Source organism: Catharus ustulatus, chromosome Z (genome assembly GCF_009819885.2).
Source record: "Catharus ustulatus isolate bCatUst1 chromosome Z, bCatUst1.pri.v2, whole genome shotgun sequence".
Classification (NCBI taxonomy): domain Eukaryota; kingdom Metazoa; phylum Chordata; class Aves; order Passeriformes; family Turdidae; genus Catharus; species Catharus ustulatus.
In genome coordinates this window covers 458446-602624 of record NC_046262.2, presented here as the reverse complement: position 1 = coordinate 602624, position 144179 = coordinate 458446, and the positions used below count along the sequence as shown (strand labels likewise).

At 39.3% G+C, this 144179-nt stretch overlaps 3 protein-coding genes and 3 long non-coding RNA genes across 7 annotated transcripts in view; 3 read left to right on the top strand and 3 right to left on the bottom strand.

Annotated features, from left to right (window-relative positions):
- MBD2 (methyl-CpG binding domain protein 2) overlaps positions 1 to 111 on the bottom strand; it is a 17597-nt gene extending 17486 nt beyond the window's left edge. The window contains exon 1 of the mRNA XM_033085790.1: positions 1 to 111. This exon is cut by the window's left edge and continues 147 nt beyond it. The gene's annotated coding sequence lies outside the window, so the exon portion shown is untranslated.
- A 6938-nt stretch (positions 112 to 7049) lies between these two features.
- Positions 7050 to 9440, top strand: LOC117010804. The gene is made up of 3 exons (XR_004420765.1): positions 7050 to 7202; positions 8249 to 8305; positions 9404 to 9440. It is a non-coding gene; the product is annotated as an uncharacterized LOC117010804 (long non-coding RNA).
- A 684-nt stretch (positions 9441 to 10124) lies between these two features.
- Positions 10125 to 30219, top strand: LOC117010737 (the record flags this gene model as incomplete). Its single annotated transcript, XM_033085652.1, is given in 9 exon segments — positions 10125 to 10322; positions 14011 to 14217; positions 15650 to 15883; positions 22704 to 22836; positions 22839 to 22856; positions 24255 to 24364; positions 26150 to 26263; positions 27969 to 28115; positions 30089 to 30219. Coding segments are annotated over 9 exon segments (1266 nt in total), but the record flags the coding sequence as incomplete, so codon positions are not given.
- A 7007-nt stretch (positions 30220 to 37226) lies between these two features.
- On the bottom strand, positions 37227 to 113127 carry TCF4 (transcription factor 4). The gene is made up of 18 exons (XM_033086051.2): positions 112598 to 113127; positions 110722 to 110794; positions 94901 to 94962; positions 92622 to 92700; positions 78646 to 78710; positions 72655 to 72781; positions 71592 to 71641; positions 57625 to 57730; positions 56140 to 56273; positions 53745 to 53871; positions 52135 to 52205; positions 51050 to 51128; positions 49314 to 49390; positions 45731 to 45943; positions 43727 to 43862; positions 41990 to 42152; positions 40290 to 40519; positions 37227 to 37366 (listed from the first exon to the last, which is right to left on the bottom strand). Exons 1-18 carry the CDS (start codon positions 112697 to 112699, stop codon positions 37233 to 37235), a joined length of 2028 nt encoding a protein of 675 aa, XP_032941942.1. The 5' UTR covers positions 112700 to 113127; the 3' UTR covers positions 37227 to 37232.
- Positions 113128 to 126931: 13804 nt separating this feature from the next.
- Positions 126932 to 127676, bottom strand: LOC117010558. Of its 2 annotated transcripts, XR_004420709.1 has the most exons (3): positions 127586 to 127676; positions 127245 to 127390; positions 126932 to 127084 (listed from the first exon to the last, which is right to left on the bottom strand). It is a non-coding gene; the product is annotated as an uncharacterized LOC117010558 (long non-coding RNA). The 2 variants fall into 2 exon arrangements; XR_004420708.1 differs by lacking the exon at positions 126932 to 127084 and having other exon boundaries at positions 127216 to 127390.
- Positions 127677 to 134279: 6603 nt separating this feature from the next.
- On the top strand, positions 134280 to 143671 carry LOC117010834. The gene is made up of 3 exons (XR_004420770.1): positions 134280 to 134628; positions 137953 to 138053; positions 143242 to 143671. It is a non-coding gene; the product is annotated as an uncharacterized LOC117010834 (long non-coding RNA).
- The last annotated feature ends 508 nt before the right edge of the window (positions 143672 to 144179 follow it).

Here is a 144179-nt window from a genome sequence, read left to right as displayed (position 1 = left end):
CGGTTTTACCGGCCCGGTTTGATGGCGACCGGAGCGATTTCCTCGTTGGCCGCTCCGTCCTCGGTGCGGGCCCCCGGGGGCCGGGACCCCGCGGCGATGGCGGAGCGGGCGCGCGGCGCCAGGAGCGCGGGGTGCGCGCGCAGCCGCCGGGGTGAGCCCGGGCCAGGCCCGAGCGCGGCCTCCGAGCGGGGCACAGAGGCCGCGATGCATCATAAAGAGACAACGGGGGCGGGACCGCGGCGGATGCCGGGCCGTGGAGGGGTCAGAGAGGGACGAGGGGATGGGGGGAAAAATGGAGGGGAAGCGGGGAGGGGGAATCGGAGCGGGAGGTCTGATGCGGGGGGGAAAATGGCGGGGTCCGTGAGGGAGACCCTCAGCGGGAAAAATGGCGGGGTCCGTGAGGGAGACCCTCAGCGGGAAAAATGGCGGGGTCTGTGAGGGAGACCCTCAGCGGGAAAAATGGCGGGGTCCGTGAGGGAGACCCTCAGCGGGATTGCTGAGGGGGAAAAATGGCCGGGTCCGTGAGGGAGACCCTCAGCGGGATTGATGAGGGGGAAAAATGGCCGGGTCCGTGAGGGAGACCCTCAGCGGGAAAAATGGCCGGGTCGGTGAGGGAGACCCTCAGCGGGAAAAATGGCGGGGTCCGTGAGGGAGACCCTAAATGGGATTGCTGAGGGGGAAAAATGGCGCGGAGTCCGTGAGGGAGACCCTCAGCGGGAAAAATGGCGGGGTCGGTGAGGGAGACCCCCAGCGGGATTGCTGAGGGGGAAAAATGGCCGGGTCCGTGAGGGAGACCCTCAGCGGGAAAAATGGCCGGGTCGGTGAGGGAGACCCCCAGCGGGATTGATGAGGGGGAAAAATGGCCGGGTCGGTGAGGGAGACCCCCAGCGGGATTGCTGAAGGGGAAAAATGGCGTGGTCCCTGAGGGGGAGTCGGAGAGGGAGACGGGAGGGGGAAACATGGAGGGAAGAGGGGAGGGAGCGCTGAGGCGGGATCGGAGCGGGTGGGATACCTGAGGGGGGAGCCATGGTGGAATACCTGAGGGGGAAACCGGAAGGAGACCCCTGTGGGGGGACCGTGGCGGGAAACTTGAAGGGGAAACCGGAAGGGGACCCCCTGAGTGGGGGGACCATGGTGGGAGTCCTGAGGGGGAACCATGATGGAACGCTGAGAGAAATCATGGAGGGAACCCGGAGTGAGACCCCTGAGGGGGATCCTGGCAGGACCTTTGAGGTGGGCGCCATGGTGGGACCACTGAGCGGGGGACCATGGTGGGAGTCCTGAGGGGGAACCATGGCGGGACCACTGAGGGGTGACCATGGCGGGGTCTCTGAGGGGGAAACATGGCGGAGTCTCTGAGGGGGAAAGCGGAGGAGTCGGCTGAGGGGGAGCCGTGATGGGACCCCTGAAAGGAAACCATGGTGGTAGCCTGAGGGGGAACCATGGCGGGAACCCTGAGGGGGAACCATGATGGGACCCCTGAAAGGAAACCATGGTGGGAGCCTGAGGTGGGGGGGAACCATGATGGGACCCCTGAGGGGGAAAAATGGCGGGAAACTTGAGGGGTGACCATGGCGGGGTCCCTGAGGGGGAGCCATGGCGGGGTCCCTGAGGGGGAGCCATGGTGGGACCCTGAGGGGGAAACATGGCGGGGTCTCTGAGGGGGAACCATGGCAGGACCCCTGAGGGGGAGCCTGAGGGGGAACCATGATGGGACCCCTGAGGGGGAAAAATGGCGGGAAACTTGAGGGGTGACCATGGCGGGGTCCCTGAGGGGGAAACATGGCGGGGTCTCTGAGGGGGAACCATGGCGGGACCCCTGAGGGGGAGCCATGGTGGGAGCCCTGAGGGGGAGCCATGGTGGGAGCCCTGAGGGGGAGCCATGGTGGGACCTGAGGGGGAACCATGATGGGACCCCTGAGGGGGACCCATGGTGGGACCCCTGAGGGGGGAAAATCGCGGGAACCTTGAGGGGGAGCCATAATGGGACCCCTGAGGGGGGAATCATGGCAGGGCCCTGAAAGGGAAACTATGGTGGGACCGCTGAGGGGGGGAAACCGGAAGTGACCGCTGAGGGGGAAAACCGAAACTGGGCCCTGGGTGGGGGGGGGGACCGGAAGTGAGCCTTGAGTGAAAACCGGAAGTGAGCCCTGAGGGGAAACCGGAAGCGAGCCCTGAGGGGAAACCGGAAGTGAGCTCTGAGGGGAAATCATGGCGGGAACTCTGAAGGGGAAATCAGAGCGAGAACCCTGAGGGGGAACCATGGCGGAATTTCTACTCCAAATCCCCTTCCACGTTTTCGCCATGGATTCCCAAATTTCTTCATCAAATCCTGCAAAAATTTCCAGGGTCGTGGAGGAGGCGCTGCTAAAAAATCGGGAACGAGGTAAAAGGGGAAAATAAAAAATGGGGGGGGGGGGGGGGGGGGGGCACAAAATGGCGGCGCCTCTGAGGGGAAGCGCCGGGAATTTGGGCGGGAAAAATTTCCCAATTAAATTTAATTAATTTTAAATTAATTAGTTTTAAAATTTTTGGTGGAATTTCGGGATTTTTTTGAGGGGGATTTTTTAGGAATATTTTGGAAATTTTTTTGGAATTTTTTTAGGGGGAGTTTTATTGGGAGTTGGTTTTTTAAATTTTTTTTTTCGAATTTTTTGGGAATTTTTAAAAATTTTTAAATTTTATTTTTTAATTTTTGGGAATTTTTTGAGATGGAATTTTTATTTTGGAAATCAGGGTTTTGGAATTATTTGGGTGGAAATTTTGAGAAAAATTTTGATAGAATTTTAATTTTTAAAAAAAATTTTTTTTGGATTTTTTTCTATTTTTTAATGGATTTTTTTGGGAAATATTTTTATTTTTGTGGATTATTTTTGTGAATTATTTGGAATTTTTGGGGGAATTTAAATTTTTTTTTTTAGTTTTATTTTTAGGAATTTGAGATTTTTTAGGAATTTTTTGTGGAAAATACTTTGAGATTTTTTGGATTTTTTTTTTATTTTTAAAATTGAATTTTGGGATTTTTTAGGGGAAAAAAATGAGAAATTTTAGGGAGAATAAATGAAAATATTGACAGAAAAAATGGGAATTTTGGGATAAAAAAATTAAATTTTTTGGGATTTTTTTTTTTTTCCCACAGGAATCCAAAGGAGGAAAATGCAGGAATGGAAAATGAGGCAGAAAAATGCCAAAAAAAGGAGGAAAAAATCGAATTTTTTGTGGAATTTATGAGGTAAGAATTGAAATGGTGGCGAAATAAAAGGAATTAAAAATGGAAAAAATTAAAATGTTGTGGAATTTTTTTGTTGAGGGGGAAAATGGGGAAAAATGAGAAAAAATGGGAAAAAATTTGGGGAAAAATCAGAAAAAAAAAGGAAAAAAAAATGAGAAAAATCACAAAAAAAATGGAAAAAAATTGGGGAAAATCCAAGTAAAAAAATTGAAAAAAATCAGAAAAAAATTGGGGAAAAATTCAAAATATTATTGAAAAATATTCAGAAAAAATTGGGGAGGAATCAGAAAAAAAAAATTGGAAAAATCAGAAAAAATTGAGGGAAAATCAGGAAAAAATTGGGAGAAAAATCAGAAAAAAATTGAAAAAATTTAGAAAAAAATGGAGAGAAAAATCAGGAAAAATCAGGAAATAAAATTGAAAAAAATCAGAAAAAATTGGGGAAAAAACCAGAAAAAAATTGGGGAAAAATCAGAAAAAATTGGGAAAAAAATCAGAAAAAATTGGGAAAAAACCAGAAAAAAATTGGATAAAAATGAGAAAAAATTGTGAAAAAAATTAGGAAATAATTTGGGAAAAAAATCAGAAAAAAATTGGAAAAAATCAGAAAAAAATGGGAAAAAAACCCAAAAACAATGGGGAAAAATCAAGAAAAATTAGGAAAAAATGGAAAGAAAATTAGGAAAAAATTGGGAAAAATCAGAAAATAAAAGTGGTAAAAAATGAAGAAAAAAAATTGGAAAAAATCAGGAAAAATTTGAAAAAAAATCAGGAAAAATTGGGATAAAAATCATAAAAAAGTTTAAAAAAAATCACAAAAAATTGGGGAAAAATCAGGAAAAAATGGGGAAAAAAATCAGAAAAAAATTGAAAAAAAAACCTGAAAAAATTTAGAGAAATTAGGAAAAAAATGAGGGAAAATATCAGAAAAAAATTGGGAAAAAAACCTGAAAAAATTTAGAGAAATTAGGAAAAAAATGAGGGAAAAAATCAGAAAAAAATTGGGAAAAAAATCAGAAAAAATTGGGAAAAAAATCAGAAAAAATTAGAAAAAAATTGGGAAGAAAATCAGAAAAAATTGGGGAAAAATCAGAAAAAATTAGAAAAAAATTGGGAAAAAAAATCAGAAAAAATTGGGGGAAAATCAGAAAAAATTGGGGAAAAATCAGAAAAAGTTAGAAAAAAATTGGGAAGATCATGGAGAGAAAATTAGCAAAAAATTGGGAAAAAACAGAAAAAAATTTGGGAAAAAACCCAGAAAAAATTGGGAAAAAAATCAGAAAAAATTTGGAAAAAATCAGAAATAATTGTGGAAAAAAATTAGAAAATAATTTGGGAAAAAAAAATTAGAAAAATTAGGAAAAAATCAGAAATAATTTGGAAAAAATTGGGGCAAAATCAGAAAAAATTCGGAAAAAATGGGGATAAAACTCATAAAAAGTTGAAAAAATTGACAAAAAAATTGGGGAAAAATCAGAAAAAATTGGGAAAAAAATCAGAAAAAATTGGAAAAAAATCAGAAAAAATTGGGGAAAAATCAGAAAAAATTGGGAAAAAAATCAGAAAAAATTAGAAAAAAATTGGGAAAAAAATCAGAAAAAATTGGGGAAAAAATGGGGAAAAAATCAGAAAAAATTGAAAAAAAATCAGAAAAAATTGGGAAAAAAAATGGAGAAAAAGTCAGGAAAAAATTTAAAATAATCAGGAAAAAAAATGGAAAAAAAATCAGAAATAAAATGGAAAAAAACCAGAAAACATTGAAAAAAAAATTAAAAATAATTTTAAAAAATCTTAAAAAAATTGGAAAAAAATTAAAAATAATTTAAATAATTAAAAAATAATTTAATTAATTAAAAAGAGAAAAAAATTTGAAATAAAAATAAATTTTTATTGCCCTCAGGGATGTTTTGGTTTCTATTTTTAGCTCTGCTTCCCGCCCTAATGGCGTCATTGAGTGACGTCATGGTGGGCGGGGCTTATGGGAAATTGACCAGGGGGATGGGAAATTGACCAGGGGGAATTCCCGGGTGGGGAAAAAAAAATAAAAAATGAGGAAAAAATGGGAAAAAAATTAGAAAAAAAAATTAAAAATTGAGAAAAAATGAAAAAAAATTTTGGATTAAAAATGAGAATTAAAATTGGGAATAAAAAATGAGAAATTTGGGGAGAAAAGGGAAATTTTTTAGGGAAAAAATTGAATTTTGTTGTTTAAAAAATTGTAATTTTTGAGAGGAAAATTGGGATTTGTTTAGGTGGAAATAAAAGAATTTTGCTGTTAAAAATTCATATTTTTTAGGGAAAAAAAAGGATTTTTAGGAGATAAAAAATTGAGTTTTGTGGAGAAAAATTCATAATTTTTAGGAGGAAATAAAATTATTTTTTAGGGAAATAAATTGAATTTTACTGTTAAAAAATCTAATTTTTAGCTAAAAAAAAATCTAATTTTGTAAGTAAAAAGTTTGAATTTTATTGTTAAAAAAATCAAATTTTTACCTGAAAAAAATTGAATTTTTACCTGAAAAAAATTGATTTTTTTGTGAAAATAAATTCAATGTTATTATTAAAAAAATCCAATTTTTACCTGAAAAAAGTCCAATTTTTACTTGAAAAAAATCTAACTTTTACGTTTAAAATATTCAACTTTATTATTGAAAAAGTCCAATTTTTAGTTGAATAAAATGCAGTTTTTACCTTAAAAAAATCTAATTTTTATCTGAAAAAAATCCAATTTTTATCTGAAAAAAATCTAATTTTGTAAGTAAAAAGTTTGCATTTTATTGTTAAAAAAATCAAGTTATTACCTGAAAAAAATCCAATTTTTACTTGAATAAAATCCTATTTTTACTTCAAAAAAATCAAATATTTACCTGAAAAATAATTGATATTTTTTATTTAAAAAAATCAAATTTTTAGCTGAAATAAATTCAATTTTTATCTTAAAAAAATCCCATTTTTATCTCTTAAAAAATTAAATTTTATTGTTTAAAAAATATGATTTTTACCTTTAAAAAATCCAATTTTTACCTGAAAAGAAATCTAATTTTACCTTGAAAAAAATTCGATTTTATTATTTAAAAAATCCAATTTTTACCTGAAAAAAAATCTAATTTTACTTTAAAAAAATTGAATTTTTACCTAAAAAAATCCCAATTTTACCTGAAAAAAATCCAATTTTTATGTTTAAAAAATCGTATTTTTACTTGAAAAAAATCTAGTTTTTACGTTTAAAAAATTCAATTTTATCATTAAAAAAATCCAATTTTTACTTGAAAAAATTCCAATTTTTACTTTTAAAAAATCCAATTTTTACTTTAAAAAAATCCAATTTTTACCTTTAAAAAACCCAATTTTTACCTTTAAAAAATCCAATTTTTACCTGAAAAAAATCCAATTTTTACCTTTAAAAAATCCAATTTTCACCTTAAAAAAATCCGATTTTTACCTGAAAAAAATCCAATTTTTACCTTTAAAAAATCCAATTTTCACCTTAAAAAAATCCAATTTTTAGCATAAAAAAAGTCCAATTTTTACCTGAAAAAAATCCAATTTTTACCTTTAAAAAACCCAATTTTTACCTTTAAAAAATCCAATTTTTACCTGAAAAAAACTCAATTTTTTTATTAAAAAAATCCAATTTTTACTTTTAAAAAATCCAATTTTTACCTTTAAAAATCTAATTTTTACCTGAAAAAAATCCAATTTTTACCTTAAAAAAATCCAATTTTTACCTGAAAAAAATCCGAATTTTACCTTTAAAAAATCCAATTTTTTCCCTTTAAAAAACCCAATTTTTCAAACAACCTGAACTAATTTCCAACCCAAAAAAGAGGAATTAAAGATGATAAAATATTTGATGATTTCCCAACGTGGGAGGAGCAGGAAATGAAATTTGGAGCAGAATTTCCTGGATGAGCTGCAATAAATCAACCACAGAGGAGCTCAGGAGCTGCTGCAGCTTGGGACACTCAGGGTGAGTTTGCATCAAATTTTTGGGGTGAAAAAATTATAAATTGATTAAAAAAAATTTAATTTTTTGGGCATAAAATTCTGGTTTATTTCCTTAAAAATTCTGATTTTTTTTTCCAAAAAAATTGTGATTTTTTTCATAAAAAAATTGGATTTTTTTCCCTTAAAATTCCGATTTTTCTCTCAAAAAATCTGATTTATTTTCTCTAAATATTCTGATTTTTTTCTGTAAAAATTCTGATTTTTTTCTCTCAAAATTTAATTTTTTTCTTCCTAAAAATCTCATTTTTTCCCCAAAAAATTCTGATTTTTTCCCAAAAAATTCTGATTTTTATTCCCAAATATTCTGATTTTTTTCCCCAAAAATCCTGATTTTTATTCCCATAAATTCTGATTTTTATTCCAAAAAATTCTGATTTTTTTCCTCAAAAATTCTGATTTTTTTTTGCAAAAATTCTGATTTTTTTCTCTAAAATTCTGATTTTTTTCCCTAAAAATTCTGATTTTTTCCCTAAAAATTCCAATTTTTTCTCCTAAAAATTCTGATTTTTTTCCCTAAAAATTTTGGTTTTTTTCTTCAAAAATTCTGATTTTTTCTCTAAAAATTCTGATTTTTTTTCCCCAAATATTCTGATTTTTTCCCCAAAAATCCTGATTTTTATTCCCATAAATTCTGATTTTTTTCTCTAAAAATTCTAATTTTTTTCCCCTAAAAATTCTGATTTTTTTTCCCCAAATTCTGATTTTTTTTCCCTAAAAATTCTGATTTTTTTCCCCAAAATTTTCAATTTTTTCTCCCTAAATTTCTCCTTTTTTTCTCCACAAAATTCTGATTTTTTCATCAAAAAATTTGAATTTTTTTCCCTTAAAATTCCCTTTTTTCCTCTCAAAAATCTGATTTTTTTCCCCAAAAATTCTGATTAAATTATTTAAAATTCCACAAAAATTTCAATATTTAAAATTTTTGAATTTTACAAATCATAAATTATTTAAAATATTTTAAATTTTCTAAAATTGTAAAAATAATTTGAATTTTTTTTTGATTTTCAGCCCATGGAGAATTTGGGGTTTGAGCTGCAGGAGGAGAAATCCCAGAGGAACAAAAAGGTACCAAAAAGATCAAATTTCACCCCAAAAAATGGGAATAAAATGGGAAATAAATGGGGAATAAATGGGAAAAAATGGGAATAAAATGGGGGAAAAATGGGAATAAAATGGGAAATAAATGGGAAATAAATGAGAAATAAATAGGGAATAAATGGGAATAAAATGGAGAAAAAATGGGGAAAAAATGGGAATAAAATGGGAAATAAATGGGAATAAAATGGGAAAAAAATGGGAATAAAATGAAGAAAAAATGGGAATAAAATGGAGAAAATATGGGAATAAAATGGGAAATAAATGGGAATAAAATGGGAATAAAATGGGGAAAAAATGGGAATAAAATGGGAATAAAATGGGAAAAAAATGAGAAAAAAATGGGAAAAAATAGGAAAAGAATCAGAATAAAATGAGGAAAAATGGGAAAAAAATTAGGAAAAAAATGAGAAAAAAATGGGAAAAAAAATCAGAAAAAAATCAGAATAAAATGGGAAAAAAATGGGAAAAAAACCAGAAAAAAATTCAGAAAAAATGGGAAAAAATATCACAAAAAATGAGAAAATAATACGAAAAAATAAGAAAAAAATGGGAAAAAATCAGGAAAAAATGGGAAAAAATAGGAATAAAAATGGGGGAAAAAATCAGAAAAAATCAGAAAAAATGGGAAAAAATCAAGAAAAAATAGGAAAAAAATCAGAATAAAGTGAGAGAAAAATGAGAAAAAATTGGAAAAAAATGAGAAAAAAAATTCAGAAAAAATCAGAATAAAATGGGGAAAAAATTAAGAAAAACTCAGGAAAAAATGGGAAAAAATAGGAATAAAATGGGGAAAAATATGAAAAAAAAATCAGAAAAAAAAATGGTAAAAAATGGGGAAAAAATCAGAATAAAATGAGAGAAAAATGAGAAAAAAATGGGAAAAAATCAGAAAAAAATGGGAAAAAAATGGGAAAAAAATCAGAATAAAATGAGAAAAAAATGGGAAAAAAATGGGAAAAAAATGAGAATAAAATGAGAAAAAAATGGGAAAAAAATCGAAAAAAAATCAGAAAAAAATGGGAATAAATTTTATTAATAATTTTAATTTTTTGATTTATTTTTTAGGAATTCCAGAATGTTCCAAAAAAATTTCCTGGTGGTTCCCTGCTGTGTTTTTTCCTCTTTTGTCTCTTGGGGCAAAAGGGAAAAAATGAGAAAAAATGAGAAAAAAATGGGAAAAAATGGGAAAAAATTGGAAAAAAATCAGAAAAAATGAGAAAAAAATGGGAAAAAATTACAAAAAAATGGGAAAAAAATGGGAAAAAATTGGAAAAAAATCAGAATAAAATGAGAAAAAATTGGGAAAAAATCGGAAAAAAATGGGAAAAAAATGGGAAAAAAATGGGGAAAAAACAGGAAAAAAATGGGAAAAAAAATCAGAAAAAAATCAGAATAAAATGGGAAAAAAATGGGAAAAAAATGAGAAAAAAATAGGAAAAAAATTCAGAAAAAATGAGAATAAATGGGAGAAAAATAGAAAAAAAATCAGAATAAAATGAGAAAAAAATGGGGAAAAAACGAGAAAAAAATGGGAAAAAATTAGAAAAAAATAGAAAAAAATCAGAAAAAAATGGGGAAAAAAATAGAAAAAAAATCAGAAAAAATCAGAAAAAAATGGGAAAAAAATGAGAAAAAAATGAGAAAAAAATCAGAATAAAATGAGAAAAAAATGGGAAAAAAATGAGAAAAAATGGGAAAAAAATCAGAATAAAATGGGAAAAAAAATGGAAATAAATTTTATTTTTTTATTTTTATTTTTTAGGAATTCCAGAATGTTCCAAAAAAATTTCCTGGTGGTTCCCTGCTGCGTTTTTTCCTCCTTTGCCTCTTGGCCTCCCTGCTCAGCACAGCCCTGGGGGTTTTGCTGCTGGCCCTGCTGGGGAATAAAAGCGGGGAATGGAAAGGGGAATCAACAACAGAAACAACAAATTCTGGGCAAGGGGAGGGGAAATTTAAATTTGTGCATAGGTTGGAGAATGCTAAGGTGAGTGGGGAAAAATGGGGAAAAAATTAGAATTTTTTTGGGGGGGAAATGGGGAAAAATGGGGGAAAAATGGGGAAAAAATGGGATTTTTTTGGGAAAAAAATGAGAATTTTTTGGGAAAAAATGGAATAAAAATGAGAAAAAAATGGGGCAAAATAAAGAAAAAAGAAAGAAAAAATAGGAAAAAAATGAGGAAAGAATGGGAAAAATTGGGGAAAAAATTGGAAAAAAATGGGGAAAAAATGGGAAAAGATGAGAAAAAAATGGGGAAAAATTGGGGAAAAAATGAGGAAAAAATTGGAAAAAAATGAGAAAAAATGAAGAAAAATTGGGGAAAAAATGGGAAAAAATTGGGAAAAAATTGGGGAAAAATAAAGAAAAAAATGAGAAAAAATAAGGAAAAAATAGAGGAAAAATTAGGAAAAAATAGGGAAAAAATTAGGAAAACATTGGAGAAAAATGAGAAAAAATTAGGAAAAAATTGGGGAAAAAATGAGAAAAAAAATGGAGAAAAATTAGGAAAAAATGGGGAATAATTGGGGAAAAAATGGGAAAAATTGGGGGGAAAATGGGAAAAAATAAAAAAAATTTAGGAAAAAATTGAGGAAAAATTGGGGAAAAAATAGATAAAAAATGGGGGAAAAAATAGAAAAAAATTAGGAAAAACATGGGGAAAATGGGGAAAAAATAAGGAAAAAATGGGAATTAATTGGGGAAAAAATGGAAAAAAATTAGGAAAAAATTGAGGAAAACGTTGGAAAAAATGAGAGAAAAATGAGAAAAAATTGGGGAAAGAATGGAAAAATAATTGGATTTTTTGGGGGAAAAAATGGGGAAAAAATTGAAAAAAATTAAGAGAAAAATGGGGAAAAATGGGGAATAAATAGAGAAAAAAATGAGGAAAAATTGGGGAAAAAATGGGAAAAAAATTGGATTTTTTGGGGAAAAAAATGGGATTTTTTTGCAGAAAAAATTGAATTTTAGTGTAAAAAAATTTGGTTTTTTTTTACAAAAAAATTAAATAATTTAAATTTTGTGTGCAGGTTTTTAAATACCCAGGAGGAGAAATCCAGTGGGAAAAAAAATCTGATTTTTGTTTTTTTTTGCAGAATAAAATTGAAATTTTGGGTTAAAAAAATCAGGTTTTTTGGGAAAAATACAGGAAAAAAATGGGGAAAAAATGAGAAAAAAAATGGAGAAAAATTAGGAAAAAATTGGGGAAAAAATGGAAAAAAATGAGAAAAAATTGGGAATAAAATGGGGAAAAAATAAGGAATAAATGGGAAAAAATTGGAGAAAAAATGGGGAAAAAATGAGAAAAATTAGAAAAAAAATGGAAGAAAATAGGGGAAAAATTAAAAAAAATTGGGAAAAAAGTAGAAAAAATTGGGGAAAAAATGGGGAAAAATTGGGAAAAAATGGGGAAAAATGGGGGAAAAATGGGAAAAAATTTAGGAAAAAAATGGGGAAAAAATGAGAAAAAATGGGGAAAAAGTGGTGAAAAATAGAAAAAAAAATGGGGAAAAAATCAGGAAAAAATGGAGAAAAAATGGGAAAAATTTGGAAAAAATTAGGAAAAAATTGGGAAAAAATTAGAAAAAAATGAGGAAAAATTGGGGAAAAAATAGAGAAAAAATGGGGGAAAAAATAGAAAAAAATTAGGAAAAAAATGGGGAAAACATTAGGGAAAAATTGGGAAAAAAATGGAGAAAATTGGAAAAAAATTAGGAAAAAATTGGAGAAAAAATGGGGAAAAAATAGAAAAAGTTGGGGAAAAGTAAAGAAAAAAATGAGAAAAAATAAAGCAAAAATAGAGGAAAAATTAGGAAAAAATAGGGAAAAAATTAGGAAAACATTGGAGAAAAATGAGAAAAAATTAGGAAGAAATTGGAGAAAAAATGGGGAAAAAATGAGAAAAAAATGGGGAAAAATTGGGAAAAAATGGGAAAAATTGGGGAAAAAATTGGGAAAAGAATGGGGAAAAAATGGGGGAAAAATTGGGAAAAAAAATAGGGAAAAGATAAAAGAAAAAATGGGAATAAAATGGAGAAAAATGGAAAAAAATTGGAAAAAATTGAGAAAAAATGGGGAAAAAATTAGGAAAAAATGAGAAAAAATAGAGAAAAAAAATGGAAAAAAATGGGGAAAAATGGAGAAAAAATGGGGAAAAAATGGGGTAAAAATAGGAAAAAAATGGGGGAAAAATGAGAAATAAATGGGAAAAAGTGGGAGAAAAAATGGGGAAAAAATGAGAAAAAAATGGGGAATAAATGGGAAAAAATGGGAGAAAAAATTGAAAAAAAATGAAGAAAAAATGGGGAAAAATGGAGAAAAAAATGGGAAAAATTTAGGAAAAAATGAGAAAAAATTGGGGAAAGAATGGAAAAAAAATTGGATTTTTTGGGGGAAAAAATGGGAAAAAAATTGAAAAAAATGAGAGAAAAGTGGGGAAAAATGGGGAATAAATAGAGAAAAAAATGAGGAAAAATTGGGGAAAAAATGGGAAAAAAATTGGATTTTTTGGGGTTAAAAAATGGGATTTTTTGTGGAAAAAATTTGAGTTTTAATGTAAAAAAATGGGATTTTTTTCCCAAAAATTGAAATAATTTAAATTTTGTGTTTAGGTTTTTAAATACCCAGGAGGAGAAATCCAGTGGGAAAAAAAAATCTGATTTTTGCACAAAAAAATTCGGTTTTTTGCAGAAAAAAATTGAATTTTTGGCTTAAAAAAATGCGAATTTTTGCAGAAAAAATTAAATTTTAGTGTAAAAAAATTGGGTTTTTTTCCAAAAAAATTAAATAATTTAAATTTTGTGTGCAGGTTTATAAATACCCAGGAGGAGAAATCCAGTGGGGAAAAAAAAAATCTGATTTTTGTTTTTTTTGAAGAATAAAATTGAATTTTTGGGGTAAAAAAATCAGGTTTTTTGGGAAAAAAATAGGAAAAAAATGGGGAAAAATTGGGGAAAAATAGGGGAAAAATTGGGGAAAAAATGAGAAAAAATGGAAAAAAATTACGAAAAAATTGGGGAAAAAATGGAAATAAATGGGGAAAAATTGGGAATAAAATGGGGAAAAAATGGGGAAAAAAATAAGGAATAAATGGGAAAAAATGGGAGAAAAAATTGAAAAAAAATGAAGAAAAAATGGGGAAAAAAATGAAGAAAAAATGGGAAAAAATGGGAGAAAAATAGGAAAAAAATGAGGGAAAAAATGAGGAAAAATACAGAAAAAATAGAAAAAAATTAGGAAAAAATGGGGAAAAACCAGAAAAAAATTACAAAAAAAATGGGGGAAAATAGGGAAAAAATTGGGGGAAAAATGAGAAAAAAATGGGGAAAAATTGGGGAAAAATTGGAAAGAAATGGAAAAAAAATAGGAAGAAAATGGAGCAAAAATGGGGAAAAAAGGAGAAAAAAATAGGGAAAAATTGGGAAAAAATGAAAGAAAAAATGAGAAAAAATGGGGAAAAAATGGGAAAAAGTTGAAAAAAAATGAGAAAAAAAATGAGAAAAAAATGGAAACAAAGTGAGAAAAAAATGGGGAAAAATTAGGGAAAAAAATGGAAAAAAAATTGGATTTTTTGGGGTTAAAAAATGGGATTTTTTTGCAGAAAAAATTGAATTTTAGTGTAAAAAAATTGGATTTTTTTCTCAAAAAAATTAGATAATTTTTATTTTGTGTGCAGGTTTTTAAATACCCAGGAGGAGAAATCCAGTGGGCTCGGTTCCGCCGCGATCGCCGCGAGTACGAAAATTCCGAGGCCGAGGAATTCGGGCGCAGTTTGAATTTTTATGGCTCCCAAATCACCGTGGGAACCCTGAGGATCTGGAGCCAGGGACTCAGAGCTCCTCACTGGCATTTTAATGCCAATGAACATGGCTATGTGGTCAAGGTAGGTGCCAAAAATTGTCTAAAAATTCAATTTTTTTTACCCTTTTTTTTGGATTTTTTTCTGATTTTTTTGGATTTTTTTTTGAATTTTTTTGGATTTTTTTCAGAATTTTTTCAGATTTTTTGGAGATTTTTTTGAGATTTTTTTGGGATTTTTTTCTGAATTTTTTTGGTTTTTTTCTGAATTTTTTCTGATTTTTTTCCTATTTTTTTCTGATTTTTTGCCGTTTTTTTGGGATTTTTTCTGAATTTTTTTGGGTTTTTTTCTGAGTTTTTTTGGGTTTTTTTCAGAATTTTTTTAGATTTTTTTCAGATTTTTTTGAGATTTTTTGGGAATTTTTTCAGAATTTTTTTGTATTTTTTTCAGATTTTTTTTCCTATTTTTTCTTTGATTTTTTCCCATTTTTTGAGATATTTTCTGAACTTTTTCAGATTTTTTTCTGAACTTTTTCAGATTTTCGTTCAGATTTTTTCCAGACTTTTTTGGAATTTTTTTTTTATTTTTCTCTGAATTTTTTCAGACTTTTTTCAGATTTTTTTGAGATTTTTTGGGAATTTTTTCAGAATTTTTTTGAATTTTTTTCAGATTTTTTTCCTATTTTTTTCTAATTTTTTGTCGTTTTTGGGATTTTTTTAAGAATTTTTTGGATTTTTTTCTGAATTTTTTCAGATTTTTTTTCTGAATTTTTTCAGATTTTTTTCAGACTTTTTTCAGATTTTTTGGGAATTTTTTCAGAATTTTTTTGAATTTTTTTCAGGTTTTTTTCCTATTTTTTTCAGATTTTTTCTCCATTTTTTTCTGATTTTTTTTTCCGTTTTTTTGAGATTTTTTCTGAATTTTTTTTGGTTTTTTTCTGATTTTTTTCAGATTTTTTTTCAGATATTTTACAGATTTGTTTGGAATTTTTTCTGGGTTTTTTTGAATTTTTTCTGATTTTTTTCCGGTTTTTTTCCTAGTTTTTCCTGAATTTTTTCCCATTTTTTTAAGATTTTTTCAGAATTTTTTTTGATATTTATCTGATTTTTTTGGAATTTTTTAGGATTTTTTTCAGATTTTTTTCAGATATTTTCTGATTCCTTTGTTATTTTTTCTGAGCTTTTTGTGATTTTTTTTCCAATTTTTTTGGATTCTTTTCAGATTTTTTTTCAATTTTTTTTGTGATTTTTTAAATGATATTTCCCTCTTTTTTTCCCAGTTTTTGGGAATTTTTTTAGATATTTTTTAGGGCTTTTCAGCTTTTTTTTCCTTATTTTTTAATGCTTTTTTTTCAAGAAAACTTACCAAAAATTGTGACAAAATTGAAAAAAAAATTCAAAAAAATGCATAAAAAAACCAGAAAAATTGCAAAAAAATCCCAAAAAATTGCTAAAAATATGAGAAAAAAATACCAAAAATTAGGATAAAAAATAAAATTTTGTTTTTTTCTTTTTAGGGCGAGGCGTGGATCGGCGTGCTCGGCCCCGACGGCGCCGCCGCCGTCACCTTTAACGCCACGCGGGGCGCCGTCGTTTTCTTCCCCCGCGGCGCCGTGCACTGGGTGAGGAACGTGGGGCCCTCCGAGCTCCTCCTGCTCCTCTTCTTCTCCACCCACCATGAGCTGCTCACGCTCGACCTCGACGACGCGTTCTACGGCACCCCCGAGGACGTGGCCGCCAGGGCCCTGAAGGTGGGTGGAAGCCATCTTGGTCGCCATCTTGTCCACCATTTTGTCCGCCATCTTGTCTATTTGGCACCATTTTGTAAAGTATTCTGGGAGTTGTGGTTCACTAGGGATTGTGGGAGTTGTAATTCAGTAGAGTCGCCACCATTTTGTCATTGGCCGCCATTTTTTTCCACCATTTTTTTCACAATTTTTCCCATTTTTTTCCCCTATTTCTTTCAATTTTGCCACCATGTATTTCCCTATTTTACTCCATTTGTTTCCCAATTTTCCCCCATTTTTTCCCCACTTTTTCCTTTATTTTTCTTAATTTTTCCCCATTTTTTCCCCATTTTTTGCCCTGTTTTTCTCTCTTTCCACCATTTTTTCCGCCATTTTTCTGCCATTTTTTTTCCCATTCTTTCCCTAGTTTTTGTCTGTTTTTCAGTATTTTTTCCTTTATTTTTCCCAATTTTTCCCCATTTTTTCTCCATTTTTTCCAGATTTTTTGTCTTGTTTTTGTCTATTTCCGCCATTTTTTCCGCCATTTTTTTCCCCAATTTTCCCCCATTTTTCCCTATTTTTTTTCTTTGTTTCTCCTAATTTTTCCCCATTTATTTCCCATTTTTTCCCCATTTTTCCCCATTTTTTTGAGATTTTTTGCCTTTTTTTTCTCTATTTCCACCTATTTTTCCACCATTTTTTCTGCCATTTTTTTTCCTTTTTTCCCCCATTTTTCCTTCATTTTTCCCTATTTTCCCCCCATTTTTCTCTAATTTTTTCCCCATTTTCCCCCCATTTTTTCTCCCATTTTCCATATTTTTCCCCCAATTTCCCCCCACGTTTTTCTCATTTTTTCCCATTTTTCTCCATTTTCCCGCCATTTTTTCCTCATTTTTGCCCCAATTTTTCTCCATTTTTCCCCAAATTTTCCTGAATTTTTTCCCATTTTTTCCCCCATTTTTTCCCCCATTTTTCCCCCCATTTTTCCCCTCCGAGCTCCTCCTGCTCCTCTTCTTCTCCACCCACCATGAGCTGCTCACGCTCGACCTCGACGACGCTTTCTACGGCACCCCCGAGGACGTGGCCGCCAGGGCCCTGAAGGTGGGGGGCCGCCATCTTGGCCGCCATCTTGGCCGCCATCTTGAAAAGGGTTCTGGGAGTTGGAGTTCTGTGAAGTGGCAGCCATTTTGTGCATTGGTCACCATTTTGTAAAGGATTCTGGGAGTTGTGGTTCGCTAGGGATTGTGGGAGTTGGAGTTCTGTGAGGTAGCCGCCATTTTGTCATTGACCGCCATTTTTTCCACAATTTTTTCCTATTTTTTGCCCCAATTTTTTCCCATTTTTCTCACCATTTTTTCCCTATTTTATTTCATTTATTTTCCAATTTTTCCCCATTTTTTCCCCATTTTTTCCCATTTTTTCCCCATTTTTTCCCTTGTTTTTCTCTATTTTCACCATTTTTTCCGCCATTTTTTCTGCCATTTTTTTCTCAATTTTCCCCCATTTTTCCCCATTTTTTCCTTTATTTTTCCCAATTTTCCCCCATTTATTTCCCATTTTTTCCCAATTTTTATCCATTTTTTTGAGGTTTTTTTACGTTGTTTTTGTCTATTTCAGCCATTTTTTCCGCCATTTTTTCTGCCATTTTTTCCCCATTTTTCCCCCCAATTTATCTTGATTTTTCCCTATTTTTCCTTTATTTTTCCCAAATTTTTCCCCATGTATTTCCCATTTATTTCCCATTTTTTCCCAATTTTTCCCCATTTTTTCCCCATTTTTTCCCTTGTTTTTCTCTAGTTTCTCCATTTTTTCCGCCATTTTTTCTGCCATTTTTTCCCCATTTTTCCCCATTTTTGCCTTTATTTTTCCCAATTTTTCCCCATTTATTTCCCATTTTTTGCCCATTTTTTCCCCATTTTTTCCAGATTTTTTGCCTTGTTTTTCTCTATTTCCGCCATTTTTTCCGCCATTTTTTCCCCCAATTTTCCCCTATTTTTCCCTATTTTTTTCCTTTATTTCTCCTAATTTTTCCCCATTTATTTCCCATTTTTTCCCAATTTTCCCCCATTTTTTTCCCATTTTTTCCTCATTTTTTGCCTTGTTTTTGTCTATTTCCGCCATTTTTTCCGCCATTTTTTCCACCATTTTTTTTCCCAATTTTCCGCCATTTTTCCCAATTTTTTCCTTTATTTTCCCAATTTTTCCCCATTTATTTCCCATTTTTTCCCCATTTTTTCCCCATTTTTTGCCTTGTTTTTCTCTATTTCCGCCATTTTTTCAGCCATTTTTTCTACCATTTTTTCCCCATTTTTCAGTATTTTTTCCTTTATTTTTCCCAATTTTTCCCCATTTTTTCTCCATTTTTTCCAGATTTTTTGTCTTGTTTTTGTCTATTTCCGCCATTTTTTCCGCCATTTTTTTCCCCAATTTTCCCCCATTTTTCCCTATTTTTTTTCTTTGTTTCTCCTAATTTTTCCCCATTTATTTCCCATTTTTTCCCCATTTTTCCCCATTTTTTTGAGATTTTTTGCCTTTTTTTTCTCTATTTCCACCTATTTTTCCACCATTTTTTCTGCCATTTTTTTTCCTTTTTTCCCCCATTTTTCCTTCATTTTTCCCTATTTTCCCCCCATTTTTCTCTAATTTTTTCCCCATTTTCCCCCCATTTTTTCTCCCATTTTCCATATTTTTCCCCCAATTTCCCCCCACGTTTTTCTCATTTTTTCCCATTTTTCTCCATTTTCCCGCCATTTTTTCCTCATTTTTGCCCCAATTTTTCTCCATTTTTCCCCAAATTTTCCTGAATTTTTTCCCATTTTTTCCCCCATTTTTTCCCCCATTTTTCCCCCCATTTTTCCCCTCCGAGCTCCTCCTGCTCCTCTTCTTCTCCACCCACCATGAGCTGCTCACGCTCGACCTCGACGACGCTTTCTACGGCACCCCCGAGGACGTGGCCGCCAGGGCCCTGAAGGTGGGGGGCCGCCATCTTGGCCGCCATCTTGGCCGCCATCTTGAAAAGGGTTCTGGGAGTTGGAGTTCTGTGAAGTGGCAGCCATTTTGTGCATTGGTCACCATTTTGTAAAGGATTCTGGGAGTTGTGGTTCGCTAGGGATTGTGGGAGTTGGAGTTCTGTGAGGTAGCCGCCATTTTGTCATTGACCGCCATTTTTTCCACAATTTTTTCCTATTTTTTGCCCCAATTTTTTCCCATTTTTCTCACCATTTTTTCCCTATTTTATTTCATTTATTTTCCAATTTTTCCCCATTTTTTCCCCATTTTTTCCCATTTTTTCCCCATTTTTTCCCTTGTTTTTCTCTATTTTCACCATTTTTTCCGCCATTTTTTCTGCCATTTTTTTCTCAATTTTCCCCCATTTTTCCCCATTTTTTCCTTTATTTTTCCCAATTTTCCCCCATTTATTTCCCATTTTTTCCCAATTTTTATCCATTTTTTTGAGGTTTTTTTACGTTGTTTTTGTCTATTTCAGCCATTTTTTCCGCCATTTTTTCTGCCATTTTTTCCCCATTTTTCCCCCCAATTTATCTTGATTTTTCCCTATTTTTCCTTTATTTTTCCCAAATTTTTCCCCATGTATTTCCCATTTATTTCCCATTTTTTCCCAATTTTTCCCCATTTTTTCCCCATTTTTTCCCTTGTTTTTCTCTAGTTTCTCCATTTTTTCCGCCATTTTTTCTGCCATTTTTTCCCCATTTTTCCCCATTTTTGCCTTTATTTTTCCCAATTTTTCCCCATTTATTTCCCATTTTTTCCCCATTTTTTCCCCATTTTTTCCAGATTTTTTGCCTTGTTTTTCTCTATTTCCGCCATTTTTTCCGCCATTTTTTCCCCCAATTTTCCCCTATTTTTCCCTATTTTTTTCCTTTATTTCTCCTAATTTTTCCCCATTTATTTCCCATTTTTTCCCAATTTTCCCCCATTTTTTTCCCATTTTTTCCTCATTTTTTGCCTTGTTTTTGTCTATTTCCGCCATTTTTTCCGCCATTTTTTCCACCATTTTTTTTCCCAATTTTCCGCCATTTTTCCCAATTTTTTCCTTTATTTTCCCAATTTTTCCCCATTTATTTCCCATTTTTTCCCCATTTTTTCCCCATTTTTTGCCTTGTTTTTCTCTATTTCCGCCATTTTTTCAGCCATTTTTTCTACCATTTTTTCCCCATTTTTCAGTATTTTTTCCTTTATTTTTCCCAATTTTTCCCCATTTCTTCCCCATTTTTTCCCAATTTTTCCACATTTTTTCCCTATTTTTTACCTTGTTTTTCTCTATTTCCACCATTTTTTCCACCATTTTTTTTCCCAATTTTTCCCCATTTATCCTTATATTTTCCTTTATTTTTCCCAATTTTTCCCCCTTTTTCCCCATTTTTTCCCCATTTTTTCCAGATTTTTTCCCTTGTTTTTCTCTATTTCCACCATTTTTTCCGCCATTTTTTCTGCCATTTTTCCCCCCCATTTTCCCCTATTTTTTCCTTTATTTTTCCCAATTTTTCCCCATTTATTTCCCATTTTTTCCCCATTTTTTCCCCATTTTTTCCAGATTTTTTGCCTTGTTTTTCTCTATTTCCGCCATTTTTTCCGCCATTTTTTCTGCCATTTTTTCCCCATTTTTCCCTATTTTTTCCTTTATTTTTCTCAATTTTTCCCCATTTATTTCCCAATTTTTTCCTAATTTCCCCCCTTTTTTTCCCATTTTTTCTAGATTTTTCGCTTGTTTTTCTCTATTTTCGCCATTTTTTCCACCATTTTTTTCTGCCATTTTTTCCCCAATTTTTCCCCCAATTTTTCCCTATTTTCCCCAATTTCTCTCTAATTTTTCCCCCATTTTTTCCCCATTTTTTCCCCATTTTTTCCCATTTTTTCTAGATTTTTTACTTGGTTTTTCTCTATTTCCACCATTTTTTCCACCATTTTTTTCCCAATTTTCCCCCATTTTTCCCTATTTTGTTCTTTATTTTTCTTAATTTTTCCCATTTATTTCCCATTTTTTCCCAATTTTTAGGCATTTTTTCCAGATTTTTTCCCTTGTTTTTTCTCTATTTCCACCATTTTCCCCGCCATTTTTTCTGCCATTTTTTCCCCAATTTCCCCCCAATTTTCCTTATTTTTTCCTTTATTTTTCCCAGTTTTTCCCCATTTATTTCCCATTTTTTCTCAATTTTTCCCCATTTTTTCCCCATTTTTTCCTCATTTTTTCTCTTGTTTTTCCCTATTTCCACCATTTTTTTCCACCATTTTTTCTGCCAGTTTTTACCCCAATTTTCTTTCATTTTTCCCAATGTTTCCTCATTTAGTTCCCATTTTTTCCCAATTTTCTCCCATTTTTTTCCTATTTTCCCCCAGTTTTTTCCCCATTTTTTTCCAATTTGTTCCCCCCATTTTTTCCCAATTTTTTGTCATTTTTCCCCATTTTCCCCCATTTTTTCCCCATTTTTTCCCCATTTTTTCCCCATTTTTCCCCCCATTTTTCCCCCCATTTTTTCCCCATTTTTTCCTATCTTCCCTAATTCTTCCTCATTTATTTCCCCATTTTTTACCCCATTTTTTCCCCATTTTTCCCATTTTTTCCCCATTTTTTCCCCATTTTTTCCCCATTTTTTCCCCATTTTTTCCCCATTTTTTCCCAATTTTTTCCCATTTTTTCCCTCTGAGCTTTTTATAGCACCCCTGAGGACGTGGCCGCCAGGGCCCTGAAGGTGGGTGGCAGCCATCTTGGCCGCCATCTTGGCCGCCATCTTGGCCGCCATCTTGTAAAGTATTCTGGGAGTTGGAGTTCTGTGAAGTGGCAGCCATTTTGTGCATTGGTCGCCATTTTGTAAAGTGTTCTGGGAGTTGTGGTTCGCTAGGGATTGTGGGAGTTGTAGTTGTGTGGTGTGGCCACCATTGTGTCCACTGAGCGCCATTTTGTCCGCCATTTTGTCTGCCATTTTTTCACGATTTTTCCCGTTTTTCCTCATCTGTTTCCCTTTTTTTTCCCCATTTTTGGTGTGCATTTTTCTCTCATAATTTCCTAATTTTTCCTGTTTTCTCTTGCCATTTTTTTCCATTTTTGCCCATTTTTCCCTATTTTTTCTCTATTTTTTCCCATTTTTTCCTGTTTTTCCACCATTTTTGATTTTTTTTCCCATTTTTTTCCTGATTTTTTCCATTATTTTTTCCATTATTTTTCCCCCATTTATTTCCCATTTTGCCCCCATTTTTCCCCATTTTTTCCCCATTTTTTCCCCATTTTTTCCCGATTTTTTTCCCTTGTTTTTCTCCATTTTCGCCATTTTTTCCGCCATTTTTTCTGCCATTTTTCCCCCATTTTTCCTTATTTTTTCCTTTATTTTTCCCAATTTTTCCCCATTTATTTCCCATTTTTTCCCCATTTTTCCCCATTTTTTCCCTATTTTTTACCTTGTTTTTCTCTATTTCCACCATTTTTTCCGCCATTTTTTCTGCCATTTTTTCCTCCAATTTTTTCTCATGTTTCCCTAATTTTTTCTTTATTTTTCCCAAATTTTTCCCCATTTATTTCCCATTTTTTCCCAATTTTTCCCATTTGTTTCCCCATTTTTTCCAGATTTTTTGCCTTGTTTTTCTCTATTTCCGCCATTTTTTCCACCATTTTTTCTGCCATTTTTTTCCCCATTTTTCCCAAATTTTTTCCTTTATTTTTCCCCCATTTATTTCCCATTTTTTCCCAATTTTTTCCCAATTTTTTCCCCATTTTTTCCGCCATTTTTTGGATTGTTTTTGTCTATTTCCGCCATTTTGTCCGCCATTTTGTCCGCCATTTTGTCCACCATTTTTTCTGCCATTTTTTCACTTTTTTTTCCATTTTCAGCCCCAGGGAGGAGTGAAATTCATCAGAACATTCCAGAAACCCCGAGAGGACCAAGCAATCAACCTCCCCAAAAACCTTGGCCAGCTGATCCACAATCCCAGTTACCCCCAGTCCCCGGATGCCCAAGTTTGGAAATTTTTTATGATCTACCAGGTAAGAAATAAATTAAATTTTTAGGTAAAAAAAATTCCAATTTTTTCTTTTTTCCTGAAATTTATTCTAAATTTTTTTTTTTTTTTTCTGATTTTTTTCTGATTTTTTTCTGATTTTTTTCTGATTTTTTTCTGATTTTATTCTGATTTTTTTCCTAATTTTTTCTGATTTTTTTTCTAGCTTTATTCCAAATTTTCCCTGATTTTTTTCTTTTTTTTTCTCAATTTTTCCTGATTTTTTTCCCATTTTTTTCCTGATTTTTTCTGATTTTTTTCTGAATTTTATTCCCAATTTTCCCTGATTTTTTTCTCTTTTTTTCTCAATTTTTTCTGATTTTTTTCTGATTTTTTCCCATTTTTTTCCTAATTTTTTCTGATTTTTTTCTGAATTTTATTTTGAATTTTCCCTGATTTTTTTCATTTTTTTCTCAATTTTTTCTGATTTTTTTCTGATTTTTTTCCTAATTTTTTCTGATTTTTTTCTGAATTTTATTCAGAATTTTCTGTGATTTTTTTACTTTTTTTTCTGATTTTTTCTGATTTTTTTCTGATTTTATTCTGATTTTTTTCCCAATTTTTTCCCATTTTTTCCCAATTTTTTCTGATTTTTCCCCAATTTTTTTCCAAATTTTTTCTGATTTTTTTCCAATTTTATTCCAAATTTTTCCAGATTTTTCCCATTTTTTTCCAAATTTTTTTTCAATTTTTCCTGATTTTTTACCAAATTTTTTTCCAATTATATTCCCATTTTTTTCTGATTTTTTTCCAATTTTATTCCCATTTTTTTGTGTTTTTTTTTCTTTTTTTTTCTTCAAATTTTTCCCCAAAAATTCAGGAAAAAATTCATGAAAAATCAGAAAAAATTTGGAAAAAATCTGGAAAAATTTGGAAAAAATTTGAAAAAATTTTGGATAAAAAATCAAAAAAATTCAGGAAAAAAAAGAAAAAATTTCAGAAAAAAATATGGAAAAAATAATGAAATTATTTTCAAAATTTAGAAGAAAATTTGGAAAAATTTAGGAAAAAATTCCAGAAAAATAAAATTAAAAATTCAGGAGAAAAATCAAGAAAAATTCAGAAAAAATTCAGAATAAATCAGGAAAAAAAATCAGAAAAAATTGGAAAAATTCACCAAAAATTTGGAAAAATTCAGAAAAAAAATTGAAAAAATTGAAAAAAATCAGGAAAAAATTTGGAAAAATTTAGGAAAAAAATGAATTAAAAATTTGGAAAAATTTAGAAAAAAATTAGAAAAAATTCAATAAAAATTCAATAAAAATTCAATAAAAATCCAGAAAAAATTCAAATTTTTTTATAAAAAATTATGGAGAAAAATGGAATTTTTATCAATTAAAAATTGAAATTTTAATAATAATAAAATTTGAATTTTTTTTTTCAGCATCCAAGGAATTCCCATTCCCAGGAGGAATTTTTAAGTGGGCAAGGTTCAGGAAAAATGGGACAGGACTGACAGAAAATGAGAAAATTTTCAGTGAATCCTTGCATGAGGTGGGGAAAAAATGGGGGGAAAAATGGGAATAAAATGGGAATAAAATGGAAATAAAATGGGGAAAAAATGGAAATAAAATGGAAATAAAATGGGAAAAAATGGAAATAAAATGGGAATAAAATGGGGAAAAAATGGAGAAAAAATTGAAATAAAATGGAAAAAAAAATTGAAATTAAATGATGAAAAAATGGGGAAAAAATGGAGAAAAAATTGGAATTAAATGAGAAAAAAATGGAGAAAAAATGGAAATAAAATGGGAAAAAATTGGGGAAAAATGGGGAAAAAATGGGAAAAAAATTGAAGTTAAATGAGAAAAAATGGGGAAAAAATGGGAAAAATTGGGAAAAAAATGGGGAAAAAATGAGAAAAAATTGGGAAAAAAATGGAATTAAATGGGGAAAAAATGGGGGAAAATGAGGAAAAAATTGGGGGAAAAAGGGAGAAAAAATTGAAATAAAATGAGAAAAAAATAGAGAAAAAAGGGAAATAAAATGGGGAAAAAATGGGGAAAAAATGGAGAAAAAATTGAAATTAAATGGGAAAAAAATGGGAAAAAATGGAGAAAAAATTGAAATTAAATGGAAATAAAATGGGAATAAAATGGAGAAAAAATGGGGAAAAAATGGAGAAAAAATTGAAATAAAATGGGAAAAAAATTGAAATTAAATGAGGGAAAAAACTGGGAAAAAGTGGGAAAAAATGGGGAAAAATTGGGGAAAAAATTGGGAAAAAGATGGGGAAAAAATGGAGAAAAAATTGAAAAAAATGGGAAAAAATGGAGAAAAAACTCAAATTAAATGGGGAAAAAATGGAAATAAAATGGGAAAAAATTGGGGAAAAATTGGGAAAAAAATGGGAAATAAATTCAGAAAAAATGAGGAAAAAATGGGGAAATTTTGGAGGAAAAATTCTGAAAAAAATCAGAAAAAAAATTAGAATAAATTGGGAAAAAAATGAGAAAAAATGGGAAAAAATTGGGAAAAAATGAGGAAAAATTGGAGAAAAATTAGGAAAAAATTGAGAAAAAATGGGGAAAAAATTAGAGAAAAATGGGGGAAAAAATAGAAAATAAATGGGAAATAAATTGGAAAAAATGAGGAAAAAATTGGGAAAAAATGGGAAAAAATGGGGGAAAAATAGGAATAAATTGGGAAAAAAATGGAAAAAATTAGGAAAAAAAATAGGAAAAAAATGAGGAAAAAAAGGAAAAAAATGAGAAAAAATAGGGAAAAAAATAGAAAAAAATTAGGAAAAAATGGGAAAAATTTGGGAAAACATAGAGAAAAAATAGGGAAAAAATAGGAAAAATGGGAGAAAAAAATAGAAAAAAATTAGGAAAAAAATCAGAAAAAATGGGGGAAAATGAGGAAAAAAATGAGAAAAAAATGGGAGAAAAATGGGAATAAAATGGAAAATAAATGGGAAAAAATGAGGAAAAAGTGGGGAAATTTTGGGGGGAAATTCAGAAAAAATTAGAAAAAAAATGGGAAAAAATGAGGAAAAAATGGAAAAAAAAATGGGAAAACAATTGAGAAAAAATTAAGAATAAATGTAGAAAAGATGGGAAATAAATTTGAAAAAAATGGGGGAAAATTGGAGAAAAAATGGGAAATAAATGGGGAAAAATTTGGGGGAAAAAATCAGAAAAAATGGGAAAAAAATGAGAAAAAAATGGGGAAAAAATCAGAAAAAAATGGGAAAAATTAGAAAAAAAATTAGAAAAAAATACCAAAAAAATTTAAAACTTTAAGATTAATTTCTAATTTATTTTTTGTATATTCCAGCATGAAAATTCTCTCACTTTGGGCACCCTGAGGATTTTCAGCAACAATTTGGGGGTTCCTCATTTCCACTCCAACGCCAACGAGGTGGGGGTGGTGCTCAGCGGTTGTGGCCAGGTAACAAAAAAATTCAAATTATTTTGGGGATATTTTTGGGGGTTTGGGGTTGTTGATAAATTCTAGAATTTTTAAAAATTTTTTTCTGATTTTTTTTCTCATTTTTTTCTGATTTTTTTCTGATTTTTTTCCATTTTTTTTCCATTTTTTTCTCCATTTTTTCCAAAATTTTTGAAATTTTTTTCCTCATTTTTTTCCCAATTTTTCCCCATTTTTTCCTCATTTTTTCTCTTAAAAATTCCCTTTTTTCTCCAAAAAAATCAATTTTTTTCTCTATTTTTCCCCGTAAAATTCCCATTTTTTCCCCACTTTTCCTCCCAAAAAATCCAATTTTTTTCCCCATTTTTCCTCCTAAAATTCCCATTTTTTCCCTAATTTTTTCCCCTAAAAATCCCATTTTTTCCCCTAAAAAATCCAGTTTTTTCTCCTCTAAAATTCTCGTTTTTCCCCCATTTTTTCTCCTAAAATTCCCAAATTTTTCTCCATTTTTTTCCTAAAAATTCTCATTTTTTCCCCAATTTTTCCTCCTAAAATTCCCAATTTTTTCCCCATTTTTTCTCCTAAAATTCCTATTTTTCCCCCCATTTTTTTCCCATTTTCCTCCTAATTTTTCTCAATTTTTTCCCCATTTTTTCTCAAATTTTCTTCATTTTTTCTCAATATTTTCTTGGTTTCCCCCCAATTTTTCCTCCATTTTTTTCCCATTTTTTCCTGTTTTTTTTCCCATTTTTCCCCTCCAAAAATTCAATTTTTTTCCCATTTTCCCCCCAAAAAATCCAATTTTTTCCCTCTAAAATTTCCCATTTTTTCACCATTTTTCCCCCCCAAAATTTTTTTTCCCTCTAAAATTCCCATTTTTTCCCCACTTTTCCTCCCAAAAAATCCAATTTTTCCCCATTTTTCCTCCTAAAATTCCCATTTTTTCCTCATTTTTCCCCAATTTTTACCCATTTTTTCCCCCCAAAAATTCAATTTTTTTCCCTCTAAAATTTCCATTTTTTCCCCCATTTTTCCTCCTAAAATTCCCAATTTTTCTCCATTTTTTCTTCTAAAAATTCTCATTTTTTCCCCTATTTTTCCTCCTAAAATTCCCAATTTTTTCCCCATTTTTTCTCCTAAAATTTCAATTTTTTCCCCCATTTTTCCTCAAATTTTCCTCATTTTTTCTCCATTTTTTCTTAGTTTTTCCCCATTATTTCCCAATTTTTTCACATTTTTTCTTCATTTTTTTCCTATTTTTTTCTTCATTTTCCCCCATTTTTTCCTGTTTTTTTTCCCATTTTTTCTCCTAAAAATCCCCTTTTTTGCCCAAAAAAATTCCATTTTTTTCTCTATTTTTCCCCCCAAAAATTCAATTTTTTTCTCTATTTTTCCCCCAAAAAATTCAATTTTTTCCCCATTTTTTCCCCTAAAAATCCAATTTTTTCCCCATTTTTTCTTCTAAAAATCCCTTTTTTCCCCAAAAAAAATTCAATTTATTCTCTATTTTTCCACCTAAAAATTCCATTTTTTCTCCATTTTTCTCCAATTTTTTCCCCTAAAAATCCAATTTTTTCTCCTAAAAATTCCCTTTTTTGCCCAAAAAAATTCTATTTTTTTCTCTATTTTTCCACCTAAAAATTCAATTTTTTCTCCATTTTTTCCTCCAAAAAATCCAATTTTTTCCCCAATTTTTCCCCCTAAAATTTCAATTTTTTCCCCCCAGGCAGGACTGATCCTCCCCACTGGAAATTCTGAATTTCCCATCGGCGTTGGCGACGTCGTTTTCTTCCCCCTGGGCTCCCAGCACTTTGTGCAGAGTTTCTGCCAGGAGGATTTGCTGCTCTTGGTGGCTTACAGCACGGGAGATCAGGTGAGAAATTAGAAAAAAATTCAATTTATTATATCAGGAATTTTATCCCAAATTTTTAGAATTTTTTCTGATTTTTTCTGATTTTTTTCTGATTTTTTTCTGATTTTTTCTGATTTTTTTCTGATTTTTTTCTGATTTTTAAATGAATTTTTTCTGATTTTTTTTTATTTTTTAATGAATTTTTTCTGATTTTTTTCTGAATTTTTTTTGATTTTTTTCTGATTTTTAAATGAATTTTTTCTGATTTTTTTCTGAATTTTTCTGATTTTTTTTCTGATTTTTGTCTGATTTTTTTCTGGATTTTTTTCTGATTTTTTTCTGGTTTTTTCTGATTTTTAAATGATTTTTTTCTGATTTTTTTCTGGATTTTTTCTTATTTTTTCTGAATTTTTTCTGATTTTTTTCTGGTTTTTTCTGATTTTTTTTCTGATTTTTTAATGAATTTTTTCTGATTTTTTTCTGATTTTTTTCTGATTTTTTTCTGATTTTTTTTCAGATTTTTAGTGAATTTTTTCTGATTTTTTTAGACATTTATTCTGATTTTTTTTTTTATTTTTTGAGATTTGTTTCTGATTTTTAAATGAATTTTTTCTTAATTTTTTTCTGATTTTTTTTCTGATTTTTTAATGATTTTTTTCTGAATTTTTTCTGATTTTTTCTGATTTTTAAATGAATTTTTCCTGATGTTTTTCTGATTTTTTTCTGGTTTTTTAGATATTTATTCTCATTTTTTTTTTTTATTTTTTAAGATTTACTTCTTATTTTTTAATGAATTTTTTCTGATTTTTTTCTGATTTTTTTCCGTTTTTTTTTAATTTTTCTGAATTTTTTCTGATTTTTAAATGAATTTTTTCTGATTTTTTTCTGATTTTTTAATGAATTTTTCTTAATATTTTTCTGATTTTTCTCTGATTTTTAAATGATTTTTTCAATGATTTTTAGATGATTTTTTTTCTGATTTTTTTGATTTTTTTTCTGATTTTTTTCAGATTTTAAATGAATTTTTTCCGATTTTTTTTCTGATTTTTTTCAGATTTTAAATAAATTTTTTCTGAATTTTTTCTGATTTTTTAATGATTTTTTTCTCATTTTTTTCTGATTTTTAAATGAATTTTTTCCTAATTTTTTCTGATTTTTTTCTAATTTTTAAATGAATTTTTTCTGAATTTTTTCTGATTTTTTAAAGATTTTTTTCTGATTTTCTAATGAATTTTTTTTAATTTTTTCTGATATTTTTCTGATTTTTTAAATGAATTTTATCTGATTTTTTTCTGATTTTTAAATGAATTTTTTCTTAATTTTTTCTGATTATTTCTGATTGTTAAATGAATTTTTTCTGATTTTTTTCTGATTTTTAAATGAATTTTTAATGAATTTTTTCTGATTTTTTTCTGATTTTTAAATGATTTTTTTCTGATTTTTTTCTAATTTTTAAATGAATTTTTTCTGAATTTTTTCTGATTTTTAAATGAATTTTTTTTCTGAATTTTTTCTGATTTTTTAATGATTTTTTTCTCATTTTATTCTGATTTTTAAATGAATTTTTTCCTGATTTTTTCTGATTTTTTTCTAATTTTTAAATGAATTTTTTTTAATTTTTTCTGATTTTTTTCCGATTTTTTTCTGATTTTTTTCTGATTTTTAAATCAATTTTTTCTGATTTTTTTCTTGTATTTTTCTGATTTTTTAATAAATTTTTTCTGAATTTTATTGGATTTTTTTCTGATTTTTAATTGAATTTTTTCTGATTTTTTCTGATTTTTTTGCCATTTTTTTTGTAACTTTTATCAATTTTTTTCCTCATTTTTTTCCCAATTTTTTCCCATTTTTTTCTGATTTTTTCTTCATTTTTTTCCGGTCTTTTTCTTGTTTATTTCCTTTTTTTTTCCGATTTTTTTGTCAATTTCTCTGATTTTTTTTTTTAATGATTTAATTAATGAATAATTAATTGAATAATTAATTTTTTTGTATAGCTGGAGACGCTGAGGATGAATCAATATTTCCACAGCACCGCCGATCACATCCTGGCTCAGCTTTTCCACAAGGATCAGCTGGAATTCCAGAAAATTCCAAAATAATTTTAAATTTTAATTTATATTTTCAATTTTTTTCTTTAAAAAAATCAAAATTTTGTACAAATTAAATATTAAAAATTGAGGGAAAATTGGGATTTTTGGGGAATAAAAATTGGATTTTTTAATTGATTTATTGTGGTTTTTTAAAATTATTTTTGGGGTTTTTTAATTTGAATTTTGGGGATTATTTTGGGGGAAAAAATTTGAATTTTTGGGGATTTTTTGGGGGGAAAAAATTTGAATTTTAAGGAATTTTTGGGGAAAAAATTTGAATTTTAAGGAATTTTTGGGGGAAAAATGGGAATTTTGTGGGGAATTTTTAGGGAAAAAAATGAGAATTTTTGGGATTTTTTTGGGGAAAAAAATTGGGAATTTTTGGGAATTTTTTGAGAAATTTTTGGGGAAAAAAATTTGAATTTTGAGGAATTTTTGGGGAAAAATTGGAAATTTTGGAGGAATTTTTTGGGAATTTTTTGAGGAATTTTTGGGATTTTTTAAGGAAAAAATTGAGAATTTTGGGGATTTTTTTTGGGAAAAAATTTGAATTTTGAGGATTTTTTTGTGATTTTTTTTTGAGGAATTTTTGGGGAAAAAATGGGAATTTTGAGGAATTTTTTTAGGGAATTTCAGGGGAATTTTGAGGGGAAATTTTCATCTGGAAACTTTTTTTAAATTTATTTTGGGAATTTTTTAAAATTATTTTTGTGGAATTTTTAAAAATTTTAAATAAAAATTTTTCCCAAACCTGAGGGGACCCCGACCCCGCGCCGCCATCTTGGATCCCCCCCCTCAGGGGGGAAAAAAGGCGGGAAAACCTCAGGAAATTTTAATAATTTTGATTTTATTTTTATTTTTATTTTTATTTTCATTTTATTTTTATTTTAGTTTTATTTTTATTTTTTTTTTTTTTTGTTTTTATTTTTTATTTTTTTAAAAATTGATTTAGATTTAATTTTTATTTTTAAGGAATTTTTGGGATATTTTTTTCCCAGGATTTTCCTCCGTTTCTGAGGGGACCCCGACCCCGCGCCGCCATCTTGGATCCCCCCCCTCCCTTCCCGCCCTGAGGGAGCCCTGAGGGAGCCGCCGCCATCTTGGATCCGCCCCCCCCCTTCAAGCCCTGAGGGAGCCGCCGCCATCTTGGATCCCGCCTTCCTTCCCGCCCTGAGGGAGCCGCCGCCATCTTGGATCCCCCCCCCCTTCCCGCCCTGAGGGAGCCCTGAGGGAGCCGCCGCCATCTTGTGGAGAGTCCGGGAATCGCCGCCGCCGCTTTTTTATTGTTTTTATCCCCGTGTGTGGGTGAGAAATTTTTAATATTTATTAATAAAATTAATGTTGATAATGATGTCGATTTGGTGAGGATTTATTTTGGTTTTTTTTAATTTTTTCACCCCGAATTTTTCATGTCCCCCTCACCATTTTCCCCAATTTTTATCCCATTTCCCCTCATATTTTTCTTCATTTTTTCCCTAATTTTTCTTGATTTTATGTTATTTTCCCTCTAAATTTTTTCCTAATTTTTCCCCAATTTTATCTCTTTTTTTTCTCAAATTTTTCCTGAATTTCTCCTGATTTTCCCCAATTTTATCTCATTTTTTTCTCAAATTTTTCCTGAATTTCTCCTGATTTTTCCCAAATTTTATCCCATTTCTCCTCATATTTTTCTTAATTTTTTCCCTAATTTTTCCTGATTTTCTGTTATTTTTCTCCAAATTTTCCCTGATTTTTCCCCAATTTTATCTCATTTTTTTTCTAATTTTTGATCCAAAAAATGGGGAAAAAAAATCCCAAATTTTGGATTAAAAATTAAGAAAATTCTCGAATTTTACCTCTAAAAAACAGGAAAAAAAATCTGAATTTTTCCCTCCAAAAAATGGAAAAAAACTCCTAAAAAATGGGGAAAAAAATCCCAAATTTTTGACCTTATAAAAAGAAAAAATTCTGAATTTTTGGTGTAAAAAAATAAAAAAAAATCTCAAATTTTGGATTAAAAATTCTCCAATTTTAGCTCTAAAAAATGGGGAAAACCCAAAATTTTAACTAAAAAAAAACTTAAAAATTCTCATTATTTTACATTAAAAAATAGAAAAAAAATCTGAATTTTTCACATTAAAAAAAAGGAAAAAATCTGAATTTTATACATTAAAGAACAGCAAAAAATCTGAATTTTTTACATTAAAAAAATTCAAAAATCTGAATTTCTTACGTTGAAAAAAGAAAAAAAATCTGAATTTTTTACATTAAAAAACCAGAAAAAATCTGAATTTTTTACACAAAAAAATGAAAAAAACCTGAATTTTTCACATTAAAAAAATCTAAAAATCTGAATTTTTTGCATTAAAAAAATGAAAAAAATCTGAATTTTTCACATTAGAATAAACCTAAAAATCTGAATTTTTTATATTAAAAAAAAATTGTATTTTTTAAATTCAGAAAAGAAAAAAAATCTGAATTTTTCACATTAGAAAACATCTAAAAATCTAAATTTTTTACATTAAAAAAAATTTTAAAATCTAAATTTTTTACATTAAAGAAACCTAAAAATCTGAATTTTTTTACACAAAAAAAATTTTAAAAATCTGAATTTTTCACATTAAAAAAAGAAAAAAAAATCTGAATTTTTTACATTAAAAGACCAGAAAAAATCCGAATTTTTTACATTAACAAAATGAAAAAAATCTGAAATTTTTGCATTAAATGAAAGCAAAAAAACCTGAATTTTTCACATTAAAAAAAGGCAAAAAATCTGAATTTTTTGCATTAAAAAAACCTTAAAAATTTGAATTTTTTTACACTAAAAATACATTAAAAACTTGATTATTTTACATTAAAAATACATCAAAAATTGGAATTTTTACCTCTAAAAAATCCCATTTTTGCCCAAAAACCCTCCCAAAAATTCTCATTTTTCCCCCCACCCCCCAAATTTCCCAAATATCCCAAAAAACCACAAAAAAATCAAAATATTTAGAAAAAACGCCACATTTATTGCTACAAGAACCGCTCATGTACATGAACTACAAGGGACAAAAACCGGGAAAAATTTGAATTTTTTATTTTTATTTTTATTTTTATTTTTTATTTATATCAGGAAAAAAAAAATTTAAATTTTTTTATATTTTTTTTTCCCTCAGGAATTCCCGGAGCAACACCAAAAAACCATGGAAAAAAATCGAGGCACTCAGCCACACATTGGAGGAACAAAGTGTAACTGTTGAAAATTTCCATTTTTATTTCATATTTTTATATATTTTACATTTTTTTTAATAGATATTTTGATTATTTTGCTGTTTTTTTAATTTCTCCCATTTTTTAATTTTTTTCCTTTTTTTTGGTATTTTTTTCTATTTTTTTCCCTATTTTTAACCCAAAAAAATTTGATTTTTTCTCCATTTTTAACCCAAAATATTTTTATTTTTAACCCAAAAAATTTTCATTTTTTCCTCAATTTTTTTCCCATTTTAATCCAAAAAAATTTTATTTTTTCTCCATTTTTAACCCAAAATATTTTCATTTTTTCCCCCAGTTTTCTCCCAATTTTTTTCCATTTTTCACCATTTTTAACCCAAAAAATTTTGATTTTTTTCTTAATTTTTAATCCAAAAAATTTTCATTTTTTCCCCATTTTTAACCCAAAAAAATTTTAATTTTCCCCCAAATTTCCCCATTTTAAACCCCAAATTTTTTCCATTTTTTCTCCATTTTTCCCCCAAAATTTCCCCATTTTTAACCCAAAAAATTTTGATTTTTTCTGAATTTTTTACCCAAAATATTTCCATTTTTAACCCAAAAAAATTTCAATTTTTCCCCATTTTTAACCCAAAATATTTTGATTTTTTCTCCATTTTTCCCCCAAATTTTTCCCATTTTTAACCCAAAAAAATTTTAATTTTTCCCTCAATTTTTTCCATTTTTTCCCCCATTTTTATCCAAAATATTTTTATTTTTCCCCCAATTTTTTCCCATTTTTAATCCAAAAAATTTGATTTTTTTCCCCAATTTCCCCCCAATTTTTCCCCATTTTTAATCCAAAATATATTGATTTTTTCTCCATTTTTAACCCAAAATTTCCCCATTTTTAACCCCAAAAATTTCATTTTTTTCCCCATTTTTCCCCATTTTAAACCCCAAAAAAATTTCATTTTTTCCCCATTTTTAACCAAAAAAATTTGATTTTTTCCCCATTTTCCCCCAAATTTTCCCCATTTTTAACCCAAAAAATTTTGATTTTTTCCCCATTTCAACCCCAAAAAATTTCAATTTTTTTCCCCTAAAAAACCCCAAATAAATTCAAAATTTCCCCTCTAAAATCCCATTTTTTTCCCTTATTCTAAATTTTTTAATGTTATTTTTTTTCTTAACAACCAACCAAAATCCAGGCACTGAAACATGGAAAAAATTTGGATTTTTTTCCCTTTTAAATTTAAATTTTAAATTTTTTACCCCACCCAAAAAAGGCCACAAAAAAATTTTTAAAATTTTGATTTTTTTCAAAAATTATTTTACAGAATTTTTATTTTTTCAACCCAAAAATTGATTTAAAATGGGGAAAAAATTGAATTTTTTTCTGTTTTAAAAATAAAAATTTTCATTTTTTTTCACCCAAAATATTTTTAAAAATTCCCAAAAAAATTCCAAAAAAATTAAAATATTCCCCAAAAAATTCCCTAAAAATAAAATAAAATTTAACAAAAAAATTAAAATAAAATTCTAAAATAAATCTAAAAAAATTCCCAAAAAAATCAAAATAAAATTATTAAAAAATCCCAAAAAATTCCCTAAAAAATCAAAATAAAATTCAAAAAAAATTCCAAAAAATTCCCTAAAAAATCAAAATAAAATCCAAAAAAAATTGCCTAAAAAATCAAAATATTCCCCAAAAAAATCAAAATAAAATTCTAAAAAAATTCCCAAAAAATGAAAATAAAAATCCCAAAATTTTCCCCAATAAATTCAAAATAAAATTTAAAAAAATTCCCAAAAAATAAAAATAAAATTCTAAAAAAATTCCCTAAAAATAAAAATAAAATTTAAAAAAAATTCCCAAAAAATTAAAATAAAATTCCCCAAAAAATCAAAATAAAATTCCAAAAAAATCCCAAAAAATTCCCAAAAAATTAGAATAAAATTCCCCAAAAATTCCAGATTTTTTCTTTTTTTCCCCATAAAAATCCCAATAAAAATTCAAATTTTTTCCCCATTTTTCATCCAAAAAAATTCGATTTTTTCCCCATTTTTAACCCCCAAAAATTCAATTTTTTTTCCATTTTTTTCCCATTTTTTTCCCATTTTTCACCCAAAATAATTTTATTTTTCCCCAAAAAATCCAGAAAAAAAACAAATTTAATAAATCTTTATATATATATTTTTCTTTATATATTTAACATAATTTCCTTTTAATAACCCCCTAAAAATTCAAATTATTTCCTCTAAAAAATTCAATTTATTCCCATTTTTTCCCCCATAACAACCCCTTAAAAATCCAAATTATTTCCATTTTTTCCCCATAACAAACTCCTAAAAAATCCAAATTATTTTTAATTTTACCCCCAATTTTTTAATATTTTATCCCCTTTATATTTTTAATTTTTTCCACTAAAAATTTCAATTTTTTCCCCATTTTTATTGCGTTTTTTTAATTTTTTTTCACTTTATTTTTTTTTCCCCTTTTCCTTCTGCACTTTTTTATTTTTATTAATTTCCTTTTTTTTTCTTATTTTGTTTTCTGTCCTTTTTTTGCACTTTTCTCACTTTTTTTGTTCCAAAAAAAAAAAGAAAATTAAGGAATAATTTGCATTTTTTTTCATTTTTAGAGGCACAAAAATCGTCCCACAGTGTGGAAAAAAAAGTCTTTTTTTTTTCTTTTTTATATTTTATATTTTTTATATTTTTTTTCATCCAGAAATTTTAATTTTTATTTTTTATTTTTGCAGGAGCATCTGGGAAAATTCTGGAATTTCGCTCAGACTTGTCGGGAATTTTTTTTTTTTTTCTTCTTTTTTTTACAAAAGGAAAAATTTTCTTTTTTTTCTTCTTCCTGTAAGAAAAAAAATAAAAAATTTCAGCAAAAAAATTCAAATTTTTTCCACAATATTTTCAATTTTTCTTTAATTTTTTTAAATTTTTTTTGTTTTTAATTCGATTTTTTTCTGATTTTTTCCCCATTTTTTCTGATTTTTTTCTCAATATTTTCTCCAATTTTTTTTTATTTTTTCCCCATTTTTCTTCCATTTTATTCCTAATTTTTTTCCTTTTTAATTCCATTTTTTTCTGATTTTTTCCCCATTTTTTCCCCATTTTTTCCTGATTTTTTTCCCAATTTTTCCTCATTTTTTTCCCATTTTTTCTTTAATTTTTTTCCCAATTTTTTTCCTTTTTAATTTGATTTTTTTCTGATTTTTGTCCCCATTTTTCCTGATTTTTTTCCAATTTTTTCTGCCTTTTTTTCCCAATTTTTTCCTGATTTTTCCTCATTTTTTTCCCCTATTTTCAGATTTTTTTCCCCATATTTTTCTGATTTTTTTTCCAATTTTTTCCCATTTTTTTCCCTTTTTTTCTCCATTTTTTTTCAAATTTTTTCCCAATTTTTCCCCATTTTTTCCCCAATTTTTCCCCATTTTTTTCAATTTTTTTTCCGATTTTTTCCCATTTTTTCCCAATTGTTTCCCATTTTTCCCCCATTTTTTTTCCAATTTTTTTCCCATTTCTCCCCCATTTTTTCTGATATTTTCCCCCATTTTTTTTCCAATTTATTCCCAATTTTTTCCCGTTTTTTCCCCATTTTTTCCTCCTTTTTTCCCATTTTTCTCAGATTTTTTCCTGATTTTTTTCCCATTTTTTCTCGAATTTATTTCCCATTTTTTCCCTATTTCTCCCCCATTTTTTCTGATAATTTTTCCCATTTTTTTCCAATTTTTTTTCTATTTTTTCCCATTTTTTCCCCATTTTTTCCCCATTTTTCCTGATAATTTTTCCAATTTTTTTTCCAATTTTTTTCTAATTTTTCTCCATTTTTTTCAGCTTTCCTGTGTCCCCACCTGTGTCACATCTGTCCCAGGTGCCCTCCCGTGTCGGGGATCCCCCCGTGCCCCCCGGGCAGCGCCAGCGCCGGCGCCTCCGACGCCTTCTCCTCCTCGCGCCGCTTCAGGCACGCCGCCTTGGGGTTCAGGTTCCGCTCTGAAAACGGCAAAAAAATCAAATTTCAGGTAAATTTCAAGCAGGGAGGAAAAAATCTGAATTTAGGGATTTTTTACGGGATGAAAATCGGAGTTTCTATGGGAAAAATCTGAAATTTTTACGCGAAAAATTTGAATTTTTCGTGCAATAAATCGGATTTTTTATGGGGAAAAATTAAAATTTTCATGGGAAAAATCTCAATTTTTAATGGAAAAAAATCTGAATTTTTAATGGAAAAAAATCTGAAATTTTATGGAAAAAATCTGAATTTTTTACCCGAAAAATCTGAATTTTTTATGGAATAAATCTCAATTTTTAATGGGAAAAATCTGACTTTTTAATGGAGAAAAATTAAAATTTTAACTGGAAAAATCCAAATTTTTAATGCAAAAAAATTAAAACTTTAGTGGCAAAAATCCATATTTTTAACGGAAAAAAATCTGAATTTTTAATGGAAAAATCAGAATTTTTAATGGAAAAAAATCTGAATTTTTTTAAGTAAGAAATGGGAATTGATTATGAAAGAAATGGAGAATTTACTATGGAGAAAAAAATAAATTATAAGGCAAAAATGAGAGTTTATTACGGAAAAATGAATTGTTTAATGCAAAAAAATCTGAATTTTCTATGGAAAAAATTGGAATTTTTTATGAAAAAAAATTTCATGGAAAAACCACAATTATGAAAAAAAAATCAGAATTTATTATGGAAAAAACCCCAGAATTTTAGTGGGAAAAAATCTGAATTTTTAATGGAAAAAATCAGCATAAAAAAAGGTGAAAAATCGAAGGAAAAAACACTCAAAAAATGCTGAGTCAGCGTCAAAAACTGTGCAAAAACCGCTGACTCAGCGTCAGAAAAATGCACGAAAAATGTCCAAAAACCACCAAAAAATCCTAAAAAAACTCCTAAAAAACCCACCAAAAACCCTGAAACAAACACCTAACTGAACCCTGAAAATGCCTTAGAAAAAAAAAAAACTCCAAGAAAGATGCTGAGTCAGCACTAAAAAAACCCATGCAAAAATGCTGACTCAGCATCGGAAAAACGCGACAAAAACGCCAAAAAATCACGAAAAATTCTCAAAAAATGCCCAAAAAAAACCCCCAAAAACCCAAAAAATTCACAGATGAATCTTAAATATATCTAAAAAAACCTGAAAAATTTGCAGAAAACAAAGCTGAAAAACGCTGACTCAGCACTAAAAAAGCACCAAAAACGCTGACTCAGCGTAGGAAAACTGCACCAAAAATGTCCAAAAATCACCAAAAAATCCGAAAAAAATCCTTTTAATAAGCCCCAAAACCCTCAAACAAACTCCTAAATGAACCCTTAAAATGCCTAAAAAACGGTGAAAAAATTCAAAGAAAAATGCTGACTCAGCACTAAAGGCACAAAAAAACGCTGACTCATCATGGAAAAAATGCGTGAAAAGTGCCAAAAAATCATCAAAAAACTCTTGGAAAACACCTTAAAAAAGCCCCAAAAATGCCCAAAAATTCATAGATGAACCTTAAATAAGTCTTAACCTGAAAAATTCAAAGAAAACAAAGCTGAAAAATGCTGACTCAGCACCGAAAACCGTGCGAAAAACGCTGACTCAGCGTCGGAAAAATGCGCGGAAAACTCCAAAAAAATCATCAAGAAATCCTTAAAAAGAGCCCCAAAAACCCTGAAACAAACCCCTAAATGAATCCTAAAACTGCCTAAAAAACCACGAAAAATTCCAAGAAAAATGCTGACTCAGCACTAAAAAAAAAAATCAAAAACGCTGAGTCAGCGCCAAAAAAATACACAAGAATTGCCAAAAAATCATCAAAAAATTCTCAAAAAATGCCCAAAAAAAGCCCCAAAAATGCTGAAAAAACTCATAAATGAACCCTAAAAATGCCTAAAAAAAGCTGAAAAATTCCAAGAAAAATGCTGACTCAGCACCGAAAACCCGACAAAAACGTTGACTCACCGTTGGAAAAACGCAAAAAAATCAACAAAAAAAATCCATTATAAATCCTAAAAAAACCCCAAAAATCCTAAAAATAACTCCTAAACGAAACCTAAAAATGCCAAAAAACCCATGAAAATTTTCATTAAAAAATTGTTGGAAAAATGCTGAGTCAGCACGAAAAAAATCGCTGACTCAGCGCCGGAAAAATACGCGAAAAACACAAAAAATCACAAAAAATTCCTAAAAAAGGAGCCTAGAAAATGCCTAAAAAAACTCATAGGTAGACCCTAAAAATTTCTAAAAAACGCTGAAAAGTTCCAAGAAAAATGCTGACTCAACTCTGAAAAAAAAATGCGCAAAAAACCGCTGACTCAGCATCGTAAAAATGCACAAAAACCGCCAAAAAATCATCAAAAATTTTTCAAGAAATGCCCAAAAAACCCCCATAAAATCCCCCAAAAAATTCACAGATGAACCCTAAACATGTCTAAAAAACCTCAAAAATTTCAGAAAAAATGCTGACTCAGCACTGGGGAAAAAAAAAAGCACAAAAATCGCTGACTCAGCGTCAGGAAAACGCGCAAAAAACACCAAAAAACCGTCAAAAAATTCTGAAAAAAAACCCCAAAAAATCCCCCCAAAAATTCATAGAAGAACCCTAAAACTACCTAAAATAAATTGAAATATTCCAAGACAAAGCTTGAAAAAACGCTGACTCAGCATCGAAAAACCTCGCAAAAAACGCTGACTCAGCGTCGGAAAAAACCGCGAAAAACGCCAAAAAAATCAACAAAAAAATCCCTAAAAATTCCCAAAAAAATCTCAAAAAATTACCAAAGAAAGGCCAAATAATCCCCAGGTGACCACCAAATGAACACCAAAAGAAGCCCAAAAATCCTCAATCAACCACCAAAAAAATGTCAAAAAACTCAAAAAAAAATGAAATAAAACCCAAATTTCCCCCAAAACGGCACCAACCTCGGACCTGCTGCTCCAGGCTGAGGATGACGGCCACGGCCTGGTGCAGGATGAGCAGCTTGGTCTGGGGTTTGTCGCTCTTGAGGTGCAGCTGCACCATCCTGCCCAGCTCCTTGAAGGCCTCGTTGATGTCGCGCACGCGCAGCCGCTCGCGGGCGTTGTTGGCCATGCGCCGTTCCTTCTCCCGCTCGGCTTTCTGCTCGGGGGTCAGGTCCTCGTCATCATTATTGCTGTGATAAAAAAAAGAAAAAAAATTCTGATTTTTTCTGCTTTTTTTTCTGAATTTTTTGCAATTTTTTTGCATTTTTTAGTGATTTTTCCCAGATTTTTTTGGTGTTTTTCTGCTATTTTTTTCCTATTATTTGCTGAATTTTTCCCAATTTTTTCTGATAAACTTTCAACTTATTTTCACTTTTTTTCCTGATTTTTCACCGTTTTTTATAGGTTTTTTTTGCATTTTTACCCCATTTTTTTCCTGATTTTTCTCCTATTTTTCCCTGATTTTTCTCCCATTTTTTGTGGTTTTTTTTCTATTTTTTTCTGATCTTCTTCCCTATTTATGCCTAACTTCTTTCCCATTTTTTCCTGACTTTTCCCAATTTTTTTCTGATTTTTTCCCCATTTTTTCTGATTTTTCTCCCCATTTTTCTTTACATTTTTCCTGATTTTTTTCTCCTTATTTATGCCTGACTTCTTTCCTATTTTTCCTGATTTTTCCCCATTTTTCCTGATTTTTTCCCATTTTTTTTTTCCTAAATTTTTCATATTTTTCCTGATTTTTTTCCTCTATTTATTCCTGGCATCTTCCCCTTTTTTTTCCCTAATTTTTCCCAATTTATTTCTGATTTTTTTCCCCATTTTTTAAGACTTTTTTCCCATTTTTTTCTGGTTTTTTCCCTATTTTTTCCACATTTTTCCTGATTTTTCCCCCTATTTATTCCTGACTTCTTTGCCAATTCTTTCTTAATTTTCCTCCCATTTTTCCTGATTTTTATCCAATTTTTTCCCATTTTTCCCTCATTTTATCCTGATTTTATTTCCATTTTTTGCTCATTTTTTCCCCATTTTTTCCCCAATTTTTTCCCATTTTTCCCCATTTTTTCCCCAATCTTCCCCCATTTTTTCCCCAATTTTTTCCCATTTTTCCCCAATTTTTTCCCATTTTTTCCCCAATTTTTTCTCATTTTTTCCCCAATTTTTTCCCATTTTCCCCCATTTTTTCCTTATTTTATTTCCAATTTTTTCCCCAATTTTTCCCCATTTTATTTCCAATTTTTTTCTGATTTTTTCCCCATATTTTCCCCATTTTTTCCCCATTTTCTCCCCATTTTTTCCCTAATTTTTCCCATTTTTTCCCCAATTTTTTCCCAATTTTTCCCCATATTTTCCCCATATTTCCCCCATATTTTCCCTATTTTTTCCCCCATTTTTTTAATTTTTTCCCCAATTTTTTTCCCATTTTTTAAAATTTTTTCCCCAATTTTTCCCCATTTTTCCCTCATTTTATCCTGATTTCGTTTCCATTTTTTGCTCATTTTTTCCCCATTTTTCCCCAATTTTTTCTGATTTTTTCCCCATTTTTTCCCCAATTTTTTCCCATTTTTTCCCCATATTTTCCCCATTTTTTCTCCAATTTTTCCCCAATTTTTTTCCACTTTTTCCCCACTTTTTCCCCCCTTTTTCCCCCCATTTCCCGTTACCTAGATCTTGACCTAGTAATGGATTTGATCTCCTTCTTCTCCTCTTCCAATTTCTTCTCCTCGTTCCCCTTGGGCTCCTGCAGGTTCTCGTCGCCTTCGTCATCCGATTTGATCTCGGAGCTGCCCGAGCTCACGCTCTGCCCCTGCAGTGCTGAGGGGATCCCTGAAAAATTTAAAATAATTTAAATATTTTCCAAATTTTTCCTGAATTTTTCCCATTTTTTTCTGGTTTTTTCCCCATTTTTTCTGATTTTTTTCTTCATTTTATTCTGATTTTTTTCCATTTTTTTCTGATTTTTTTCCCATTTTTTCTGATTTTTTTTCTGATTTTTTCCCCATTTTTCCTAATTTTTTTCTTCATTTTATTTCTGATTTTTCCCCATTTTTTCCTGATTTTTTCCCATTTTTTTCCGATTTTTTTCTGATTTTTTTCTGATTTTCCCCCATTTTGTGTCGGGTTTGATCTCGGAGCTGCCCGAGCTCACGCTCTGCCCCTGCAGTGCTGAGGGGATCCCTGAAAAATTCAAATTATTTAAAATATTTTCCAAATTTTTCCTGAATTTTTCCAATTTTTTTCAGATTTTTTTTCCATTTTTTTCTGATTTTTTAATGATTTTTTCTGATTTTTTTCTGATTTTCTTTGATTTTTTTCTGATTTTTTTGCTGATTTTTCCCCCCATTTCTTCCTTATTATCTTCTCATATATTTCCATATTTTTTCTGGTTTTTTTTTCTGAATTTTCCCCATTTTTTCTGAATTTTTTCCTGATTTTTTCTGATTTTTTTCCCATTTTTTTCTGATTTTTTCCCCATTTTTTTCTGATTTTTTTTCCCATTTTTTCTGATTTTCCCCCAATTTTTCTGATTTTTTTTCTTCATTTTATTTCCGATTTTTTTTTCCATTTTTTCTGATTTTTTTTCCCATTTTTTCCCCATTTTTGCTGGTTTTTTTCTGATTTTTTTGTGATTTTTTTCTGATTTCTGATGTTTTCCCCATTTTTTCCTTTTTTTTCCCCCCATTTTTCTGATTTTTTCCCTGATTTTTTCCATTTTTTAACCATTTTTCCTCATTTTTTTTCCCCATTTTTTCTGATTTTTTTGTGATTTTTTTTCCCATTTTTTCTGATTTTTTTCTTCATTTTATTTGATTTTTTCCCTATTTTTTTCCTTTTTTTTCCCCCCATTTTTCTGATATTTTCCCCATTTTTCTGATTTTTTCCCCCATTTTTTCTGATTTTTTTCTTATTTTTTCCCCATTTTTTCTGATTTTTTTTCTTCATTTTATTTCTGATTTTTTCCCCATTTTTTCCAGATTTCCTCCCATTTTTTCTGATTTTTTCCCCATTTTTTCTCATTTTTTTTCTCTTTTTTTTCCTCATTTTTTCCCCATTTTTTTTCTGATTTTTTCCTGATTTTCTTACAAATTTTTTCCTATTTTTCCCCTGATTTTTCCCCATTTTTTCTGATTTTTTCCCTATTTTTAAATATTTTTTTCCTGCATTTTTCCCCATTTTTTACTGATTTTTTCTCATTATTCTGCCATTTTTTTTCCAATTTTTTTCCATTTTTTCTTCATTTTTTTCTCATTTTTCCTCCATTTTTTTTCATTTTTTTCTTCATTTTTTTCTGATTTTTTCCCCATTTTTTCCCAATTTTTCCCCTTTTTTTTTCCTTAATTTTTTTCTAATTTTTCCCCTTTTTTTCCCAATTTTTCCCCATTTTCCCCATCCCCCCTCACCCCTGTAGTGCTCCTGGCTGGGGTTGATCTCCGGCGACGTCGCCGACGGCACCGGCAGCGTCGGCACCGGCACCGCCCCCGGCACCAGCGGGTGGCTCCCGCGCAGCCCCGCGCCTTCCTCGCGGTGAGCGCCCACCTGGGATGGACAAGAAATAATAAAATATTGGGGTGACAAAATATTGGGGTCAAAAAGTGTGGAAATCCCAAAAAAAATCCCAAATTTTGGGGGATTCTCAAATATGGCGGCTCCCGCGGGTTCGTCGCGGTGAGCGCCAACGTGGGACGGAGAGGGGGTCAAAAAATATTTGGGATCCTAAAATAAATCCCAAATTTTGGGGGATTCTAAAATATGGGGGGGTCACAAAATTTGGGGGGTCCTAAAAGCCATGGAATTTGAAATTCTCATCTGTTGGTGATTGTAAATCTTAATTCCCATTCCCACATTCCCATTCCCAAATTCCCATTCTAATCCCCATTCCCATATCCCAAATCCCATTAAATTCCCACTCCTAAATTCCCATTCCCACATTCCCCATCCCATTAAATTCCCAATCCCATTCCCATCCCCAAATTCCCATTCTAATCCCCATTCCCAAATTCCCAACCCCATTCCTATATTCCCAATCTCGTTAAACTCCCAATCCCATTAAATTCCCGTTCCCAATCCCAATCCCATTAAATTCCCAATCCCATTTCCAATCCCATTCCCAATCCCAATCCCAAATTCCCATTCTAATCCCCATTCCCATGTTGCCAATCCCATTAAATTCCCACTTTCAAATTCCCATTCCCAATCCCATTCCCACTTCCATATTCTCAAATTCCCATTCTAATCCCCATTCCCACATTCCCAATCCCATTAAATTCCCAATTCCATTAAATCCCCAACCCCAATCCCAATCCCATTAAACCCCCAATCCCATTAAACCCCCATTCCCAATCCCAATCCCATTAAATTCCCAACCCCATTAAACTCCCAATCCCATTAAATTCCTAATCCCATTAAACCCCCAATCCCAATCCCATTAAATTCCCAGTCCCATTAAATCCCCAATCCCATTAAATTCCCAATCCCAATCTCATTAAATTCCCAATCCCACTCCCATTAAACTCCCAATCCCATTAAGTTCCTAATCCCATTAAATCCCCAATCCCAATCCCGTTAAATCCCCAATCCCATTAAATCCCCAATCCCAACCCCAATCCCATTAAATCCCCAATCCCATTAAATCCCCAATCCCATTCCCAATCCCAATCAATCCCATTAAATCCCCAATCCCATTAAATCCCCAATCCCATTAAATCCCAATCCCATTAACCCCCAATCCCATTCCCAATCCCAATCCCATTAAATCCCCAATCCCAATCCCATTAAACCCCGAATCCGAATCCCATTAAATCCCCAATCCCATTATCCCTGATCCTATTAAATTTCCATTCTCAACCCCATTAAATCTCCATTCCCTAATCCCAATCCCAACCCCATTAAATCCCCAATCCCAATCTCATTAAAACCCCAATCCCATTAAATCCCGAATCCCAATCCCAATCCCATTAAATCCCCAATCCCATTAAATCCCCAATCCCATTAAATCCCCAATTTCCAATCCCAATCCCACTAAATCCCCAATCCCATTAAATCTCCAATCCCAATCCCATAAAATCCCCAATCCCAATACCATTAAACCCCCAATCCCAACCCCAATCCCATTAAATCCCAATCCCATTAAATCCCCAATCCCATTAAATCCCCAATCCCATTAAATCCCAATCCCATCAAATCCCCAATCCCATTAAACCCCCAATCCCAATCCCATTAAATCCCCAATCCCATTCCCAATCCCCAATCCCATTAAATCCCCAATCCCATTAAACACCCAATCCCATTAAGTTCCTAATCCCATTAAACCCCCAACCCCAATCCCGTTAAATCCCCAATCCCAATCCCATTAAACCCCCAATCCCAATCCCATTAAACCCCTAATCCCAATCAACACCCCTCACCATGAGCGCGTGCCGGTTGCCCAGCAGCCCCGAGCCGTAGCCGCCGGCCAGCCCGGCCATGGCCCCGTTGTGGGCGGCGGCGGCGGCGGCGGCGCCGATGATGCCGTGCACGTCGCCGTGAGCCGCCGCCATGGCGGGCGCCGCGCCCACCGCGTGGTTCCGCAGCACGTGGATGGCGTCGTCCAGGCGCTCCAGGCGGTCCTCGATCCGGCTCTGCGCAATCGACAAAACGGGGACGAGTCGGGAACGGTGGGATTGGGATCAACATCGTTGGGATTGACGCCATTGGGATTGGGATTGACATCATTGGGATTGGAATCAACATTATTTGGATTGCCATTAGCACCACTGGAAATAAGGATTGACACGATTGGGATTGGGACTGGCACCATTGGGATTGGAACCATTGGGATTGGGACTGAAATTGACGCCATTGGGATCAACACCATCAGTATTGGGATTGGCACCATGGGGATTGACGCCATTGCGATTGACGCCATTGCGATTGATGCCATTGGGATTGACGCCATTGGGATTGGAATCATTGGGATTGGGATCAACACCATCAGGATTGGGATTGGCACCATTGCGATTGACGCCATTGGGATTGACGCCATTGTGATTGGCACCATTGGGATTGGCACCATTGGGATTGGCACCATTGGCATTGACACCATGGGGATTGACGCCATTGGGATTGGCACCATTGTGATTGGCACCATTGGGATTGGCACCATTGGGATTGGCACCATTGGCATTGACACCATGGGGATTGACGCCATTGGGATTGGCACCATTGGGATTGGCACCATTGGGATTGGCACCATTGGGATTGGGATCAATACCGTTGGGATTGACACCATTGGGATTGACGCCATTGGGATTGGGATTGGGAACGACATCATTGCAATCAACACCATTGGGATTGGGATTGACGCCATTGGGATTGACACCATTGGGATTGGCACCATTGGGATTGACACCATTAGGATTGGCACCATTGGGATTGGCACCATTGGGATTGGCGCCATTGGGATTGACACCATTGCGACTGACGCCATTGCGATTGACGCCATTGGGATTAACGCCATTGCGATTGGGATTGACATCATTGGGATTGGCACGATTGAGATTGGGAACATTGGGATTGACATCATTGGGATTGGCACCATTGGGATTGGCACCATTGGGATTGACATCATTGGGATTGGCACCATTGGGATTGGGAACATTGGGATTGACACCATTGGGATTGAGAGTGGAATTGGGATCAACATCATTGGGATTGGCACCATTAGGATTGGGAACATTGGCATTGACACCATTGGGATTGAGAGTGGAATTGGGATCAACATCATTGGGATTGGCACCATTAGGATTGGGAACATTGGCATTGACACCATCGGGATTGGGATTTCGACCAACATCATTGGAATTGGGATTGGCACCATTGGAATTAGGATTGGCACCATTGGGATTGGGATCAACATCATTGGGATTGCCACCATTGGGATTGACACCATTGGAACTAGGATTGCGATTGACACCACTGGGAGTAACACCATTGGCATCAACACCATTGGGATTCGCACAATTCAGATTGGGATTAGGATTGGGATTGACACCATTGGGATCAACACCACTGGGATCGAAACTGGGATCAACATCGTTGGGATTGGGATTGACGCCATTGGGATCAATACTGTTGGGATTGACGCCATTGGGATTGACACCATTGACGCCGTTGGGATTGACACCATTAGAATTTGGGATTGGGACCATTGGGATTTGGGATTGGGACCATTGGGATTGACACCATTGGGATTTGGGATTGACACCACTGGGATTTGGGATTGGGATCATTGGGATTTGGGATTGACACCATTGGGATTGACACCATTGGGATTGACACCACTGGGATTGACACCATTGGGATTTGGGATTGAGACCATTGGGATTGGCACCAATGGGACTGGCATTGACATCATTGGTATTAGGATCAACACCACTGGGATTTGGATTGGCACCATTGGGATTGGGATCAACACCATCAGGATTGGGATTGGCACCATTGGGATTGACGCCATTGGGATTGACGCCATTGGGATTGACGCCAGTGCGATTGACGCCATTGGGATTAACACCATTGGGATTGGGATCAACATCATCGGGATTGGGATTGACATCATTGGGATTGGGATCATTGGGATTGGGATCATTGGGATTGGGATCAGCACCATTGGGATTGGCACCATTGGGATTGGGATCAATACCGTTGGGATTGACGCCATTGGGATTGACGCCATTGGGATTGACGTCATTGGGATTGACGCCATTGGGATTGACGCCATTGGGACTGGAACCATTAGGATTGGGATTGGAACCATTGGGATTGGGATCAATACCGTTGGGATTGACGCCATTGGGATTGACACCATTGGGACTGGAACCATTAGGATTGGGATTGGAACCATTGGGATTGGGATTGGGACCATTGGGATTGGGGTTGGGACCATTGGGATTGGGATTAGCACCATTGGGATTGGCACCAATGGGATTGGGATTGGAACTGGCACCATTGGGGATTGACACAATTTGGATTGGCACCATTGGGATTAACACCATTGGGATTGGGATCAACATCATCGGGATTGGGATTGACATCATTGGGACTGGACACCATTGGAATTGGGATCAACATCATTGGGATTGGCACCATTGGGATTGGGATCAGCACCATTGGGATTGGCACCATTGGGATTGGGATCAATACCGCTGGGATTGACGCCATTGGGATTGGCACCATTGGATTTGGGGTTGGTTTAATCTTTGGGTTTGGATTTGGGATTGGCTGGATGATTGATGATTGCATTTCCCTTTTCAGATCAGTTTAAATCTTTGGGTTTGGGTTTTAGGGTTGGTTTAAATCCTTGGGTTTCTCTTTTAGAACTACCTTAAATCCTTTCAAATTTAGGAAAATATTTTTTTTTTTTTGTTAATTCTAAGATAATCATGGAATTCTCGAAAACATTTTTTTTTTAATTTTAGGGGATATTTTTGCAAATTTTTTTTTTAAATTTCAGGAAAATTTCGGGTGAATTTTTTTTAACGTCAGGGAATTTTTTTGGTGAATTCGGGGAAAAAAAAAAAATAAAAACGGCTCTGAAAAACGCGACCGAGAAACGAACGCGCAATCAATCAACAAATCAACCAATTAATTAATTAACCAACTAATTAATGATGAGATTTCCTCATCCCAACATTCCCGATTTTCCGACGGAAAAAACAAAAAAAAGACGCGAAAAAAAAAAACAAAAAAACGCTCCGGAAAAAAACGAGACGCGCGATTAACGCCAATCAATCAACAAATTAATTAATAATTAACAAATTAATTAATTAAAGCAGCTAATTAAGAGGAATTCTAAGATCCCTCATCCCAAAATTCCTCATTTTTGTTATTTTTGTTTTACAGACCGGGCAAAAAAAAAACGGAAAAAAATAAAAAACGGCGCCGGAAATAAAAAATAATTAAAAAATAATTAATGAATCAAATTAATTAATGAGGTGGCTAATCAACACGTACCAAGGAGTGCAAGGGCCCCTCGTAATTGGGAGATGAAGACGCTTGAGCTCCATTCCTAGACCAGACAGCTGTGCCTGCTACGGAGCAAAAGCGGAAGCACCGTTAGGAAAAAAAACACAGAATTCCTGAAATTTTCATTTTTTTAAAAAAAATTTTTTTTGGGGGGAATTCTGGGAATTCCCAAAATCGGGGGAAATCGCCCCAAAAAATGTGAATAAAAAAAATCAAAATAAAAAATGAATTTTAAATTTTTTTTAATGATTCGCGGAAAAAAACGGGTTTTAAAAATTTTCGGGAATTTTGGGAATTGCTGCAAAAAAAATCCTTCAAATTCCAATTCTAAAAATCTTAAAATTCTTAATTTTTAAATTCCCACAATTCCTTAAATTCTAAATCATCAAATTTGCAAAATTCCAATTTCTAATTTCCAAAATTTCCAATTCCCAAAATTCCGCGTCCTATCGCGACGCCCGAAGCCGAAATCGCGACGGTGAAAAATTCCCGAAATTTCCTTGATACCTCAAAAAAACCCAAAACCCCAAATTCTAAATTCCTAATAATCCCCAAAATAAAAATTCCCAAATCCCGAAAATTAAAATTTAAAAAAAATTTCCACTTCCAAAACCCAAAAATTTCAAATTCTCAGAATTCCAAAATTCCAAATCTACGAATTTCTAAATTCCCAAAATTCCAATATTCCCAAAATTCAAAATCCCCAAATTCCCAAATTTTCAAATTCCCTAAATTTCAATAATTTCAAATTCTCAGAATGATAAAATCCCCAAAATTCCCAAAAAATTCCCAAAATTAAAAATCTCAAAATTCCTAAATTGCTAAAATCCAAAATTTTGACATTCTGGAAATCCCAAAATTCCCAATCCTCAAAAATCCCAAAATTAAAAATCCAAAATTCCCAAAATGGCAAATCCATGAAATCCCAAATTTTTAAAATCCTGAAAGTCCCATAATTCTAAATTTTGAAATTACCAAAAAATTCCACAAAATATCAGAATTAAAAATTCCTCAATCCTAAAATTTCCAAATTCCCAATTCCCCAAATTCCTAAAAGTCCAAAAATCCCGAATTTCCCAAAACCTCAAATTTATGAAATTCCAAATCCCCAAAATTTCAATTTTCCAAATTCTAAATCCCCAAAATTCCTCAAATTTCAAATTCTAAAATCCAAAAAAATCCCCAACATTCCTCAAATTTCAAATTCTAAAATTTAAAAAAATTCCCCAAAATTCCTCAAATTTCAAATTCTAAAATTTCAAAAAATTCCCAAAATTCCTCAAATTTAAAATTCTAAAATCCAAAAAAATTCCCCAAAATTCCTCAAATTTCAAATTCTAAAATCAAAAAAATTCCCAAATTTCCTCAAATTCCAAATTCTAAAATTTAAAAAAATCCCCAAAAATTCCTGAAATTTCAAATTCTAAAATTTCAAAAAATTCCCAAAATTCCTCAAATTTCAAATTTTAAAATCCCAAAAAATTCCCCAAAATTCCTCAAATTTCAAATCCTAAAATTTAAAAAAATTCCTAAAATTCCAAATTCTAAAATCCCCCAAAATTCCGAATTTCTAAATTCTCAAAACCCCCGAAAATCAAATTTCAAAATTCCCGAAATTCCGCGGCGCGAACCCGAAACGAGCGAGAAATTGGCGAAATTTTCCCGAAATTTTCCCGAAATTTTCCCGAAATTTTTGGGATTTTTTACAAAATTTTTTCCGATACCTGCGAGAGAAGGGGGAGACCCCACGGGAGTCGAAGGGTTGGATGGGAAGCTGGTGTTGGTGTGGTCTGGAGAGTAAATCTTCAAGAGATTAATTAATTAATTAACAGCTAATTAAGCGATTAATTAAAAAATTAGAATTAATTAAAAATTAAAATTAAAATTTAAAAAAAAAATTTGATGTAAATCCCGCGAAATTTGTAAGAGTTAAAGGAATAAATTTTAATTTTTTTCTATTTTTTAAATTGGGTTTTGTTGATTGGGAATTGTTAATTAAGGGTTTTGTTGATTGGATTTTAATTTGGGTTTTTTCATTAAAATTTTCAAATTAATTTTAATTAAATTTTTTATTTAAGTTTTTAATTGGATTTTTTAATTGGATTTTTTCTTATAATTTTCTATTGGAATTAAATTTTTTTTAATTGGATTTTTTTAAATTGGAATTTTTCAAATTGGAATTTTTTAAATTGGGTTTTGTTGATTGGGCTTTGTTAATTAATTGGGTTTTTAATTTAATTTTAATTAATTGGATTTTTTTAAATTTAAGTTTTAAAATTGGTTTGGGAAGATTGAAATGGGAATGGAAAATTCTGGAATTATGGGAATGGGAAAATTTGGAATTATGGGAAGGGGAAAACCTGGAATTATGGGAATGGGAAAATTTGGAATTATGGGATGGGAAAACCTGGAATTATGGGAAATCTTGGAATTATGGGAAGCGGAAAACCTGGAATTATGGGATTGGAAAATTCAGGAATTATGGGAAATCTTGGAATTATGGGAAGGGAAAATCCTGGAATTATGGGAATGGGAAAATTTGGAATTATGGGATTGAAAATTCTGGAATTATGGGAATAGAAAATTCTGGAATTATAAAAAATCCCAAATTTTTTCAGTCCCATTATCCTAAAATGAGAAAATCCTGGAATTATAAAAATAGAAAATTCAAAAATTCTCCCCTTGGAAATTTTTAAAAATTTTTTTGTGTTTTTCCCTCATTTCTAAGAATTCCAGAACTTTCTCCCCATGGAATTATTTTGTATTTTTTGGTGTTTTCCCCCCTTTCCCAGCTCAGGGATTTCCTTACGGAGGCGAGAGCTTTGCCCAGCGCGTCCCCGGTCTGCGAGCTCCCGGCGGCGCCGCTGCCCCGGCCGCTGCCTGCGGAAAAAAATAAAAAAAACCAAAAAATGATTGGAAGAAAATCAAAAATTAAAGTGGAATATAGAAAATAAATACAGGAAAAAAATTGCAGAGAAAAATAAAAAAAATTCCGGGGAAAAATTCCAAAAAATGGCGGAAAAAACGCAAAAAAAATTTCAGAGAAAATGAAAAAAAACCAGGAAATGATTGGAGGAAAATTCAAAATTAAAATGGAATATATAATATAAAATAAATTCAAGAAATTAAAAAAAAATTAAGAGAAAATTAAAAAAAAATTCAGCGAAAATTAAAAAAAATTCAGTGAAATATTAAATGAAATTTCAGTGAAACAATACAAAATTTTCAGTGAAATATACAGAATTTTCAGTGAAATATACAGAATTTTCAGTGAAAGATACAAAATTCTGGAAAATTAAAAACATTTACAGATGAACTCAAAAATTTCAGTAGAACTTAAAAAATTCAGAGAAATTAAAACAACATTAAAGAAAAAATTTGAGAATTTTAGTAAAAATTAATTCAGAAAAATTAAAAATAAATTAAGAAAAAATTCAAAAATATTTCAATGAAAAATAAAAAAAATCCAGAGAAAAATTCAAAAATTTCAGATTCAAAAGTTGCAGTAAAAAATTAACAAATTTCAGAGCAAAATTCAAAATATTCAAGGCAAAAATTTAAAAATTTCAGTGAAAAATTTAAAAAAATCAGACTAATATATTAAAAAAAAATTGAAAAATTGGATTTCTTGGAGACAACTATGGACCAAAAAAAATGGTATTTTTGTGGGAAAAATCGGGATTTTTTTGAGAAAAATAATGGAATTTTTTGGGGAAAAAAATTGGAATTTTTGAGAAAAAAATGGAGTTTTCATGGGAGAAATTGAGATTTTTTTTGAGGAAAAAATTGGAATATTTATGGGAAAAAAAAATCAGAATTTTAATGAGAAACACTAGGAATTTTTGAGAAAAAAATTGAATTCTTAGGGGAAAAAACCACAATTTTTAAGAAAAAAATGGAATTTTTAAGGGAAAAATTGGAATTTTTTTGGGGGCAACTTTGGTAAAAAATTTGAATTTTTTGGAGAAAAAAACGGAATTTTTAAAGGAAAAAAAAATCGGAATTTTTAAGGAAAAAAAAGCAATTTTGAGGGAAAAATTGGGATTTTTTGGGGGCAATTTTGGGGAAAAAAATCAGAATTTTTGTGACATAAACTGGGAATTTCTGAGAAAAAATAATTATTTATTGTTTAAAAATTAGAATTTTTGAAGAAAAAAAATGGATTTTTTTTGGGAAAAAAACCCTGAAATTTTTATAGATAATGTGGGGGAAAAAAATTATAATTTCTGAGAAAAAAATGGAATTTTTGTGCGAAAAATTGGGATTTTTTTGGGGAAAAAATCGGAATTTTTTGTGAAAAAAAATCAGATTTTTTTGAAAAAAAATCAGATTTTTTATGGATTTTTTTTTTCAACCCCCAGATGTTGATTCCTTTCCTCCCTATTTTTTATCCTCCATGATTTTTGGTTCCTCACTGACCCAGGAGCGGCTCGGCGCCGTTGGCCGGGGGCGTGCAGGACGAGCTGAAGTTGGAGGCGCTGCGGTGGAACGACGACATCGGCGGGAGGCCCGAGCTCAGCTCGGCCGAGGAGTGCGACGGGTAACTCTGAAACAGAAGGGGAAATTGACAAAGCCGCCATGTTGGAAATTCCGCCATTTTTACAATTATTTTTAATTTTTTTCCAAATTTTTCCCCATTTTTTTCCCAATTTTTTTCCATTTTTTCTGGATTTTTTTCCCCATTTTTCTTCCATTTTTTCAACAAAACAGGAAGTGCCGCCATCTTGTAAACAGGAAGTGCCGCCATTTTAATCCTCACACCTCCATTTTTGCCATATCCAACCCCCAATTATTTTGATTTTTTTTTTTTAATTCCCTCCCCATGACCACAAAATCCCTGAATTTGGGAATTTTGGGAATTCTAAATCCCAGAATTCCAGTTTTTTTCTCACATAAAACCGGAAGTGCCGCCATTTTAAAAACAGGAAGTGCCGCCATTTTAATCGCCACGCTTTGATTTTTGCCGTATCCAAACCCTAAAATTTTTTGGATTTTTTTTGGTTTTCTCCTCCCAATGATCCCAAAATCTCAGAATTTTGAGAATTCCACATCCCAGAATTCCAAGTTTTTCTGGCACACAAAACCGGAAGTGCCGCCATTTTGATCCTCACACCTCCATTTCTGCCATATTTGAACCTCAAATTTTTGGATTTTTTTTTGGAATTCCCTCCCCATGATCCCAAAATCCCAGAATTTTGGGAATTAATTGCCACCATTTTCAAAACAGGAAGTGCCATTTTAAAAACAGGAAGTGCCGCCATTTTAATCCTCAAACCTCCATATCTGCCATATTTGAACCCCAAATTTTCGGATTTTTTTTAGGAATTCCCTCCCAATGATCCCAAAATCCCACAATTTTGAGAATTCTGGAAATTCTAAATCTGAGGATTTCAAGTTTTTTCCCACACACAAAACCGGAAGCGCCGCCATTTTGAAAACCGGAAGCGCCGCCATTTTAATCCTCAAATCTCCATATCTGCCATATTTGAACCCAAAATTTTTGGATTTTTTTTAGGAATTTCCCTCCCAATGATCCCAAAATCCCAAAATTTTGAGAATTCTGGAAATTTTAAATCTGAGAATGTCAAGTTTTTCCCACACACAAAACCGGAAGCGCCGCCATTTTAATCCCCACACCTCCATTTTTGCCATATCTGAACCCCAAATTTTTGCATTTTTTTTGGGAACTCCCTCCCCATGATCCCAAAATCTCAAAATTCGGGTAATTCCAAATCCCAGAAAAACCGGAAGTGTCGCCATTTTTAAAACAAGAAGTGCCGCCATTTTAATCTTGAAACCTCCATTTTTGCCACATCCAACCCCCAATTTTTTGGATTTTTTTTAGGAATTCCCTCCCAATGATCCCAAAATCCCAAAATTTTGAGAATTCTGGAAATTCTAAATCTGAGAATTTCAAGTTTTTTCCCACACACAAAACCGGAAGCGCCGCCATTTTGAAAACAGGAAGTGCCGCCATTTTAATCCTCACACCTCCATTTCTGCCATATTTGAACCCCGAATTTTTGGATTTTTTTTAGGAATTCCCTCCCAATGATCCCAAAATCCCAGAATTTTGGAAATTCTGGAAATTCCAAGTCCAAAATTCCAAGTTTTTCAGGCACATAAAACCAAAGTGTCGCCATTTTGAAAACAGGAAGTGCCGCCATTTTAATCCTCGCACCTCCATTTCTGCCATATTTGAACCCCAAATTTTTGGATTTTTTTTGGGAACTCCCTCCCCATGATCCCAAAATCCCAGAATTTTGGGAATTGCCACCATTTTCAAAACAGGAAGTGCCATTTTAAAAACAGGAAGTGCCGCCATTTTAATCCTCAAACCTCCATTTTTACCTCATCCAAACCCAAATTTTTCCCGTTTTTTGGGGTTTTTTTCCCCATAATGATCCCAAAATCCCAGAATTCCAGGTTTTCCCTCACACATAAAACCAGAAGCGCCACAATTTTGGAAACAGGAAGTGCCGCCATTTTGAAAACGGGAAGTGCCGCCATTTTAATCTTCACACCTTGATTTTTGCCCTATCCAACCCCAAATTTTTTGGATTTTTTTTAGGAATTCCCTCCCAATGATCCCAAAATCCCAGAATTTTGAGAATTCTGGAAATTCTAAATCTGAGAATTTCAAGTTTTTCCCACACACAAAACCGGAAGCGCCGCCATTTTGAAAACCGGAAGCGCCGCCATTTTAATCCAACACCTGATTTTTCCAATTTTTTGGGTTTTTTTCCCCATAATGACCCCAAAATCCTGGAATTTTGGGAATTTTGGGAATTTTGGGAATTTTGGGAGCTCTCACCAGGCGCTCGTGCGGGTGCAGGCTGCAGTAGCCGCCGGGTTGGCCCATGTGGGAGGAGTTGCCCAACATGGCGCCGTAGCCGCCCTGGCTCATCCCGCTCGAGGAGCTCCAGGGGTCGCTGCCGTGGTGCCCATCTGGGGGGAGAAAAACATAAAATCAAATTAAAATACAATTAAAAAAACACTAAAATAAAATTAAAATTAAAACAAAATTTAAATTAAACTCAAAATCTAAAAAAATATAAAATGAAAAGAAATTAAACTGAAATTACAATGAAATTAAAACAAAATTAAAATTAAATTCAAAATAAAATTAAAATAAAATTAAAACTAAAACAAAATCAATATAAAAAAAAAGTTAAAACAAAATTTAAATTAAAATTAAATCTTAAAAATAAACTTAAAATAAAATTAAAAATCAACTGAAACAAAAGTAGTTAAAATTAAAATAAAACTACAATAAAATTAAATTTTAAATCAAATTTTAAAAAATTAAAATTAAAACTAAAATGAAATTAAAAGAAAATAAAAATAAAACTAAAAAAATAGAATTAAACTTTAAAAAATTAAAAAATTGAAATTAAGATGAAGTTTTTAAAAATTGAAATAAAACTAATATTCAATTAAAACAAAAATAAAAATAAAACTAAAATTAAAATTAAAATCAAATTAAAATTAAAATTAAAACTACAATTAAATTAAAAGAAAATAGAAATAAAACTAAAATTAAAACTAAACTAAATATTAAAAAAACCCCAAAATAAAACTAAAGTACAATTGCAATTCAATTAAAATCCGATTAAAATAAAATTAAAATGAAACAAAAATTCAAAATAAAATTAAAATGAAACTTACATAAAAATTCAATTAAGCCAAAATAAAATTGTAATTAAAATAAAAATAAAAATAAAAATTAAACTTAAAAAATGGAAAAAAAATCAAATTAAAATCAGATTGCAATTAAAATAAAGATGAATTAAAATAAGATTAAATTAAAACTAAAATTAAAATTTGGGTATTCAGGGGAAATCCATCATGATAAAAAATTCCCTTAATTTATAGAGAAAAAATTCCCATTTTTAGGAAAATTTCTCTCATTTTTAGGAAATAATTCCCTCAAAATTCCCTTAATTTTTAGGGAAAAATTCACATTTTTTAGGAAAAAAATTTAATTTTTAGGGAAAAAAAAATTCTCATTTTTAGGAACCAATTCCCTTAATTTATAGAGAAAAAAAATCTCATTTTTTAGGAAAAAAATCCCATTTTAAGGAAATAAAATCCTAATTTAAAGAAATTTCTGGAATTTTTTTACCTTTCCCAATTTCTCCAAACCATTTCCAACCCAATTTTTTTTTTTTGCTTACTCAGCAAAAAAAAAAAAAAAATCGCCAAAAATTCAAATTTTTCCTTTTCCCACTATGGAAAAAAAATTTAAAAATTGGGAAATTTTGGAGAAAAAAATTGAATTTATTGATTAGGAACTGACCTTGCATGAAGAAGGAAGTGGGGAAAGTGCTGGTTGCTGGTTTGGAGGACGGGTAGCCCGGAGAATCGCGGTTATAATCGGCGGTGCTGGCGGACGGAGCGTAAACCTGGGGGAAAAAAATTCAAATTATTCTCCAAAATATCAAAATTTATTTAATATTTTTCATCCTCAAGTTTGTTAAAAAAAGAATTTGGGGGTTTTTAGGGAGTTGAGTTAAAAAGAGGGAAAATTTCATCATTTTTTGAGGAAAAATTCGTATTTTTTGGGTAAAATAATTTGATTTTTAAGCAAAAATTCCCTCATTTTTAATGGAAAAATTCTTATATTTTATAATAAAATTTTCTCATTTTTAGGGCAAAATTCTCTCATTTTTTATAGAAAATTTGGGGTTTTTTTGGGTAAAATAATCTGATTTTTAGGGTAAAATTTGCTCATTTCCAGTTAAAATTCCCACAATTCCCACTCAATAAATTGAATTTTTTCTTTATTTTTTTCATATTTTCTATTTTTAATATTTTCTCAATTTTCTCTGTTTATTCCAAATTTATTTCCATTAATTTCTGTTTAATTTTGATTTTATTTCTATTTAATTTTGATTTTATTTCTATTTAATTTTGATTTTAATTCTATTTATTCCCCAATTAAATTCTAATTTCTAATAAATTTTTAAATAAATTCTGAATATTTTCTATTTGTATTCTGCTTTATTTCTATTTAATTTCCATTTATTTCTGTTTAATTTCTATTTTATTTCCAATTTATTCTCCAATTAAATTCTATTTAATTTTGATTTTGTTTCTAATTATTCTCCAATTAAATTCTAATTAATTTCTAATTTTTAATTTCTAATTCTCAATTAAATTCTAATTAATTTCTACATTATTTATATTTAATTCCCAATTAATTTTTATTTAATTCTTATTTAATTTCCACTTAAATTCGAAATAATTCCTTTTTAATTCCCAATTAAATTCTAATTAATTTGTATTTAATTTCTATATTATTTATACTTATTTTCCAATTAATTTGTATTTATTTTCTATTTTTTTTCTAGTTCATTTCTATTTAACTTCTATTTTATTTTGATTTATTTCTATTTAATTTGGATTTAATTAAATTTCAAATCAAAATAATTTGATTTTTTGATTTAACTGATTTGATTTGATTTAATTTTAAAATATTGATTTTTAATTTTCTATTTTAATTTTCATATTATCAATTATTAATATTTATTATTTCTATTTAATATCAAATATTATCAAATTATTTTTAATTAAATTACTATTATCAAATTTATTAAATCAAAATATTATCTAATATATTCAATATATTTAATAATAATAATAATTCTTTAATATCAAATATATATTGAATATTTTTATATTGAGTCTGTAATTCAATATTTCAATTTATTATAAAATTGATAAATATTTTAAATATATTTATTAGGATAATTTATCAACATTAATATTTAATTACACATTTAGTGGAATCAATATTTAAAATATTTTCTATTTCATGTAATTATTAATTAATATTTCATCCCAATTAAATATTATTATTTAATATAAATTTTATACAGATAATAAATTTTTATTTATTAATATTTAATTTTAAATATTGAATTTTATTTATATTTAATATCAGATTTATATTTAAAATAATAATTACAAATTAATATTTAATTCTTATTAAATGGATTAATAATTTAAATATAATATTTAATAACTCACATTAATATTTTAATGTTATTTAATACCAGATTTATATCTAATGGAATTATTAAATAATATTTCATTAATATTAAATCAATTAATTAATTTAATATCTATTTAATACAACCACTAAATATTAATATTTATTATAAATACTAATTTAATTTAAAATATGGAATTTAATTTCTAGTTAACATCAGATTTATAATTAACATAATTAATTTATTAATATTTCATCCTTATTAAATTATTTTAATGTAATATTTAATATTATTCCTATTTAATTTTATATTTTTATTTCCCATCATATTCATAATTAATATCATTAATTTATTAATATTTCATCCTTATTAAATGATTTTAATGTAATATTTAATATTTATTATTACTATTTAATTTTTAATTTATATTTCATATTATATTTATAATTAATATCATTGTTAAATTATTACTATTTAATCCCTATTAATTATTTTAATGTAATATTTAATACCAATATTTAATATTTTAATGTTAATTAATTCCATTTAATGTAATTATTAATTATTAGCACTGAATATTAAATAGATTTATTAATAATTTTAATAGTTTAATATCAATTTTAAAGTCTCTAAATATTAATAATAATTTTTAAATACCAACATTTTATATTTTGTTATTTATTAATAATTAATTAATAGCTACACTTAACTTATAATTTAATATATTTCAATAAATTAAATCTATTAATTATTATATATTAATAATTAATTGATAGTTGCACTTGGTTTCATATTTAATAACATTAAATTGATAATTAATCAATTAGTTATTAATTATTATTATTTAATATCCACACTAATTCACTATTTATTAACAGATACTAAATTATTATTTATTAATAGATCTAAATAATTTATTATTTATTATCTATGCTTAACTCCCTATTTAATAAAATATTAGATACTGAGTTATTAATTATTAATATTTACTAATAATTTATTATTTAATATCCACACTTAATTCCCTAATTATTAAAATATTAAATGGTACAAAATTAAATTATTAACTAATAAAATCTACTAATGATTTATTATTTAATATCCACACTTAATTTCCTATTTAATAGAATATTAAATAAATATTAAATTATTATTTATTAATAGAGCTAAATTATTATTTAATAGCCACACTTAACTTTCCTATTTAATAAAATATTAGAGAATTAAATTAATTATTAATATCTATTAATAATCATTTAATAACTATGCTTAATTTCCTATTTAATAAAACATAATAGACAAAAATAATTTATTAAAGTTATTAATAATTTATTATTTAATATCCACAATTTAATATTTAATAGATATTAATTAAAATTTTAATTATTTATTAATAGATTTAAATAATTTATTATTTAATATTCACACTTATTTAATAAAGACAATTAAATTTTTAATGATTTATTAAGAGATAAATAATAAATAAATTTATTAATATCCACGCTTAATTTCCTAATTAATAGAGTATTAAATGGATATCAAAATAAATTATTACTAATTAATAATATTTAGAATAATTATTAATATATAATTCTGATAATTAAATATTAATCTATTTGATTTAATAAATTAATTTTTTAAATATTTAATATCTACATAACAATATTTAAAGTATTAATTTTTAATTAATTATTAATTAATTTATTAATTACCCATTTTTAATTAATTAATCCCAATTTATTTATAGGCACTAATTGATTTCTTATTAATCAATAAATACTGATTGGTCTCTGATAATTTATTTTTTTTTTGCTCTGGGAATCTTAATTAAGTTATTAATTAATTAATCTTATTAATAAATTCTGATTTCTTTCTGGGCATTTATTATTTATTGATTGATTAATTATTATTTATCGATTCATTCATCAATTTATCAATGATAATAAATTAATAATAATTAATTGTTAATAATTAATAATTATTAATAATCATTAATAATCATTATTAATTAATATTAAAAATCCTAAACCCCTCCCTAATGTATTGATTAATTTGCTAATTATTGATTAATTCTCATTGATAACTCCCATTTCTTGATAGTTATTGATTAATGATTTATCAATCAATTACCAATATTTCTCTAGATATTGATTTATTTTGATTGATTGATTAAACTCCAATATTGATTGATTGAACTTCAATATTGATTGATTGATGAAACTCCAATATTGATTGATTGATTGATGAAACTCCAATATTGATTGATTGGTTGATTGACTCCCAATATCTGATATTAAGCTCCAATATCTGACACTGATTGATTGATTGATTGATTGCCACATTGATCAATTGATTGACTGAGTTCCAATATTGATTGATTGATTGATTAACCTCCAATATCAGACATTGATTGATTGATTGATTGGTCTGTTTGCAATATTGATCAATTGATTGATTGAGTTCCAACAGCCAATATTGATTGATTGATTTCCTGATTGATTTATTGATTTAGTTCCAATACCCAGTATTGATTATTGATCTTTATTGATTTCTTGAACTCCAATATTATTCATATCAATATCCAATATTGATTGATCAATTTAGTCCTTTATTAATACAGCTCCAATATTGATTATTTATTATTATTTATTGATTTATTGATTTATTTCCAATATCCAGCAGTGATTGATCCATTTATTGATTTGTCACTTCATTATTTATTTATTTATTTAGCTCCACTACTGATCAATTATTATTTTATGTCCTCCAATATCCAATATTGATTATTAATTTCCAATATCCAATATTGATTGATCTCTTCAATCACATAATATTGATCATTTATTCATATCCAATAACCAATATTGATTATTGATTGAGCTCTTTAACTCATGTAATATTATTTATTTATTAATGTCCATACAATATTGATTATGTCCAATACCCAATATTGATTATTGATTCCTTCCCAATAGCCAATCCTGAGTCATTGATTGATTGAGTTCCATTATTGATTATCAATATATCAATGCAAATATTGATTATTGATTCCAATATCCAATCCTGAGTCCTTTATTGATTAAGTTCCACTGATTATTAATATATCAATACAAATATTGATTATTGATGCCAATATCCAATCCTGAGTCCTTTATTAAGTTCCATTATTGATTACCAATATATCAATGCAAATATTGATTATTTATTCCAATATCCAATCCTGAGTCATTGATTGATTAAGTTCCATTATTGATTATTACCAATATATCAATGCAAATATTGATTATTGATTCCAATATCCAATCCTGAGTCCTTTATTGATTAAGTTCCATTATTGATTATCAATAGTCAATGCAAATATTGATTATTGATTCCAATATCCAATCCTGAGTCCTTTATTGATTAAATTCCATTATTGATTATTATCAATCTATCAATACCAATATTGATTATTAATTATTGATTCCTTCCCAATATTGATTGATTGATTGATCCCCATAACTCCCCCACCTAAAATTCTTTTTTATTTTTATTTTTTCCCTCTAAATCCCCAAAAATTTCCTCATTTTTCCCCCAAAATTCCCAATTTTATTCCAGCAACAGGGCGTTGATTAATTGATTAATGGATTATTGATCATGAAAATAAAGTTTTAATCCCAAATATTGGCAGGATGAGATGAGGAGCAGGAAAAAAGGGGGAAAATGGGAAAAAATGGGAAAAAAATGGGAAAAAATGGGAAAAAAATTGTGAAAAATTGGGAAAAAATCGAGAAAAAATTCAGGAAAAAATAAAAAAAAATAGAAAAAAATGGGGGAAAAATAATTTTTTAAAAGGAAAAAATGTGGAAAAAAATGAGGGAAAAACGTGGAAAAAATAGGAAATTAAAATAAAATAAAAATAAAATAAAATACATAAAATAAAATAAAATAAAATAAAATAAAATAAAATAAAATAAAATAAAATAAATAAAAATTAATTCCCGGATTTAATTCCTGCATTTTCTCGCCAAACTTTTAGGAAGTCAAGGAAAAATCTCATTTAAAAAAAAACCAATAAAATAAAAATAATTTGGGCTGGATTTAGCCCAGCCAAGCTCGGGGCAATTTTTTATTTTTTATATTTTTTATTTTAGTTTTTCCCACATCCTGCCGCGCATTCCTCCCAAAATATCCCCGACAAAAGGCCTGGATTCCATTAAAATAATCAAAAACAAAATTAAAAATCATCACTTCCAGCTTTTTTTTTCTTCCTCCTCCACATCCTGTCGAGTTTGGCCAAAATTTATTTTTTATTTTTTTAATTTTTTTTTTTTTATCCCTGAGGAATTTTTTGCCCTCCCACACCAGATGGGCTCGGTTTTATTCCTTTTATCTTTTTTTTAAAATTATTTTTTCGCTCGCCATTTTTTTAGAGAAAAGTGGGAAAAGTGAGGGAAAAATATTTTAAAAATATTTAAATTATAAATGAGTTTAAAATATTTAAAATTATAAATGAAATTACCGCCGGGCCGCCGCAGCAGGGCAGGCGCGAGCCGCGGAACATCGCGGGCTCCGAGCGCCCTCACGACGTTCGGCAAAACTCGGAACGGCTCGGCAAAACTCGGAACGGCTCGGCAAAACTCGGAACGGCTCGGCAAAACCCGCCGCAACTCCGCACAGGTCGGGAAATCCCGGCACGGCCAACTCGGGAAACCTCAGCACGGCTCGGTAAAGCTCGGGAAATCCCGGCACAACTCGGGAAAACTCGGTAAACCTCAGTACGCCTCGGTAAATCCCTGCACGGCTCGGTAGCGCTCGGTAAATCCCGGCACGGCTCGGTAAAAGTCCACAGAAGTTCGGCACAGCTCGGTAAAACCCGGTAACGCTCGGTAACACTCCACACAACTCGGTAAAGCTCGGTAAATCCCGGCAGGGCTCGGTAAAACTCGGTAACACTCCACACGACTCGGTAAAACTCGGCAGAGATCGGTAAAACTCCTCACAACTCGGTACAGCTCGGTAAATCCCGGCAGAGCTCGGTAAAACGCCACACAACTCGGTAAAGCTCGGTAACACTCGGTAGAACTCGGTAAAACTCCACAGAGCTCGGTAAAGCTCGGTAACACTCGGTAGAACTCGGTAAAACTCCACAGAGCTCGGTAAAACTCCACAGAGCTCGGTAAAACTCGGCACAGTTCGGTAACACTCGGTAAAACTCCACACAACTCCACAGAGCTCGGTAAAGCTCGGCAGTGCTCGGTAACACTCGGCAGAACTCGGTAAAACGCCACACAACTCGGTACAGCTCGGTAACACTCGGTAAAACTCGGCAGAACTCCACAGAGCTCGGTAAAGCTCGGCAGTGCTCGGTAACACTCGGTAGAACTCGGTAGAACTCCACAGAGCTCGGTAAAACTCGGCACAACTCGGTAAAGCTCGGCAGTGCTCGGTAACACTCGGTAGAACTCGGTAGAACGCCACACAACTCGGTACCGCTCGGTAAAACTCGGCAGTGCTCGGCAACGCTCGGTAAATCCCGGTAAAACTCCACACAGCTCGGTAACGCTCGGTAAATTTCGGCAACTCTCGGCTCCGCTCGGCTCGGCCCCGCCCCTTCGGCGCCCCCGGGATTTTAGGGGGGGAAATATGGGAATTTTTTGGGAATTTTTTTGGAATTTTTGGGAGTTTTTGGGATTTTTTGGATGTAGGGGAATGGGGGGAAATGGGATTGAGATAAACCAGGCTTAAAGCAGCCCTAAAATACAGATTTGAACCCTTGGGATGGAGATAAACCAGGCTTAAAAACAGAGATTGGAACTCTTGGGATTGAGATAAACCAGGCTTAAAATGATCCTCAAATAAATCTAAAATCAGAGATTTTGAACTCTGAAGAGTGAGATAAACCAGGCCTAAAAAGGGAGATTTTAACCCCATGGAATTTAAATAAACCAGCCCTGTGAAAATTCTAAAAACAGAGATTTGAACCTGAGAAACTGAAATAAGACCGGACTAAATCATCACTGAAACCAGTCCTAAATAATTCCTAAAACGAGACCTAAATTATCCCTAAAACCAGTCCTAAATAATCCCTAAAACCAGTCCTAAATTAGCCTTTAAAATCTTCTCTCATCCTTAAAACCAGTCCTAAATTATCCCTAAAACCAGTCCTAAAAAATCCCTAAAACCAGTCCTAAATTATTCTTAAAACCAGTCCTAAATAATCCCTTAAACCAGCCCTAAATTATCCTTTTAAATCTTCATTTATTCCTTAAACCAGCCCTAAATAACCCTAAAACCAGTCCTAAATTATAAAAAAAAAAGAAAAATCCTCAGGATCGATCCCAAATATCAAGAATCCCAAACCAATCAATAACCAATCAATAATCAATCAATACTGGAATCAATACTGGATGATTTTAACCCTTTATCAGATGCTGGGAATGGAAAATCTTGCCCCAAAAAATACAAAAAAAATTTAAAATTCCCCCAAAAAATCAAAATCCTGATCAATCCTGATCAATAATTCAGGATCATTTCCCTTCCTGGAATTTTTTTTTTTTTTTTTTTTTGGTATCATTTCCAAATTATTTTCAGGATCATTTCCCTTCCCTAAAATATTTTTTGGGATCATTTCCTTCCTGGAATTATTCCCAGTATCATTCCCTTTCCAAAAAATATTTTTCAGGACCATTTCTTTCCCTTCCTGAATTTCGGAATCAATTCCTTCCCTAAAATATTTTCACGATCATTCCCATCCCAAATTATTTTTTAGGATCATTTCCCTTCCTGGAATTTTTTTTTTTTATCATTTCCAAATTATTTTCAGGATCATTTCTCTTCCTGAATTTTGGGATCATTTCCCTTCCCTAAAATATTTTTTGGGATCATTTTGCTGGAATTTTTTTAGGATCATTTCCCTTCCTGGAATTATCATTTCCAAATTATTTTCAGGATCATTTCCCTTCCTTAAATTTGGGATCAATTCCTTCCCTAAAATATTTTTGGGATCATTTTCCTGGAATTTTTTCAGGATTATTTTCCTTCCTGGAATTATTTTCAGGATCATTTCCCTTCCTGAAATTTGGGATCATTTCCCTTCCTGGATTTTTTTTGGGATCAATTCCTTCCCTAAAATATTTTTTGGGATCATTTCCCTTCCTGGATTTTGGGATCATTTCCTTCCCTAAAATATTTTTCAGGATCATTTCCCTTCCTGAAATTTGGGATCATTTCCCTTCCTGGATTTTTTTTTTGGGATCATTTCCCTTCCCTAAAATATTTTTGGGATCATTTTCCTGGAATTTTTTTAGGATCATTTTCCTTCCCAAAATATTTTTTAGAATCATTTTCCTGGAATTATTTTCAGGATCATTTCCCTTCCTGAATTTTGGGATTGTTCCCTTCCCAAATATTTTTTTCAGGATCATTTTCCTTCCCAAAATATTTTTCAGGATCATTTCCCTTCCTAAATTTTGGGATCATTTCCCTTCCCTAAAATATTTTTAGGATCATTTTCCTGGAATTTTTTTAGGATCATTTCCCTTCCCAAAATAATTTCCAGAATCATTTCCCTTCCTAAATTTTGGGATCATTTCCTTCCCTAAAATATTTTTTGGGATCATTTCCCATCCCAAAATATTTTTTAGGATTATTTTCCTTCCTGGAATTTTTTTTTAATCATTTCCAAATTATTTTCAGGATCATTTCCCTTCCCTAAAATATTTTTAATGATTAATTCCCATCCCAAAATAATTTCCAGAATCATTTTCCTGGATTTTTTCCAGCATCATTCCCCTCCCTAAAATATTTTTTAGGATCATTTCCCATCCCAAAATAATTTCCAGAATCATTTTCTGATATAATTCCCCTCCCTAAATATTTTTTAGGATGATTTCCCTTCCCTAAAATATTTTTTAGGATTATTTTCCTTTTTAAATCCCTTTCCTGAGCTGCAATTTGGGCTCTGGCACTGCAGGGGTTAACAGACATATGCTGCCTAATTAGCAGCTGAGTTAATGAGGGAGAGCAGGGAGGGGTGAGCAATCAACAAAAAAAAATTAAAATAAACAACAAAACAACACAAAAATAAATTAATTATAATTTTTTCCTATTTTTTAAAGTGAATATTTTGATTTTTTTGGGATTTTTTTGGGGTTTTTTGGGGGTTTTTTTCGTTGATTGCGGAGGGGTAATTAGGCATGCACGATTTCATCTGCAACTCATTAATATGCAAATGTATGCAGCTGCCAGTTACTAAATTAAAAATGCAAAAGAGGCCTTCTGCTGCCTGCCCAATTTGGGCTTGGAGCTGGAAAAAATAAAATAAAAATCAAAATAAAAATCAAAAATAAATTTAATTTTTTATTTTTTTAGGGGGACTTGTTGATTGAAAAATTGGGGGATGGGTTTTGGGAGTTTCGAAAATTTTTTTGGGGGGAATAAATGAAAAAATTTAGTGGGGTGTGTGGGAGGAAATGAATCCACATGGGGGAGTTTTGGGATTTTTTTGGGGATTTTTTGGGGTTGTTTTGGGATTTTTTTGGGGTTTTTTAGGATTTTTTTTAGGATTTTTTAGTATTTTTTTAGGATTTTTTTGGGGATTTTTATGGGATTTTTTTGGGGTTTTTTCAGAGTTTTTTAGAATTTTTGGGGGATTTTTTGGAATTTTTTGGGGATTTTTTGGGGGGTTTTTTAGAATTTTTGGGGGTTTTTTTAGGATTTTTTGGGGATTTTTTAGGGTTTTTTTAGGATTTTTTAGGATTTTTTTTATTTTTTAGGGGGATTTTTTGGAATTTTTTGGGGATTTTTTGGGGGGTTCTTTAGAATTTTTATTGGATTTATTAGGCTTTTTTTAGGATTTTTAAAAGGATTTTTAAGGGATTTTTTAGAGTTTTTTGGGGATTTTTTCAGGATTCTCTTGGGACTTTTTGGGGATTTTTTGGGGGATTTTTTAGAATTTTTTTAGGATTTTTTGGGGTTTTTGGGATTTTTTTGGGTTTTTTTAGGGAGATATTTTGGAATTTTTTGGGATTTTTTGGGGTTTTTTTGGGATTTTTTGGGGTTTTTTTTAGGATTTTTTGGGGATTTTTTAGGATTTTTTTAAGGTTTTTTTGGGGGTTTTTTGGGATTTTTTGGTGTTTTTTTAGGGAGATTTTTTGGAATTTTTTGGGGATTTTTTGGGGGTTTTTTAGGATTTTTTGAAGATTTTTTAAAGGGTTTTTTAAGTATTTTTGGGGTTTTTTGGGGGGAATTTTTAAGGATTTTTTTAGGATTTTTGGGGGATTTTATGGGATTTTTTTGGGGTTTTTTAGAGATTTTTGAGGATTTTTTTAGAGTTTTTTTGGAGATTTTTTCAGTATTCTCTTGGGATTTTTGGGGGATATTTTAGAATTTTTTTAGGATTTTTTGGGGATTTTTTGGGTTTTTTGTGATTTTTTAAAAATTTTTTTAGGGGGATTTTTTTTAATTTTTGGGGGATTTTTTGGGGATTTTTTTTAGAAATGTTTTTTGATTTTTTAGGATTTTTTTAGCATTTTTAGGGGGATTTTTTGGAGATTTTTTTAGGATTTTTGGGATATTTTTTGGTTATTTTTTTAGGATTTTTTTGGGAATTATTTTGGGTTTTTTTGGGATTTTTTGGGGATTTTTTTAGAATTTTTGGGGGCAATTTTTAGGATTTTAAAAGGATTTTTTTTAGGATTTTTGAAGGATTTTTTTTGGAATTATTTTGGGATTTTTGGGGATTTTTTGGGGGATTTTTTTCAGGATTCTCTTGGGGGTTTTGGGCAATTTTTTGGGTTTTTTTAACAATTTTTTTGGAATTTTTAGGAATTTTTTTTAGGATTTTTGGGGGCATTTTTTGGGATTTTTTTTGGATTTTAGGGGAATATTTTAGAACTTTTTTTGTTTATTTTTTTGAGTTTTTTTTTAAATTTTTGGGGGGATTTTTTTGGGATTTCCTTTTTTCCCTATTTGTATTTTCTGGGAATTTTTTGAGACTTTTTTTTTTAATAATTCCAGAATTCCCTGACTTTAATGGGAATCCATTCCTGGATTTTTGGGGTTTTTTTGGGGTTAAGCCGGGCCTAAACCTGGGATTTGCTGTCGAGCTGGGCTCAGCCATCCCAGAATATCCCGAACTAGTCTGGTTCAAATCCTAGTCCTGGCTCAAATCCTGCTCTTAATCCTGGTTCAAATCCTGATCTTAATCCTGGTTCTGCTCCTAATCCTGGTTCAAGTCCTGCTCCTAATCCTGGTTCAAATCCTGATCTTAATCCTAATTCAAATCCTGCTCCTAATCCTGGTTTAAATCCCAGTTCTGCTCCTGATCCTGATTCAAATCCTGATCTTAATCCTGGCTCTAATCCTGATCCTGATCCTGGTTCTGATCCTAATCCTGGTTTAAATCCTGCTCCTAATCCTGATCCTAATCCCAGTTCAAAACTGAGTTCTGCTCCTGCTCCTGTTCCTAATCCTGGTTTAAATCCTGCTCCTAATCCTGGTTTTATTCCTGCTCCTGACCTTAATCCTGGTTTGAATCCTGCTCCTAATCCTGGTTTTATTCCTGCTCCTGTTCTTAATCCTGGTTTAAATCCTGCTCCTAATCCTGATCCTAATCCCAGTTCAGATCTAAATTTCAGCCTGATCCCGATCTTAGGCCTGACCTCAGAAACCAGAACCCGTCCTATCCCAAATCCAGGGAGGAAAAAACCCGATCCCAGTGCTTAAACCGAACTTAGACTGGGTTTAAACCCAGGACTCCAAACCCTCCCAGATCCCAAATCCGGGATTTCGGTGCCTGCGATTCCCGCGGCGAGCTCTAGAGGGCGGCCCGCTCCCGGCTAAACCAGGCTTTGCTAAGCCCGGCCTAACAAAACCCAAAATCCCAAATCCCAAAAATGCCAAAAATCCCAAATCCCAAAAATCCCAAATCCCAAAAATCCCAAATCCCAAAATCCCAAATCCATGTCAATATCAGATCAATATGCAAATGAGACTGAAGATATCAAAACAATATGCAAATGAGGCTAATTATCTCAGAATGACATGCAAATGAGGTTGTATCAATCACCAGAATATGTAAATGAGGCTGTATCGATATAAAACTGATATGCAAATGAGGCGCTACCAATATCAGACCGATATGCAAATGAGGTACGAGCAACATCAGTGCTATATGCAAATTAGGCTAATGGCGGTATCGATATGCAAATGAGGCTTTATCAATAATGCAGGGATATGCAAATGAGTCTGTGTGGGTATCAGAGCAATATGCAAATGAAGCTGGCACCAATATCAGATCGATATGCAAATGAGGCACCATTGGCATCAGTGATATGCAAATGAGGCCATATCAACCAGATCAATATGTAAATGAGGCACTGTCAATATCACACCTATATGTAAACGAGGCACTACCAATATGCAAATGAGGATTTGTCAATACCAGGTCAATATGCAAATGAGGAATTGTCAATATCACACTGTTATGCAAAGTAGGCGCTACCAATATGCAAGTGAGTATTTGTCAATATCGCGTCGATATGTAAATGAGGCACTGTCGATATCACACCGTTATGCAAAGTAGGCGCTACCAATATGCAAATGAGGCACCGACAATATCGCATCAATATGCAAATGAGACAATGCCAATACCAGACCGATATGCAAATTTGGTACTGTCAATATCACCCCGACATGCAAATGAGGCGCTACCAATATGCAAATGAGACAACACTAATATCAGACCAATATGCAAATTAGGTACTGACGATATCACACCAATATACAAATGAGGCACTGTCAATATCACGCCGATATGCAAATGAGGCACTGGCAATATGCAAACGAGTCAATGCCAGTATCAGGCCAGTATGCAAATTAGGTACTGTCAATATCACCCTGATATGCAAACTAGGCGCTAACCGATATGCAAATGAGGCTTTGTCAATATTGCATCAATATGCAAATGAGACAATACCAATATCAGACCAGTATGTCAATTAGGCACCGTCAATATCACACTGGTATGCAAATGAGGTCCTACCAATATGCAAATGAGGCAGTGTCAATCTCACATCAGTATGCAAATTAGGCACTGTCAATATCGCACCGATACGCAAACGAGGCTTTGTCAATATCGCCTCAATCTCCAAACGAGCCCCGATCAATTTCTAATCAATTTCCAATTCATCAACGCCCCGCCCACGAGACCCGACCCGATTTTCCCGCCAAATTTTCCCGTTTTCCCGCCGAAATCCCCGAAATTTCCGGAAGTTTCCGCGGCACTTACGGAGGACGGCAAACCCGGCGGCACCTTGCGCACTTTCTTTGTCTGAACTTCTGGAAGGAAAGGCGGCAATTAAAGGGGGAAAAAATATTTGGGGTTTGGGGTTTTTGGGGTTTTGGGATTTTGGGATTTTTGGGATTTTGAGATTAATGAGATTGTTGGGATTTGGAGATTTTTGGATTTTGGGATTTTTAGGATTTTTGGGATTTTGGAATTTTTAGGATTTGGGGATTTTTAGGATTTCTGTGATTTGGGATTGCTGGGATTTTTGGGATTAATGGGATTTTGGGACTTTGGGATTATTGGGATTACTGGGATTAATGGGATTTCTGGGATTTGGAGACTTTTGGATTTTTGGGATTTTTGGGATTAATGGGATTTGGGGTTTTTGGGAGTTTGGGATTTTTAGGATTTTGGGATTTTGGTATTATTGGGTTTACTAGGATTAATGGGATTTCTGGGATTTTGGGATTTTAGGATTTTGGTATTATTGGGTTTACTGGGATTTTAGAATTTCTGAGATTTGTGGATTATTGGGATTTTTGGGATTAATAGGATTAAATGGGATTTCTGGGATTTTTGGAATTTAGGATTTGGGATTACTGTGAATAATGGGATTTCTGGGGTTCTGAGATTTTGGGATTACTGGGATTACTGGGATTTTGGGATTACTGTGAATAATGGGATTTCTGGGATTTGGGGATTTTTAGGATTTTTGGGATTTTGGGATTAATGGGATTTTAGGATTTTGGGATTTCTGGGATAAGGATGGGATTACCGGGATAGGGATGGGGCTGTTAGGTTCATTAATGGGATTTTAGGAACCACTAATGGGATTTTAGGGTTTCATTTTGGGATTTTAGGGTTTCATTAACGGGATTTTAGGGCTCATTAATGGGATTTTAGGGCTCATTTTTGGGTTCATTAATAGGATTTTAGGGTTTCATTCATGGGGTCATTAATGGGATTTTTGGGCTCACTAATAGGATTTTTGGGCTCATTACTGGGATTTTAAGGTTTCATTTATAGGATTTTTGGGATTTTATTGATTGCCATGCCCACTCACCCACAGCAGATCCGTGCAGGGCTCTCCGGCGCGCGCTGCCCCCGTACTGGTAGAACTGGGATCCGGGTTTGCTGGGGGACAGCGCCCCGGGCGTGGCCAGCTCCATGTCCCCTCCCAGCAGGCTCTGCTGTGGGAACGGGGCAGGGTGGGGATGGGGCACCCCAAAAATACAAACAACACAAACACCCCAAAAAACCCACCCCAAAAAACCCCAAAACCTGAAAACCCACCCCAAAAAACCCCAAAATCCACCCCAAAAACCCCAAAAATCCCAAAAAACCCAAAAATCCCAAACATCCTAAAAAACCCAAAAACCCCAAAGCCCTTCCCCAGCACATCCCAAAATTCCCAAAGGTGGGGAAGGGATTCAGGGATTGAGGGATTTGGAAATTCAGGGATTCAGAAATTCAGAAAATCAGGAATTCAGGGATTCAGAAATTCAGGAATTCAGGGATTGAGGAATTCAGGGATTCAGGAGATCAGAAATTCAGGGATTCAGAAATTCAGGAACTCAGAAATTCAGAAAATCAGAAATTCAGGGATGCAGGAATTCAAAAATTTGGGGGTTCAGGGAATTCAAGAATTCAGGAATTCAGAAATTCAAAAATTCAGAAATTGAAAAATTCAGGAATTCATGAATTCAGAGATTGAGGAATTCAGGGACTCAGAACTTCAGGGATTCAGAAATTCAAGAATTCAGAAATCCAGAAATTCAGAAATTCAGGAATTCAAGAATTCAGGAATTCAGAAAATCAGAAATTCATAAATTCAGGAATTCAGAAAATCAGGAATTCAGAAATTCAGAAATTCAGGAACTCAGAAATTCAATTATTCAGGAATTCAGCAATTCAAGAATTCAGAAATTCAGGACTTTAGAAATTCAAAAATTCAGAAATTCAGGAATTAATTCAGAAATTGATTAATTCAGAAATTCAGGAGTTGATTAATTCAGAAATTCAGGAATTAATTCAGAAATTCAGGAGTTGATTAATTCAGAAATTCAGGAATTAATTCAGAAATTCAGGAATTGATTAATTCAGAAATTCAGAAAATCATTAATTCAGAAATTCAGGAATTAATTCAGAAATTCAGGAGTTGATTAATTCAGAAATTCAGAAAATCATTAATTCAGAAATTCAGGAATTAATTCAGAAATTCAGGGATTCAGGAAAAGTCTGGAGCTCTGGCAGGGACTGGGAGGGAAATTTTTGGGGATTTGAGAAAATGAAAACACGGCAATAAAAAATATCCAGGATGGAAAACTGAGATAAAATTGATATAAAATTGATATAAAAGTGATATAAAACCCATACAATAAAGATAAAATTGAGATAAGGTAAAATAGAGATAAAATCCATAAGAAATCCAGATAAAATTGATATAAAATCCACATAAAATCCACATAAAATCCATATAAAATTGATATAAAATTAATATAAAATCCATATTAATCCACATAAATTTGATATAAAGAAATATAAAACTGATATAAAGAAATACAGAATATATATCAGAGATTTAAAATAGATATAAAGAGATTGAAAGAAATAAAAAGTCAATATAGAATTATAATAAAAATATTTAAGAGATATAAAAAGAAATAAAATAGATATAAAAAGATATAAAATAGAAATAAAAAGATATAAAATAAAGAAATATTTAATTGATTATATTTTATACAGAATGGATTTTTTAATAAATTTATTTTTTGTAGAATGGATTTTATATAAAGTGGATTTTATACAGAATGGATTTTATATAAAGTTTATTTTTATATAGATTTGGAATTTTATAGAAAATTTATTTTTTGTACAGATTGGGTTTTATATAAAATGGATTTTTTACAAAATTTATTTTATACAGAATGCATTTTATATAGTATTTCTTTTTTATAGAATTTATTTTATACAGAATGGATTTTATATCAAACTTATTTTTTATAAAATTTATTTTTTATAGAATGGATTTTATACAAAATTTACTTTTTTATAAACTGGATTTTATATAATTTTATTTTATAGAATGGATTAAATATTTTATATTAAATACAATATATTACACAAAGAATTATATTTTATATATCATTATTCTAGCTGCAATATTTGAAATATAAAATGTATTAAATATATAATAAATATATTTATTTTACCTATAATTTTTAATTTAGATGCAATATTTTAAATATCCCATTTATGAATTAATCTATAATTTATTGGAGATAAAATCAAAGATAAAATGGATTAAACACATTTATGCAATTTAATTTATTGACTATTGGAAATAAATTGTGATGGATTAAATATTATTTATTATAAATAGAATGGATTAAAAGAGATAATGTATGAAATATTTTTTAAATTTAATATATTATAGATATAATGTATTAAATATGATTTATTTTAAATACAATTTATTAAAGATACAATTTATAAAATACAATTTATTAGAAATATAATGGATTTTATATAATCAATAAAATGTAATTTATTATAAATATAATTTATTTTATATGATGTATAAAATATTATTTATTATAAATACATTAAAGATATAATCTATAAAATATAATTTATTCTAAATATAAGTTATTACATATAATGCATTAAATATCATTTATTATAAATATATTAAAGAGATAAAATGTATTAAATATAATTTATTATAAAATATAAAATACTTTATTAAATATAGATAGATTGCATTAAATTTTATTTATTCCCAATATTTCTATTAAATCAAAATTTGTGTTGATTCCAAAGAATGAATTTGATATTAAATGTGGAATGGATTAAATATGGAATCAATTAAATAAGGAATAAATTAAAAATGGAATAAATTAAATGAAGTATTAAATATGGAATGAATTAAATACAGAATAAATATATAATTTATTAAATATGGAATTAATTAAATCAAGTATTAAATATAGAATGTATAAAATATGGAATGAATGAAATAAGGAATAAATTAAATATGGAGTAAATTAAATAAAGTATTAAATATAGAATGAATTAAATATTGAATTAATTAAATATGGAATAAATTAAATATGGAATTAAATAAATAAAATATTAAATATAGAATGTATAAAATATGGAATTAATTAAATACAGATTATATTAAATAAATTTATTTTATATAATACATTAAATATTATGTATGATATAAAATATATTTAATATTTATAAAACACATTAAATTTAATGTTATTTCCATAACACATTAAACATTATTTCATTTATAAAATCCATTAAATATTATTTCTGCAACACATTAAATATGATGTTATTTACATTAAAAAATCAATTTTATTTCTGTAATATATTGAATTATTATTTATTATCTATTAAATATTTAAATTCTACAATACATTAATTAGGATGTATAATAAATCTATATAAATTTAATATTAATTTATAATATTATATTTAATAATTTATAAATTCTATTTATAATAAATTTTTAAAATTTATAATTATTGCACACCCAGATCGAGTATTAATTATTGATCACTAATTAACCCCATGCAATTATCAATCTGTATTAATTAATTAATTATTGATCACTAATGATCCCAATGCAATTATCAACGTGTATTAATTAATTACTGATCACTAATTAACTCCTGGAATGATCGATGTTTATTGATTCATTACTGATCATTAATTAACCGTACACATTCCATACATGGAGCGCTGGTCCCGGCTTAGCAAAGCCCGGCTCCGCTAAGCTGGGCTTAATGAGCGCAGTAATTAGCGATCGCAATCAACCGAGCGCGCCCTTCGTATGCAAATGAGCTGAAATTGGCCAATTAGGGCTGGGCTTAACCCGCTGAGCTCCGAGCCCAGCCTAGAGCCCAGCGGGGCTGCTAAACCCGGCCTGGCAAAGCTCGGCTTAGATCGGGTTTTGTGTGTGCATCCCGTCCTAAGTAATCCTGGCTGTTTAATCCCAGCTCAAGGTTCTGTCCCTGTGTCCATCCTGTCCTAAGTAATCCCGGCCTGGCAAAGCTTGGCTCAAGGTTCTGTCCATGCCTTCATCCATCCCATCCTTACTAATCCCACCTCGCTAATCCCAGCTCAATGATTCCATTCTCACTAATCCCACCTTGCTAATCCTGGCTCATTAATCCCAGCTCATTAATCCCAGCTCACTAATCCCAGCTCATTAATCCTGCCTCACTAATCCCGGCTCGCTAATCCCAGCTCACTAATCCCAGCTCATTAATCCCAGCTCACTAATCCCAGCTCATTAATCCCAGCTCACTAATCCCGGCTCACTAATCCCAGCTCATTAATCCCAGCTCACTAATCTCAGCTCACTAATCCCAGCTCATTAATCCCAGCTCATTAATCCCAGCTCGCTAATCCCGGCTCATGGAGCTCAAATCAATAATAATCCATGGAAAAATTCCCTTTATTTGGGGTTTTAGGGGTAAAATCCCATTAAAAATTCCTGTCCTAAACTCAAGGTTTTATGGAAAATATCCTATAAGAAATTTGGGATTTTTGGGTTAACAGGAATAATATAATTAGGAATATTTTGGAGGAATATTTACTGGGAATATCCTAAAAAATCAAATAAATAAATTCCTATGGATAAGGAATTTATAAATCACTCCAAAAATCCCAAATAAATAAAATCCTATGGATAAGGAATTTATAACTCACTCCAAAAATCCCAAATAAATAAAATCCTATGGATAAGGAATTTGTAAATCCAGGGAACCTCTGGTTTGGGTTTAGGGTTGGGGTTGGATTTGGGGTTGGATTTGGGATTTGGGGTTGGATTTGGGGTTGGATTTGGATTTAGGGTTGGATTTGGATTTGGGGTTGGATTTGGGTTTGGATTTGGATTTAGGGTTGGGTTTGGATTTGAGTTTGGGTTTGGATTTGGGATTGCATTTGGATTTGGGATTGGATTTGGGGTCGGATTTAGATTTGGATTTGAATTTGGGTTTGGATTTGAGACTGGATTTGGATTTGAGTTTGAATTTGGGTTTGGATTTGGGATTAGATTTGGATTTGGGGTTGGATTTGGGTTTGGGTTTGGGGTTGGATTTGAATTTGGGTTTGGATTTGAGTTTGGATTTGGATTTGGGATTGGATTTGGATTTAGGTTTGGATTTGGGTTTGGATTTGGGTTTGGATTTGGGTTTGAATTTGGGGTTGGATTTGGATTTGGGGTTGGATTTGGGTTTGGATTTGGGTTTGGGTTTGGATTTGGGGTTGGATTTGGGTTTGGGTTTGGATTTAGATCTGGATTTGGGTTTGGATCTGGATTTGGATTTAGGTTTGGATTTAGGTTTGGGGTTGGATTTGGATTTGGGGTTGGATTTGGGATTGGGATTGGATTTGGATTTAGGTTTGGATTTAAATTTGGATTTGGGTTTGGATTTGGGTTTGAATTTGGGGTTGGATTTGGAGTTGGGGTTGGATTTGGGTTTGGATTTGGGTTTGAATTTGGGGTTGGATTTGGAGTTGGGGTTGGATTTAGATTTGGGGTCAGATTTGGATTTGGATTTGGGGTCAGATTTGGGTTTGGGATTGGATTTGGGATTGGGTCTGGATTTGGGGTTGGATTTGGATTTGGGTTTAGGATTGGATTTGGATTTGGGATTGGATTTGAGTTTGGATTTGGGGTTGGATTTAGATTTGGATTTGGGGTTGGATTTGGATTTGGGTTTAGGATTGGATTTGGATTTGGGATTGGATTTGAGTTTGGATTTGGGGTTGGATTTAGATTTGGATTTGGGGTTGGATTTGGATTTGGGTTTAGGATTGGATTTGGATTTGGGATTGGATTTGAGTTTGGATTTGGGGTTGGATTTAGATTTGGATTTGGGTTTGGGGTTGGATTTGGATCTGGGTTTGGGATTGGATTTGGATTTGGGGTTGGATTTGGGTTTGGATTTGGGTTTGGATTTGGATTTGGATCTGTCCCCACACACACATTTTGTTTTTTGGGGTTTTTGGGGTTTTTGTCCCCACTGACCTGGTGGCAGCCCTGCAGGGACGAGTCCCGGCCGTACGACGAGTACGAGCCGCGCTCCGCCTTACCTGGGGAGGGAAAAAAATATAAATATAAATATAAATATAAACATAAACATAAATATAAATATAAATATAAATATAAAATATAAATATAAATATAAATATAAATATAAATATAAATATAAATGTGTAAGTATGAATATAAACCTAAATATATAAATAGAAATAAATCAATCTAAATCTAAAAACCTAAATAAATAAATAAATAAAAATAATTCCAGACTGGAATAATTCTGGATTAAAGTAATTCCAGATTGAAATAACTCTGGATTGAAGTAATTCCAGACTGGAATAATTGTGGATTGGAATCGTTCCAGACCGGAATAATTGTGGATTGTGGAAAGCAGAATGGAACAGGACTGCAACATCAGGAGGGGGAAATAGAGAGGGGGATGAAGGCAAAAAATTCCCAATAAAATTAGGAACAAACCCCAATAAAACTGGGGATAAATCCTATTAAAACTGGGAACAAATCCCAATAAATCTGGGAATAAATCCTATTAAAACTGGGAACAAATCCCCAATAAAACTGGGAACAAAACCCCATAAATTTGGGGACAAATCCCATTAAACCAGGGAACAAATCCCAATAAACCAGGGAACAAATCCCAATAAAATTGGGAACAAATCCTATGAAATTCCTGCCCAAACCCCACAGAATTCCTGACCAAACCCCTCTAATTTCCACCCCAAACTCTTTAATTCCCACCCCAAATTTTTTAATTTCCACCCCAAATTTTTTAATTTCCACCCCAAACTCTTTAATTTCCACCCCAAATTTTTCAATTTCCACCCCAAACCCTCTACATTCCCACCCCAAATTTTTTAATATCCACCCCAAATTTTTTAATTCCCACCCCAAACTCTTTAATTTCCACCCCAAATTCTTTAATTTCCACCCCAATTTTTTTAATTTCCACCCCAAACTCCTCTAAATTTCCACCCCAAATTTTTCAATTCCCACCCCAAACCCTCTGATTTCCACCCCAAATTTTTTAATTTCCACCCCAAATTTTTTAATTTCCACCCCAAATTTTTTAATTTCCACCCCAAACCCTCTCAATTTCCCCCCCCAAACCCCATTTTCTCCCCCCCAAACCCCATTTTCCCCACCCCAAACCCCATTTTTTCCCCCCCAAACCCCATTTTTCCCCCCCAAATTTTTTAATTCCCCCCCAAACCCCATTTCCCCCCCCAGAGGGCCGGGCTGGCTCAGTTTCAGTGTGCACAAAACATTCCCAGCAATATTTACCCCGCACACCCAACCCCAAACCCGGCTAATTGCCGAGGGGGAGGCGCCCGCCGTGAATCACCGCCGCTAATTCCAGTGTTTCCATGACATCAGCGGGCACTGGGCCAAGCAGGAGCCACTCTTTCTCTTCCTCTACTTAGTCCCAGTTTTTATTTTCATTTTTTCATTATTTTGTTGAGTTTTTAATTTTATTTTGGGTTTGTTTCGGATTTGTTTCGAACGGCGGTTTGCGTTCGCGACGCGCTGTCGAGTCGCCGAACAAAATCCTCAAATTTTGGGGGAGCTCCACAGTGACAAAATAATTTTAATTTTTTTCCCAGCTCTTCCTAAATCCCCATCCCTCAATTCCCAGCTCATCCCAAATCTTCTCCCATTTTCCACACCGGAATCAACTAAAATTCCGACGTTTCGTTCGGGAAGGACGGAAATTGCGATCAACGAAAACCGGGAGATTTGGAAAGGATGGGAATGGCAATGTTGTAAAAAATCCAAGATTTTATTTGGAATTTCCAAGTGGCAAAGATGGGGGATGAATAAAAAGAGGCAGGGATGGCGGGGAGGCAGCGCCGCAGCCGCTGCGGAAGGGCCGTGCCCAGCCCGGCGCGGAATGCGGCAGCGCTGCGGAGATTTGCTGGCACCGAGACAGCGGCGCCGGTGCCAGGGAGCCATGGCTACGGCTCCTGGGAGGGATGGGGGATGGAATGGGTGGGATGGGGTGGGATGGGCATGGAGGGATGGGGGTGATGCCAGGGAAAGGATTTGGGGATGGAGGGATGGGGTTAATTCCCAAATGCTGGTACGGGGATTGAACGCCATCCCCGTCCTCCATTCCCAAATCCTGGCACTGGGATGAGCACAATTCTCAAATCCTGGCACTGGGATTGATCCCCATCCCACAATTCTCAAATCCTGGCACTGGGATTGATCCCCATCCCACAATTCCCAAATCCTGGCACTGGGATTGAACCCCATTCCTTAATTCCCAAATCCTTACACTGGGATTGAACCCCATCCCTTAATTCCCAAATCCTGGCATTGGGATTGAACCCCATTCCTTAATTCCCAAATCCTTACACTGGGATTGAACCCCATCCCTTAATTCCCAAATCCTGGCATTGGGATGAGCACAATTCCCAAATCCTGGCACTGGGATGAGCACAATTCCCAAATCCTGGCACTGGGATTGAACCCCATCCCTTAATTCAATTCCCAAATCCTGGCACTGGGATTGAATCCCATCCCCATCCCACAATTCCCAAATCCTTACACTGGGATTGAACACCATCCCTTAATTCCCAAATCCTGGCATTGGGATGAGCACAATTCCCAAATCCTGGCACTGGGATGAGCACAAATCCCAAATCCTGGCACTGGGATTGAACCCCATCCCTTAATTCAATTCCCAAATCCTGGCACTGGGATTGAATCCCATCCCCATCCCACAATTCCCAAATCCTTACACTGGGATTGAACACCATCCCTTAATTACCAAATCCTGGCATTGGGATGAACCCCAACCCCATCCCTTAATTCAATTCCCAAATCCTGCCATTGGGATGGAACCCCATCCCACAATTCCCAAATCCTGGAATTGGGATGAGCATTTTCCACCCCTTAATTCCCAAATCCTGGCATTGGGATTGAATATCATTCCCCAAATCCCTTAATTCCCAAATCCTTAAAGTGGGATTGAACACCATCCCCATCCCTCCATCCTCAAATCCTGGCATTGGGATGAGCATTTCCCATCCTTTAATCCCCAAATCCTGGGATTGTGATGAGCAGCATTTCCTGATCCTCTATCCTAAATCCTGGCACTGGGATGAGCACAATTCCCATCCCTTAATTCCCAAATCCTGGCATTGGGATGAGCACAATTCCCAAATCCTGGTATTGGGATGAACACCATCCCCATCCCTTAATTCAATTCCCAAATCCTGGCATTGGGATGAGCATTTCCCATCCCTTAATTCCCAAATCCTTACACTGGGATTGAACCCCATCCCTTAATTCCCAAATCCTGGCATTGGGATTGAACACCATCCCTTAATTCCCAAATCCTTAAAGTGGGATTGAACCCCATCCCACAATTCCCAAATCCTGGTATTGGGATGAACCCCATCCCCATCCCTTAATGCCCAAATCTTTACACTGGCATGAGCACAATTCCCATCCTTTAATTCCCAAATCCTGGCACTGGGATTAAGGGATGGGAATGGGGTTCAATCCCAGTGAAAGGATTTGGGATGGGATTCAATCCCAGTGGAAGGATTTGGGAATTGTGCTCAATCCCAGGTCCAGGATTTGGGAATTAAGAAGGGATGGGGATGGAGGGATGGGCATGGGGTTAATCCCAATGCCAGGATTTGGGAATTCAGGGATGGGGCTGGGGTTCAATCCCAATGCCAGGATTTGGGAATTCAGGGATGGGGCTGGGGTTCAATCCCAATGCCAGGATTTGGGGATGGAGGGATGAGGTTCAATCCCAGTGGAAGGATTTGGGAATTGTGCTCATCTCAGTGGAAGGATTTGGGAATTAAGGGATGGGGATGAGGATGGAGGGATGGGGATGGGGTTAATCCATGTAAAGATTTGGGAATTAAGGGATGGGATTCAATCCCAGTGTAAGGATTTGGGAATTAAGGGATTTGGGGAATGATATTCAGTCCCAATGCCAGGATTTGGGGATGGAGGGATGGGGATGATCCCAGTATAAGGATTTGGGAATTAAGGGATAGGGATAGGGTTAATCCCAATGCCAGGATTTGGGAATTAAGGGATGGGGTTCAATTACAGAGTCAGGATTTGGGAATTAAGGGATGGGGTTCAATCCCAGTGCCAGGATTTGGGAATTAAGGGATGGGGATCAATCCCAGTGCCAGGATTTGGGAATTGTGCTCATCCCAGGGCCAGGATTTGGGAATTCAGGGATGGAGATGATGTTCAATCCCAGTGCCAGGATGAGCACACTCAATTCCTGCTGGGAATGATTTCAATTTGGATTTCACACTGCAATGATTTCTAAGGGATTCATTTGACTGGAACGTTTGGGGATTGCTCAGAGTGAGGAAAAACTCCGAGAAGGCTCCAGAGGGAGGAGAAATTTGGGAACCTCAGAACCTCACACGGGTCAGGACCCCAAAAACACTGAACCCCAAATAATCCTGTACCCCATTCCCACAGGCACCAAGAATTCCCAAATCCCAAATCCCAAATCCCAAATCCCCATCCCTGAAAAGGAAATTCAGCTCGGAAAAAGCAGCAAAAAAAAATCCCAAAAAATTCAAATTATTGCTGAGTGGTAAAAACAGGAAAATGTTTTATTGGGAATTCTGGAATTCCTGCAGGTTTTAAAGGAGCAGCAGGGATGGGATTTTCCTCCCCAACCCCAAAAATTGAATTAAAAACCGAGGAGGGAGCAGCAAAAAAAGTTTTGCCGCGACGAAACCTCGACCTCGTTTTTCCCTCTTTATTTTTGTTGTTTTGATTTTTGGGAGGCTGGAAGGAGTTAAAGCTCCCTCCCCTCATTTGCATCTGGTGCTTTTTAGTGTTGTGTGTGGTTTTTTTTATTTTTTATTTTTATTTTTTTTCCCTGCAAAAAGTTGGCAGAGGCTCCGATTTTCCATAATGCCGCGCGTTTGGGAATTGTGAGCGGAATGAAACCGATCCAATCTCCTGCCTGCGACATGAATTTTCATTAATTACAACCTTGTCAGCAAAAGCATTATCAAAGCTGAAGATGAAAATGCTAATGAGGCCCTGATTTGCATATTTTGCTTTGTTGGAATGTCATTAATTATTACATTTTATGATGATGAATGCAGCTGTCGAAGCGCTCTCGCCCGGTGCGTAATTAGCCCGGCAGAACGGCGGCAGCGCTTTTTTTTGGGGAGGGGTTGGGGGGGAAAAAAACAAAATAAAAAATAAAAAACCAGGGAGAGAGGAGGGGGAAAATCATCCCCAAAAAAATTAAATTAAATCATCAAACCACCAACAAAAAAAACTTTTTTGTGGCGCAGATTTCTCCGCGATTTTTTAACTGTTCGCGATTTTTGCCGGTTTCAATAATTATAAAAATATATAAAGAAATAAATAATTAAAAAATGGTTACTCCAGCTTAATTAATGCCAGGCTTAATTACAGCACCATGATGATGTCAGTGGTTTTAATTAAGCTTTGCCTGGGCTGCAGGAGGCTGAGAGCAGCTCCGGGATGGGGACGACGATGAAGACGAGCGCGGATTGACGATGAAGACGAGGATGAAGGTTTGCAGGATGTGCTGCAGGATTTGTTGCAGGGTTTGCTGCAGCAGCAGCAGCAGCAGCAGCAGCAGATGGGCCCATTCCACACGAGCGGGCCGATCAATCACAGCTGAAGGGCCCAGGTGCGGCGCAGCCGCGCGGCGACGACGCCGCTTCACGGGCCGGCACACACGGGGCCGCGCTGCTTCCTCTTCCTCTTCTCCCTTTTTTCCTCTTTTCCCTTTTTTCCTTTTTCCTTTTCAATCCTTTTCCCATTTTCTGATTCCCTTTCCAGCCCCTTTTCCCTTCTTTTCACTCCTTTTTTCACCTTTCTTGCGCTTTTTTGCGGGGAAATTCCTGCGGGATTTAGTCCGGTCCTAACCTGGATTCTCCTCAATCCCAGCAGGGTTTAGTGCAGTCCTAACCTGGATTCTCACAGCTTTACAATCCTAAATTCAGGGTTTAGTCCAGTCCTAAATTGGATTCTCCTCAATTCTAAATTTAGGAAAATTCCAGCAGGATTTAGTCCAGTCCTAACCTGGATTCTCCTCAATCCGGTAATGAGAGTCTGGGCCTGGCCTAAACTTGGTAATGAGAGTCTGGGCCTGGCCTAAACCTGGTAATGAGAGTCTGGGCCTAACCCTAAACATAGCAGTGAGAGTGTTGGGCCTGGCCTAAACCTGGCAGTGAGAGTGTTGGGCCTGGCCTAAACCAGCAGTGAGAGTGTTGGGCCTGGCCTAAACCCAGTAATGAGAGTGCTGGGCCTGGCCTAAACACAGCAATGAGAGTCTGGGCCTGGCCTAACCCAGTAATGAGAGTTTGAGCCTGACCTAAATATAGCACTGAGAGAGTTGGGCCTGGCCTAACCCAGCAGAGAGCTCTAGGCCTGGCCTAACCCAGCAGTGAGAGCTCTAGGCCTGGCCTAACCCAGCAGAGAGTCACGATCAATCCGTCGCGATCGTTTCCTTCCCTGCCTTTTTCTATTTTATTTTATTTTATTTTTATTTATTTTTGTGTCAGGATGTGGAGGCTGCAGCTGCACAGGAAAAGTTTGGGCTCTGCTTTGAGTGAGGAATGAAAGCCCTGCTGGTTCCTGTCAGCTCAGGGAGGGAAAAGATTTTAATCTGAATCTCCTCAGCAGGGCCAGGCTCAGCTTTAGTCCTGCCCTAAGATTTTAATCTGAATCTCCTCAGCAGGGCCAGGCTCAGCTTTAGTCCTGGTCTAAGATTTTAAACTGAATCTCCTCAAACCCCAAAGATTTTAATCTACATCTCCTCAAACCCCAAACCCCAAAATTTTAAACTCCATCTCCCCAAATCCCAAAAATTTTAATCTACATCTCCCCAGCTCCAAACCCCAAAGATTTCAAACTGCATCTCCCCAACCCCAAAGATTTTAAACTTCATCTCCCCAAACCCCAAACCCCAAAAATTTTAATCTACATCTCCTCAAACCCCAAAGAATTTAAACTCCATCTTCCTAAAACCCAAAGATTTTAAACTGCATCTTCCCAAACCCCAAAAATTTTCTGCATCTCCCAAACCCCAAACCCCAAAGATTTTAAACCTCATCTCCCCAAGCTCCAAACCCCAAAGATTTTCTGCATCTCCCCAACCCCAAAGATTTTAAACTCCATCTTCCTCAAGCTCCAAACCCAAAAATTTCAATCTGCATCTCCCCAAACCCCAAACCCCAAAGATTTTAAACTGCATCTCCCCAAACCCAAAGATTTTAATCTGCATCTCACCAGCTCCAAACCCCAAAAATTTTCTGCACCTCCCCAACCTCCAAACCCCAAAGATTTTAATCTGCATCTCCCCAAACCCCAAAGATTTTAAACTTCATTTTCCTCAAGCTCCAAACCCAAAAATTTTCTGCATCTCCCAAGCTCCAAACCCCAAAGATTTTCTGCATCTCCTCAAACCCCAAAAACTTTAAACTTCATCTCCCCAACCCCAAAGATTTTAATCTACATCTCCCCAAACCCCAAACCCAAAAATTTCAATCTGCATCTCCCCAAACCCCAAACCCCAAAGATTTTAATCTGCATCTCACCAGCTCCAAACCCCAAAATTTTCTGCACCTCCCCAAGCTCCAAACCCTAAAAATTTTAATCTACATCTCCTCAAACCCCAAAGATTTTAAACTCCATCTCCCCAAACCCCAAATTTTTTAATCTACATCTCCTCAACCTCCAAACCCCAAAAATTTTCTGCATCTCCCCAGATCCAAACCCCAAAAATTTTCTGCATCTCCCAAACCCCAAATATTTTAAACTCCATCTTCCTCAAGCTCCAAACCCAAATTTTTTAATCTACATCTCCCCAAGTTCCAAACCCCAAATATTTTAAACTCCATCTCCCCAGCCCCAAACCCCAAAAATTTTAATCTACATCTCCTCAAACCCCAAAGATTTTAAACTCCATCTTCCTCAAGCTCCAAACCCCAAAAATTTTAATCTACATCTCCCCAAACCCCAAAGATTTTAAACTCCATCTTCCCAAACCCCAAACCCCAAAAATTTCAAACTGCATCTCCCCAAACCCAAATATTTTAATCTGCATCTCCCCAGCTCCAAACCCCAAAAATTTTAATCTACATCTCCTCAAACCCCAAAGAATTTAAACTCCATCTTCCTCAAGCTCCAAATCCCAAAGATTTTAATCTACATCTCCCCAAACCCCAAAGATTTTAAACTTCATTTTCCTCAAGCTCCAAACCCCAAAAATTTTAATCTTCACCTCCCCAAACCCCAAAGATTTTCTGCACCCCCCAAACCCCAAATATTTTCCGCGCCTCCCAACCCCAAATTTTTTAATCTCCATCCCCCCAGCAAGGCCAGGCTCATCTTTTTTCCTTCCCCCTACATCACTGGGGCTGTTTTTCCCATCCCCATCTCCCCCAAAAAAGTTGATTTGATTTCCCCAACTCCTCCCCAGGCCGAGCCCGCGAACGTTTATTAATTAAGCCGGGCTTTGTTTTGCGCTCTGAGTTTTTAACCAGCAGCATAACAAACCCTTTGTTTTTTTTTTTCCCTGCCCACCAGAGCGTGAGTGCCTATGGAAATGTCCCACTCACTCACCAAAAATTCCTTTTGTTTCTCACATTTTCCCACATGTCCCGTTTTCCAGCTGCGATGCGACCCCAAAAAGCCGCAATTTATTCTTAAAATCCTCTTTATTTATTTTGGTTTTATTATTTTGGGGAGTGGTTTGAATTTGTTTTGTTTTGTTGGGGTTTTTTTTGTGCTGGAGCCAAAGTTGATATATCCACAGATTGATTTTTGGGGACAGGAAATTGGGATTAGGGAGAGGAATTTGGGATTAGGGAGAGGAATTTGGGATTAGGGAGAGGAATTTGGGATTGGGGACAGGAATTTGGGATTGGGGAGAGGAGGTTGGGATTAGGGACAGGAATTTGGGATTAGGGAGAGGAATTTGGGATTAGGGAAAGAAATCTGGAATTATGGACAGGAAATTGGAATTAGGGACAGGAATCTGGAATTATGGACAGGTTGGAATTAGGGATAGGAATTTGGGATTAGGGACAGGAAATTGGAATTACAGGCAGGGATTTGGGATTTTGAGCATGAGGTTGGAATTAAGGGCAGGAATTTGGAATTAGGGACAGGAGGTTGGAATTACAGACAGGAATCTGGAATTATGGATAGGAGGTTGGAATTACAGGCAGGAATTTGGGATTTTGAGCAGGGGGTTGGAATTATGGACAGGAATTTGGGATTAGGGACAGGTTGGAATTAGGGACAGGAATTTGGGATTAGGGACAGGTTGGATTTATGGACATTAATTCCTGGTCCTGCCCAGGAATTATGGACAGAAATCTGGGATTTTGAGCAGGAGGTTGGAATTATGGACAGAAATCTGGAATTAGGGACAGGAGGTTGGAATTAAGGACAGGAATTTGGGATTACAGACACAAATTTGGGATTTTGAGCAAGAGGTTGTAATTAAGGACAGAAATCTGGAATTAGGGACAGGAGGTTGGAATTAAGGACAGGAATTTGGGATTACAGGCACAAATTTGGGATTTTGAGCAGCAGGTTGGAATTAAGGACAGAAATCTGGAATTAGGGACAGGAGGTTGGAATTATGAACAGGAATTTGGGATTAGGGACAGGTTGGATTTATGGACATTAATTCCTGGTCCTGCCCAGGAATTAAGGGCAGAAATCTGAAATTAGGGACAGGAGGTTGGAATTAAGGACAGGAATTTGGGATTACAGACACAAATTTGGGATTTTGAGCATGAGGTTGGGATTATGGACAGGAATTTGGGATTAGGGACATGAGGCTGGAATTACAGACAGGAATTTGGGATTAGGGACATGAGGCTGGAATTACAGACAGGAATTTGGGATTAGGGACATGAGGCTGGAATTACAGACAGGAATTTGGGATTTTGAGCAGCAGGCTGGAATTATGGACAGGAATTTGGGATTATGGACAGGAATTTGGGATTAGGGACAGGTTGGATTTATGGACATTAATTCCTGGTCCTGCCCAGGAATTATGGGCAGAAATCTGAAATTAGGGACAGGAGGTTGGAATTAAGGACAGGAATTTGGGATTACAGACACAAATTTGGGATTTTGAGCATGAGGTTGGAATTAGGGACAGGAATTTGGGATTAGGGACAGGAGGTTGGAATTAAGGACAGGAATTTGGGATTACAGACACAAATTCAGATTTTTGAGCAGGATTTCCTCCCCAGAGCAGCAGTGTATCTCAGAATTCCCAAACCTGGCAGCTGCTCAGGCACAAAGCAGGAATGCAAAGCTCCCTGCAGCCTGGAGGACAGAGTGGCATCTCTGGGAAGTGCCACACTCGACAGTTTCTACTTCTACACCTGCTGCTGCTGCTTCCCAAGGAAATGGAGATGTCCTTGTCATCCCTTTCTTCTTTATTTTAATTTTTTATTTGTGTGTCAGTGCAGAGCTTACAAATCCATTAACTCCTGAGTGGGGATTTTTGTGTTTCCAAACCCAAAACTCCTGGGCAGGTTTCCCTGGCCAGGTGTGGAAAAAGGAATTAAAATCCCAAATGTCACATCAGTGGTGGCCACAGTCACAGTGGGCAGGGACAGGGACACTGGGGGTGGCAGTGCCATTGTCACTGTCATTGCCATTGCTGTTGGGAGTGTCATTGCCATTGCCAGTGCCACCCCACTGCCATCCCATTGCCACTGCCACCCCAGTGCCATTGCCATTCCCATTGCCACCCTATTTCCATCGCCACTGGGAGTGCCATTGCCATTGTCATCCCATTACCACTGCCAGTGCCACCCCAGTGCCATTCCCATTGCCATTGCCACCCCATTGTCATTGCCATTGGGAGTGCCACTGCCATTCCTATTGCCATTGCCACCCCATTGCCATTGGGAGTGCCACCCCATTGCCATTTCCATTGTCATTGTCATTGCCATTGCCACCCCATTGCCATTGGGAGTGCCATTCCCACTGCCACTGTCATTCCTACTGCCATTGGGAGTGGCACTGCCACCCCATTGCCATTGCCACTGCCATAGGGAGTGCCAGTACCACCCCACTGCCATTCCTATTGCCACTGTCATTGCCATTGCCACCCCATTCCCATTGGCATTGTCACTGGGAGTGCCACTGCCACCCCACTGCCATTGCCATCCCCATTGCCAGTGCCATTGGGAGTGCCACTGCCATTCCTATTGCTACTGCCATTGCCACCCCATTGTCATTGCCACTGTCATTGGGAGTGCCATTGCCACTGCCACTGCCATTCCTATTGTCATGGGAGTGCCACTGCCACCTCACTGCCACTGCCATTGCCACCTCACTGCCATTGCCACTGCCACCCCATTGCCACTGCCATTGCCATCAGGAGTGCCATTCGCACTGCCACTACCATTCCTACTGCCATTGAGAGTGCCATTGCCACCTCACTGCCATTCCCGTTGCCAGTGCCACCCCATTGTCATTGGAAGTGCCATTGCCACCCCACTGTCATTGGGAGTGCCATTCCCACTGCCACTGCCATTCCCACTGCCATTGGGAGTGCCATTGCCACCTCACTGCCATTGCCATTCCAACCCCATTCCCACTGCCATTGCCATTGCCATTGGGAGTGCCATTGCCACCTCACTGCCATTGCCACTGCCACCCCATTGTCATTGGGATGCCACTACCAGCCCACTGCCATTCCTATTGCCATTGGGAGTGCCACTGCCACCCCAGTGCCATTGCCATCCCCATTGCCACTGCCATTCCTATTCCCACTGCCATTGTCATTAGGAGTGCCATTGCCACCCCTATTGCTACTGTCATTGCCATTGTCACCCCATTGTCATTGGGAGTGCCATTGCCAGTGCCACTGCCAGTCCTATTGCCATTGGGAGTGCCACTGTCACCCCAATGCCATTGCCACCTCACTGCCATTCCCATTGCCATTGCCACCCCATTGCCATTGGGATTGCCATTGGCAGTGCCATTCCTATTGCCATGGGAGTGCCAGTGCCACCCCACTGCCAGTGCCATTGCCACTGCCACCCCACTGTCATTAGGAGTGCCATTCCCACTGCCATTGCCATTCTTACTGTCATTGGGAGTGCCACTGTCACCACCCCACAGCCACTGCCATTGCCACTGGGAGTGCCATTGCCATTTCTATTGCCACTCCATTGCCATTGCAATTGGAAGTGCCATTGCCACTGCCATTGGGGGTGCCAGTGCCACCTCACTGCCAGTGTCACACCAGTGCCATTGCCACCCCACTGCCATTCCTATTGCTACTGTCATTGCCATTGCCACCCCACTGCCATTGGCATTGCCATTGGTAGTGCCATTCCTATTGCCATAGGAGTGCCACTGCCACCTCACTGCCATTGGGAGTGCCACTGTCACCCCATTGCCATTGCCATTGGGAGTGCCATTGTCACCTCACTGCCATTGCCATTGGGAGTGCCATTGCCATTCCCATTGCCATTGCCACCCCATTGTCATTGGGAGTGCCACCCCATTGCCATTCTTATTGCCATTCCCATTCCCACCCCAATGCCACTGCCACCCCATTGCCACCCCAGTGCCACTTGTGAGTGCCATTCCCATTCCCACCCCATTGCCATTGCCACCCCATTGTCATTCTTATTGCCACTGTCACCCCATTGTCATTGTCATTGGGAGTGCCAGTGCCACCCCATTGCCACTGCTACCCCACTGCCACTGGGAGTGCCACTGCCATTCCCATGGCCACCCCACTGCCACTGCCATTCCCATTCCCATTGCCACCCCAATGCCACTCCACTGCCATTGCCACCCCATTGCCACTGCCATTGGGAGTGCCACTGCCATTCCTACTGCCATTGCCATTCCCATTGCCACTGCCATTGTCACCCCACTGCCATTCCTATTGCCATTGGGAGTGCCATTGCCATTTCTATTGCCATTGCCACCCTACTGCCACTCCTATTGCCACTGCCACCTCAGTGACACTGTCACCCCACTACCACTCCTATTGCCACTGCCACCCCACTGCCATTTCCATTGCCACTGCCACCCCAGTGCCATTGTCATTCCCATTGCCACACCATTGCCACTGCCACCCCAGTGCCACTGGGAGTGCCATTCCTACCCCATTGCCATTCTTATTGCCAGTGCCACCCCAATGTCACCCCAGTGTCATTCCCACCCCATTGCCATTGTCATTCCTATTGCCACTGGGAGTGCCATTGCCACCCCATTGCCATTCTTATTGCCAGTGCCATTGTCATTGGGAGTGCCACTGCCACCCTATTGCCATTCCCATTGTCACCTCAGTGGCATTGTCACCCCACTGCCATTGGGAGTGCCATTCCCACCCCATTGCCATTGCCATTGCCATTCTTATTGCCATTGCCACCCCAGTGCCATTGCCACCCCAGTGCCACCAGGAGTGCCATTGCCACCCCATTGCCATTCTTATTGCCATTCCCACCCCATTGCCACTGTCATCATATTGTCACTGCCACTCCATAACACCCCAGTGCCACTCTTATTGCCAGTGCCACCCCAGTGCCACTGTCACCATACTGTCATTTCTACCCCAGTGCCACCACACTGCCACTCCTATTGCCACTGCCACCCCAGTGCCATTGTCACCCCAGTGCCATTCTTATTGCCATTACCACCCCAGTGCCACTGTCACCATATTGTCACTGCCACCCCATTGCCACCCCAGTGCCATTGTCACTGGGAGTGCCACTGCCACGCCCCTCAGCTCCCAACCCCGCTGCAAACATTTCCTCCAAGGTGACAACACCATTCCCAATGTCCCCAAACTTCCATTTCTCTGCATTCCCAAGCAACAAAAAACCAAAATTTCACAATCAAATCAATGATATCAACATTTGAAAGGGGGAATTGGAATCAACAATCCCTGAGAAATGACAATTCCTTACTTTGAATCCTGGAATTGGCAAAGGGAGGGGACAGATTGTCACCGGCCACGTGCTCGTAGTGAGTCCCATCTCCGAAATTCTGTTAAATAAATCAAGAAGAAAATCAAAATTTACACCTTGGGACAGCACAGATCTAAATTCCATCCTTGTGTGGGTTTATTTTTATTTATTTGCTTTTTTTTAATCCAAGTTTTCCCGCCCGGAGCGCGGATAAAATAAAAAAAAAGAGAAAATAAAAAGGGTTTTTGTGGAATAAATGGAGTTTTTCAAAGGTGCTTTTGTTTGGAGGTGCCCACCCCATTGAGGCAGAAATAATCAGTGTGGGCCAATTGCGGCGCTGCTTTGCTGGAGTGTTTGGGGCAGTGTCAAAGGGAAAGGGAGAAAGGGAAAAAAGGGGAAAAAAGGGGAAAGGGGAGGGGAAAGCAGAGTGACAGATGGGAGAGAAAGGGGGAAATAAAAGGGAGGGGTGGGGGATGAGGGGGGAAAATGGGAAAATAAATGGGGAAAATGAGGGGAAATTTGGGGGGGAAATGAGGGGAAAATGGAGAAAAAATGGGGAAAATTTAGGGAAAAAATGGAGAAAGAATGGGGAAAAATGAAGGAAAATTTGGGGAAAAAAGGAGTGAAAAATGGAGAAAAAATGGGGAAAATTTAGGGAAAATTTGGGGGGAAATGAGGGAAAAATTGAGAAAAAATGAGGGAAAATTTAGGGAAAAAATGGAGAAAAAATGGGGAAAAATGAGGGAAAATTTGGGGAAAATGGAAAAATAAATGGGGAAAATTTAGGGAAAATTTAGGGGGAAAATGGAGAAATGAAAAAATAAGTGGGGAAAAAATGAGGGAAAATTTAGGGAAAAAATGGAGAAAAAATGGGGTAAAATGAGGGAAAATTTGGGGAAAAAAGGAGTGAAAAATGGAGAAAAAATGGGGAAAATTTAGGGAAAAAATGGAGAAAAAATGGGGAAAAATGAGGGAAAATTTGGGGAGGAAATGAGGGAAAAATTGAGAAAAAATGAGGGAAAATTTAGGGAAAAAATGGGAAAATAAATGGGGAAAATTTAGAGAAAAAAATGGAAAAATTGAAAAAAAATTGGGGAAAAATAAGGGAAAATTTAGGGGAAAATGGAAAAATAAATGGGGAAAAATGGGGAAATTTGGGGGGGAAATGAGGGGAAAATAGAGAAAGAATGAGGGAAAATTTAGGGAAAAAATGGAAAAATAAATGGGGGAAATGAGGGAGAATTTAGGAAAAATTTGGAGGGAAAATAGAAAAATAAATGGGGAAAATGAGGAAAAATTTGGGTGAAAAATGGAAAAAAAATGGGGATATATGAGGGAAAAATGAGGGAAAAATGGAGAAAAATGGGGAAAATTTAGGGAAAATTTGGGGAAAAAATGGAAAAATGGAAAAAATAAATGGGGAAAAATGAGGGAAAATTAAGGGAAAATGGAAAAAAAAATGGAAAAAATGAGGGGAAATTTGGGGAGGAAATGAGGGAAAAATTGAGAAAAAATGAGGGAAAATTTAGGGAAAAAATGGAGAAATAAATGGGGGAAAATGAGGGAAAATTTGTGGGAAAAATGGAGAAAAATGGGGAAAGAAATGGGAAAAATTTAGGGAAAAAATGGAGAAAGAAATGGGGAAAAATGAGGGAAAATTTGAGGAAAAAATGGAAAAAAATGGGGAAAAATGAGGGAAAATTTGGGGGGAAAATGAGGGGAAAATTGAGAAAAAATGAGGGAAAATGGAGAAATAAATGAGGAAAAATGTGGGGGAAAAATTAAGAAATTGAGAAAGAAATGGGGAAAAAAATGAAGGAAAATTTGGGGGAAAATGGAAAAATAAATGGGGAAAAATGAGGGAAAATTTAGGGAAAAAATGGAGAAAAAATGGGGGAAAATTAGGGAAAAATTAGAGAAAAAAATGGAAAAATTGAAAAAAAATGGGAAAAATGAGGGAAAATTTAGGGGAAAAATGAAGAAATTGAGAAAGAAATGGGGAAAAAATGAAGGAAAATTTGGAGAAAAATGAGGGAAAATTGGGGGAAAAATATAAAAATAAATGGAAAAAATGAAGGAAAATTTGGGTGAAAAATGGAAAAATAAATGGGGAAAAATGAGAGAAAATTTAAAGAAAAATGGAGAAAAATGGGGAAAAAAATGGGAAAAATTTAGGTGGAAAATTGGCAAATTCCCAGAAATCTCGGCTGCATCATCTCCTCCACCTCTCCCAAGTTAAACCCAACTTTAAGCCAGGCTTAAATGAGATTTTTACTTACCCTGGATGGGCTCAGATGTCCTGCACTGCCCCAGGACCCTGAGCTGGTTCTGTCTTCTGCATCTGGGGACAAAAAATGTTCTTTAGGCTTTGGGTGCAAATCCCAAAAATTAAATGTTGATTAGAGCAGGGGAATGGAAAAATTGGGATTAAAAATCATTTCAGGAATTTTCAGCTGGAAAAATTGGGATTAAAAATCATTTTAGGCATTTTCAGCTGGAAAAATTTTGAATTAAGCTCCAAGAAATAGAAATAAAATCACTTTTAGAAATTATTGATTTGGGAATCATCAATTTGGGAATTCTCTGATTTTGGGAATCATCAATTTGGGAATTCTCTGATTTTGGCAGGGGGAAAGTTGGGCTTAGAGGGTTCCAGGATTTTAACAATTCATCATTTCTGTGGTTGTAAATCAAAGGCTCAGCCTAAATTTAAGCCCAGCTTTAATCCAGGTTTTGCTGCAATGCTCAGCCCCAAACTCTTTCCTAAATTTTAACAATTCACAATTTCATGTTCTATAAAAATTGGGTGAAATAAATTAAGGCTCAGCCTAAATTTAATGCAGGTTTTTGCAAACACAGCCTGGATTCTGTTCCATGAGCATTTTTATTTTGCTTTTCCCCAAATGAAAGTGGAAGCAGCTCCTCCTGAATCAACATCCAGCCTTTCCCCAGGATCCAGCAGAAATATTCCAGGGGGTGAGTCAGGACTGCCACAAATCCATTTCCTGAGCTGCACAAACAGAGCTGGGGGTTGCCATGGCACTTTGGGAAAGCTCCCAAATCTCAGTGCAGAGATGAATCAAAGCTCTCAGCTCCTTGGGCACATTGATTGCATTTGGGGTTTTGGATTTTTTTCCCTGGTTGGGATCCTAAAGCTGAGCCTGGTTGGATCCTAAAGTTGATCCTAAAGCTGAGCCTGGTTTGGATCCTAAAGCTGATCCCAAACTGATCCTGGTTTGGATCCCAAAGCTGATCCCAAAGCTGATCCCAAAGCTGATCCTGGTTTGGATCCCAAAGCTGATCCCAAAGCTGATCCTGGTTTGGATCCCAAAGCTGATCCCAAAGCTGATCCTGGTTTGAATCCCAAAGCTGATCCCAAAGCTGATCCTGGATTGGGGCTGGATTTGATCCTAAAGCTGATCCTGGTTTGGATCCTAAAGCTGATCCTGGTTTGGATCCTAAAGCTGAGCCTGGTTTGGATCCTAAAGCTGATCCTGGGTTGGATCCCAAAGCTGATCCTGGGTTGGATCCCAAAGCTGATCCTGGGTTGGATCCCAAAGCTGATCCTGGTTTGGATCCCAAAGCTGATCCTGGATTGGATCCTAAAGCTGAGCCTGGTTTGGATCCTAAAGCTGATCCTGGTTTGGATCCCAAAGCTGATCCTGGATTGGATCCTAAAGCTGATCCCAAAGCTGATCCTGGTTTGGATCCCAAAGCTGATCCTGGATTGGATCCTAAAGCTGATCCCAAAGCTGATCCTGGATTGGATCCTAAAGCTGATCCTGGTTTGGATTCCAAAGCTGATCCTAAAGCTGATCCCAAAGCTGATCCCAAAGCTGATCCTGGATTGGGGTTGGTTTGGATCCCAAAGCTGATCCTGGATTGAATCCCAAAGCTGGTCCCAAAGCTGATCCCAAAGCTGATCCCAAAGCTGATCCTGGATTGAATCCCAAAGCTGGTCCCAAAGCTGATCCCAAAGCTGATCCCAAAGCTGATCCTGGATTGGATCCTAAAGCTGATCCCAAAGCTGATCCTAAAGCTGATCCTGGTTTGGATCCCAAAGCTGATCCTGGGTTGGATCCTAAAGCTGATCCTGGATTGGGGCTGGTTTGGATCCTAAAGCTGATCCCAAAGCTGATCCTAAAGCTGATCCCAAAGCTGATCCCAAAGCTGATCCTGGATTGGATCCCAAAGCTGATCCCAAAGCTGATCCTGGATTTGGGCTGGATCTGATCCCAAAGCTGATCCTGGATTGGATCCTAAAGCTGATCCCAAAGCTGATCCTGGATTTGGGCTGGATTTGATCCTAAAGCTGATCCCAAAGCTGATCCTGGATTGGATCCTAAAGCTGATCCCAAAGCTGATCCTGGATTGGATCCCAAAGCTGATCCTGGATTGGATCCTAAAGCTGATCCCAAAGCTGATCCTGGATTGGATCCTAAAGCTGATCCTGGTTTGGATTCCAAAGCTGATCCTAAAGCTGATCCTGGTTTGGATCCCAAAGCTGATCCCAAAGCTGATCCCAAAGCTGATCCTGGATCTGATCCCAAAGCTGATCCCAAAGCTGATCCTGGATCTGATCCCAAAGCTGATCCTGGATTTGGGCTGGATTTGATCCCAAAGCTGATCCTGGATCTGATCCCAAAGCTGATCCCAAAGCTGATCCCAAAGCCGATCCCGGATCTGATCCCAAAGCCGATCCCGGAGCTCCCAGGAGCCGCCCGCGCACAAAGCCAGCGCGGAAACGCGGCCCCAGAGCAGGAATGTGCAGCAGGATCCTCCCCAGACCTGCAGCAGGGCTGAGCCAGCCCCCAGTGAAACACAAGGTGCACTCGGGTGGGTGTTCCCAAACCAGAAATAAAAAATTAAAAAGGAAATAAAAAAAACACAAAATAAAAAATCAAAAGCACGTTGCCAGCGCGGCTCCAAGTCACATCTGCTGGAGTTTGGAACGGCTCCAAGGAGTGTGCAGGAAGAAGGAGGAAAAGCAGGATTGGAATGGAATGGAAAGGGAGCTGGCTCTCTCCTGTCCCTGGGAACAGCAGCAGTGTCACTCCTGATTCCCAGAGCAGTCCCCAAGGGATCAGGGATGGATGGACGGGATGTTGTTGGTAATTCAGAATGTAAAATCTGCACTGCTGTGGGTTGGGGATGGGTGGCAGCAGAAAGGGGTGAGGGAATGAATCAATGAGCAGCTCCCAGGATGGGATTGGAATGATCCTGAGGTTTCCATTTCCCATCCCAAACCATTCCTGAACAGACAGGGCACTGCCCAGGGACACAACAGCAGCACAGGGAAAAGGAAATCAGGATGGATTGGAAAGGAAAAGCAGGATGGAGAAAAGAGGAATAGCAGGATGGAGAAAAGAGAAATAGCAGGATGGATTAAAAAGGAAAATCAGGATGGAGAAAAGAGGAATAGCAGGATGGAGAAAAGAAATATTGGTATAGATAAAAAAGAAGTATCAGTATAGATAAAGAAATATCTGTATAAGTAAATATCAGTATAGATAAAGAAATATCTGTATAAAGAAATATCAGTATAGATAAAGAAGTATCAGTGCAGATAAAGAAGTATCAGTATAAATAAATATCAGTAGAGATAAAACAATACCAGTATAGATAAAGAAATATCAGTATAGATAAAGTAGTATCAGTATAAATAAATATCAGTATAGATAACAAAATATCAGTATAGATAAAATAAAGGAATATCAGTATAGATAAAGAAATACCAGGATAGATAAAGAAATATCAGTACAGACACAGAAGTATCAGTAGAGATAAAGTAATATCAGTATAGATAAAATAAAGAAATACCAGTATAAATAAAGGAATATCAGCATAGATAAAGAAGTACCAGTGTAGATAAAATAAAGAAATATCACATAGATAAAGTAATATCAGTATAGATAAAGGAATATCAGTATAGATAAAGAAGTTCCAGTAGAGAGAAAATAAAGAAATATCAGTATAAATAAAGTAATATCAGTATAGACACAGCAATGTCAGTAGAGATAAATACCAGTATAGATAAAGCAATACCAGTAAAAATAAAGGAATACCAGTATAAATAAAGTAATACCATTATAAATAAAGTAACATCAGTATAAATAAAGGAATACCAGTATAGATAAAGGAGTACCAGTATAAATAAAGGGATACCATTATAGATAAAGTAATACCAGTATAAATAAAAGAATACCAGTATAGATAAAGCAATATCAGCCCAGATAAAACCCAGCAGTGCCAGCACACCCAAAAATCACCACTGAGGATGTGCTGGGCACCCAGAGGTGCACTGAGGGGATTGAGCCCAGAGGTTCCAACATCTCTGGCCCTGCTCATCCCTGTCCCTGTCAGAGTCAGAGAACATCTGGAGGGCTCTGCAGATGTGGATTCAGAGGGACTGGAGCAGAGAGACAGCACACCCCACACAGAATCCCTGATGGGCTGAGAGCACAAACCGAGCTCCCATCAGCGCCCTGCACCTCAGCCCAGCTCTGTCCCTGCTCATCCCTGTCCCCTGTAAGAGTCACAAAACATCTGGAGGGCTCTGCAGATGTGGATTCAGAGGGACTGGAGCAGAGAGGCAGCACAGCACACCCTGAGCAATCCCTGATGGGCTGAGAGCACAAACCGAGCTCCCATCAGCGCCCTGCACCTCAGCCCAGCTCTGTCCCTGCTCATCTGTCCCTGCTCACCAATGTCCCTGTCAGAGTCAGAGAACATCTGGAGGGCTCTGCAGATGTGGATTCAGAGGGACAGCACAGCACAGCTCCCCTGTGCAATCCCTGATGGGCTGAGAGCACAAACCGAGCTCCCATCAGCGCCCTGCACCTCAGCCCAGCTCTGTCCCTGCTCATCCCTGTCCCTGCTCATCCCTGCTCCTGTCAGAGCCAGAGAACATCTGGAGGGCTCTGCAGATGTGGATTCAGAGGGACTGGAGCAGAGAAGCAGCACAGCACACCCTGAGCAATCCCTGATGGGCTGAGAGCACAAACTGAGCTTCCAACAGTGCCCTGCACCTCAGCCCATCCCTGTCCCTGCTCACCAATGTCCCTGCTCACCAATGTCCCTGTCCCTGTCACAAGTCCCAGCTCAGAACTCAGCTCCTGTCCCAGCCCCACGTGCAGCTCTGCACAGAGACAGATCCCAGCTCGGGGATGAGCCCAGCCCAGCCCAGCCCTGCTGCCCGACTCTTTGTTCCCGATCTGCCCGTCCATCTGTTCCGCCGCGCTCTGCGCTCCCGGGGAAGGATCCTCCTCTTTTGTTTTCCTTTCCACCAGGAGGGTTGGAGTTCAGCTCCAGCCCACCCTGGCACCGAGTTCCCAAATAAATAAATTAATAAATAAATAAATAAATAAATAAATAAATAAATAAATAAATAAATCACAGCTCTTGTTTTCTCAATTCCTGGGAAATGCTTTTAAAAAAAAAACCAAAAAAAACCAAGAATTGATTCATCATTCACCACCTGAATTTTATGGAAAAGGTAAAAACCAGGCAGGACCATGATTTAAAATAGAATATAATTCAATATAAAACTGTGACAGGGAGAGCAGCTCCTTCCTTTCTTTCAAGGATCTCATTAAACATCCCATTTGCAGGATAACATCTCCTCGTGCTCCAGGCCCTTCCAGGCTTGGAACACCCCAAGAAAATCTGGATATTTATCTCCTTCCTGCCATCCATTTCTCTTTTTCCATGAAGAAATTCCAGCCTTTCCTGGCCCTGCCACTCTGGAATCTTTTCCTGTTTGAAAATTGACCTTGGAGGTCTTTTCCAACCTCAGCCATCCTGGGATTCTGTGATTCTCCAGAGCCAGGTCCCAGAGCATTAAATGAAAATGGAATTTAATCTATAAAAAAAATAAACCAAACCCTCCTGGTGCTTTTAGTCCCTTCTCAAGAAGTTCTATCCAATCAATGTCTTTGGCCAACTCCATTAGGGAGCAATTAGACCTTAATGCTTGTCTAAATCCATTATCAGTGGACATTTAACCTTGCAATATTTAAAGATAATATTTAATTGCAGCAAATTAATGGGCTCAAAGAGATCTCCTCAGGGCTCTCTGCTCTTTTTCCATGGGGGATGTTTTTCCTTTTGGGAAACTTGCTGGAGTTTGGAATAAACAACTGGAATTCGTCAGAATTGGTTGAACAATTCCAGTTTGGAGTCAACCTGGGTCCTGATCAGAGAACATCCAAGGTTCTCTCATTTCCCAGGGTGCTCCAAACCCATCCCAGGGTTCTCCAAACCCATCCCAGGGTGCTCCAAACCCATCCAGGGTTCTCCAAACCCATCCCAGGGTTCTCCAAACCCATCCCAGGGTTCTCCAAACCCATCCCAGGGTTCTCCAAACCCATCCCAGGGTTCTCCAAACCCATCCCAGGGTTCTCCAAACCCATCCAGGTTTGGACACTTCCAAGGTTCTCTCATTTCCCAGGGTGCTCCAAACCCATCCAGGGTTCTCCAAACCCATCCCAGGGTGCTCCAAACCCATCCCAGGGTTCTCCAAACCCATCCAGGGTTCTCCAAACCCATCCAACCTTGGACACTTCCAGGGTTCTCCAAACCCATCCAGCCTTGGACACTTCCAGGGTTCTCCAAACCCATCCCAGGGTTCTCCAAACCCATCCAGGGTTCTCCAAACCCATCCAACCTTGGACACTTCCAGGGTTCTCCAAACCCATCCAACCTTGGACACTCCCAGGGTTCTCCAAACCCATCCCAGGGTTCTCCAAACCCATCCAGCCTTGGACATTTCCAGGGTTCTCCAAACCCATCCAGCCTTGGACACCTCCAGGGTTCTCCAAACCCATCCCAGGGTTCTCCAAACCCATCCCAGGGTTCTCCAAACCCATCCAGCCTTGGACACTCCCAGGTTCTCCAAACCCATCCAGCCTTGGACACTCCCAGGGTTCTCCAAACCCATCCCAGGGTTCTCCAAACCCATCCAGCCTTGGACACTTCCAGGGTTCTCTCATTTCCCAAGGTTCTCCAAACCCATCCAAGGTTCTCCCACCATCCCAGGGTTCTCCAAACCCATCCAGCCTTGGACACTTCCAGGGTTTTCCAAACCCACCCAGGGCTTGGACATTTCCAGGGTTCTCCCAACCCATCCCAGGGTTCTCCAAACCCATCCAGGTTTGGACACTTCCAAGGTTCTCCAAACCCATCCAGGGTTCTCCCACTGTCCCAGGTGCTCCAAACCCATCCAGGTTTGGACATTTCCAGGGTTCTCCCACCATCCCAGGGTGCTCCAAACCCACCCAGACCTTGGATACCTCTCAAGGAAGATCCCAACACCTTGATGAAGCGAGGGATGGACACCAAACCTCTGCAAATCACCAAAATGCCGAATCAAGCCCAGACCTCCCTGATTTCCAATCCCAAACCAGGGAATCAACACCCACAGCCCCTCTCCTGCTTTGCAGCCCGTGCTGGAGCTGGAATTGCACCCAGCTCCTGTCAGAGAGGAATCTGGAGCACATCACTAATGTGTAAATGAGGAATAAAAAAAAAAAGCCAAGCTCCAATTTTCCAAGTGGATCAGGAATGAGGAAATTCCTCCTGCTCTGCACTGAGTGATGTAAATTCATCCATATTCATCCCTCCCCAGTGCTGGAGGTGAATGGAACACAAACAGCAAGGCAGGAGCAGATGAATAAGGCCAATTATGGGATGGGAGCTTGAAGGAGGCTTGAGCCAGCAGGAAATGGGAGCTTTGATTTGCCATTGATGGGGAAAAGGGAAGGATGGGGTAGGATGGGAGGAGGAGGAAGTGAAGATCTCATCCCAATAAAAACCTGCCCAAGGTGCTCAGCAGGGTGGGAAAAGAAAGTCAAGCCTGAGCTGCAGTGCCCAGATAACATTTCCCACCACATTTATTAATTAGCTGCCTCTAATGACACAGAGAAATTAAAATCCTAAATCCAGGGTTAGCAAACTGCCCAAATTTGTGATGGTTCCACCAAAAAAAACAAAAGTTTTTCCTCTTTTCAGGCTGGAAAAAGGAGTTGTGACAAGTGTGGGAATGGAGTTGGATTAGTCACACACAGAGCTGGGGATGGTGAGGAGGGCAGGGAAATGGAATCAATCCAGAAAAATGAACAGAGAGCGTCACAGACAGGGCTGGGGGTGGGAAAACATCAAATTCCCACAAAATTGGGGTTTCAGGGATTTGGGATCCATCAGGAATTTCAGATTGGGATGGGATTGATCCTTCTGGTCCCACAAAATTGGGATTTCAGGGCATCAGGAATTTCAGATTGGGATGGGATTGATTTTCCTGGTCCCACAAAATTGGGATTTCAGGGATTTGGGATCCATCAGGAATTTCAGATTGGGATGGGATTGATCCTTCTGCTCCCATAAAATTGGGATTTCAGGATTTGGGATTCATCAGGAATTTCAGCTCTGGATGTAAAAACAAACACCAAGCTCCCACAAAATCAGGATTTCAGGGTTTTGGGATCCATCTTTTTGTGGATTCACCAGGAATTTCAGCCTGGGATGTAAAAACAAACACAAGCTCCCACAAATGAGGATTTCAGGTTTTTGGGATCCATCTTTTCGCGGCACCATGGGGAATTTCAGCGCTGCCTCCTCTCCGGCCCGAGCTGCCCGTGGCTCTGGAGATGGTGCCATCTGTGCCACGAGCCAGCCCAGCCTCCCTTCCCTTCCTTCCTTCATTCCCTGGCACAGAACAATGCTCTGCTCCATCCCTCAGCTCTCAATCCGCTCCTGCCCTCCTCCAGCTTTTTCCCCTTTTCCGATCGGATTCCGCGCAAATCGCCGCGCAATTCCCTCCCCATCCACGATTTTCTGACAGCAAAACCAGCAAAATATCTTTGTAAATAAAATTATTTAAACTCTAAAGCACTGCTCCCTGTTCCATCCCTGCTCTGGACACCACCACGGGTTCGGATTTTTAATTTTGCCGGCGCTGAGCTGAAGGAGAGGAAACTTTCTCTGCTACAAAAATAAAAATAAAAATAAAATAAAATAAAAAGCAGCTTCTTTGATAATCCTGCACTTTCTGTTTAAGCTCCTGCTCTTTTGGATTAAGGAAAGAACAAGTCAGACACTGTGGTTTGATGGTTGCAAGGGAGGGGGAAAAAATGGGAATAAACATGATCTGAGCTGCTGGGTTTGGGCTTGCAGGGTTTCACTTCCTTGAATGTCACAAAATGAACTTTTCCTGCACCTCAGACAGCACCAGAGAATCGTCTAAATCACATCCAGGCAAGCCCATGGTGAATCCTTGCTTTGGAATATTTCACCACAAAGAAATGGAACAGGCAGGGCTTTAAATTCCGAAAAAATTCAATTTTGTCCCCAAAAATCCCGGTTTTGCTCAGACAGCGAAGGGTTTTTCCTGCCACTTTACACAGGTGACCTAAAAATTCAGTTCCAACCTGACAATATCGTGGTGCTCCAGCTAAATTGGGTTTGTGGCTGAAAGGAAAATTTAATGCCAATAATTCCCGGGTTTGTGTCTTTGAAGCGGAGTGAGGAGCGGGTAAAATCCAAGCTCTGCTGCTCTGCTCTCATCCTGCCTTCCCTTCCAGGTGAACTTGCACAAAACCATCAATATATGGTGCAGAAATATAAAATATATGGTATAGAAATAAAGGATGTATGGAGCAGAAATGGATGGGATAGAAACGAGCTCGGAGCGAAGAGCGCGACGTAAACGCCAGCTCTGATCTGTGCTGTTTACAAAAAAGCTAATTTTAGCAATGGGAATTTTCCCCTGTTTATCCAACGAGCCCCAGGATTTCCTAAGTGAGTGGATGTTTCCAAAGAGCAGCAAATCAACAAAGGGATTAAGGACAGAGAGCCCGAGCGAGGCGACGCTCGGCGACAGCGCGACGAGCCGGACCCTGACGCGGTGATCCCGGGAAAAGCAAATCTGGGAAAAGCAGAGCTGGGTGCTGCTGGTTTTGGGATGAACTCAGGATGTGCTGCTGGGTTTGGGATGAACTCAGGGTGTTCTGCTGTTTTTGAACTCAGGATTTTCTGTTGTTTTTGAATTCTGCTGGTTTTGAACTTAGGATTTGCCGTCGCGGCGGAAGGTAAAACTCGCGCTCTGATGTCGGATGGGAGGGCAGCAGCCTCTCCCAAAATCTCTGCTCCAAAAAATCAGTAAAATTGCTGATGGTCTGTGGGAATGTCAGCAGAGAGGTGCTCACAGCTGCTCCCAAAGTGCACCCCAAACAGCCTGACCTGCCTTTGTTCCCCAATCGCGGAGAGGCGACGCGGTTCGCGCGGTTTGCGCGGTTGGCGCGGTCGGCGCGATCCGAACCCAGCCCGGCGTTTCCCACCTCGCTCGAGAGCTGAGGGGATGCTGTGTGGATTATTTGGTTTTGCTGCCAGGCTGGCAGTTTGTATTCCAGCGAGCTTTGTCCTGGAAACGCCGCCGGACCCCGGCAGGTGCTCCCGAGCGCGAGGGCATAATTCAATCAGGCCCGGGGCTGACGTCAGCAACAAAAACAACTCCGAGGCTGTTTGTGAACGGGCCCAGAACCCCTGAGATTCAATTAGAGCCTGGATATTCCGTGGGGAATCTCATTTAGCTGGGTTTAATAGCACCAAAGCCGGGCAGAGGTTATTTGTCGGGTGGGCGCGGCGCGGTGAGACGGAACAGCGCGTTAACCCCGTCCCAAACCTGCACATTTTACATCCTGCAGCACCAAAATAAAAGAGAACCCCTGGTTTGTGAGGGATGGCATCCATGGGTGGGGATGAACTCAGTGATTTGTGTGGTGTGAGCACACAGGCAGAAACGCCGAGCGGTGCGCGCTCGATATTCCACAGGGTTGGGTTTGGGCAGTGCTGGGACCACACTCACAAATAGGGGATGGGGAGATATTCACAAAGATGGGATGGAGGGGATGCAGTAATATAGGATGGAGGAGATGCATTAATATGGGATGGAGGAGATGCATTAATATGGGATGGAGGAGATGCATTAATATGGGATGGAGGAGATACAGAAATTTAGGATGGAGGAGATACACAAGTTCAGGATGGAGGAGATAGATTAACATGGGATGGAGAAGATACATATAGAATGGAGGATATACACAAATTTAGGATGGAGCACATACATATAGAATGGAGCACACACATAGAGGATAGAGGAGATACACAAATTTAGGATGGAGGATATACACAAAGGTGGGATGGAGGAGATACACAGAGGATGGAGATACACAAATTTAGGATGGAGGAGATACATTAATATGGGATGGAGGAGATAAATACAAATATGGGATGGAGGAGATACACACATAGAGGATGGAGGAAATACTCACATAGAGATGGAGGAGATACACAAAGATGGGATGGAGGAGATACACACAAATATGGGATGGAGGAGATACACACATAGAGGATGGAGGAGATACACACAAATATGGGATGGAGGAGATACTCACATACAGGATGGAGGAGATACAAAAATTCAGGATGGAGGAGATACAAAAATTCAGGACGGAGGGGATACAGTAATTTAGGATGGAGGAGATACACAAGTTCAGGATGGAGGGGATACAGTAATTGAGGATGGAGGAGATACACAAATACAGGATGAAGGAGATACATAAATATGGGATGGAGGAGATACTCACAGATAGAATGGAGGAGATAGACAAATTTAGGATGGAGCACATACATATAGAATGGAGCACACACATAGAGGATAGAGGAGATACACAAATTCAGGATGGAGGAGACACACAAATATGGGACGGAGGAGATACAAAAATTCAGGATGGAGGAGATACAAAAATTCAGGATGGAGGAGACACACAAATTCAGGATGGAAGAGATACACACAAATTTAGGATGGAGGAGATACAATAATTGAGGATGGAGGAGATACAAAAATTCAGGATGGAGGAGATACAAAAATTCAGGATGGAGGAGATACAAAAATTCAGGATGGAGGGGATACAGTAATTTAGGATGGAGGAGATACAGTAATATGGGATGGAGTAAATACACAAATTTAGGATGGAGGAGATCCTCACAAATTTAGGATGGAGGAGATACACACACAGAGATGGAGGAGATCCTCACAAATATGGGATGGAGGAGATAACCAGAGGATGGAGCACACACACATGACACAGCATGTCACACACATGACACAGCAGTGTCACACACATGACACAGCAGTGTCACACACACACATGTGACAAAAAGCAACCTCTACATCCCCACCCTGGGATGTCACACACACATATGACACAGCAGTGCCACACACATGACACAGCAGTGTCACACACATGACAGAGCAGTGTCACACACACATGTGACACAGCAGTGTCACACACACACAATGACACAGCAGTGCCCTGGCAGCGGGAGCTCACACTGACCACACAGCCAAAAGGAAAGGAGCCCATCTTTCCTTAGAGCTCAACTGCTGAGTATTTCATTGATGTACCTTATCTACACACACCTCCTGCCTCTCTCCAGTTCCCACAACAGCATTTTCAATTTTATATTTATTTTTAATTAATTAAGAATTCGGCCGTTCCGACGGAAGTTTTCCCCGCGAACGGCTCGGGGATGAAAATGGAGCGGGTGAGGAATTTTGTGCCCAAATTTCCAGGCTGCAAAGAGCACAGAGGTGAATCCTGACCAAAAATCAGTGCAGGCCCCTCCACATCTCCTCAGCACCGAGCAGGGGAGGGAATTGTGCCAGTAAAATAAGGATGATTGCGGGGAGCGGCCGAATCGCTGCCGTCCCTCCCGGCTGCGGGAACTCCACGGAGCAGATGGCACATCCTGTGACATGTACATCCATTTTCCATGCTACAGCAGCTGAGATATTCCCAGGTTGCTCCAGTATGTGGGAAGAGGTTGGGGTAAGATTTTTAAACCGCTCGTTGTGAAACCGCGGAGTCGATTGAAATCCCGGCGGGGTTTCACAGGTCACCCCCTTTTTTCAGCCCCAAATTTCCAGCTACAAGTTTACCACAAGGAGTAAATGTTTGAGCTGTAAAGCTTCCAAAATGACTTTTGTTTATGGGAGCAGACGAAGGGAAAAAAAAAAAAAAAAGCGAAAGGAATCGTTTGGAGCTCGAAGCAAAACTGTTTATAGGAGGGCTTTTAGTGCTCCGAGATTCCAGAGAGATTTCAGCAATTAACAGCATCAACTTCCACAACTTCACTCCATTCTACATGGTTTAGCTGTTCCTGTGCTATTTAAACTGGAGATTTGCTGATCCTACCAAATAAAAAAAAAAAAATAGGAAGCAGCTCCTTCACAACATTCCTGAGATCCCAAAGCAGGAGTTTCCTGCAGAAGGAAAAACACCCAAGCCATTCCCAAATAATTCTCTTTAAATAACAGAGGGGGAGATAAGACAATTCAATCACTTCATTTCTGTGGCAGCACAACAATAAGTAATGAGAGAATTCGGTGTTCCTTGGGGAATTCAGGCCCTGGAAGCCACTTCTGCCTCTGACACAAAAATCCAGATGAATTTGGGAGTGGCAGGAAGAAGCCGGATTGTGCCTCACATGTTTTGGTTTGGTTTTGTTTTTTTTTTTTTTTTTCCAGGGCTCTGGGAGCAGAGAATAATGTGAACCATCCCTGCTGTCCCTGCTCAACTCAGCTCTGATTTTTATTTTTCTGAGTGGATTTCTGTGTCTCACCAATCCTCCGTGCAGGTGCGCCTCACCTGAGTAGCTCCTAAGAAAAGCTCAACTTCACTCCTTCATTTTTCAAACAACAACAAAAATAATCCTGCTGTTTTCCCACCAGGCCACACCACAAAACCAAAATTAAAAAAACCCCACAATACTCGTTCCAGAATTTCAACGGCGCTGGATTTGCGGTCCCCTCGTTAGAGATGTTATTAATTTGTTGTTCTAATGCAGGCCAAGCCCTAATCAAACTAATGGCAACATGAAAAGCGAGGATTTAAATCCTTTAAAGGGACTTTGCTTGATTTGGTCAGGCAAAAATTGGAGATTTTTTTTTGCCTTTTTTTTTTCTGGGCCACGGCAGCGGGCAACGCCAAAAATTCCGTTTTTCCTCCCGTTCTGCCGCCACCCACACGCTATTCAAACAGCTACAAGAGTGGGCAATCCAGAACAGATGCTCCCAAACCGAGGTAAAATTCCAACCTTGAAATAGCAGGAGGCACGAAAAAACCGGAATATGTCAAATGTGACATCGGACGTGACAGACCCGGGGAATTCTTGGGGGGAAAAGCTGCCTCAGTTTGTTCCCCGTGCCTGCGGTGTCCCCTCGGTTCTGCGGGTGCCCAACACCTGCGAACATCAAAGGGCGGCGCTGACAAAAGCCTTGCATGTGAAAAATGGCACGGCTGCAGCTCGGGTTACATTCCTCCCCCCGGTTCTGGGACCGAGGTTTCGCTCTCTTCCACCTCGCACCTCGCAAATCACGGCGGGATTAGCCGGGGGAAAAGCCGCGGGGAGGGCTCTGAGCAGGAATTATTCCCACACTTCCTAAAGTCCATTTAGTGGCACTTCCCTGCTCGGGATTACTTGGCTTTTTATCCCCTCCTCTAGAAGAGGAGAGGAAATCTGCTTTTCTAAAGGGAAATGATTTTTGGGATGAGTTGTAAAACTGCTGCGTGATAACCAAGTGAAAAATTCCCTGCATTTCCCCTTCCCGCCCCACCGAGCTTCTCCTCCATCCCCAGCGCCAGCCACGGGAATTCTCTGGGAATTAATTCTCTGGGAATTCTGGGCCCTGGCAGAGCTCAGGTGTTGCTTTAAGTGGTTCTGAACTTCCAGCAGCTCGTTAAATCATCGGAATTCCCGCGATCCTTTCGGGCGGTTTAATCTCTCCCCGCTCCCGATCCCAACGACTCCGGAGATGAGGTTTAGGAGGAATTATTAAATATAACTCTGGAGTCATTTGCTGTCAGCCCATGGAGCGGGCTCTGAGCGTGACAAATTGATTTGTCTGGCACAGGCAACTCCAGTGAAAACAAATAGAGTGGAGATTTCAGATCCGGCCTCGTTGCTTCCAAAATTTACGTCGGGAAAAGGACAAAATCTGGGATTCAAACCTACAGCACAGTTCTTCCACTTCTAGCTCACAATAGAAACAAGATAAAACAAACCCAGGTCGGTATTTCCAAAGTCTAAGTAGAAGAAAAGGTACAAAATGAGTGTTTAGGTAGAGACTAAATCAGATCAGAAATTCTGCTCTAGAAATGAAAAGCTCAGTGAGAAAAAGGCACAAAATGAGTGTTTAGGACAAGACTGAGCATCAGAAATTCTGCTCTGGAAATGAAAAGCTCAGAGATGTCCCAGTGTATTTAGCAAACCACCAAATGAAGAGAAGAAGGGTCCAAAGGTGCCAAGGTCAGGTGGGAATCTCAGTGGGTTTCAGGGAAATCGCCCCAATTCCCACGGCAGAGCCGCGGGAACGCAAAGCGCTGCCAGTCCCTACCTGGGCAGGGAAAATCAAACGTGCAGGGGGGATCTTTGGGAGCTCTCCCTTGTCAGGCACATAAAAGCCTCCCCACAAACTTGAGTTGCCAGACAATCGCCGTGCACGCTCGTTCCGGCGCCGGGAGCCCCGCGAGCGCTGCTGGTTTTAGGGAGATGCCCACCAGCCCCAGCACGGAGCAGCAAACCATCCCTGGAATCATCAAACTCTCCAACACCCTCCTGTTTATGAGAAACCCACTTTGGGTATTTCAATTTCCAAACCAGCACAATCCCACAGAGTTTTTCTCCCTGCTGTCGGCTCTGGGATATTTGCGCCTTCGATTCTGGTTCAGTTCTATCGTTCGCACACAGACAAAGAGAGGAAAAAAATTCACCAAACTGCTGAAGGAAAAAGGTAAATCTACTGTAAAACTGCAACACTGATTAAACACACAAGTCCAGGGGGTTTTTAAAAAATCACAACTGTGTGGAGCTTTAAAAAGCTCCCAAGCTCGTGGAAATAACAACGATAACAATAATAATAATAAAACCAGAACGAGAATAATTCCGCCGCAATCCCGCAAGAGATTAAAGCACCGCAACAAAGGTAATGCCCACAGATAAATCAATCCCAACATTTGCACAAAAAAAAAAACCAGCTACATACTCGAGCCAGTGAAATGTCCACTCGCCAAGGAAGTTGGTCCGTTTTTCCCGCTGCTCACAGGAGGTGAAAACATCTAAAAAAAAAACAAAAAAACACAAAGAGGCGTTAGCGGTGCGGCGAGAAGTTCCCGGCGCATTCCTTCGCAGCTCCTCTGCCCTCTGCCAGCCTCACATCCCGCTGCTGAGGCAGCTCCCAGCCTCACATCCCGCTCTGCCAGCCTCACATCCCGTTCCTGAGGCAGCTCCCAGCCTCACATCCCGTTCCTGAGGCAGCTCCCAGCCTCACATCCCGCTCCTGAGGCTGCTCCCAGCCTCACATCCCGCTCTGCCAGCCTCACATCCCGTTCCTGAGGCTGCTCCCAGCCTCACATCCCGTTCCTGAGGCTGCTCCCAGCCTCACATCCCGTTCCTGAGGCAGCTCCCAGCCTCACATCCCGTTCCTGAGGCAGCTCCCAGCCTCACATCCCGTTCCTGAGGCAGCTCCCAGCCTCACATCCCGTTCCTGAGACAGCTCCCAGCCTCACATCCCGCTCTGCCAGCCTCACACCCCGTTCCTGAGGCTGCTCCCAGCCTCACATCCCGTTCCTGAGGCAGCTCCCAGCCTCACATCCCGTTCCTGAGGCAGCTCCCAGCCTCACACCCCGCTGCCGAGGCCGCTCGGCAAACTTGGCATCGCCTCTCCACCTTGGTCATCAGCGCGGCCACGTCGGTCTCCATCCCGCTCCAGGATTTGCCTGGCATGTGGGAACCCAAATAATAATAATAATGCAAAGTGCCACCTGCCCTAAATTCTCATTGCTGTCTCTCCCAGCGAGCAATTGGAAGCCAGGCTCGCTCCTCGCCCCCTCTCCCTCCCTCTGGCGCTCCTCTCTCTCTCTCTTCCCAGCGTTTATTCCGACCCTAATTGGTTTCTCCCTTCTCCGACGTGTCTGCCGGATAATACGCACCTTCCCTGAGTCAGAGCCTGCAAAAAGCCAAGGAACAAATGGGGAAAGTGCACCCAGAAGCAGAGAGGGGGCTGCGAGGCTGCCGCAGGCTGCGATTCCCGGCCAAACTTCCCCGAGCCATCCCTCGGAGCCGAGGCTGGAGCGCGCAGGGGAGAGAGGGGGGGCCTGCCTGGGCTTTGGGAGCCTCTTCCCTAAAATAAATAACTAAGTGGATAGAGAGATATTCCTGACATATTGGGGGGAAGGGAGGGGATGGAGAGGGAGAGGAAGGAAGGGGCTGGAGGGGGAGGGGGAGCCTGACAAAACTAGACAAGTGCACGCGTCCGGCGCGACGTTCGGCCTGCGGAGCGGCCCCGGGGGGGGATAAAAATCCCTCCTGGCCGCCAAAAACTCGCCCCCCAAACCCCAGGGAAGGCGGGGAGGAAAAGCTGGGAGCGGTTTTAACGGCGGCAGAAGGCAGAGGAGACGGCAGGGCAAACTTTCAGCCGGATTTCTTTGCACTTTTCCACGCGCCAAAAGGGAAAGGAGGGAAGAAGCGAGAGGAGAAGGGCGGCGAGGGATGGGTCCGTGCGCCGCCAAGGCTCGGCCAGCCGGGCCACGACAGAAGTGCCGAGTGGGTGCGATGGAATGATGAGCAACGCTCGGCTTTTGGGGCGTTTCTCTCGGCTCTGAGCCGGCCGAGACACCGACACGCCCGCATCTCCCATCACACGCCATCAGAGAGGCTAAAAATATTCACTTGGGATTTTTTTAATTTTTTTTTTTTTTTTTTTTAAAAAGAGATAAAAATATTTACCACGCTTCTAGCTGCTGATTTTAAATTGCCCAATGTACTTAGAGTTGGTTTTGTTGGTTTTTTTTTTGTTAACAGAGCAGCTAGAAGATTTTTTTATTATTATTTTTTTTTTACAGCTGTTGCTAATTTCTTACCGCACTGAAATCCAGTAAATCACTCAGTTCTTTGTCCGTCCCTAAGGCAGCCATTCGCTGTTGGTGATGCATTTTAGCAAAATCACACAAACCTAGAAACATGGAAATAACCGCAATCAGAAATCCCGAGCCTCGCAGCAAACACGGTCGGATTTTGCTTTTTTTCCAGGGGGGGGTCGAGAAAAAAAAACCAAAAAAACAAAACAACAACAACAATTGTATTTCCAAAGAGGCGAGCCAAACCCGGGAACATCCACTCTTAAACCCTAAATCCGGAGGAGAATAAAAAAGGCAAAGCCTCGCTCCACGAGCATCATTTATGCAACAGGAGGTTCAGCCAGCAGCGAACGAGGAGCCCCGGAGAGGCTCCCAACTTTTTTTTCTTCCACGCAAAGTAACGTTTGGAGGCACAAACGGCAAAGAGCGAGGAGGAAAAAATAAATAATAAAATAATAAAAATAAAAAAAAACCCACGGAGGTGTGGGGGGAAAGGGGGGGGACAAGGCCGGCAGCGCTCGGGCCTGTGCGAGGCAGCGCCGGGGGGAGGGGAGCGGAGCGCAGCGCAGCGAGCACAGGGAAGGGGAAGAAGAAGCGGAGCGCAGCCCAGCCCAGCCCAGCCCAGCCCAGCCCGGCGGCCCCGAGCTCCGGCACCGCCTCCGTACCCGCTCACGGAGCTCCGAGGCCGAGGCCGATCCCGCCGCACTTTGCCGAGCATTCCCGGCCGCATTCCCGCCTGGATCCGCACACATGGCCCGCCGCGTTTATACGGGGCCGCGGGCGCACGTGACGCGGCCACTTGGCCGAAAGGAACTACATTCTTTTTTTTTTTTTTGGATTACCCGTTCCTTTCCTTTTATTATTATTATTATTATTATGATTATGATTTGGGGTGGTTTTGTTTTGGTGGCCCGGTTTGGACTCGCAGAGCATCACCGCGAAGTTTGGGAAGCATTCACGCGCAAGTTTTTTTGGGGGGGATGCTGGCAGCCCCATCCTGCTCGCCCTTCCCTGTTCCCTCGGCCTTGGATTCCGTATTTCCCTGCCCTGGGAGTTGGTGTTCCGGTAGGAAATCAAGCAGCGGTGTATCTCCCACACGTGTGGTTACATCGGATCTACGCAATGTATAGATTTACACAGCCCGGAACTTGCACTTTTCTTTTTGCTTTTTTTTTTTTATAACACATCGGGATCGACAATTTCAATCAAAAAAAAAATAAAAATGAAAGTAAAAAAAAAAAAATAAAAAAAAAATAAAAAAACCACAGACAAGTTAGTCTAACAGCAAATCGGAACTTTACCTTAAATGGCCACAAATATGTTCACAATATTCCAAGGGGAAAAAAAAAAAAAAAAAAAAAAAGAAGGAATAAAAAGAATCAAAATAAAAAAAAGAGAGGAATCTTCTGCCAAAGTGCTTTATTGTCTCACACGTGTGTGACCCTCCGAAACCACCAAAAAGTAGGGAAAGTGTCACTCCTGCTCCGGGTTATTCCACAGCTTTACAGCCACACTACACCTGGCTTTGTTGGGATTTGGGGGGCCCGGCCACCGGCCACAAAAAAAACCAAAAAAAATATAAATTAGATTGCAAAAATTTAAAAAATTAAAAAACCAAGACCCAAAAAAAAAAGAGAAAAAAGAAGGTCCGACAACTTTTGCCCTATTGTTTTTACAGACACATGGTGACGGGCTCGCAGCGCCGCGGCTCTCGGGGACTTGCCCCCCTCCTCGTCCTTCCTTTAAAAAAAAAAAAACCCAAAAAAACCACCAAAAAAACCCAAATCCCGAATAAAAAAATAAAAAAACCAGGCGACTCCCCCCTCGGGGGAGCGCGGGGCCGCGCGTTGCCCAACTTGGTCCAAGTTTAGCGCAGCGGCCGCCGCCTCCTCCGGCTCAGCAGCGCGGCCTCCCCCGGCGAGCCGCGGCCGATCGCATCCCGCCCGGGCAGCCGCATCGCCCGCCGCTCACATCCGGGCAATGCCCGCCGCCTTATAAGCGCCGCCGCCGCCGCTCGCAGACAATGACGAGGAGGAGGAGGAGGAGGAGGAGGGGGCGGGAGGAAGCGGGCGGGACGGCGCGGCGGGGCTCACAAGATGGAGGGAGCCGGCCGCCCCTCGCGAGTTCGGGCGGGCCCGGCGAGATCCGAGCGCCCGAGGGGATGGGCCGCGACACGGCCGGCAGGGTCCGAGCGCAACCGGGAGGGTCCGAGCGCAACCGGGAGGGGCTTTGGAACACCCGAGAGGGTCCGAGTCCACCCGAGAGGGTCCGAGCACCTTCAGTAGAAGCGAGAGGGGTCCGAGCACACCCGAGAGGGTCCGAGCACACCCAAGAGGGGCTTCGGAACACCCGAGAGGGGTCCGAGCACACCCGAGAGGGTCCGAGCACACCCAAGAGGGGCTTCGGAACACCCGAGAGGGTCCGAGCACCTTCACTACAACCGAGAAGGGGTCCGAGCACACCCGAGAGGGTCCGAGCGCACCCGAGTGGGTCCGAGCCCACCCGAGTGAGTCCGAGCACCTTCAGTGCACCCGAGAGGGGCTTCGGAACACCCGAGAGGGGCTTCGGAACACCCGAGAGGGTCCGAGCACACCCGAGACGGTCCGAGCCCACCCGAGAGAGGTCCGAGCGCACCCGAGAGGGGCTTCGAGACACCCGAGAGGGGCCGAGCCCACCCGAGACGGTCCGAGCGCACCCGAGAGGGGTCCGAGCCCACCCGAGACGGTCCGAGTGCAGCCCAGAGGGTCATCGGGACACCCGAGAGGGTCCGAGCCCACCCGAGAGGGGCTTCGGGACACCCGAGAGGGTTCCGAGCACACCCGAGAGGGGCTTCGGAACACCCGAGAGGGTCCGAACACACCCGAGAGGGGCTTCGGGACACCCGAGAGGGGCTTCGGAATCCCCGAGAGGGTCCGAACCCACCCGAATGGGGCTTCGGGACACCCGAGAGGGTCCGAGCGCAACCGAGAGGGGTTTCGGAACACCCGAGATGACCCGAGTCCACCCGAGTAGGGTTTCGGACCCCCTGAGAGGGTCCGAGGACACCCGAGAGGCTCCGTGAACACCCGAGAGGGTCCGAACCCACCAGAGAGGGGCTTCGGAACACCCGAGAGTTTCCGAGCGCACCCGAGAGGGGCTTCGGAACACCCGAGATGACCCGAGTCCACCCGAGTAGGGTTTCGGACCCCCTGAGAGGGTCCGAGCACACCCGAGAGGCTCCGTGAACACCCGAGAGGATCCGAGCGCACCCGAGAGGGGCTTTGGAACACCGAGAGGGGTCCGAGCACACCCGAGGGGGTCCGAGCCCACCCCAGAGGGGCCGAGCCCACCCGACAGGGGTCTCAGAACACCCCCGAGACGCTGTAGCACCCTCAGCAAGAACAGGGACGGCTTTCAGCCCCTCAACAGAGCCGTCAAGGGTTTCAGAGCCTTCAGCAAACCCCGGGAGAGGTTCCAGACCCCTCCTCAGCCCCGGGAGGGCCTCCCGGCCGCTCATCCCGCCCAGCCCCGAGCAAACCCTGCGAGGGGTTTCGCGTGCCCTCAGACACCAGCAGACGCCGTGGGTGCTGCCCCCGCACTCACACTCACCCGCAGGGCTGCAGGTCCCGCACACGCTCCCTGGGTCCCGCGCACCTCCCGCCGCGCTCAGACGCCGTCAGAGGGTTTCGGCTCCCATAGATCCTCCAGGGGCTCTTCGCGCACCCGGCCCTCAGCCCATCCCGTGAGGGGCCTGAGGGGGCTCCTGCCGGTCCGCCATGAGGGGCTCGCGCCTCGACCCGCTGAGGGGACTCCTGCCGGTCCGCCATGAGGGATTGGCGCCTCGACTCGCTGAGGAGGCTCCCGGCGTCCGCCATGAGGGATTGGCGCCTCGACCCGCTGAGGGGACTCCCGGCATCCGCCATGAGGGATTGGCGCCTCGACTCGCTGAGGGGGCTCCCGGCGTCCGCCATGAGGGATTGGCGCCTCGACCCGCTGAGGGGGCTCCCGGCATCCGCCATGAGGGATTGGCGCCTCGACCCCTGAGGGAGCTCCCGCTGCTCCGCCATGAGGGATTGGCGCCTCGACCCCTGAGGGGGCTCCCGGCGTCCGCCATGAGGGGCTCGCGCCTCGACCCCTGAGGGAGCTCCTGCTGCTCCGCCATGAGGGATTGGCGCCTCGACCTGCCGAGGGGGCTCCCGCTGCTCCGCCATGAGGGATTGGCGCCTCGACCCCTGAGGGAGCTCCCGGCGTCCGCCATGAGGGATTGGCGCCTCCATCCCCTGAGGGGGCGCCGGGCGCTCTGAGGGGATTGGCGCCGCTCAGCCCTACGGGGTCTCCCGCCCCTGCTCCCTGAGGGGATTGGCGCCGCTCGGCCCTACGGGGTCTCTGACCCCTCCGCCATGATGGATTCCCGCCCCTCCGCCATGAGGGATGTCCCGCCCCTCGGCCATGAGGTGATTCGCCCCTGAGGGGATTCCCGCCCCTCCGCTCTGACGAGATTTCCGCCCCTCTGCCACGAGGGGATTGCACCACTCGGCCATGAGGGGATTCGAGCCTCTCGGCCATGAGGAGATTCGCCCCTCCGCCCTGAGGTATTCCCGCCCCTCGGCCAATGAGGGGTGTCCCGCCCTAGGACGTCTCCCGCCCTTCCGCCATGAGGGATTCCCGCCCCTCTTCCCTGAGGGGATTCGCCCCTGAGGGGATTCCCGCCTTTCCGCCCTACGGGGTCTCCCGCCCCTGCGCTCTGAGGGGATTCCCGCCTCTCCACCATGAGGGGATTCCCGCCTCTCCGCCATGATGGATTCCCGCCGCTCCGCCATGAGGGGATTCGCCCCTGAGGGGATTCGCCCCTGAGCGATTCCCGCCGCTCCGCCCTGAGGGGGTTTGGACTCGGCCTGGCCTCGCTGGGGCTGTGCCCCGGGCCCTCTGCGGCCCGGCCGGATTCGGGGCCTTCCCGCCTCCCATGAGGGCGGTGCGGGCCTGCAGCCCCCTCAGCACCCGCAGAGCCTGCGAGGGATTCCAGCGCCTCAGCCCTCAGCGTCCAGCGGGAACAGGTGGGTTTGGATTATTCCTTCTTCAATGGTTTTTGGTTTGGATTGTCACTAGAAATGCTCCAAGCCCCATCCCGCCTAGGATTGGACACTTCAGGGATGCTGCCTTCAAATTAATGATGGGTTTGGTTAATAACGGGTTGGAATTTTTGTAGGAAAAGGGCTAACCCAATGCCACCCTGGCCCTGGTATTATTAATTTTCCAGTTTTAATCCTCTGGATTTTATGCTGTCCCCATATGTCCTGTTCCCATCAGGAATTCCATGTGGGTCTTTGGTCACCTCAATTCACAGGGACTCGAGAAATTCAATGCTGCACATTTCCATGGAAAGGTGCTCCTGGAGGTGGGAAAATATTCTGTAGTTGTCTGGATTGCGATTAAAATTTGGTTTGTTTTCTAATTCCCTGATGAAATGGGATGTTTGATTTCAATTAAAGTGAAATGTCATCATTTTCGGTGCTGCTAATGGATATGGAATACTGCAGTCCATTAGGGAGAAAACAGTGGATTTGGGAAAAGGCCAAGAGGTGCAGGGGATGTAAAGAGATTTTCCATGTATTTTCAATTTTTGTAATGGGCATATGTAGGTCATTATGGAAATTCATGGCTTGTGATGACAGGAATACAGAAAATACAATAAGGCAACCTCTTACCGTGATTTCAGCAGGAATTGTTTACGTTTCCTAAATTTTTGTTGGATTTAGGATGGGGTTTGGAGTAACCTGGGTTGGTGGGATGATCCTTAAAATCCCTTGGACAATTCCAGGGCATCCCCAGCTTCTCTGGGAGAGTTTATGAGCTTTAAGAGTTTATTGTGTGTCCTTTGAAGTCGTTCCACTGTTGGCAAAAACTGGTTGCTGTTGTTGTTGTAAATCCTTTTCTATGTGATTTTACATTTTATTTTGTGTTTTATTCCTGCTTGAGCCCGGCCCCATCCATGGCTGGGGACCCTCGGGCTGAGCCCCGTGCGCCGCTCGTCCTGATAATTGAATTAAAACCTGCTGGAAAAAAATACATGGGAATAAAAGTGGGAGGAAATAACTGGGGGAATACATGGCTGGATTAGTTATTGTCCCAATTAGTGCCTGAATTAGCTCCTTGAACACAGAGGGAAGAATAAAGGGCTATCGGTGACAGGGCCAGTTTTTAGGGAAGTGCATTATGATGGCAGCATAAAGAGCTGCAGGTTTCACTTAAATGGATTTCCATCCTGCTGCTTTTTCTAGCAGTAGATTTGTTTCACTTCCATATTAATCTCCTTTTATGAAGCCATCAGAAATTCCAACCTTTTGTTTTTTTTTTCCGGGAGCAGCTTAGGACATCGTTGAACTTTAAATAAATAAATAAATAAATAAATCCAAGTGTTCACTCACTAGGTTGGGATTTTTATTTTATTTTATTTTATTTTATTTAGTTTGCTCTGGCTATTTTTTTTTTTTTTTTTTTTGTGGTGAAGCAAGGGTTTGGAAAGTGCAGGCAGCATTTCAAACCGCGATCTGCACAGATGGGAACGAAGGAACATTCTCCAGGCGAAAATTGTTCTCGGAGCCATTTGGATGGAGCAGGATCCGTGTGTGTGTGTGTGTGTGTGTGTGTGTGTGTGAGGGGTGGAACATCCTGATTTCCAACAGGAGGCTGTGCTGGGTCCGTGGAAAGGGAAAAAACCCTGAGAAGCAGCGCCCAAACCTCGCTGCTTGAATGGGTTTGAGAGGAAGCTGGAAAAGCTCTGGTGGATCGGTCAGTTCATCATCACTTCCCTTCCATCCCTGCCTTCCTTTTGTCCTCCAAACCCCACATTTCCATGCTTTCATTCCCTTCCTCTCCTGGAATGGCTTTGTAAATCTGGAATGGCTCTGCAAATCTGGAATGGCTCTGCAAATCTGGAATGGCTCTGCAAATCTGGAATGGCTCTGCAAATCTGGAATGGCTCTGCAAATCTGGAATGGCTTTGTAAATGCTTCAGCCTTAAGTAATAGTCGGTAAAGGGGAATTACCTTAAATCAAGCCAGGGTTATCTAATTTAGGAAATAGGAAATAGAGAGAAAATCAAACTAAATGAAATGCAAACAGGATAATTCCCATCTAATCCCAACAGGAGGAATCTTTTTTACAGCTCCCTGAGCCCAAACCAACAACCTCTGTAGGCCCCAAAACGCCGAGAAAATGAAAAGGGATTTCAAAATCACCTCCCACTGCCCCAAGGTGCCCCACAGCTTCTCTGGGCACCCTGTACCAAGGAATTTGTGCCCAGTATCCCATGCCAGCCTGCCCAGTTTCCCCAGGCTCCAGCTCTGCTCCCTGTTGATTTTTTATTAACATGCAGCGCGCCGCCGCGGCCCGGCTTAATGAAGCTTATTAGAGGATCCTGGCAGAAAGCTTTTCCAACTTCCTTCCAATTAGCACTCAGTGCTTCCTGGGAATCCTCACAGAGCAGGGAGCTGCTTGGCAGTGGCACAGCACCTTTTCTTTTTTGTGCTTGTTGGGTTAAAGATCCTCGGATGCTGATCGCCCCCTCCGCGGGTTTTGCGTCGTTCCCCTCGCTCAGGAAGAATCTTTCAGCAACTCTTGGGGAATTATTTTGCCCTGGAGTTTTTGGGGTTGCAATATTTAAAGCAAACAAACCTGTCCATTGAATGAGCCCCAAAAGTAAAACCCAGAGTGTTCAGTTCCAGAAAAAAAGGGAAGAATCCAAATTTTCCCAAATTATTTCGGTTTCCGTCTCTCCTCGCCGTATTTTGACGTGGTTAATAATACAGCAGAGGTTAAATGAAACATGAAAAAGGGCTGTACATTAAAATTGAGATAACTCTTCCTTCAGTGAAGTGGAACCCAGCAGATGTAGCTGCACACTGTAATTGCTGCCTGTTTCCTGTCACTCTGATTAAGTTGCATTGTCCCTGCTCCAAGTGTAGGAATCAGTGGCTTCCCATAGGGCACAGCATGGGACAACTGGCAGCTCCTGCTTGTCCTGCTCCTGCTGCAGGCACACAGCATCCATGGATGGCCCTTCCCATCCCATAAAATCCCATTTTGGCTGTTTAATCCCCTGTGGGATCCTGGGCCTCGCTTTCTAAAAATGGAAATTAATATTAAAAGTCGTTCCTTGAGCACATGTTTATTTTCTAATTTCTGGAATGTACCTATTACACTCTCCAGACACATGGGCTTGATTATAATGATTATCATATGTATTTTCCAAGGCACTCATCACCATAATATCAAATGTCATTAGAGAAATTAGGGAAGAGCAGCAGCATTCCTTGCAAGGAGAAACCAGTTTCAGAGGTGGGAGGTGCAGATCTGGATTGGTTTTTTTTTTTGTTTCAATATTTACTCCTTGTGGCTGCAGCAGAGGAAGGAAACAGCTGGAGATGACACAGGTTTGTTTGTGTGGAACACACGTGTTGGGGGAGCTGCTCCAGGAGCACCCTCACAACAACGTTTAGTGCTGATGATTACAAATAAAAAATAAAATAGAAAAGTGCACACAGCAAGGTTTTCATTTCAGCTTGCAGCAATTCTCAGGGATTGCTGCTCACAACAGTCCCTGGGGCATGGGGGTGAGGCTGCAGCAGCAGGGAGCTGCCTTGGGATTGCTGACTCCGACTAAATCCTTGGGTTTTTTCTTGCTCTGCGTCATTTCTGCGATTATTTTTGTGCTTCGTATGCTCAAAAATCCCTGGGGAATCAGAAAAAAAAAAAACTCCTCTCTCTCTCTCTCTCTTTTTTGCTTTGCAAAGAAGCCTTCAGAAGGTTTAAAACCCACCTGTTGATCCCGGTGGGAACTTGGGGAATGAAACATCTTGGCCCCACACCTGAGGAAAATGATTGTGAGCAGGATTTTCTGTCTCCAAGCTTGGAGGAAGGGAGCTGGGAGAGAACAGAGTGTTCTGGCTCTGCCTCCCTGCATCCTGGCCGTGCCAGCAGCGCTCCAGGGAAGGAGTTCCCTTGGAAAAAGGGCTGCTGGGGCTCCCACTCCCGTTTGGGAGGTCACTTGGATGATCCCATCCCGCTCAGGATGATATCTAGCTGCAGCAGGAACTCTTGGAAAGCTTCAAACAACATCCATCTTCATTATTTCCCAGCCTCGTGGCTGTGTGATTGATTCCTGCTCAATTTGCTTTAATTGCTCAGAAGGTCTTGAGGAATGACATTTGGAGAGAGCCAAATGGGATGTCTGAGCTCCCCCTGCTGCTCTGCTGCACGATGCCACCCTGGGATCAACACCAGGAGCTGCTTCCTGCCTCGGGGGGGTGAGCCAGGGATCCAGGGATGCACCATGTACTGTCCCTGAGTGCTGAGTGACACCTCCAGGGTGCTCCAAACCCATCCTGTGACACCTCCAGGGATGCAGGGACACACCTGGCACTGTCCCTGCTGCTCCAGTGACACCTCCAGGGATGCAGGGACACACCTGGCACTGTCCCTGAGTGCTCCAGTGACACATCCAGGGATCCAGGGTGCTCCAAACCCATCCAGTGCCACCTCCAGGGATGCAGGGACACACCTGGCACTGTCCCTGAGTGCTGAGTGACACCTCCAGGGATGCAGGGACACACCTGGCACTGTCCCTGAGTGCTCCAGTGACACCTCCAGGGATGCAGGGACACACCTTGCACTGTCCCTGAGTGCACCAGTGACACCTCCAGGGATGCAGGGACACACCTGGCACTGTCCCTGAGTGCTCCAGTGACAATCCAGGGTGCTCCAAACCCATCCAGTGCCACCTCCAGGGATGCAGGGACACACCTTGCACTGTCCCTGAGTGCTGAGTGACACATCCAGGGTGCTCCAAACCAATCCAGTGACACCTCCAGGGATGCAGGGACACACCTGGCACTGTCCCTGAGTGCTGAGTGACACCTCCAGGGTGCTCCAAACCCATCCAGTGACACCTCCAGGGATGCAGGGACACACCTGGCACTGTCCCTGAGTGCTGAGTGACACCTCCAGGGATGCAGGGACACACCTGGCACTGTCCCTGAGTGCTCCAGTGACAATCCAGGGTGCTCCAAACCCATCCAGTGACACCTCCAGGGATGCAGGGACACACCTGGCACTGTCCCTGCTGCTCCAGTGCCACCTCCAGGGATGCAGGGACACACCTGGCACTGTCCCTGCTGCTCCAGTGACACCTCCAGGGATGCAGGGTGCTCCAAACCCATCCAGTGCCACCTCCAGGGATGCAGGGACACACCTGGCACTGTCCCTGCTGCTCCAGTGACACCTCCAGGGTGCTCCAAACCCATCCAGTGACACCTCCAGGGATGCAGGGTGCTCCAAACCCATCCAGTGACACCTCCAGGGATGCAGGGACACACCTGGCACTGTCCCTGCTGCTCCAGTGACACCTCCAGGGATGCAGGGACACACCTGGCACTGTCCCTGCTGCTCCAGTGACACCTCCAGGGATGCAGGGACACACCTGGCACTGTCCCTGAGTGCTCCAGTGACACCTCCAGGGATGCAGGGACACACCTGGCACTGTCCCTGCTGCTCCAGTGACAATCCAGGGTGCTCCAAACCCATCCAGTGCCACCTCCACCAATCCAGGACCGGCCGCAACTTCCCTGCGCCCCTTTTCCAGCTTCTCCCCCTTTCAATCCAGTTGAATCCCCCCTCCTGAAGTTTCAGGAAGTTCCTCCCCAAAATGCCACCTCACCCTGGATGGAATTGATGGCACTGAACCTGTCCCTGTCCCCAAAAAATCAGAGAGGAGGCGGCAAACCCGCCGCGAGCTCCTGGTTGTTTCCGCGCGAGATCCCCGTTTTCCGAGCGCAGTTTTGATTATTTGTGAGAGCTTTTGCAATTGTTCAGCAGCTGATGTCACGGATTGGTCCTCCCAGTGTGAAGTGCAGCCGTCCAGAACCCCCACAGTATTATAAATAGGCTTGGGAGCCGGCATTGATTGATGTTTGGCAGCAGATCTATTCCTCGGAGCATGTGCATTCCTTCTGTTCACCACTTTCATACAGATCTACTCGGGCTGATTTTTTATTCAAATCTCCAATTTATGGTGCAATATTTAAAGGCTTTTTTATCTTTTTTTTTTATTATTTTTATTTTTTTATCTGTATCCCGAGGTGGGGAAACGCAACCAAGGCTGGGGAGGATTCAGCACCTTGGAGAAAAAGCTTTATTAATTATATTGTGATTCAAATAACAACCATTGCTGGCACTAATGTTCCATCAGATCCTGTGGGATGGCTTTAGAGCCCTCATTTACAGCTCAGGAGAAGGAGGAGTTGAATGAGCAGAGTTGGGAAACTCCAGCCACGAGGAGCCACTGAGGAGACATCAGGAAAGCTCCAAATCGTGCAGGATCAGCTCCCTGGCTTTTTGTGCCCTTTGTCCCCCGTGCTCACCCTGTGATGAATTCATTTATTCATTCTGTGCAAGAGTGGGAGTCAGGAGGGCAGAGCCAATTATGGCTTATTTATTGTTTTGTGTGTTAGAGTGAAAATCTGCAGGCATGGATGGAACAATATTCTAATTCCTGCTGAAAAAACCTGTTGCTGCAGCACCCAAACAGCCCTGAATGGATTGTGGGGAGCATTCACATAATTCACTTTCTAAAAGAAGTGAATTCCAGCAGAGCTCCTTGGCTGGAAATCCAGATTTCCAGTAGGTTCTGGTTAAACTGCAGTGCCCCAGTGAATTGTGATTTTTGTTGCAGTGCTCAGTGGAAGCTGAAACTAGGAATTAATTTATCTCTGGTAGCACTTGACAAAGCTCAGCTCCTTTATAGTCACATCTGTTCGTTCAGAGCATTTATTGGAGGAGCCTTGACAAAGACAAAAACAGATGATGGAAATCTCATCTGTCAAAACTGTTATTAAAGCTGGGAACAGTGTGAGGTTGGGTTGAAATTTGAAAGCATCATTTCTATTTTGCTGGGGAAGGATTTGGGGGTTAGGGTGAGCTGTTCCATCCCTGGGAGTGCTCTTGGATGGGTTTGTGATGTCCTTGGGAAGCAGCCCCTGTGCTCCCCATCCCTGAATCCATCCAAGTTGAGCAGCTCAACTTTGGATTTCCTTGGGCTGGGCTCTGGCTGCCTCCTACTCGTGCCTTTCTATCCTTAGCAGGATTCACAGGCTTTCAGCTCCCTCACACTTGTCTAATCTTAGTGCTGCTGCCAGCTCCGGAGAGGCTCTGAGCTCCAGGGTCTCTCACTTGTGTGCAGGCTCTTTCTGGGACACAGCCAAGTAGGTGAAAGCCTGGGGAGGAGGGGGAAGGGGAGAGCTCTCACATTTGGGAGGGTTTGGGTGATTCCCTGAGCTTCTGGACATTTCACACCTCAAGCTGCTCCTCTGGCTCTTTGTCTCTTTTTTTTCCCCCCAAATTAAATCTTCCAAGGTGAGGAGAAACCATTTCTGCTGCTGGAATCCCACCTGGAGATGGCTGCAGGAAATCTCTCCCACCCTGCCCAAAGAACATTGCTGGGATTTTGGCTCCTCAGGTTTTTTTTTTTTTGCTGTATTCCCACATATCCCGGTTCCCATGGCTGGGATGACGTTTGCCCAGCATGATTCATGCCTGGAGCTGGATGCAGGAGTTTATTTTTGGGATCAATACCCAGCCAGAGGATGGAGATGCAGGGAAAACTCTCCAGGTGGAATTTCTGTTCCCAGATATATTCATGTTTTTACAACCTGGACCAAAGAAATGCTGTAAGAGCTCTGTGTCTCCAATTAAAACAAGAACAAATTAACTCACTTGTGTTTACTCAGGAGCTCCCAAACTCCACAGCCTGGGAGGAAATGCCTTGTCCAGCCTCATTTCTGGGCTGTTTGACTCGTGAAAACTCCATCTAAAACCCAGAAAACCCCCCCTGGAATATTGATTCAAAGAGCCATTGTGAGCTGCAGCTTGCAAGTGGAACATTGTAAAGAATTCAGGGAGTGGAATTGGATTCCTGCTTTTCCTGCCCTTGTTTGCTTTGGGTTGGCTGCTCTCTGTGATGTCATGAAGGCTGGAAAGAGGCAGGGAGGAAGTTGGGGTAATGGAAAAGAGGGAGAGCTGGGTTACATCACTGCAAACTCTGCAGGAGAGGAGGAAATTCCAGCTTTCAACCCGATTTTCTGCTCTTTTTCCAACACTTGCAAGGCTGGGGGAAAGCTCAGAAATCTTCTCTGTTGATATTTCCCCCAAATCCCCCTCTGGAATTAACAACTCCAGGTGCTGCAGAGGATGCTTTGGAAGCTCTGTTCAGACAAACAGCCCAAACTCCACGGGGTTTTTTTTTCCATTTTCTGCTTCCAAAATCTCTTTTAACAGGCAAAACACGTGCAAACCCCTCCACATCCATGGTTTTTTACAGCCTGGAATCCATTTGCTGCAGAGCCAGAGAGGGGATGCAGCCATCCCACCTGTCCCAGAGTTGCTGTCCCTTTTCCAGGGACTTTACAGCAGCCTGGCTGCCTGCAGAGCCACAGTGCAGATGGCTCATGCTGCAAATGGCATCTCCACCCAATCATCCTGGAAATGATTCTGGATCAGCTGGGATCTGTAGGAAATCTGTGGGTGTTCCCAGTCCCATTTCTCAGCTGGTTCCCCAATCCCCACCCAGTTTCTCTCCACTGGGATTGCAGGATTGAGCTCTGGATACCCTGATGAGTTGATCCTGACCAATTTCAAACTTGTTGGCAGCTTTGGAGTGTGGAAATGAAGGGAAAGGCTTGGGAGAATTTATCCTCTTCATTAAAAGCCACTAAGAACTCCATCTCTGCTATTTAATGTGCCAAATGCAATATTCTCACCAGAGCTGGCAAAAAGAAAACAGCAATATCAGCTTTTGAAAGCAGGGAGGAGGGAAAGTCTGAGCTAATTCCCCTCCTTCCCAAACCCAACCTCTGGGAAGAACAAACTCCTTGGAAAAAAAAAAAAAAAACAGATTTTCTGTTTCCTTTCCACATAGACTGAGTGGGGTTGGAAAGGATCATCAAGATCCTGAATCAGGAAGGAAAAAATCAGGAATTCTTTGGAGTTTGCAGCCCTTGCAAGGAATCTCCAGGCCAGAGGAGGTGCCAGGGCCCTGCTCCACAAGAGGCACCCACAGAGGATGTCAAAGCTTGGCTGCACACATCTCAGCCAATCACTCCCAAATAAATTAACCATGGCACTGCCTAATAGGATCCACCTGCTTTCCTACCTGCATCCCCCCCCCACTTTTGATGAAATGTCAAAAGGCTGCAGCTTGCACTGAAGGCAGATAACAGCAAGGTTCCTCCTGTGACTCCATAAAACCGAAATAAATTCCACTGGCATCTTGTAAATTTTTATTTTCTACAATGACTGCGGGCCCCATCTGCGACCCAGCTGTTATTAGAAGGGAAAAGCGTTGGCCCTTCTGCATTACAAAACAGCAGAGAACAGTAATTGCCAGTGGAAGAGATTAAGTGTAGACACTAAAAATGTTTACTCGCAATGAATATGCATAACGATGGGTAGGAAACAGCCCTGCAAGATTAAAAAGAGAGAAGGGTTTGTTTACAAGGCTGGGAAAAAAAAAAAAAAAAAAAAAAAAAAAAGAGGGGAATGTCAGTTGGCCCCAAGCCTGAAATAGGAACGAAAAACCTTTGGGCAAGGCATTAGGGAGAAAAACAGATGGTTTGTGAACCTTTTATTAGATAGAAAAATCATTAATCAAGCCCAGGCTGGAAATGGCAGGGTTTTTTGGGTAGTTCAGAGCCGAGTTGATTTTTTCTTAAAGCGACACATCCCGCTCCCGAGGAAATCCCTCAGCAGGGTTTCACATTTCAGCACCTGTTTCAAAAAAAAAAAAAAAAATAAAAAAAAGAGGAGAAGGAGGAGGGGGGGGAAGCTCAGCTTGGGTTGAAAAAGGGGGAGAGATTTAGGGAATGCAACACTCCTGGTTTTGGTGCTAAAAAGGTGAAAATGGTCTGGGGGTGCTGTGCTGGGAATTTCCCCTGGGGATTTTAAGGTTTCTTCTGGAATCACCTGGGATTTGTGTGGAAAAAGGAGAAAATGCAAAAGCTGGAAAGCATTCCCAAAACACGGAAATCACCAAGACAAACATTTTTAACAGCAGAGTCAGGCCCTGAAACGAAGCCAAAAGAATTCTTTGGGGAATAAAAGGGAACAGCTCCTTCCTCCCAGCGTCTTTTGGAGCTGCCCACACATTTCCTAATAGCTGGGGGATGAACTTCCTAAAGCATCTGAGCTCCAGCAGAGGGGAGGGAGGGGAAGGGAAGCACAAACCCAGCTTTGTTACAGCACATCGTTAATAACAGCGATCAAAAGCGCGGGGACATCGCGGCAGCTGCGGCGAATTAGTGCAGAAATTGGGGGGTCAGTGATCATCCCAAGAGGTGTGGAGGAAAAATTATCCCAAAGTCAGCCCCCCAGAAATCCTCTGTGCCCTCCAGCCCCAGCCCGGATCCCTTCGGATCCTTCGGAATTTAATTGGGGCTGGCTGGGAGGAGAGAGGCGCGCTCAGCGGGAGCCCAAGGTGACGCGAGGAAAACTCTTTCAAGCTGCAGGTTTGATCTGGAAATAAAATTCCCCCTCCTTCCCTCCCTCCTTTTCCTTTCCCTCCCTTTCCCAGGCACGTTTTTCTCATTCCGAGCAGCTCCGGCTCCGGCTCCACATCTGCGCGCCGCGTGTCGATGTGGCAGCGCTGCGGCGCAGGTGTCCGGCCTTAAAGGAGCCATCCCACCAGGAACAACGCTTGGGGACGCTCTCCCTGCTCTCCCAGCGCGGCAGCTAAAGGGTTAAACAGAGCAGGATGGTGATTTCCGTGCTCCTCCATCTGCCGGGAGCCCCGAAAGGCGTTTGGAAATGAATTTTTTACTTTGCCGCGCGCGCTGCTCCCGGCTCGGGCTGAGCTCGGGCTGAGCTCGGGTTGAGCTCTCCCCAACGACAGGAGAAGGGTGACATTAAGTATGTATGGCCATCCTGAGCTCCAACCCATCCTTGCCATCACATTTCTGGGGTAAATAACATTGACACGCGGCTCCCCGACAGCTGGAGAGCGTCCGCGCGACGCCCGCGCCGTCCCGGCGCTCAGAGAACAGAGATTTCCTTCCCCCAGCACACACAGGGCACAGCTCTGCATCCTCACCCCAAAAATGGGGTTCTGAGCAGGGCAGGGCACTCATTAATCACACAGAATTGATTTAATTACACCTGATTTGTTTCATCCTTCCCGGCGTCAGGATCGATGCTGGGATCGGATTTTGGGTTCTGTCGACGTTCCCAGCCCAAATTTTAATTTGGATTAAAGGTGTTTTAACTGACAAGGCAAAAAAAAAAATGTTAATCCCGCTGGTGGCACGCAGGGAACAAAACCCAGTTTCCTTTTGGCTGTGCACAGAGGTAAATCCCAAGGAATGGGAATATTGCAAGGCCCATAATCTTATTTACATTCAGAGCATGACTCCAGCTCCCAGAGCATTGCAGACATCTGTCAGACAAACAGACATTTCAAAATCTGGGGGATTTTTGGCTTTTTTTCCCCCCATTTTTTTCCTGCAAGCTGAGGGTGATCAAATAATTCCTGAAGAAAATCAGTTTTTTCCTCCAGCTCCCCCAGCCTGTTTTCAGCTGCTCCACACAAGATTGCTGCATAATTTGGAGTGTCTCCTCTCCCGCTTTTTTGGATGCCAGACTTAGCAACAGGGAAAAGGTGCTAAAGAGAGACAAAACTTGTGTGGGAGGCTGGAGATTAGCCATTTGGAATGCTCTCCTTTGCTTTGTGCCGCTGAGCTGTTCGCTGCTCCCACCTGGGCCTGGCCCCACCTCTGCTCCCCAGGCTGGCACTGCCTCATCTCCCCAGGGATGGGCTCTGCAGGTGTTCAGTGCCCAGATCCGGGCTGAAATTCCTTCTCTGCATTGAGAGAAAACCTGGAGATGCTCATCTTCAGCTCCCAAACCTCTGAAATTAATGTGAATCCTGGTGCTTCTCATTTTCAGCTCCCAAAACTCTGAAATTCCTTCTTTGCATTGATAGGAAACCTGGAGATGCTGATTTTCAGCACCCAAACCTCTGAAATTCCCTCTTTGTATTGGGATGGAACCTGGAGCTTCTCATTTTCAGCACCCAAACCTCTGAAATTCCTTCTTTAATTAATGGGAAACCTGGAGCTGCTCATCTTCAGCACCCAAATCTCTGAAATTCCCTCTTTACATTGACTTTAAATCTGGAACTTCTCATTTTCAGGACCCAAACCTCTGAAATTCCCTCCTTGCATTGATAGGAAACCTGGAGCTTCTCATTTCCAGCTCCCAAATCCAGGCTCAAACCTCTGAAATTCCTTCTTTAATTAATAGGAAACCTGGAGCTGTTTATTTTCAGTGTTCAAATCCAGGCCCAAACCTCTGAAATTCCCTTTTTTGCATTAATAGGAATTCTGGAGCTTCTCATTTTCAGCATCTAAACCTCTGAAATTAATGTGAAACCTGGAGCTGCTCATCTTCAGCTCCCAAACCTCTGAAATTCCTTCTTTGCATTGATTTTAAACCTGGAGCTTCTCATCCTCAGCTTCCAAAGCTCTGAAATTCCTTTTTTGCATTAATAGAAAACCTGGAGCTTCTCATTTTCAGCCCCCAAAGCTCTGAAATTCCCTCTTTGCATTGACTTTAAACCTGAAACTTCTCATTTCCAGCACCCACACCTCTCAAATTCCCTCTTTGCATTGATTTCAAACCTGAAACTTCTCATTTTCAGCCCCCAAACCTCTGAAATTCCCTCCTTGCCTTGCTTTCCCTCCCCTCCAGCACTATTAAATATCCCCAAAAAAAGCAAACCCAACCCAAGCAGGAGTGAATGGAAATCATTGATTGCCAATATTGCAATCCCAGCTCCCCTCCAATTAACCAGCTTCCCAATATTTGAACAGAAGAGCATTTGGAATGCAATTACAAACCCATTTTGGAATTCTGTGCATAATTAGCTCCCTATTAAAGTATTTATGGAGCCCTTTTTTTTCCATTTTCTTCCTCACTGTTCCAATAATTAACTATGCAAGGAGAACAGCATATTAATAGAGGATAATTTGTTTACATTGAAAAGAAAATTGTGCTAGATTAGCATAGCAAAAGATTATTTCCATATCCAGGCAGGAATGTTCAGGCAATTTCCAGGAATATTTATTAATAAAGCAATGCAGTGTCATTCCCTTTGCCCTCCCCATATTTCACAATATCCTTAATTAGGGGGTGATTACAGTGGGAATCTGAAATAAAAAAATCCCTGGGAGTGGGGGGATTAGGGTGGAGAAAACAAGGATTGATTGGAGAAACTGGGAATAAAAAATTCACTGAGGGAAAAATCCTAATTCCAGGATTTGGGGCATGACAAATTCACTGAGGGAAAAATCCTAATTTCAGGATTTTGGGCATGACAAATTCACTGAGGGAAAAATCCTAATTCCAGGATTTTGGGCATGACAAATTCACTGAGGGAAAAATCCTAATTCCAGGATTTTGGGCATGACAAATTCACTGAGTGAAAAATCCCAATTCCAGGATTTTTTCCCCCATTTCCCAAATGCTCTGCAGCTCTCCATCCCCAAAAATAAATTCTCTAATTCCCAATCCCTAATTCCCCTCCCAAAGCATTCCCCCAGCAGCAACAATGAGAGCTCTGTCTCTCTCCTTCCCTGCAGGATGTTTTGTCATCTCTTGATGCAGTGCCAGGAAAACACGGGATTGTGGGAGAGCAGAGCTCTGAGTGATCCCTGAGCCTTCCAGAAAGATCCAGAGCAGGGGAAGAAACTTCAGCAAGCTGCAATTTGCACTTTTTTTCCATTTTTTCCCCAAAATTACATTGAATTTTCCACTTGGAATTGCCCCTCCTCCAGCAGTCAGCCCTAAATTAAAGCTAAAAAAACTAGATTTAATTGGAATCAATAAAGCAGCTTTTATTGGAGGATTTCACAGCTCGGGGTCAGAGGGGAGCACCTGGGTGAGGATGGAATGCAGGAGAATGTTCCTGATTCAGCCCAGATGAGCTGGGTCCCAAATCCCAGGAAATCCCAAATCCCTGGAAACCCTAAATCCCAGTTCCAGCTTCATGATCCCAGGTTGGATTCACACCAGGATTACCCCAAATCCCAGGAAATCCTAAATCCCAGCTTCATGATCCCAGGCTGGATCTGCACTGGGATTATCCCAAATCCCAGGAAATCCCAAATCCCAGGAAATCCCAAATCCCAGTTCCAGCTTCATGATCCCAGGCTGGATCTGCATTGGGATTATCCCAAATCCCTGGAAATCCCAAATCCCAGGAAATCCCAAATCCCAGCTTCATGATCCAGGGCTGGATCTGCATTGGGATCATCCCAAATCCCTGGAAATCCTAAATCCCAGGAAATCCCAAATCCCTGGAAATCCTAAATCCCAGGAAATCCCAAATCCCAGGAAATCCCAAATCCCAGTTTCATGATTCAGGGCTGAATCTGCATCAGGATTATCCCAAATCCCTGGAAATCCCAAATCCCAGGAAATCCCAAATCCCAGTTTCATGATCCCAGGCTGGATCTGCATTGGGATTATCCCAAATCCCTGGAAATCCCAAATCCCTGGAAATCCCAAATCCCAGGAAATCCCAAATCCCAGTTTCATGATCCCAAGATGGATCCATACCAGGATTATCCCAAATCCCTGGAAATCCTAAATCCCAGGAAATCCCAAATCCCAGGAAATCCCAAATCCCAGTTTCATGATCCAGGGCTGGATCCACATTGGGATTATCCCAAATCCCAGGAAATCCCAAATCCCAGGAAATCCCAAATCCCAGCTTCATGATCCCAGGCTGGATTTTCCCTGCTGATCCCAAATTCCCAGCTAGAAGCCCCCCAAAAAAATAAAAAACCCAATCCCACTGGGTTTAAAATTCCTCAATAAATGGGATTTCCCTGCCTCTTCCTAGATTCCCTCTCTTGGTGTTTTATATTTCCTGGATTAACAATCCCAGGATGGAATTGGTGCCTGGCCCAAATTTTTTTTTTGGGGGGGGAATTTCCCCAGGGAAAAGATTTTTGGGTGTTTGCAGCTCCCTGAGCCGTCCCACCAGAGCAAGGCGGGGCTTAAGGACACTTAGGCCGGGCTTAACTCCTCGGCAGCAGGAAATCGCATTTGCATCTCGTGTGGCACCAGCACGTTGTGAATCTCATCCAAACACATATGGTCACCGAGGCTGGGGGGGAAGTGACAAAAGTGACATTTAGGAACAGCTTTGGGAGAGGCAAAACGCGCTCGGGGGGATGTGGATTGGGTGGGAAATTCCTTCTTTTATTCCTGGCTGCTGCAAACAAAAAGATTTGGGGGTGGGAGGGGGCACCCTGCTCCCTGTGCCTGATTAAATTGGGGTTAAAATCACAGATAATTCCTTTTTCCATCTCTGAAATTCTGAATTGGGATGGGATCTAAACTGGGATGGGATTTAAACTGGGATGGGATGGGATTTAAACTGGGATGGGATTTAAACTGGGTTGTGTTCTGGTTTATTTATAAAGTGCACTTTTCACTTCCAGCTCCACACACAAGGCACCTTTAGCAGCTCAGAGTTCATCTCGTCAGAGGAACCTTCCAGAATCTCTGCACTCCCACAGAGCCCGCGGAAAATCGGCTTTTCCCGGTGTTGATTGGGAATTCTGTGCGTGCAGGTGAGGGGTTATGGGATGGGCTGAGCTTTGTGGGATGGGCTGAGCTTTATGGGATAGTCCTGAGCTTTGTGGGATGGGCTGAGCTTTGTGGGATGGGCTGAGCTTTATGGGATGGGCTGAGCTTTATGGGATGGGCTGAGCTTTATAGGATGGGCTGAGCTTTATAGGATGGGCTGAGCTTTATGGGATGGGCTGAGCTTTGTGGGATGGGCTGAGCTTTGTGGGATAGGGCTGAGCTTTGTGGGATTGGGCTGAGCTTTATGGGATGGGCTGAGCTTTGTGGGATAGGCTGAGCTTTATGGGATGGGCTGAGCTTTGTGGAATAGGCTGAGCTTTGTGGGATGGGCTGAGCTTTATGGAATAGGCTGAGCTTTGTGGGATGGGCTGAGCTTTGTGGGATGGGCTGAGCTTTATGGGATTGGGCTGAGCTTTGTGGGATGGGCTGAGCTTTATGGGATGGGCTGAGCTTTGTGGGATGGGCTGAGCTTTATGGGATGGGCTGAGCTTTGTGGGATGGGCTGAGCTTTGTGGGATGGGCTGAGCTTTATGGGATTGGGCTGAGCTTTATGGGATGGGCTGAGCTTTGTGGGATGGGCTGAGCTTTGTGGGATTGGGCTGAGCTTTGTGGGATAGTCCTGGGCTTTATGGGATGGGCTGAGCTTTGTGGGATGGGCTGAGCTTTATGGAATAGTCCTGAGCTTTGTGGGATGGGCTGAGCTTTATGGGATGGGCTGAGCTTTATGGGATGGGCTGGCTCTCCAGGCTCTGGGCTTTTTGGGCTTGGAAAATCTGGAGGATCCACTTCCCAACACTCAGGATTTAGGGATTTTGCTGAATTCATGTCCCAATCCCAGTTTTAAGGTGAGAACTAAAGAAATTCCTGCAATCAAACCAAGCTTAACAACCTGACACCCCACTCTGGAGTTATGAAAGCTTTATTTTGTTAATCAGCCCATTCATGGGTTTAAACTCCACATTCCAGGATGGATGCAGCAATTTCCTGACTCCAACAAAACCATAAAATTCCTTTATAGCCCCAAGGAAATGTTAAACCCTGAGAACAAATCTTGTTTAAGTGGCAGGGGCTGAGCACTGCCCTGAATCAACCTCAGAAATTCCTTCTGCAGGAGCTGGGCTTTGCCCACAGCCCAGGGTGCAGCTCCCTGTCCCTGCAATCAACACCCCCAGCTGCCAGCGCTGCTGTTGTGGGCGATGATGAGTTCTGGATGAAGGCACCACGTCCTGGGGAAGCAGGAGCTGCTGTGGTGATTAGAGGCGCCATGGAAAGATTGATTGGTGGCAATCTGCTGGAGAGGGAGCTGCTGCAGCGCTGCCAAACGGAATGGGAGCCCAGGTGTTGATTGGAGAGGAGAGGTTGGTGCTGGAGCTGGGGAATGCAGCTGGCACTCGTGCTGCCCGGAGTCACCGCGGTGTGACACGGAGGGGTGGGGACACTGCTGCAGCTGCAGGGGGGACACTGCTGGGGACACTGCTGGGGACACTGCTGGGGACACTGCTGGGGACACTGAGAGGGGCTGGGGACACTGCTGGGGACACTGACAGGGGCTGGGGACACTGCTGGGGGGACAGAGAGGGGCTGGGGACACTGCTGGGGACACTGAGAGGGGCTGGGGACACTGCTGGGGACACTGCTGGGGACACTGAGAGGGGCTGGGGACACTGCTGGGGACACTGAGAGGGGCTGGGGACACTGCTGGGGACACTGCTGGGGACACTGCTGGGGACACTGAGAGCGGCTGGGGACACTGAGAGCGGCTGGGGACACTGCTGGGGACACTGAGAGGGGCTGGGGACACTGCTGGGGACACAGAGAGGGGCTGGGGGGACAGAGCTGGCCCTGGGGACACAGAGATGGGGTTGGGGACACAGAGATGGCCCTGGGGACACAGAGCTGGCCTGGGGACACAGAGCTGGCCCTGGGGACACAGAGATGGGGTTGGGGACACAGAGATGGCCCTGGGGACACAGAGCTGGCCTGGGGACACAGAGCTGGCCCTGGGGACACAGAGATGGGGTTGGGGACACAGAGATGGCCCTGGGGACACAGAGCTGGCCTGGGGACACAGAGCTGGCCCTGGGGACACAGAGATGGGGTTGGGGACACAGAGATGGCCCTGGGGACACAGAGCTGGCCTGGGGACACAGAGCTGGCCCTGGGGACACAGAGATGGGGTTGGGGACACAGAGCTGGGGCTGGGGACACGGAGATGGGGACACAGAGAAGGGCTGGGGACACGGAGATGGGGACACAGAGATGGCCTGGGGACACTGCTGGGGACACAGAGATGGCCTGGGGACAGAGATGGCCTGGGGACACAGAGGTGGCCCTGAGGACACACAGAGGGGCTGTGTCCCAAAATAGCTCAGGAGATGTGGATTGACACCTCAGCAAGTGCCACCCCCCGAGGCAGGCTGCTCCTGTCCCCGGTGTCACCAGCTGTGTCACCAACTGCCAGGGACCCCCTGGCTGGGAGATGGGCCCCGGATTGAAACAGGGCAGGGAGTGGGTGTTGATTGCAGGGGCTGTGGGGTCAGTGTCACAAATCCCAAATCCCAGATCTGTGGGGTCACTGTCACAGATCAAACCCCAGATTTATGGGATCACTCACAAACCCCAAACCCCAGATTTATGGGATCACTCACAAACCCCAAACCCCAGATTTATGGGATCACTTTACAAACCCCAAACCCCAGATTTATGGGATCACTCTCACAAATCCCAAACCCCAGATTTATGGGATCACTTTACAAACCCCAAACCCCAGATTTATGGGATCACTCACAAACCCCAAACCCCAGATTTATGGGATCACTTTACAAACCCCAAACCCCAGATTTATGGGATCACTCTCACAAATCCCAAACCCCAGATTTATGGGATCGCTTTACAAATCCCAAACCCCAGATTTATGGGATCACTTTACAAATCCCAAACCCCAGATTTATGGGATCACTCTCACAAACCCCAAACCCCAGATTTATGGGATCACTTTACAAACCCCAAACCCCAGATTTATGGGATCACTCACAAACCCCAGATTTATGGGATCACTTTACAAACCCCAAACCCCAGATTTATGGGATCACTTTACAAACCCCAAACCCCAGATTTATGGGATCACTCTCACAAATCCCAAACCCCAGATTTATGGGATCACTCTCACAAACCCCAGATTTATGGGATCACTCTCACAAACCCCAAACCCCAGATTTATGGGATCACTCTCACAAACCCCAAACCCCAGATTTATGGGATCACTTTCCAAACCCCAAACCCCAGATTTATGGGATCACTTTACAAACCCCAAACCCCAGATTTATGGGATCACTTTACAAACCCCAAACCCCAGATTTATGGGATCACTTTACAAACCCCAAACCCCAGATTTATGGGATCACTTTACAAACCCCAAACCCCAGATTTATGGGATCACTTTACAAATCCCAAACCCCAGATTTATGGGATCACTTTACAAACCCCAAACCCCAGATTTATGGGATCACTTTACAAACCCCAAACCCCAGATTTATGGGATCACTCACAAACCCCAAACCCCAGATTTATGGGATCACTTTACAAACCCCAGATTTATGGGATCACTTTACAAATCCCAGATTTATGGGATCACTTTACAAATCCCAAACCCTGTGGCACAGATCAGCTGTTGTTTTCCAGTCTCAAAGGAAACCTTGTGGAATCTCCTGGCTTTCACTGCCCTGAATCATCTTTAAAACAAACTCAAGGCCTCCCTTGGCAGAGCCATTGTTACCTTTGCTTCCCTCCCCAAGTCAATTAATAAATGAAGAGTTGTTTCTATAGCAATCCCCATGGAAACATCAAAAAAATGCCACAAACAAACGCTCAGCCTGCAGCTCCCAGCAGAGCTCAGCCCAAGTTCTCCCCAAATTTTCCACAGCAAAAATGATTGGTGATGGGTTAAAGGTGAAATTTGGATTTGGGGAATGTTGGGAATTGCTGTCAGTGCCTCGTTCTCAGGGCTCTGGAGGAAATTCAGGGAGGGAATTGGTGTAAATTGAACAATTATTGTCGTGCTGCCCTTTTCGGGGAAAGGGTAAAGGAGATTTGTGGGAGCACTTAGCACGTGTGAATCCCCTCTTTGAGGAGCTGAGCGGGGCTGTAAATATCCCAGTGGTGTTGGGGCTGCAATTAAAGCCGGGCTTGATGCTCTAAAAACTGCGGGAGGTGTTGATTGAGGGAGGCACGGGGATGGCAGCAACTTGGGGATGGAGATCCTGAGAATCCTGGAAATTCCCTGAGAATCCCAGAACCTTTTGGGCTGGAGATCCTGAGAATCCTGGAGATTCCCTGAGAATCCCAGCAACTTTTCCAGGTTGGAGATCCCTGAGAATCCTGGAGATTCCCTGAGAATTTCAGCCCTTGAATCCCAGCACTTTTTGGGCTGGAGATCTCTGAGAATCCTGGATATTCCTGCCAATCCCAGCACCTTTCCAGGCTGGAAATTTCCTGCCAATCCCACCAAGGTGCCTAAGCCCGGCCTAAGGGCTCAGTCCCAGCTTTAACTGCCTGCCAAGCCCCCTCTGTCGGTCACTAAGCCTGGCCTAAGGGCTTAGTCTCAGCTTTAACTGCTTGCCTGCCCCTCCCCTTTTGTAATTTGCTCCATAAAAATAATTCAAAGGAGCTTTTCTCCCTTGCAGGGAAGTCCCAGTGCAGGATTTCTGAGATGGGAAGGATTTGCTGCTCTGGAGCAGGGAGGAGGAGCTGGCCTGGAACCCCACAGGGATTTAGGAACACCAGGGTAAGCTGTGCCAAAGATTTGAAGCCATTCCACAATCCCAAATAGAAATTAAGATTTGAAGCCATTCCACAATCCCAAATAGAAATTAAGATTTGAAGCCATTCCACAATCCCAAATTTAAATTGAGATTTGAAGCCATTCCACAATCCCAGATTTAAATTAAGATTTGAAGCCATTCCACAATCCCAGATTTAAATTAAGATTTGAAGCCATTCCACAATCCCAAATTTGGGTTTCCAAAAGCTGAGTTCACATTTCATTTTGCACAGTTTGGGAGCTCACTGCTCTTCAAAAACTTCTCCCCTCCAAGCTGAGCTGAACCACAAAGTTTTGGTGGGATCTGAGATTTTTAGCACCAAAATCCCAAAAAATAAATGGGATTTTCAGGAATTTCAAGTCCAGAGCTGCCTGCCTTTAATGAATGATTAATTAACACCTCACATCGATGGGCGTGGCTTTGCTCCCTTCGCCATACAATATTAATGAGCCTCATTTGCATATTCATGAGGGCTCGCCTCATTTGCATATTCATCTCCCTCATTTCCCACGCTGTGCCATCCTCTCTCTGTGTCTGGCCCCTCCCCGAGGTGGGTTTAAAAATAAGCCCGAAATTCCCGGGAATTCTCCCCCCTTGCAGACTCTCTAGAAGAGGGGAGGTATTAAAGCAGCAAATATTTAGCCTGTTGCCATAGCGATGGGGAGCCCACACACACAATCAATACCTTTTCCCACACGCCTTCCCGTCGGCTAATCAGCTCAGGCGGGGCCGGCAGAACAAACCCCGGTAATTAACAGGAGGAGGAGGAGGAGGAGGAGGAGGTGGCAAAGGAGGAAGGCAGTGGGAAAGGAGCAGCTTTGGCTTTCTGCAGGGGGAAAACTTCACAAACTCTTAATTAACTCCGAGCAAACCAGAAATAAAAATCCATCTCGGTGCGGACGGGGAGCGTCACAGTCATTGCTTCCAGGGTTCTAGGGACACTTTTTGGGGTGTAGAAACACTTTTTGTGGGTGCAGGGATAGTTTTTAGGGTGTAAAGACACTTTTTAGGGTGCAGAAACACTTTTTAGGGTGGAGAGACAATTTTTAGGGTGGAGAGACACTTTTTAGGGTGCTCCATCCCCAGCTGGATCCAGCCACAGGAGCGGAGCCGCGGCGGTGCCGGTCCCCACCGACGTGTGAGTAATGTGGATTTCTGGGGGATGACAAGCTCATTATGGAGCATAATTGCAAGGCAATCTCCTGGTAAACACTGGGTTAAAGCCCCCTGCAAGATGCTTGTTCCTCTCATTATTAATTAGCACGTGTCCACTCCGCCAGATCCCGAGCCCAAACTTCATTTGTTATGTTCAGCCAAATGCATGAGTAGCTTTGGAGTAATTATTTTCCAACATCATCTAATACCTCTCTGCACATCAATTAAAAATCCTCTTAACAAGGAGCTGCATTTTGTTGGAGATCAAATGCCTCGTCCAAAGCTGTATCAATCATGTAGAGCTAATTAGTGGCTCTGCTTTCTATCATTTGTTTTACTTTATTATTCTATTATACACTTCCTAATGAAACCAATTGAACAATTTTGAAATCTTTGTTCAATTAATTGAAGGCTTAAAGGCCAGCTCCCTCCTTTTCTTTTTTTTTTAATAAAATTCCCTGAGTGTTTTATTTCTTTTTCTGGCCTCAATGCTGCTTTTAAGGTTTGAGCACCCCCTGGCTCAGGTGATGGCAGAGGGCTGGAACAGCAGGATCTGGGGATAAAAAAGCACCTGGGTTGTGTCACCCCCCTGTGGACAGCAGGGAGGATTTGGGATCTGCTCCAGGGAACAGCTCAGGGTGGGCACAGCAGGAATGAAACCCATGGAAAGGGTGGGCAGGGGGATTCTGGAGTGCCCAGGGGAATTGTGGATTCTGAGTGCCCCTGTCGTGCTGCTGCAGGAGCAGCAGTTTGGTGCAGCCCCTGTGCAGGCAGGGTGAAGGCTCCTCAGCTAAATCAAAGTGACAAATCAGCAGATGCTGAGGGGCTCACAGCAAATGGGCTGTGTTTCCTTTTTCAGATGGAGAAGGAGGGTAAAAATAAGGATGGCTTTCACATGCCGTCAGATCGCTCGGGAGGGAGCAGGATATTCTGGAGGCACTGGAGCAGAGGGAATTCACATTGAGAGCTCCTGAAAGCTGGGTTGGAGCTTGGAACAGTGAAAGCTGTGCCATTCCAAGGGCAGGTGTGGCAGCCAGGAGCCCTGGTGCCAGCAGGGAACACCTGCACGGCTGGGGGGGATCCCAGAGCCCTCAGAGCTCTGCAGGGCAGGGAGGGGTGGCTGTGGGGTCAGGCTGGGAACATTGAGGCTGTGGGGGCAGGATGGGAACATTGAGGCTGTGGGGGCAGGATGGGAACATTGAGGGTGTGGGGGCAGGATGGGAACATTGAGGCTGTGGGGGCAGGATGGGAGTGTTCAGGCTGTGGGGTCAGGATGGGAACATTGAGGCTGTGGGGTCAGGCTGTGATTCAGGCTGTGGGGTCAGGATGGGAATATTGAGGCTGTGGGGGCAGGATGGGAACATTGAGGCTGTGGGGTCAGGCTGGGAGCTGTTAGGTTGTGATTGAGGTTGTGGGTTCAGGCTGTGGGTTCAGGCTGTGAATATTCAGGCTGTGAAAATTCAGGCTGTGAACATTCAGACTGTGATTCAGCCTGTGTCTCAGCCTGTGGGTTCAGCCTGTGGGTTCAGCCTGTGGTTTAGGCTGTGAAAATTCAACCTGTGAGCATTCAGGCTGTGATTCAGGCTGTGATTCAGGCTGTGATTCAGCCTGTGAACATTCAGCCTGTGAACATTCAGGCTGTGATTTAGGCTGTGAACATTCAGGCTATGATCATTCAGGCTGTGAGCATTCAGGCTGTGAAAATTCAGACTATGATCATTCAGGTTGTGACTCAGGCTGTGATTCAGGTTGTGAACATTCAGGCTGTGAACATTCAGCCTGTGAACATTCAGCCTGTGAACATTCAGCCTGTGAACATTCAGCCTGTGAACATTCAGGCTGTGAAAATTCAGGCTGTGAACATTGAGGTTGTGGGTTCAGGCTGTGAAAATTCAGGCTGTGAACATTCAGGCTGTGATTCAGGCTGTGAAAATTCAGGCTGTGATCATTCAGGCTGTGAAAATTCAGACTATGATCATTCAGGTTGTGACTCAGGCTGTGATTCAGGCTGTGAACACTCAGCCTGTGAAAATTCAGGCTATGAAAATTCAGGCTATGAACATTCAGGGTGTGATTCAGGCTGTGAAAATTCAGGCTATGAAAATTCAGGCTGTGAACATTCAGCCTGTGAACATTCAGCCTGTGAAAATTCAGACTATGATCATTCAGGCTGTGATTTAGACTGTGATTCATCCCATCCCAAGGAGCAGAACATTCAGCCTGTGAACATTCAGCCTGTGTTTCAGCCTGTTATTCAGGCTGTGTTTCAGCCTGTGTTCCTGTGTCCCAGCAGCAGCCCCAGCACGGGTGGTCCCCCAGAACCCTTTGATGTCCCTGCCCAGGTGACACTGGCTGTGCCCCAGCACATTTGGGATCCATCAGGATGGCTCCCACACACACACACAGCCTGCTTCCCTTGTGGGATCATCCCCCTTCCTGTGGCCACATCCCACACACAACAACCACAAAACACAAAGCCAGGGGTCACAGCAGCTCGGGAATGTCACACAGCAAACAGAACCTGCACAGAAAATTCAATTTAAAAAAGAGCTCCAGGGGGCTGGGCTGTGAAAAACCACATTTTAATGTTTTGGTAATATTGAAAGGGTTAAAAAAGGGAATCCTGCAGCTCTCTGCAGGGACTTGGGATTTTGAGAATCTGAGGGATTAGGGGTTTTAGCTTTAAACCCAGCACTTCAAACTCCTAATTTCCCAAAATCTCCACATTACCCACTCAAGATCTTGGAGCAAGCAGACTGCTAATCCCACATTTCATCCTTTGCTGCTTTTTGGTTTTTTGTTTTTTTTTTTTTTAGTGTAATCCTAATTTAATCCTGGCTGCAGGCTGGGAAGATCTCAGGGGGTGGAAATTCCTTTTGTACACCCAAAGTGAAGGCCTGCTCCCTTTTTCACTCTTTTTTTTTGAGATTGAGAGACAGAAGTTCTGTGGTTCCCTGACCTTCCAAATTCCAAATTGCACTGCACATCCATCCCCACCTCTGCTTTTTTTCACAGCACTTTTCCTCTTTTGGTTTTCTATTTTAAAAGGAAAAAAAACCAATTTATTTAGGAGCGCCTGGCTCAGTTAAGCTCAGCTTTAGGTGGTGCTGTAGGGCACCCAAAAACCAAGTGCAGAGAGGAACCCAGAGGCCTGGGCACTCCCTGGAGCCAGGATTGAGGGGATTAAAGGGATGAATCAACTCCCTGCCCCCCGAGATCCAGCGGGGTTGTGATTTGTGCCCGCTAAGCCGCTCTAATGATCAACAATCCTTTTTATTATTAACAGCCTAAAAATAGCAGGGAGGCAGGCAGCCCTTACATAAAGCTGCAGGGAGCAGGACACCCCAAACCTCCCTGGGGGACACCCCAAACCTCCCTGGGGGACACCAGGACACCCCTTGATCCCTTTCCACATTTGGGAATCGATCCCAATCAACTTTGCGGAAACAAAAAAGGGAATTCTGTCGCTCCCACACCCAATCAGGTATTGGGGAGAGCTCCCAGCTGCCAGGAAATCGTTCCCCAGCGAGCTCTGAGCTGCTCCAAAGGCTGAACCCCCCCTGAGGCAGAGCCCTGCCAGCTCTGTGCCGCTCTCTGCAGCTTCCCAGGCCGAATTAGCGGCGCAATCATGAGCGAAGGAATCGCCGCCTGCTCCGAGCTGTCGAGTGCATTTTGCTGGGTGATTAATTGGCAGAGCTCTGGCCAAGCCCTGGGTCCTGCTAAAGGCCATGCCCTTGACTTGCACCTGCCACTGATTGCACAAAATGGATGTCTTCACTTCTCCCAGTTTTTGTTTTTTTTGTTTTTTTTTTTTTTATTTCTGTGCAGCTGTTAAACCGCTTTAAGGAAATTTTATTTATCTCCACCAGAAACTTGAACTTCCTCTGTAATCTCAGGAGGCTGGAATGGATTCTCTGCCTCAGCCTGGCTTGTGCAATAGTTTGGGATGTTTAGGAAAGCTGTGCTGACTGGATGTGCTTTTTGTTCCCTGTGTAGGAGCTGGGATGTTCCACCAGTGCTGGAGCGGGCTCTGCAAAAGGTGAGTGCAGCAGAACAACCTGAATTGGGATTTCTGCCTCTTGGATCCACTGGAGGAAAAGAGGATGGGCAGCAGATCCTGGCTGATGGGGTGGGAAAGCCCTCAGGGGATTGTCACCCTTGGGGACACCTGGAGCACGTGGAAAAGAAAATAAAGAGTTCCAAGGGATGGGTGGGCAGCAGATCCTGGCTGATGGGGAGAACCCTGGGGTGGAAAATCCCTCAGGGGATTCTCTGCCACCCTTGGGGACACCTGGAACACATGGAAAAGAAAATAAAGAGTTCCAGAGGATGGATGGGCAGCAGATCCTGGCTGATGGGGAGGAAAAGCCCTCAGGGGATTGTCACCCTTGGGGACATCTGGAGCACATGGAAAAGAAAATAAAGAGCTCCAAAGGATGGATGGGCAGCAGATCCTGGCTGTGAGCAGCTCTGAGGGGCTGTCCCAAACCCTGCTCTGGTGGCTGTCCCTGCCAGGAGCTGTCCCTGCCAGCCCTGCCCTCCCCCTGTGAGCCCTGGCAGTGCCAGAAGCTGGGCCTTTAAGAGCTGAGGCTCACACTGCCAGGCTCTGGGTGCATGGGGAGGGCTGGGAACACTTGTGCTCTATAAATAACTCCTCCTGGAGCCCATCTGCAGCTCCCAGGCTCTGCTCTGCAAGTGGGAGCAGCTCAGCAGCTCAGGGCACTGACAGCTCCTGGGGCTGGGGGGCTGCAGGGGCAAGGGGGAGAGCAGGGGCTGAGCATCCCTGCCTGGATGGGCTCCCTGCAGGCACCTCAGACCCTCTGCAGGGACCTCAAACCCTTCAAACCCTCTGCAGCCACCTCAAACCCTCTGCAGGGGCAAGGGGGAGAGCAGGGGCTGAGCATCCCTGCCTGGATGGGCTCCCTGCAGGCACC

Coding starts and splice junctions, on each gene's coding strand:
- TCF4 (XM_033086051.2), bottom strand. CDS start 112,699: ATGTTTCTAGGTTTGTGTGATTTTGCTAAAATGCATCACCAACAGCGA. Junction 43,863..45,730: donor GCAACCGGCACGCGCTCATG/GTGAGGGGTGTT, acceptor TGTCCATCCCAG/GTGGGCGCTCACCGCGAGGA. Junction 37,367..40,289: donor CCTGGAGCAGCAGGTCCGAG/GTTGGTGCCGTT, acceptor TGCCGTTTTCAG/AGCGGAACCTGAACCCCAAG.